General features: G+C 43.8%; 1 protein-coding gene and 1 long non-coding RNA gene across 2 annotated transcripts; both read right to left on the bottom strand.

Moving 5' to 3' along the window:
* Nucleotides 1-43,258: 43,258 nt before the first annotated feature.
* Nucleotides 43,259-131,277, bottom strand: LOC133207236 (ras GTPase-activating protein 1-like). The gene is made up of 12 exons (XM_061343961.1): nt 130,645-131,277; nt 103,363-103,512; nt 92,133-92,268; nt 91,162-91,232; nt 67,712-67,829; nt 66,735-66,766; nt 64,952-65,004; nt 64,084-64,234; nt 53,676-53,754; nt 50,330-50,450; nt 47,276-47,432; nt 43,259-43,541 (listed from the first exon to the last, which is right to left on the bottom strand). The coding sequence occupies exons 1-12, from the start codon at nt 131,109-131,111 to the stop codon at nt 43,394-43,396; spliced, it is 1,683 nt and encodes a 560-aa protein (XP_061199945.1). The 5' UTR covers nt 131,112-131,277; the 3' UTR covers nt 43,259-43,393.
* Nucleotides 131,278-133,702: 2,425 nt separating this feature from the next.
* Nucleotides 133,703-134,394, bottom strand: LOC133207235 (uncharacterized). Its single transcript, XR_009723994.1, has 2 exons — nt 134,242-134,394; nt 133,703-134,208 (listed from the first exon to the last, which is right to left on the bottom strand). It is a non-coding gene; the product is annotated as an uncharacterized LOC133207235 (long non-coding RNA).
* Nucleotides 134,395-144,179: the final 9,785 nt, after the last annotated feature.

Below are 144,179 nucleotides of genomic sequence, written 5' to 3'. Positions count from 1 at the left end.
GAGGAGGGCCACGAGAATGATCAGGGGACTGGAGCACCTCCCATATGAAGATCGGCTGAGAAAGTTGGGGCTGTTCAGCCTGGAGAAGAGAAGGCTGCATGGAGACCTCATAGTAGCCTTCCAGTATCTGAAGGGGGCATATAGGGATGCTGGGGATGGACTCTTCATTAGGGACTGTAGTAGTAGGACAAGGGGTAATGGGTTAAAACTTAAACAGGGGAAGTTTAGATTGGATATAAGGAGGAAATTCTTTCCTGTTAGGATGGTGAGGCACTGGAATAGGTTGTCCAGGGAGGTTGTGAATTCTCCATTCTTGGCAGTGTTCAAGGCCAGGTTGGACGAGGCCTTGGGTAATATGGTTTAGAGCGAGGTGTCCCTGCCCATGGCAGGGGCGTTGGAACTTGATGATCTTAAGGTCCTTTCCAACCCTAACTATTCTATGATTCTATGATTTCCAAAACTAACAAGGAGCTAGAGCTTATTAACCAGTGATGTTCTTAAGAAAGTGAACATGAAAACGTGGTACTATTGCAGCCAAACCGTGGACTGGATAACACTGATGTTTCAGGCTACCTTTCTGTTGTCAGTTCCAAAGCCTTAATTGTGTTAAAGTGTAAAAATTGCCTCTGCGTACAAATACTTACATGTGGAAGCGTGGTTGGCAGGCAAGGGTTATGTTCCCATGGCTGAACTTGGCCAGGGACCAGTTTTGTAAAAGTCAGTGAGAAGCCCAGCTGGGTAAAAAACACCAGCTGGGCAGGGGTGTAAACTGACCTTGTAGTTAATGAGTATCTTGAAGGGAGGAATAAGGAGGTTAGAAAACAGGATGTGCCTGTAAATAATAAAACCGCAGAAGTTTCCCATGAATATGTGTGAATAGCAGCCTAGCTCTATATATACCCCAGGCTTAAGCAGAATAAACGGATCACTTCTATCAATCATATTGGTTGTGCTGTGTTCCCTCCGCATCGCGACGACATAGAGTCTCCGACACTTACAGATCCCAACTTGTTTGTATTGTAAATAGGGCTTCTCCCTTTTGTTCATAACACTGCTAATGATATGGGAGAATAAGTTCTTGAGTCATTTTTTAAAGTTGACTGGATATGAAAAGCAGCATTGATAGGAATAAACCAGAAAATCATTGGAGGAGAGCCTTTCTTCTAGTTATTATATGTTCTCTTTTCATCCACAGCTGCCATGGTTTAAGCCTAGCTGACAGTTAATACCCTGCAGCAACTGGTTTACTTCCCCTGCAGCCAGTGGCATGGGGGAACAACCTGGATTGAGATCAGGACAGTTTTATAGTTGAAATAAAGTAACACATAATAATAAAAGGAAATAAAGAGGGAGAAAGGAATACCACCACCCCCCAAAAAAAAACCAACCAAAACCAGCCCAAAACCAACACCCAACAAAAACCAAAACAAACCCAATCAACCGAAAAAACACACAACCAAGACACCCACCCTCCCAAAAAAAAACCAACAAAAACCCAAACAGAAACAAATGACAAGTAATGCATACCGCCTGCTGACAGATGCCCACCCTGTCCCAAAGCAGCAGTCAGCCCCTTCTGGCTAACTTCCCCTGTGTTTATACAGTGAGCATGATGTTCTATGGTATGGAATATCCCTTTTGCCAGTTTAGGTCAGCTTCTCTGGCTCCCTTGCTGCTTCTTGTGCACCTCCTCAATGGAGAGCATGAGAGACTGGAAAGTCCTTGGCTAGGCTAAGTGCTGCTTAGCAACAACTAAAACATCAGTGTGTTATCAGCATTATTCTCAGACTAAAGCCAAAACGCAGCACTGCACCAGCTACTAGGAGAAAAATTAACTATCCCAGCTGAAACCAGGACAACAGCAAAAGAATTTCACATCTATACTTCCAATTGAATTAACAGGAAAAGATGAAGCCACCAAGATGGGTTGCTTGTAGAAGTCTCACTACTTTCCTGATATTAATTCTAGATGCCTTGTATCTGCATCCCATAGAGCAGTTGAAGAATTGTTTGAATACATAATGGGTGCAAGCCTGATAGATCACATATTAAGAAAAGTTTAAGTCAAGATTTCCCCTGAAGGACTGTTGAAAATTAAATTTTAAAGTTAAGTGGTATGCCTTTTCTTTCTCAGGAACAATAGTGTAAAATTGAGAGGAAGGAGATGTCTTAGCAAGTAGGAATTTACTAGTTTGTTTCTTATGGTGGCAATATTGAAATATACTTTTGAACTCTTTTGGCTTGATTTAAAATATTTCTGTATCCCTTTCCTTCTGCAAAATCCTCTGTCTTCTTGACTGGTGATCTGGGGTAGCAGACTGTCAGGAAATGGATAATAAAAGAACAAATCAGCTTATTCTTACACTTTTTTCCAAGGATGATTATTTACCTGATTTTTAAAAGGTAGTTATAAGACACTACCAGCTTGGAGTAAAGCATTTGAGTACATTTAAAAAAAGAATCTTTGTTTAGATGCAGTCACTTCCAGTAATGCCAATTTGAAATCCCATATGTATTCAGTGTGCAAGAGCCTGAAGTGTAGGGAAATGAAAGATTTTCTTCTAAATATTCTGGTGAGGAAAACAAGTGTATACATAAATGGGATTAAATGCTATGTACTTATTTAAAACAACAAAATGACACCCCCCCCCCAATGTTTCTAATGTCACTTAGCAACCGAAAAGAATAATTCTAACACACAGGAAATCTGTTTTTTGGCATGTTAATAATTGCTAATTGTTTTGAACCCACAACCAACCTTATTCAGTATCTCTTAATGTTTACTAGTCTAACCTGATAAGACTACAATGTAGTCAAATACTTGCATTCCAAATATGTTGTGCATGTATACTTATGTTTGCCTTAATTTAGATGGTTTTAATTTTTGCTTATGGAATGACAAAGTATAAATAAATAAAAACTTGATTTTTTTTTTTTTTCCCAAAATAATGTAAAATTGGTAGTTGAAAGAGGAGGGTTTTTTGATTGTACTGTCAGTATAATATTAATCCAAATAATAGCTGTTAGACCATGGGGAACTTCTCTAAGAGACTTTCATTATTGTCATCCCCCCCACTACTGCCTCCCATTTTAGTATCATCAGCAAACTTGACAATGGTGCATTCAACTCCTGCATCCAGATCATTGATAAAGATACTGAACAGAGCTGGCCCTAGAATTGAGCCCTGAGGAATAGCACTGGTGACCACTCACCAGCAAGATGGAGCCCCATTCACTACAACCCTGGGAGCCCTGCCCTTCAGTCAAGTATTCACCCGGTGCATTGTATACCTGCTCATCTCACAGTTCACAGTATCACAGTATGTTAGAGATTGGAAGGGACCTCAAAAGATCATCTAGTCCAATTCCCCTGCCAGAGCAGGAACACCTAGATAAGGTTACACAGGAACGTGTCCAGGTGGGCTTTGAATGTCTCCAAAGAAGGAGATTCCACAACCTCCCTGGGCAGCCTGTTCCAGTGTTCCGTCACCCTCACTGAGAAGTTTCTTCTCAGGTTTAAGTGGAACCTCTTGTGTTCCAATTTATACCCATTTCCCCTTGTCCTTTCATTGTTTGCCACTGAGAAGAGCCTGGCTCCATCCTCGTGACACTCCCCCTTTATATATTTATATACACTAATAAGGTCACCCCTCAATCTCCTCTTCTCCAAACTATAGAGACCCAGCTCCCTCAGCCTCTCCTCATAAGGGAGATGCTCCACTCCCTTAATCATCTTAGTTGCCCTGCGCTGGACTCTCTCCAGAAGATCCCTGTCCTTCTTGAACTGAGGGGCCCAGAACTGGACACAATATTCCAGATGAGGTCTCACCAGGGCTGAGTAGAGGGGAAGGAGAACCTCTCTCGACCTACTAACCACCCCCCTTCTAATACACCCCAGGATGCCATTGGCCTTCTTGGCCACAAGGGCACAGTGTCGGCTCATGGTCATCCTGTCGTCCACTAGGACCCCCAGGTCCCTCTCCCATACACTGCTCTCTAACAGGTCGTTCCCCAATCTATACTGGAACCTGGGGTTGTTCCTGCCCAGATGCAGGACTCTACACTTTCCCTTGTTATATTTCATCAAGTTATTCCCCGCCCAACTCTCCAGCCTGTCCAGGTCTCTCTGGATGGCAGCACAGCCTTCTGACGTGTCGGCCACCCCTCCCAGCTTAGTGTCATCAGCAAACTTGCTGATAGTACACTCAATTCCCTCATCTGAATCGTTGATGAATATATTAAATAATACTGGTCCCAGTACCGACCCTTGAGGCACTCCACTAGATACAGGCCTCCAACTAGACTCCGCCCCATAGACTACAACTCTCTGGCTTCTCTCCTTCAGCCAGTTCACAGTCCACCTCACTACCCGATCATCCAGACCACACTTCCTCAATTTAGCCGCAAGGATGCTGTGGGAGACCGTGTCAAACGCTTTGCTGAAGTCAAGGTAGACCACATCCACCGCTCTGCCATCATCCATCCACCGTGTTATTTCCTCATAAAAGGCTACGAGATTGGTCAAGCATGACTTCCCCTTGGTGAAGCCATGTTGACTGCCCCTCATAACCCTCTTATCCTTGATATGCCTTAAGATGGCACCAAGGATAAGGTGTTCCATCACTTTCCCAGGAATGGAGGTGAGGCTAACCGGTCTATAGTTACCCGGGTCCTCCTTCTTGCCCTTTTTGAAGACAGGAGTGACATTTGCTTTCCTCCAGTCCTCAGGCACCTCTCCCGTTTCCCAAGACTTGGTAAAGATGATGGAGAGCGGTCTAGCAATGACCTCAGCCAGTTCCCTCAGCACCCGCGGGTGCATCCCATCTGGACCCATGGATTTATGGATGTCCAGATTGCTCAACTGGTCTTTAACCCATTCCTCATCGACTAAGGCAGACCGCTCCGTTGACCTATCTTCATAGTTGGACAACTATATCCACTGTAGCTTCAGACCCATACGCCTACAGAGAATAACACTGAGTCTGAAGCACCTTGGACCCTGGTGACTCAGAAAAGCAGGGCTCCACCTCAACCTTCACCCTCCAGATCAATAACAGATGTTTTAAAGGCTTTTGCTATCCATGAGTAAGTACAACAAGGAGAACTTGTACCAGCAGTGCATTGTGGTTAACATAAAAAGAAATGTTGAGTGATAATAGTGGGCAACTTTAATGGATGGGAACCTAGCTGAGAGTTGATTTCCACTCATGACTGAGATACATAAAGTATATTTTTTGTCAAAGTGTATTTGGTAGGTGTCGTGGTTTAAGTTCTGTCGGCAAGCCAGCCACGCAGTTTCCACTCCCCCCCTTTTTCTTCCCTTCCCCCCCCCCCACTCCCAGAGGGAGGAGGAGGAGAATCAAAAGAATGTAAATCCCATTGGTTGAGATAAGAACAGTCCAGTAACTAAGGTATAACACAAATCACTACTGCTACCACCAATAATAATAATGATAAGAGAAATAATAAGGGAAGAGAATATGATAGCACCCGCCGAAATGAGTCTGACCAAGCAGAGAGTGTCCTTTCAGGTAACTCCCAGTTACACCCCCGGGCATGACGTGCTGTGGTATGGAATACCTCTTTGGTCAGTTTGGGTCAGGTGTCCTGTCTCTGCTTCCTCCCAGCTTCCCCTCCTCCTTGGCAGAGCATGAGACTCACAAAGTCCTTGGTCAGACTAAATATCAGTGTTATCAGCTCTGTTCCCAGGCCAAAAGTCAAAACCACAACACTGCACCAGCTACTAAGAAGGAGAAAAAATGACTGCTACTGCTAAACCCAGGACAGTATCCACCCCTTGTTCCATACCATTCACATAATGCTCAGATCCCACATTTTCAATATACCATTGCTCTTACATAAATATACATCCACATACACACACAGAGAGAAAGAGATCATTCCTTAGTGCATGGACCAATCCCTATAAAGCTGCTGAGTCCATTCAGTCCATGATGTCAGGTTCCATCTCTTGTAAGATTCTTCCGGGGCAGGAGAGGCTGTGTGCAGTGCTGGATCATTGCCTGCTGATGCTGATCATTCCCTTACTGCAGATATCGTCTGGTTCTATCAAAGTTAATACGCTGTTGGGATGATGGTTAAAGGGAAGTCAGGGCCAGTCGCTGGTGACCTGAAGACATCTGGTTGATGGGCTATTAAAGTATTACACAGCAGGCAACAACATACAATTAAGTTCATTGGCTGTTTTCCCCTAAAATCAAATCCCCTTGAGATATACATTGGACTTCCCCATCTTTCTGCATTACCCACCAAGTATATCCAGGTCCCTGAGCAAAAGCAACCCCACGAGTGGGTTTGTCTTTACTTGAAGCAGGAATAACCCAGACTGTCTTCCCCAGCAAATTCTTCATATGCACCACAGGAACTTTGTCCCCCTCTACAATATGTAAAAGTTCTGATTGGGCTGGGCCAGCCCTGTTGGCAGATCCTCTGGTGTTGACCAACCAGGTGGCCTTTGGTAAGTGTGTATCCCAATGCTTGAAAGTTCCCCCACCCATTGCTCTCAGTGTAGTTTTTAACAGCCCATTGTACCTTTCAATTTTCCCAGAGGCTGGTGCATGGTAGGGGATGTGATATACCCACTCAATGCCATGCTCTTTGGCCCAAGTGTCTATAAGGTTATTCCGGAAATGAGTCCCATTGTCTGACTCAATTCTCTCTGGGGTGCCGTGTCGCCACAAAATGTGTTTCTCAAGGCCCAGGATAGTGTTCCGGGCAGTGGCATGGGGCACAGCGTACGTTTCCAGCCATCCGGTGGTTGCTTCCACCATGGTAAGCACATGGCGCTTACCTTGGCGGGTTGGTGGCAGTGTGATATAGTCAATCTGCCAGGCCTCCCCATATTTATACTTCAGCCATCGTCCTCCATACCAAAGAGGCTTTAACCGTTTGGCTTGTTTAATTGCAGCACATGTTTCACACTCATGAATAACCTGGGCAATAGTGTCCATTGTTAAGTCCACCCCTCGATCACGGGCCCATCTATATGTTGCATCTCTGCCCTGATGGCCTGAAGTGTCATGGGCCCACCAGGCCAAAAATAATTCACTTTTATGTTGCCAATCTAAGTCCATCTGAGCCACTTCAATCTTAGCAGCTTTATCCACTTGTTGGTTGTTCTGGTGTTCCTCAGTGGCCCGACTCTTGGGTACATGGGCATCTACATGACGTACCTTCACCACCAGGTTTTGCACCCGGGCAGCAATATCTTTCCACAGTGCAGCAGCCCAGATAGGTTTACCTCTACGTTGCCAGTTGCTCTGTTTCCATTGCTGCAACCACCCCCACAGGGCATTCGCCACCATCCATGACTCAGTATAGAGATAAAGTACTGTCCACTTTTCTCTTTCAGCAATGTCCAGGGCCAGCTGGATGGCTTTCACCTCGGCAAACTGACTCGATTCACCCTCTCCTTTAGCAGTTTCTGTAGCTTGTCGTTGAGGACTCCATACAGCTGCCTTCCACCTCCGATGCTTTCCCAGAATATGTCAAGACCCATCACTAAGCAAGGCATACTGTTTTTCAGTTTCCGACAGTTTATTATATGGTAGGGCCTCTTCAGGATGCCTCACCTCCTCCTCTGGTGATATTACAAAATTTTTTCCCTCTGGCCAGTCCAAGATGACTTCTAAAATGCCTGGATGACTGGGATTTCCTATTTGATCTTGTTGTGTAATTAGTGCAGCCCATTTACTCCATGTAGCATCAGTTGCATGATGTGTAGAGGAGACCCTGCCTTCTAACATCCAGTCCTGCACAGGCAACCAGGGTGCCAGGAGGAGCTGTACTTCAGTGCCAATCAATTCTGAAGCAGCTAGAACCCCTTCATAAGCTGCCAGTATCTCTTTCTCAGTTGGGATATAGCTGGCCTCAGGTCCTCTGTATCCCTGACTCCGAAAGCCGAGTGGTCACCCTCAAATCTTCCCTGGAGCTTTCTGCCAGAGGCTCCAGGTAGGACCATTCTCCCAGGCTGTGGTTTAGAGTACATTTTTTACATCTGGCCCTGTCCGGACTGGTCCAAAGTCTCCTGCATGAACTATCTCGCATTTAATTTGTTCAAAGGCTTGTTGTTGCTCAGGGTCCCATTTAAAATCATTCTTCTTCTGCGTCACATGATAGAGAGGGCTTACAGTCAATCTGTAATTTGGGTTGTGCATTCTTCAGAACCCCAGAGCACTCAAGAAAGCCTGTTTCGTTCTTATTAGTTAGTGGAGACATTGCTGTTATCTTGTGGATCACATCTGTGGGGATCTGGTGACATCCATCTTGCCATTTTATTCCCCAAAATTGAATCTCCTGTGCAGGTCCCTTGACCTTACTCCATTTTATGGCAAAACCGGCTTTCAGCAGGATTTGGATTATTTCCCTCCCTTTCTCAAAAGCTTCTTATGCTGTATCGCCCCACACAATAATGTCATAAATGTATTGCAGGTGTTCTGGAGCTTGCCCCTGTTCCAGTGCAGTCTGGATCAGTCCATGGCAGATGGTAGGGCTGTGTTTCCAGCCCTGGGGCATTCGGTTCCAAGTGAACCGGACACCCCTCCAAGTAAAAACAAACTGTGGCCTGCACTCCGCTGCCAAAGGAATTGAGAAAAATGCATTGGCAATATCAGTTGTGGCATACCACTTGGCTGCCTTTGACTCTACTTCATACTGAAGTTCTTTCATCCGGTATGGCAGTCCTCAGTGGTGGTGTGACTTCATTCAGGCCATGATAGTTTACTGTTATTCTCCACTCTCTGTTAGACTTTCTCACTGGCCATATGGGGCTATTAAAGGGTGAGTGGGTCCTGCTGATCATTCCCTGACTCTCCAGTGTGTAGATCAGCTTATGGTTGGGAATCAGGGAGTCTCAGTTGGTGCGATATTGCCGCAGGTGCACTGTTGTGGTCATGATTGGCACTTGTTGTTCTTTGACTTTCAGCAACCCCACAACAGAAGGATCCTCTGAAATACCAGGCAACGTGGACAGCTGCTCAATTTCCTCAGTCTCCAAAGTAGCAATACCAAAAGCCCATCGGTACCCTTTTGGGTCTTTGAAGTACCCTCTCCTGAGGTAGTCTATGCCGAGGACGTATGGAGCCTCTGGACCAGTCACAATGGGGTGCTTTTGCCATTCCCTCCCAGTCAGGCTGATTTCAGCCTCCAGTACAGTCAACTGTTGGGATCCTCCTGTCACTCCAGAAATAGAATTGGGTTTCACCCCTTGACAGCTTGATGACATCAGGGTACGGTGTGCACCGGTATCTACTAGAGCCTTATACTTCTGTGGGACTGATGTGCCAGGCCATCTGATCCACACAGTCCAGTAAATCCAATTGTCCCCTACCTCCCTCTGGCTGGAGGCAGGGCCCATCTCATAGTCATCACAACGTTGGACACTTAAGTCTTGTTGAAAGGGATTATTCTTTGTTATCACAGGAGCTGGAGTAAAATCAGCTCTTCCACTCCATCTGGGAACCTGCTCAGCAAAGACTGAATCTGCAGTTCTCATGGGATGATCCGCCTTGACCCTTGTTCCCCTCTTCAATTCACCCACCCATACCTCCAAAGCTGAGGTAGGTTTTCCATCCCACTTCGTCATGTCTTCTCCGTGATCCCACAGGTAAAACCATAGGGTGGCCCATGGCATATACCTTTCTATATCTTCTCTCTCGAACAATAGGACACCTTTTATTAATAGCTGTGACTTGTGTTGATACATGTGAGGAGATAGATATATCAGATAGATTGTCCCTCAGTTGTTTGGGATCCTGGGACAGTTTTTCCACAGCTGAGATGATGGAAGGGATAAGAGTGTTTTCAAACTCTTGGAGTTTATGAATCATTTCATCCACTGTTAGTGGTACTATGTCATTCCAGGTTACTGTTGCCAATGAATGTGCGTATGATGACAGTGCATTCCGTGTAATTTTTTGCCTCATGGGTCATGTACATTCAACTTCATCTGGGTCTATGGGTATATCCCCGTTATTCGGCTTGATGTGATAGATCATCTCTACGATGGCTGATTCCCTCAGAGACTGGATGCCTTTGTCTAAAGTAGTCCACTTGGCCGAATGACTCATAACATCATCCTTGTATGGAAACCTTTCTTTGACAGCTGCCAAGAGCCGCCTTCAAAGACTGAGGAACATTTTCTCTCTTGCAATTGCTTTGTCAGTTCCCCCTTCTCCAGCAAATGATCCCAGCTTCTTGGCTTCTGTACCTTCTAGTTTGTGACCATCGGCCCTATTGTCCCAGCATAGGAGCAACCAGGTGATGATGTGCTCCCCTGGTTGACGGGTAAAATCTTTTCAGATATTCCGTAGCTTGGTTGGGGTCCAAGGTAGAGAAGTCACTTATTATTATTATTATTTCTCTGATTCATGTAATAATAACTCCTGGTCACATGCTGTCCCGGGTGTTGAGTGCATTTTTTCTTCATCTTGCTTCATCTTCCTTGCCCCTTTTTTGCGTTTCCCCTTGTGTACAGGGTCAACTGATACTGGTACAAGTTGGTCCTCTGGTTTAGCTGCAGTGATTATCACTGTGGTTTCAGTAGCGACTGTACTTGTCGCTGGGGGTGGTATAGCTGCTGTGCTTGGAGGCAGGGTAGCTGCGCTGTCTGTTGCATTCAAAGTTTGAGTAGCTGCTCTTCTTGGAGCTGGGGTAGCTGTGCTGTCTATTGCAGTCAATGTTTGAGTAGCTGTTGTACTTGTCACTGGGGTAGCTGCACTATCTGCTGCAGCCAAAGTTTGAGTAGTGACTGTACTTGACGCTCTGGGTGGTGTAGCTGCTGTGCTTGGAGCTGAAGTAGACATGCTGACTGTTGCTTTGCCCTCAGCTCCAGGGAAATCTTTTTCCTTTTGAAGGTGCTGGATAGTGTTGAACAAGGTCCTGTAAGCATAGGCCAAGCCCCAGCACATTGCCATGATTTGTCCATCTCTGGTATTCCCAGAATGACAAAACACCTCATTTAAGTTTTTTACTATTTTTTCCAGATTTTGTACCTCTTTGGTGGTGAAATTCCAAAGTACTGGAGGGTCCCACTGACCTAGATACTTGCCCATACTATCCCACACACACTGCCACTCATGGCTGTCCAGCCTCGGGGAAAATCTCTTGGTCCTCCTATATCATCGTTTAACCCCAGACAAGACCCAAACCTGACTCTGCTTAACTATTGAAATCAGACAAAATGGTCGTGGGCAAAACAGTCTGTATGCATGCCAACATGGTGATCCCCATCACAATCAGCAAACAGGTCTCAACAATATTAAAAGGCCATTCAAAAACTTCAAAACTCTCAAATGATGGTGTAAATGGTCTGGGGATGGGGACAGGGGCGGGGTCAGGACTGGGAGGATAAAAGAATGTCTCCTTCACAGGTTGACCACCCAAGAAGGAGAAAAAAGATGTGTAATTGCTAAGCACTTCTATTATATACCTCCCAAAGTGGTGACCACACCTGGAACATAAGCCAGATCAGTTTCATGATCAAAGATTCTATTGTATTACAAGACATTACCATAAAGTACAATGAGACAAGAACCTTAGCCCAAGCCCCACACTTGAAAAACATTAACACAGCAAATACCGGCTGCAAGTAAGGTGCAATATACTGAAACTGTGAGATCAAGAGAAACAACTTTGAGAGCCAATAAATCAGCATTGTGACGAGTAACTATTAATCTAAAACAATGACTGCTTATCACAAATACAATTAGACACACTCCAGTGAAATCTGTTGTTATCTCAAACCCTTGTGCCCCACGTAGGGTGCCAAAAGAATTGTCATGGTTTAAACCCAGTCAGCCACACAGTTTCTACTCCTTCCCCCCTCTTTCTTTCCTTCTCACTCCCAGCTCCCGGAGGGAGGGGGAGGAGAATTGAAAGATTGCAACTCCCATGGATTGAGATAAGAACGTTCCAGTAACTAAGGTATAACACAAATCATTCCTGCCACCACCAATAATAATAATGATAAGAGAAATAACAAGGGAAGATAATATGATGCCATCTGCCGAAACGAGCCCAACCAAGAAGAGAGCATGCCCTTCCGGGTAACTCTCAGTTACATCCCCGGGCATGACATACTGTGGTATGGAATACCCCTTTGGCTAGTTTGAGTCAGGTGTCCTGTGCCTGCTTCCTCACGGCCTCCCCTCCTCCCTGGCAGAGCATGAGACTCACAAAGTCCTTGGTCAGTCTAAACATCAGTGTTATCAGCTCTGTTCCCAGGCCGAAAGTCAAAAACACAACGCTGCACCAGCTACTAAGAAGGTGAAAAAATGACTGCTACTGCTAAACCCAGGACAGTAGAGTATATATGTTTATGTACATCATGACTGTTTGTTGGAAAGAGACAGGCAAATAGGTGTGCAGCTGTTCTATGATCTTCATAATTGTCTGCGCCTGGGTTCCTGGCCAACATTCACAGGGTGGACAACAGTGAGATCGTTAGAAACTGGGCCCTGCAAGTAAAGAATGACAGATCTGGCATAAAGCCAGTTGTTTTTCTAAAGGTATAAAACCAGGACCCTCTTGTGCCTGAATCCGAAGCCACATGGCTGGACACACTGTGTTGTAACTGTTCCAGATTTCAAGGATTCCGGGTTGAGAGAAATGCAATACAATAAAGAATCACAACTAGTTTATTAATACAGGGATAATATATAGAGAAAACAAAAGATACAGTAAAAGATATTTCTGATGTTTGGTAATTTTACCAACCCCAAAGACCATATAATGATGATCAGGAAACCAGCTCTGAGAAATATCATCACAATGCGAGGTGGCAGGCTCAACCATAGTGGGTGTCCCCGCAGAGGCAACATTGACCTGGGTGGTATGATGTTCTGCCTCCCCGCATCACGTGAAGCTCTGGCTTTTATACTAGCAAAAATGCACACTCATTCTGATGTAGGGGACCAGCTATATCTAGAAAGGTCTCCAAGGGTTGGGACTTTTCTGGGGATGAGCCAAAGCAGGACCTTCCAGGGAGGAGCCAAAGCGGGGCTTTTCAGGGAGGAGCCACTGTGGACAAACAGTACTTTTCTATTTTTGTATTTAGACCATTATCTATTGTCACTGACACAGGAACTTTCCCAGTTACCTAAGACTCCTGGCATTGGCTGCAACAGGGCTTCACAGGTTGAAGTGTGGGCCTGGATGATGATTTGGTGGTAACTGGTGATATATTTCTTCTTAATCTGTTCTCTCTATGCAGTGATGATTTGGTGCATTGCTAATTTTCCTCTGTACTTTAATTATATCTCTGATTTGCTTTTTTGTACTTATTTACTATAGAGAGAGATATATAGACCTGATTCACATTAGTGTGCTTGTTTGCTTTAGTGTGCTTGTTTCCTTTAGTGTTCTTTTTAATAAACTGCATGTTATACAGCTGGTGTGTGGTGGTTTTGTAGCATACCCTGCTGTGGAGACAGTGTTCTCACGGGAGAATGGATAATTGGTACATAAACTCTGAATAATCCTGAAAGATACAGCAAGGCCATGAGAGGCCCGAGGAAGCTTAAGCAAGCAAGATAAGAAGAAGCTGTAATTCACTGAGTTATGAGAACTGTGGGCTGTTGGCAAGCTTTTGAGGTCAAGTTCTCACACCTCTGCTTAACCAATTATATGCTAGTCGCTAAGGGTCTTCAAGACATGTATCCAATCATAATGTGCCTGTAAGAAATGGTATATAAGGAGTTAAAGCTTTGTAATAAATTGGCAATTGCTGATCACATTGATCGTCTCTGTGTTGTCCGTGACTCCTGCGTCGACACCCTGCCTGTCAGCAGAGCATGAGTCTCTGTTAAGGGTCACTGAGGCACCTGTCTGCCTGTCTGAGAGTTAGAAGTATGCTGCCTACTGTGGGCTAGGATCTGTGGTGTTGCCAAGAGGGTTCCCTGCTTTGTCAGGAGCACAGAGTACTACCCACTTACTTTTTCATGTGAGTACAAATAACACAAGCCGAAAAATAGGTAAGAACAAGGAAGAATACAGAGGTCTGGTGAGGCAGGTGAAAAACATTGGTGCCCAAGTCATCTTCTCATCTATCCTACTGCTTTGTGAAATAGGGACAGCCAGAAGTAGACGCAGATCAGTGACTGGCTTCATGGCTGGTGTCGTCAGGGTTTTGGCTTTTAGGACAATGGGTTATGCTTTAGTGATTATAGATTGTTAGGGAGGGATAGGAACCATCTGTCTAAAAAGGGCAAAAGAATTTCTGGCTGCAGGATGGTCAATTTGGTGAGACGGACTTTAAAGTGAGGCCTTGGGGGATGACGTCCAAAGTGGCAATGCTCATGCCATTGCTTCCTCTGGGGGAGTAGGTCATACCAACCTGTGCAGTGACAGAGGTTCCATGACTGCCTTTCAAAATGAGGATCGAAGGGCTAACCACATTGAGGCTGTTTATGGTTATGGTGAATCCTCTTCCACCCCTTCTAGGGAACCTGGTTGTGAAACTACCTCTCTCATGTACCTGTATATGGGAAATAAACAGGATGAACTGGAAATCTATGTGGGGTCACAGGGCCATGATCTTATTGCAGTTAGTGAGACATGGTGGGATAGCTCACATGGCTGGAATGTTGTCATGGACAGCTATGTACATTTTAGAAAGAACAGGTTAGGGAGGTGAGGTGGTGGAGTTGTTCTTTATGTGAGAGAACAACTGGAATGTATTGAGCTCTACCCAGGGACAGATGAATGAATTGAAAATCTATGGGTGAGCATTAAGGGATAATCTAATATGGGTGACACTATTGTGGGCATTTATTATAGGATCAGGAGGAGGAACTTGATGAGGCTTTCTACGTGCAGCTGGAAATAGCCTTGTGGTTGCAGGCCCTGGTTCTCCTGGGGGCTTCAACTACCCAGATATTTGTTGGAGTGACAACATGGACAAGCACACACAGTTCAGGGAGTTTTTACAGATAACTGAAGTTAAATTGCTGTTACAAGTGGTGGAGGAGCCAACCAGGAAAGGTGTGTTGATGGACCTTGTACTAACAAACCAGGAAAGACTGGTTGAAGGCATAAAGGTTGGGGGCAGCCTCGGCTGTAGCAACCATGGTGGAACTCAGGGTTCTGTGTGAGGGAAGCAAAAGAGTAACCAGGACTAGAACCCTAAACTTACAGAGAGAGAAACTCAACCTCTTCAAAGACCTACTTAGTGGAATCCCATGGGATAGGGCTCTAGAAGGGAAGGGAGTCCAAGAGAGCTGGTCAGTATTTCAGCACCACTTCCTCCAAGCCCAAACCAGTGTATTGCCATGATGAAGAAATCAGGCAAAGGGGGCAGAAGACCTGCATGGATGAGCAGGAAGCTCCTAGGAAATCTTAAAATCAAGAATGAAACTTATGGGATGTGGAAAAAGGTCCAGGCCAAGTGGGAGGAATATAGGAACATCATCAGTGTATGCAGGGATGCAACAAGGAAGGCCAAGTATTTGAGCCTGGCAAAGGACATCAAGGACAACAAGAAGGGCTTATATAAGTATATCAGCAGCAAAAAGATTAGGGAAACTGTGGGGACACTGCTGAATCAGATGGGTGTCCTGGTAACAGAAGACACAGAGAAGGTAGAATTATTGAACACCTTCTTTACATTAGTCTTTACCTCTAAGAATGGCCCTTGGGAGTCCCAGACCTCAGAGGTTAAAGGCCAGAGAAAGGAAAACTTCCCCCTGGTTGCAGAGGGTTGGGTTAGGGATAGGCTAGACAGACTTTACACCCATAAATCCATGGGCCCTGATGGGATGCACCCAAGGGTAAAACGGAGCTGCCACATGTTGTTGCTCTACCACTCTTCATCATCTCAGAAAAATCATGGAGAATAGGAGAGGTGCCTGATATTTGGAGGAAGGCCAGCATTACTCCCACCTTCAAAAAAAGCAAGAAGGAGGACTCGGGAAACTACTGGCCATCCAGCCTCATCTCCATCCCTGAAAAGTTGATTGTCCTGGGTTCAGCTACTGCAGTTATTTTTCTCCTTAGTAGCTGGTGCAGTGCTATGTTTTCAACTTTAGCCTGCGGATAACGCTGATAACACACCAATGTTCTGAGTTGTTGCTGAGTATTGCTTACTACATCAAGGACTTTTCAGTCTCATGCTCTGCTGGTAAGGAGGGACACAAGAAGCTGGGAGAAAGCAGAGACAGGGCACCTGACCCAAACTATCCAAAGGGGTATTCCATACTACAGCATGTCATGCCCAGTATATAAACTGGGGGGAGTTACCCAGAAGGCCCAGATCGCTGCTCGGGTTGTCCTGGGTATCGCTTGGCAGGTGGTGAGCAATTGTATTCTCTCCAGTTGTTATTTCCCTTATCATTGTTATCATTGGTGGTAGCAGTAGTAGTTTTGTATTATAACTTAGTTACTGGACTGTTCTTATCTCAACCCATGGGAATTACATTCTGTCAATTCTCCTTCCCATCCCTGCGGGAACAGGGGGAGGAAGAAAGGGATGAATGGGCGAGTGGCTACGTGATTCTGAGTTACTGGCTGGGTTTAAACCACAACAGATCTTTTTTGTGCCCAGTGTGGGTCTCGAAGGATTGAGATAAAGACATATCTGACTGGAGTGTGTCTAATTATATTTGTGATATGCACTCATTGTTTTGGATTAATAGTCACTTGTTACAATTTTGATTTATTTGCTCTCAGAGTTGTGGTGCTTGGTCTCAGAGTATCATCATGTCATACTTTACTTGCAGCCAGTTTTTGCTGTTCTAACTTTTATCATCTTTGGGGCCTGGGCTAAGGTTCTTGTTTTGCTGTACTTCATGGTAATGACTTGTAATACAATAGACTACTTGATCGTGAAATTGGGCTGGTATGTGTCCTTGGCGTGGTCATCACCTCTATAATATGGGAGGCATGTAATGGGAACATTTAACAATTAAACATTTTTCTTTCCCCCCCCTCTGGTGGTCAACCTAAGGAGGAGATATTCCCTCTCACCCTCCAGTCCTCCACCAGGCTATTTACAGTAGGAGTAGATTCTGGAAAAGTTAAAGATCTTGAATATCCTTTCAGTGCCCTTGAAAGCATTCTGCTCCTTTTCCTGGGAACCAGCTTGTTGCTGCATATACTCTCTACATTTTGCCTACAGCATGACCACCCTGAGAACACAGGATCACGTCCAGTCTTGGAAACTAAGCAAGGTCCGGCTTGAGTCTTGTCTAAGGTTAAATGACTATTTAAGTATACTACCAAGAGATCTTCTCCAAGGCTGGACAGCCATGAGTGGCAGGGTGTGTGGGATTGTATGGACAAGCACTTAAGCCAGTGGGCCCCTCCAGTGCTTTGGGACTTCAGCCCTGAAGAAGTGTGAAATCTAGAAAAACTAGTAAAACACTTAAACAAAGTGTTCAGTCATCCTGGCAATACCGGAGAGTGAAAAATCATGGCAAAGTACTGGGGCTTAGCCTACACCTACAGAGCATCTATGGAAAAAGATGTCTCTGGATCTGATGGCAAAGCAACTGACAGTGCAGCTACTCAACCCCAAGCACAGCAGCTACACCAATCCTGACAACAGACACTGCAGCCACTCCAAACACAGTAATACGCACTGCAGCCACTCCAACCCAAATGAAAAACACTGCAGCTAAAACAAAGGACCCATCTGTGCTAATATCATTTGCTCCATAAGCAAGAGGTAAAGCAAATGACAGCCACAAAGAGCAACCTGTGCAGTAAAGAGATGAAGGCCTAATGCGTGTACTAGAGAGGATGACATCTAAACAAGAGTTATTAATACATGAATCAGAGGAAGAAGTAACTTCTCAACTCTGGATTTCAACCGAGCTACAGAATATGTGAAAAGATTTTACCCGTCAACCAGGGGAGCACATCATCATGTGGTTGCTCCGATGCTGGGACAATGGGGCTGAAAGTCACAAACTAGAAGGTAGGGAAGTCAAGCAGCTTGGATCACTTGCTAGGGAAGGGGGAATTGACAAAGCAATTGAAAAAGAGAAATGGTCCCTCAGCCTTCAGAGGCGGCTCTTGGCAGCTGTGAAAGAAAGGTTTCCTTGTTAGCGTAAGGACTGACACATAACCACCGGAATGGTTATATGAGGTGCTTTATTGCAGCGCTGGGAAGCCAGGGGCACGCGCCCAAATCTGGCTTCGACCTCGTCACATCGCGTTCGCAATTTATACACTGAAGGTTACATAACTAATACATATTCAATACAGATTGCATCATTAACTAATACATATGCATTAAGGATTGCCACATCAGTCTATTATGACATCAGCCTCTTCTGCGCTTGCGCAGCCCCCCTCTGGTGGTCGCCCTGATGAAGTAAGGAGTCTTCCTCGGATGAAGCAAGAAGTCTTCCTTGGCTTGTTCTTTTCACCTTTTTGTCCTCTGGACATATCCCAACCATTATGTGGATGCCAGCATTGTTCTATTTTCCCTTGAATACCTCTGGTAATTTCTAGGTTTTGCTTGGATAGAATTTCACAATATACCTCTCTAAATTCACCCATACACCCTTCACCATATATGGTTATATAAGCTCTTGCTACCAAGACTACCACTGTATCACTGGTTACAGGTTAACCATGATACCGGACTGCAGATGGAACTGCAAAATTATAGCTCTTTCTAATCTACAAAATCACACTATTGATTTATAAACCTCTCAAACATAATCATTCCTACCATTTTATGTGATTATTTATCTTAAAAACTTCACTCTTTTCTAACATCCTTACAGGGACGATGTTATGAGTTGTTTGGCCAAGTGGGCTATGCTAGAGAAAGACATCCAGTCTCTGAGAGATTCAGCCATTGTAGAGATGACGTATTGCAGGCCAGATGCTGGGAAAGGAACCATAGATTCAGATGAAGTCGAAAGTACATGACCCATGTGGTGGAAATTTACAAGGAATGCACCATCATCATATGCCCATTCACTGGCATCAATGACCTCGATTGAGGCCATACCGTCAACAGTTGCTGAACTGAGTCATCAACTCCAAGAGTTCAAAGACAATCTCACCCTTTCCATCATTTTATCTGTGGAAAAACTCCTGTCCCAGGAGGTCAAGCAATTGAAAGATGATCTATCCAGCTCCCCACGTGTAGAGACTCGCATCTCAGTTATTAACAGAAGGCTCCCTATTGCCCAGGAGAGAAAATATAGGAGGTACATGCTACAGGTCCCCCTATGGTTTTATCTGTGGGATCATGGAGAAGACATGAGAAAGTGGAATGGAACAGGTGCATGAATTCAAGAGGAAAACGACAGTCAAGAATGATCATCCCCAGAAAGTTGATGCTCCAGTCTTTGGTGAGCACCTTTCCAGATGGAGTAGAAAAGTTAATTTTACTCCAAATCCTGTGATAAGGAATTCTCATCCCTTTCTAGAGGATGTAAGTGAAGAATTTTATGATCACTATTAAAGGGGCCCTGCCTCCAACCAGGTGGAGCAGAAGGACAATCGGGTTTACAGGACTGTGTGGATCAGGTGGCCTGCCACATCCATCCTACAGGAGTATAAAGCTATAGTAGATACAGGTGCACAGTGTCCCCTGATGCCATCAAGCTATCAAAGGGTGGAACCCATTCATGTTTCTGGAGTGACAGAAGAATCCCAAGATCTGACTGTACTGGAGGCTGAAATCAGCCTAACTGGGAAGGTGTGGCAAAAGGACAACATTGTGACTGGTCCAGAGGCTCCATGCATCCTTCACATAGAATATCTCAGGAGAGGGTATTTCAGGGACCCAAAAGGGTACCTATGGGCTTTTGGTATTGCTGCCATGGAGATGGAGGCAATAGTGCACAAACTGAGACTCCCTGATTCCCATCCATAAGCTGATCTATCCACTGGAGAGACAAGGAGCTATCAGTAGGACCTGCTCATCCTTTAATAGCCCCATGTGGCCAGTGCAAAAGTCTAACAGAGAGCAGAGAATAACAGTAGACTATCGTGACCTGAATGAAGTCATACCACCAATGAGTGCTGCCGTACCAGACATGCTAGAACTTTAATGAGAAGTGGAGTCAAAGGGAGCCAAGTGGGATGCCACAACTGATATTGCCAATGCATTTTTCTCAATTCCTGTGGCAGCAGAGTGCAGGCCACAGTTTGCTTTTACTTGGAGGGGTGTCCAGTACACTTGGAATTGACTGCCACCTGTGGTGGAAACACAGCCCTACCATCTGCCATGGACTGATACAGACTGTACTGGACAGGGGCAAGCAACCTGCAATGCAGGATAACATTATTGTGTGGGGCGATGCAGCAGAATCTTCCTGAAGGCTGGTTTTGCCATAAAACGGAGTAAGGTCAAGAACAGAAAGTTCCAGAGGAGACTCAAGGTCAACCCCTCAGCTTTTAGAAATGGGATGCAGAAGATCTGAAGGATCTGAAGACAGCTCTACACCAACTGAAAAAGAGATACTGGCAGCCTATGAAGGGATTCGAGCTGCTTCGGAAGTGATTGGCACTGAAGCACAGCTCCTCCTGGCACCCGGTTGCCTGTGTAGGCCTGGATGTTCTAAGGCAGGGCCTCCTCTACACATCATGCAACTGATGCTACATGGAGTAGCATCCAGGAGTTCTAGAAGTCATCTTGGACTGGCCAGAGGGCAAAGATTTTGGAATGTCACCAGAGGAGGAGGTGATGTGTGCTGAAGAGGCCCCACCATATAATAAACTATCAGAAAGTGAAAAGCAATATGCTTTGTTTACTGTTAGGTCTTGCTGTATTGTGGGAAAGTATCAGGGATGGAAGGCAGCTGTATGGAGTCCTCAATGACAAGCTGCAGAAACTGCTGAAGGAGAGGGTGAATCGAGTCAGTTTGCTGAGGTGAAAGCCATCCAGCTGGCCCTGGACATTGCTGAGCGAGAAAAATGGCCAGTACTTTATCTCTATACTGACTCATGGATGGTGGCAAATGCCCTGTGGGGGTGGTTGCAGCAATGGAAGCAAAGCAACTGGCAAGGCAGAAGTAAACCCATCTGGGCTGCTGCCCTGTGCCAATATATTGCTGCCCAGGTGCAGAACCTTATGTTGAAGGTATGCCATGTAGATGCTCATGTACCCAAGAGTCGGCCCACTGAGGAATATCAGAACAACTGAGGTGGATAAAGCTGCTAAGATTGAAGTGGCTCATATGGATTTATATCGTCAACATAAGGGTGAATTATTTTTAGCCCAGTGGGTACTTTTTAGATGTCACTGCTGAAAGAAAACTGGCTAAATGTAATACGTGATTTTCAAAGGTCTCTTCCAACCCTAATAATCCTGTGATTCTGTGATTTTGTCTTGCCTTCATCCAGTAGTTGGGTGACCTTATTGTAGAATAATATCAGATTAAACAGGATTTTCCCTTTTTGAACCCATGTTGAATATGTCTGATGATTGCATTGTCCTCTCTGTTTTTCACTATCAGCTAGTATGATCTTCTTAATTTTTCCAAGTACTGAGGTTAGTCTAACAGGTCTGTAGTTTCCTGGGTCTTCCCTCACACCCTCTTGTAAATTGGAATAACACTAGTGAGCTTCTAATTCCTGGTATCTCCACAGACTCCCAAGGTCTTTGGTAGGTGTCCTGCTGATTTAGTGGGTCTTGCTGGAACATCCACTAGCTCCTTCAGTACTCAGGGATGAATCCCATTTGGCCCCATGGACTTAATGAACATTCAGCTGATACAGCTGGTTCCTTGCAGTTGTGTTCACAAATGATAAATCACTGTTTCCACAGTTGTGGTCCTCCAACTCAAGAGTACCAGGCAGCCCAAGTTCTATCAGTATTATTAAAGACTTATTTTTAAATTTATTCACTCTCAAATTGTAAAATAATGTGGGGAGTAAAGGTGATAAGATTTGCATGAAAAAGAGTTTGGGAATGAGCTCTGAGGCCTTGGTGCTTGACAAGCTCTGGGACAATGAGTTGGAATGCTGAAGAACAGGGAAGGTAAACCAGCAAGCCTTGGGAGGATGTGCCATGATGTAGTTGTGGCGGGAATCTCAGTTGGAGGCCAGAGGCTGTGGGGATTGTGAGAGGATCTGCAACACTGTGATTGGAATATTTACCTGGAGAGTTTCACAGTGGCCAGTGAGATTTAATGTTGTATATATGTGCAGGTTGGGGAAGTACCGAGCAAGGGGATAAAAAGGGCTTGGTGGTAATAAACAAAGAACTGAGTCTCTGCATCAACTTGAGTCCATGTCGTGAAATGCCACAAATGGCGCCCGCCACGTGGAGCATGAAAAGCGATTAATTGTTGATCTGGTGGCGTGTCTCAGGCGAACTGATTGCTGAATGTAAGCAAATGGAGGCTGAAAGGAAGCAAATTCAAACTGTACAGATTGCCTCTTGCAGGATGGGGGTAAGTGTCTGAGAATTATGGGGTCTTTAACAAAGGAGCAGGGAAATGTTCTAGAAGTTTTTGCTATGATTCTTAAGCAGTATGGGAAAAAAGTTGACAAGGAAGAATTGAAAAGTATCCTTCTCTCAGCATCAAAAGTCTATCCATCTATTGATTCCACTAATTTTTATAATCCTGAGATTTGGGACAAAACTGGTGTTAATTTGCAGGACTGTGCTACAAAAAATGATGAAGTTGCCGCCACTTTATTGAGCTCATGGTGAACTATTTCTGAAACTTTGAAATTTCAAGCCAGCTCACAAGCACAGGGGACAGAAGCAGCACCTTCGACTCTCTTACCACCACCCTCTTTGCCTGACTCTGCTGTGAAATCAAAAAATCAGTCTGCTGTTGTTGCTCCTGTGATTCTGCCGCCTGATAATTCTGATGCTTACCTGGATATTCACAGAATCATAGAATCATAGAATAGTCAGGGTTGGAAAGGACCTTATCATCTAGTTCCAAGCCCCCTACCATGGGCAGGGACACCTCATACTAAACCATATCACCCAAGGCTTTGTCCAACCTGGTCTTGAACACTGCCAGGGATGGAGCATTCACAACCTCCCTGAGCAACCTGTTCCAGTGCCTCACCACCCTCACAGAGAAGAAATTCTTCCTTATATCTAACCTAAACTTCCCCAGTTTAAGTTTTAACCCATTACCCCTTGTCCTATCACTACAGTCCCTAATGAATAGCCCCTCCCCAGAACCCCTATAGGCCCCCTTCAGATACTGGAAGGCTGCTATTAGGTCTCCACGCAGCATTCTCTTCTCCAGGCTGAACAGCCCCAACTTTCTCAGCCTATCTTCATATGGGAGGTGCTTCAGTCCTCTGATCATCCTCATGGCCCTCCTCTGGACTTGTTCCAACAGTTCCATGTCCTTTTTATGTTGAGGACACCAGAACTACACACAATACTCAAGGTGCGGTCTCACGAGAGCAGAGTAAATGGCAGGATCACCTCCTTCGAGCTGCTGGTCACGCTCCTTTTGATACAGCCCAGGATACAGTTGGCTTTCTGGGCTGCAAGCACACAGTGCTGGTTCATGTTCACTTTCTCATCGACCAGCACCCCCAAGTCCTTCTCTGCAGGGCTGCTCTGAATCTCTTCTCTGCCCAACCTGTACCTGTGCCTGGGATTGCTCCGACCCAGGTGTAGCAGCTTGCACTTGGCTTTGTTGAACTTCATGAGGTTTGCATTGGCCCACCTCACAAGCGTGTCAAGGTCCCTCTGGATGGCATTGCTTCCCTCCAGCGTATTAACTGAACCATACAGTTTGGTGTCATTGGCAAACTTGCTGAGGGCACACTCAATCCCAGTCCATGTCAGCGACTAAAATGTTAAACAAGACCAGTCCCATCATAGATCCGTGGGGGACACCACTCGTTACTAGTCTCCAGCTGGACATTGAGCCACTGACCACTCTTTGTGTGCGGCCATCCAGCTGGTTCTTTATCTACCGAGTGGTCCACCTATCAAACTGATGTCTCTCCATCATGAGGCTCACAAAGTCCTTGGCCAAACCAAAACATCAGTGTTATCATCTCTGTTCCCAGGCCAAAAGTCAAAACACAGCACTGCACCAGCTACCAAGAAGGAGACAAATGACTGCTACTGCTAAACCTAGGACACTTCATCATCCATTTTTCCCTTCTTGAAAATGGGGGTTATATTTCCCTTTTTCCAGTCATCAGGAACTTCACCTGACTGCCATGATTTCTCAAATATGATGGCCAGCGGCATAGCAACTTCATTCTCCAGCTCCTTCAGGACCCGCGGATGGATTTCATGAGGACCCATGGACTTGTGCACGTTCAGATTTTTAAGATGGTCTTGAACCAATTCTTCTCCTACAGTGGGCCCAAGGTCTTCATTCTCATAGTCCCTGCATCTGCCTTCCAAGACTTGGGTGTTGTGGTCAGAGCCTTTTCCAGTGAAGACCAAGGCAAAGAAGTCATTCAGAACCTCAGCCTTCTCCAAATCCTGGGTAGCTAGTTCTCCCGAGAGCTTCCTGAGGGGGCCTATGTTCTCCCTAGTCTGTTTTTTATTTGCTATGTTCCTGTAGAATCCCTTCCTGTTATCCTTAATATCCCTAGCCAAGTTTAATTCTAACTGGGCCTTAGCTTTCCTAACCTGGTCCCTAGCTTCCCAGACATCATCCCTGTACTCTTCCCAGGCCGCCTGTCCTTGCTTCCACTTTCTATAAAACTCTTTTTTCATTTGAATTTTCCTCAGGAGCTCCTTATCCATCCAAGGAGGTCTTCTCGCCCTTCTGCTGCACTTCCTTCTAGTTGGGATGCAACACTCCTGAGCTTGTAGCAGGTGATCCTTGAAGACCAACCAAGAGTCTTGCGCCCCCATGCCCTCTAGGGCTATATCCCATGGAACCTTATGAAGCAGGTTCCTGAAGGGGCCAAAGTCTGCTCGCTTGAAGTCCAGGGCAGTGAGCTTGCTGCATGCTCTTCTCACTGTCCTGAGGATCTCAAATTTGACCATCTTGTGATTGCTGCATCCAAGGCTGCCCTGGAGCATCACATTTCCAAGGTTCCCTTCCCTGTTGGTAAGTACGAGGTCAAGCATGGCACCTCTCCTTGTTGTCTCCTCTATTGCAGAAGGAAGTTGTCTTCCACATAATCAAGGAACCTCCTGGATTGCTTCTGCCGGGAAGTCCTGTCATTCCAACAGACAGGGTGGTTGAAGTCCCCTATGAGAACAAGGACCTGCGAACGTGAGTCTTTTCCTGTTTGTCTATAGAGTGCTTCATCCACAGGTTCTCCTTGATCAGGCGGTCTGTAACAGATCCCCACAGTGATGTCTCCCATAGCTGTTTTGCCTTTAATCCTGACCCACAAACTGTTGACTGCTCACCTGTCTCCAGAAAGAGTTCCATACTCTCCAGCATATCCCTAACATAAAGGGCAACTCCCCCTCCCTGCCTGCCAGGTCTGTCTTTTCTAAAAAGCCTGTAACCTTCCATTCCAACACTCCAGTCATTGGAGCCATCCCACCATGTTTCTGCGATGCCTATTATATCATACCCCCGTAGACGTGTGCACATGTCTAATTCCTCTTGTTTGTTCCCCATGCTACAGGTGTTTGTATAGAGGCATCCGAACTGAGCTCCAAATGAAGCCGGCTCATTGTCTGGAATATCTCTGCATTGCTCCGAGCATTTATTATAGGTCCTGGCAACTGCCTGGGTGTTTTGGGATGGAATGATGCCCCCCTCCCCCGGCACATCTAGTTTAAAGCCTCCTTGACCAGTCTGGCAAGCCTCCTACCAAAACTGCTCTTCCCCTTCTTTAAACCAGCTCCACCAGCCCCCGCTAGACCTGGCCTACAAACTTGGGTCCCATGTTCAAGACACCCAAACCCCTTACTGTGACACCACCTGGCTAATCCTCCTAGCTTTTTTAGGTCCTCCCCTGTATCCTGGAGAATTGACAAAAAGACCATCTGAGCTCCAGAGCCCCTAATCACCTCTCTGAGGGTCTGTAGTCCTTATTTATGTTCCCCAGGCTACTACTATCTATATCCCTAGCACCCACATGTATCACTAGAAGTGGGTAATAGTCCTTTTGACCTGGGGCCTATGGATCCAAAAAAGGAGCCAGATTTATATCCCCCAGATCCTTATGACAAATGGGCAGCTGTAAAGGGAGAAGTGAGACTGAAGGGGGATGCAGATGGATTGTGTGCTTTCCCTGTGGTGTATCTGCTGCATCAAAATATGCAGTGGGGAGGTCTCTCCTACGCTCTTATCAAAGATGTCAGGTGAACGTTGACGGACCATGGACACCAGGCCCCATATACAACTCATTTGATACACTTGATCTGCGGAAAAGACTCCGAAGCAAAGTTTCAGAGTAGGTATGTCTATTCAGCGCTGGGCAGCATGGGGGATTGCTTCACCACAGGCATGCTGAACCCTTCTGGGCTTACATTGCTCACTTATATTTTGCAAGCTAATTACATATTCATAAGATTGCTTCACGCCTAATACATATGTAAAACCTATTCCTGTTTGCTATTATAATTAGTCCTCTGGCATTAGTCCTATCATTGTGCCTGCGCAGTGCCTCTTGGTGGTGGTTGCCGAGGGTTGTGGGGATGAAGGCCGAAGGTTTCTCATCGTCACCGCTAGTTGACATCACAATGTTGCTCAGGCTTAGTGGAGTTTGATATTTGCCCAAACCGCAACTCTGGTACATAAACAGGAACTTATCACCCTTGCAAGATTTATTGCTACCTTGTCCTTTTGTCCACTTCCTTAACTTCATTAGTATTGCTATACATCTGTATCCCTACATTGTCCTTATGTCCACTTCCTTATCTTTGTTAGTATTGCTACAGTACACTAATACTGCTCTATCAATTCCCCCCTTTTCTGTAGAGTTAGTAAATTCTTATACCAAATTATTCCTTCCTGTGGAGACAGTGTTCTCACGGGAGAACGCATAATTGGTACATAAACTGATTAATCCTGACAGATACAGCAAGCCGTGAGAGGCCCAAGGAAGCTTAAACAAGCAAGATAAGAAGAAGCTGTAATTCACTGAGTTAATGAGAACTGTGGACTGTTGGCAAGCTTTCGAGGTCAAGTTCTCACACCTGTGCTTAACCAATTATGTGTTAGTCGCTAAGGGTCTTCAAGACATGTATCCAATCATAATATGCCAAATCACTGTAAGTGCCTGTAAGAAATGGTATATAAGGAGTTAAAGCTTTGTAATAAATTGGCAATTGCTGATCACATTGATCGTTCCTGCGTTGTCCGTGACTCCTGCGTCAACAAATGGCGCCCGAACAGGGACCCTCAGATCGGTAACTTGCGTCATACAAGTTTGAAGGTCCTATCAAAGAAGAGGGGGTGGAGAGCCAGCAGAAATTCAGCGCTGCCCTGGCGCTGTGAAGTCAGACGTCTGCAAACTGTGGGATCTCGCCTTGATCAGGTGAGCGGACGGGGAGGAGAAGGGCACTTGCTATCCAAATATGAACAGGCAGTGATAGAGCTCCTCCAACATATTCTCTCTAAGAGAGGACTGCAACATGATAGTGCTGCCTCACAGAGGCTGTTAAAGTGGGCCCCACAGCGCAAGCTACCTTTGAGGTTTCTGAGTGGGAATGTATAGGCCTGGCATTGTGGGATGAGATTAGTAAAGGGAGAAAGGAAGCCCTGAAGTATTCGTTATGGAGATTGATAATTGAGACTTTAAAGGAAATGAAATCAGAACAGGCAGCAGTGGCATCTGTTTTCCTGGCCGCTGCTCCTTCACAAAGTCAGTCAGAGGTAGAGAAGAGTGCTATGTCTATGGTATTTGCCCCCCCACCGCTGTGCCTGGCACGGCATCACAGAAGCCGTGAAATGGCACTTGCCCCCGAAAGTACAGGCAGAGAGTGGAAATGCGGTCACCTCCGACCCAGAGCAAGGAGACCCCGAATCGGAATTGTAACCTGACCCAGAGTCTCCGGCAGAACCGGACTTGTACCCTTCCCTTCCTGATCCCAACTCAGACTCAGATGTCTCAGACAGTTCGACTTGTCGGCAGATCTGAACCAGCCTCAGTGATGGTCAGCTGCGACAGCTGATGAAGAAATTAAAGTATTGGAGACAAAAGAAACCTCCGAACCCTCTGCCCCACCCTCCTACAATCCAGTAGTAAAGAAAGGGGAGTGGGAGGGGGGTGTTGGGCACAGGGTAGGGGATTATGGTGATAACCCTGCTAAAGGTTGGTGTGGGATGATCAAAGATGCAGTTGTTATGGGGGAATTTTCGACTATGGGTCCCTCGGCATTCCGGGTGTTTAACATTCCACCGGGGGGAAAGGAGGGGGAGGCATTGGATTTAAAGGTAGTAAAGGAGGTGGGTCAACCAGTAACATCCTACGGGTTAAAATCATCATATACTCAGTCAATTACTGCACATATTTTTTCTGCATATATCTTAGCACCATATGATATCTGTATGATAGCTTAATCTTTGCTTACTCCCCACCTTCAGATATGGTTTAAAGGGGGCACAGCAGAGGAAAAGGCTGGATACATGGCTACTGCCTTTTCTGCTGCTGTTAAACCCCTTCAACAATAAGGTTAGGGCGATCATGGGAGTACTAAAGGTATGAGATGTTATAATTGTGGACGGACGGGACATTTTAAAAAGAAACAGTGTACTGTAAAGAAAATTAGTTCAGCAGCCTGCCCCCCCCCCCCCAGTGGGGTTACTGGTTTTACAGATAAATGTATTAGATGTGACAAATTTGGACACAAGACAATTGAATGTCATTGCTTTCCAACCTAGCTTGCCTAGCCCTTTAATGATACCTCAGGGTTGGGATTTAATAGTAATTGATTTAAAAGACTGTTTTTTCAAAATTCCTCTATACCCAAGCAATTGTGAAAAATTTGCTTTCTCTGTCCCAGCAATTAACAAAGGAGAGCCTGCTAAGAGATATGAATGGGTTGGTTTACTTCAAGGTATAAAAAATTCTCCTGTTTGTCAACTGTATGTTGTCTGGGCATTGCAACCGATCTGACAAAAACTGCAAAAATGTGTAATCTATCACTATATGGATGATATCCTAATTGCAGGCAAAGATTTAAACAAGGACCATCTGCTCTACCTGCTATAATCAGAATTAGCGAAAGCAGGACTGGTAATTGCACCAGGCAGGGTGCAGTGTGAAGCCCTTGGAAATATCTGGGGTGGATCATTTCCAGAACTGAAATTAGGCCTCAAAAAGTTAAAATTACCACACAGATAAAAACCTTGTCTGACATGCAGAAATTGATGGGTGATATTCAATAGATCTGCCCTTTGTGTGGAATCACAAATGATAATGAGTGTTCTCATGCCCCTTCTAAAGGGTGAGTCAAAGGCAAAAAAAAAAAAAAAATTCTATTAAAAGCTCATTATGAGGGCTTAGACCACACCATGGCAAAAATCACTACCTCTTATGCTTCACAATGGAATCCAGATTTACAGGTTATTCTGTTTATCGTCAACAGTGCGTATTATCCATTTAGTCTACTAGCACAGTGGGATCTTCAAAAGACTGATTCTTTATGCATTTTAGAATGGATTTTCCTACATAAACTGTAACTACTGTAACTACCCGGTTAGAAGTATTTGCTCTTTTGATTGTGCGAGGTCATTCACGTTGTCAGGAAATTATGGGCTGTGATCCATCACAAATTTGTTTGCCACTTACCAGGGTATGGTCAGACTGGGCACAACAATCTAGCTCTGCTTTTCAGTTTGCTCTGATAGGTTTTGTTGGTCCTCTTAATATACATTTTCCACCTCATAAGATGTTTACAATGCTAAAGAATAATCAGTTTGAAGATGTTACCTTTTATCCTAGTAAACCTGTTGTAGGATTAACTGTCTTTACAGATGCAAGCAAAATCGGTCACACAGCCGGATATGTTTGACAAACAGACAATGGTTGGAAAGAGCAGAAGATATTTGGTCATTTTTCCAATTTGCTACAAACACTAGAGCTAAGGGCTGTTATTGCAGTATTTCAACGATTGCCTGACACTCCTCTTAATATTGTCTGTGATTCTTTATATGTTGTAAGCATTGTTCAACGTATAGAAAGGGCAATTTGACAAGAAGTCACACAGGTTGTGGATCTTGTTAAAATTGTTATTACATCTTGTGAATACTTGTAAATGTACATATTTTATTATGCATATTCGCAGTCATTCAGGCCTTCCAGGAAGCCTTAGTGAAGGCAATAGCAAAGTGGATAAATTAGTTGCCCCAGCATGGGCAGGACCCTCTGTAGATATCTTTCAACAAGCTCGAGCATCCCATGCCTTCTTCCATCAATCAGCAAAGATGTTAGTTCGACAGTTTGGACTGTCCCTAACAGATGCCCGAGGCATTGTGCAATCTTGTCCCGATTGTCAAGGCCAAGCAGTAGGTATAGGCCTTGGAGTCAACCCCCGAGGCCTCCAGCCTCTTCTTCAGCTTTGGCAAATGGATGTGATTCATGTACCCTTTTTCAGGAAATTGAAATATGTCCATGTTACTATTGACACTTTTTCTCACTTTGTCTGGGCCACTCCCCTGGCTGGTGAGACTGCGCGCCATGTAATCATACATCTACGTAGTTGTTTTGCAGCTATGGGAGTACCTTTACAGCTAAAAACAGACAATGCATCTAGCTACGCTTTCTAGATTTTTGAATACTTGGGGTATTTCTCATATCACTGGTATTCCTCATTCTCCTACAGGACAAGCTATTATCGAAAGAACGCATCAAACTTTGAAACAGTTGTTGGAAAAACAAAAAACGTGGGAAGAAGGACTTACACCAATAGCAAGGATACAGAAAGCGGTATATGTTATGAATTTTTTGCGACTGACAGGAGATTTTAATGACCCCCCCGCTATAATACAGGGTCAGGCATTAGGTTCAGGTTATATGACTAAAACTCTGGGTATTCTGGTCCAGTAAAAGGATTTGGAAACTGACATTTGGAAAGGTCCTGCGGAAGTAAAACTAACTGGTCAAGGTAATATGTGTGTAATTACAGATTCTGGTCTGCGGTGGGTGCCAGCTCGATGGGTGAAACACTGGAAAGAGTCAGCACTGCCCCAGGACACCCCCCTTGTCAGTGATTGAATGAATTGAAATTTCAGCTTAGGATATCAGTTTTATGGATGTTTTCAGTCCTTCTTAAAGTGAAGGGAGCAACCTTTTTTATGTTAAAGTTAAAAAAAACAAACAAACAAAAACCAACAACACCAAAGCAACCACCATCACCACCCCCCACCCCCCTCCCAACCTTCGCCTGTTTTTGCTGCGGCTGTGAAGACTGAGGACAGAGACGAAGATGATCCTTTTGACTCAGGCCCTATTGACCCCGAGAAGGAGCCTGTGCACCTCCATCAGACTGCTGTTGCTGCTCCTGAGGTTCTGATGCCTGATAATTCTGATGCTGACCTGGATGTTCCTTTTGACCTGGAGCCTATTCATCTGGAAAAGGAGCCTGATTCATATCCCCCACATCCTCATGTTAAATGCACAGCTGTAAAGGGAGAAGTGAGACCAGTGGGGGATGTAGACTGAAGCAGGCAGGCAGCTGTAGCTTCTGCCGAGCAGGCAGGCATTTATAGCTGCTGCCGAGCAGGCTGGCGTTTGTACCTGTGCAAAGCAGGGTGAGTGACTTTGGGAAAGAAAAAAGAAAGTTATTTGATAAAAGTTCGGTACCCATGTTCAAAAGAATCTGCCCTCCAATTCGGCTACAGGTGTTCCACCAGTGGAAGGACCAGGATGGACACCAGAGCCGAGGAGTGAAAAAACAAAACGAAACAAAACCAAGCTTAATATGTTTAGAATAACCTGGAGATGAATCCAAGACTTGGAGGAACAGATAGATTGGTTGAAACAAGAACTGCTAACTGAAAAGGCAAGAGGGGTAGTGCAACCACAAGCTTTATGAGCTGTCACCTAAGCAGCATCAGGGTGGCAGGAAAAAAAAAAAAGAAAAAAAAAAGGGCAAACTCCTCTTTTAACCTGTCTAGTTCTCAAGAACTGATAACCTGGAGGAGGAGGTGTATTTGTGTCCTCCTGCCTACAGGTCCATGGCGCCTGCCTGCAAAGTTTGTCAAGCCTTACCATGATCGGAACAGACAAATGGAGGAACCTGATGCCTCAGCTACAGGAGCTGACCGTGAATACCCCAAGCAGAATGAGATAGAGGAAGAGAAAAAACAATGATTGATAAACATCATTTGGGGGCAACTGAAAAGTAACAGCTTAAATATGTTTGTAAATTAGCTATTGTTATAGGCTTTGATTTTGTGTATGAAACCACCTGTATTTACTAGCCAGTTGCTAATAAGAAACTACACCTTGTATTATGTGGATTTGTCACTTGTAAAAGAGATGTTAGAGTATGCAAATTTGTAGTAGCTGCTAGAAAATGCTAAGGCAAAAGATAGAAATATTCTAATACAATGGTAGTGTTATAAAGCAGGTAATGGAGCAAATTAAGAGGGTGAGAGAATTCCACTGGTAAGAAATTTCTTTGGCTAGTCCCTTGCTGGAATCAGCATCTTCAGCATGCTGCTGCGCCCTGTAATAGTTACTCTGCTAATGTAAATCTGTGTGTGTGCCTTGCCATAATAACAACTTGTTATTGGATGAAGCAGGTGAAACTCTGCATTGACAACAAGGTGCAAGGACTGAGGCTGACCAAATGCCTGCTACCACAATCAAGGGCAAGACTGGGTTGACCTCTGTGTTTGCCACCAAGAAGAACCTTTAGCTCCACTGCTGGCTGCAACCCAGCAGGCGTGGAGCGGTGGGGACACATACCATGCCAGACCTTGATGTGAAGGATGGCCTCCCCTGTTATCAGAGAGCCATGCAGGAGAAAAAAAGGGGACAGGCCCAGAAGCCTGTAATTGGCATATGTTGGAGATAGATCTAGCCCAAATCCCCTGCTCAAGTAGGGTCATCCAAAACATATATAAAACAAAAAGGGGGAGATGTGGAGACAGTGTTCTCACAGGAGAACACATAATTGGTACATAAACTGAATAATCCTGAAAGATACAGCAAGGCTGTGAGAGGCCCAAGGAAGCTTAAGCAAGCAAGATAAGAAGAAGCTGTAATTCATTGAGTTAATGAGAACTGTGGACTGTTGGCAAGCTTTCGAGGTCAAGTTCTCACACCTGTGCTTAACCAATTATGTGTTAGTTGCTAAGGGTCTTCAAGACATGTATCCAATCATAATATACCAAATCACTTTAAGTGCCTGTAAGAAATGGTATATAAGGAGTTAAAGCTTTGTAATAAATTGGCATTCGCTGATCACATTGATCGTTCCTGCGTTGTCCGTGACTCCTGCGTCGACAGAGCAGCCCTGCGGAGAAGGGCTTGGGGGTGTTGGTTGATGAGAAAATGAACATGAGGCAGAAGTGTGCACTTGCAGCCCAGAAAGCCAGCTGTATCCTGGTCTGCATCAAAAGGAGTATGACCGGCAGGTTGAAGAAGGTGATCCTCCCATATGAAGATAGGCTGAGAAAGTTGGGGCTGTTCAGCCTGGAGAAGGCTGTATGGAGACCTCATAGCAGCCTTCCAGTATCTGAAGGGGAGCTATAGGGATGCTGTGGATGGAATATTCATTAGGGACTGTAGTGATACGACAAGGGGTACTGGGTTTAAACTTAAACAGGGGAAGTTTAGATTATTTATAAAGAAAAAATTCTTTACTGTAAGGGTGTTGAGGCACTGGTACAGGTAGCCCAGGGAGGTTGTGAATGCTCCATCTGTGGCAGTGTTCAGGGCCAGGTTGGACAGAGCCTTGGGTGAGATGGTTTAGTGTGAGGTGTCCCTGCCCATGGCAGGGGGGTTGGAACTAGGTGATCTTAAGGTCCATTCCAACCCTAACTATTCTATGATTCTACAAGGGTGCTGTAGAGACTCTTCACCAGTTGTTGTAGTGATAGGACAAGGGATAACGGGCTAAAACTAAAATGGGAAGTTCAGGTTAGATATAAGGAAGACGTTCTTTACTGTGAGGGTGGTGAGACACTGGAACAGGTTGCCCAATGAAGTGGTAAATCCTCCATCCTTGTCAGTGTTCAAGGCCAGGTTGGACAGAGTCTTGGGTGACACGGTCTGGTGTGACCGATGCTGGGACTGTGGGGCATATAAGAATTATGGGGTAGGGAAGTCAAGCAGCTCGGATCACTTCCTAGGCAAGGGGAAATTGACAAAGTGACTGCAAAAGAGAAATGAGTCCTCAGACTCTGGAGGCGGCTCTTGGCAGCTGTGAAGAAAAGTTATCCCTACAAGGACGATGTTATATGTTGCACAGGCAAGTGGACCACAATGGAGAAAAGCCTTCAGTACCTGAGGGAATTATCAATTCTAGACATAATTTATCATAAATTGGATGCTGGGAATAAACCCGTAAATCCAGATAAAGTCAAAAGTACAAGACCCATGTGGCAGAAATTTACACGGACTGCACCATCATCATATGCCCACTCATTGGCATTAATGAGCTGGAGGGATACAGCAGAACCAATAGCAGATGAAGTGAGTCATCAGCTCCAGGAGTTTGAAGATAATTTTGCCCCTTCCATCAGTTCAGCTGTGGAAAAACTCATTTCCCAGAATTGCTTGAAATTGAGAGATGATCTGTCTCCCCATATGTACAGACCCCCATCTCAGCTATTAACAGAAGGCACCCTATTGCTGGAGAGGGAAGATATTGGAGGTACACGCCACAGGCCACCCTATGGTTTTACCTGCTGAATCATGGAGAAGACATGAGGAAGTGGGATGGAAAACCCACCTCACTTGTGGAGAAATGAGTGTGTGAATTGAAAAGGAAAGCAATGGTCAATGGCGATCCTCCAAAGAAAGTCGCTGCTCCAGTCTCTGGTAAGCAGTTTCCAGGATGGACTGGAAGAGCTGAATCCCTGTGTAGAAGTAAGTAAAGAATTTTATGACTGCTATCAGAGGGGCCCTGCATCCAGCCAGGTGGAGGAGAGGGAAAAACAGGTTTACTGGACTCTGGATCAGATCGCAGGGCACCCCAGTCCCACAGGATTATGGTGTATAGTGTACCCTGATGCCATCAAGCTATAAAAGGGTAGAACGCATTTGTATTTCTGGAGGGACAGGGGGATCCCAACAGCTGACTGTACTGGAGAATGAAATCAGCCTAACTGGGAAGGAGTGGCAAAAGCACCCCATTGTGAGTGGTCCAGAGGCCCCATGAATCTCAGGAAAATGTTACTTCAAAGACCCAAAAGGGTACCAACAGACTTCTGGTACAGCTGTCTTGGAGATGGAGGAAATAAGCAACTGTCTACCTTGCCTGATCTCTCAGAGGATCCTTCTGTTGTGGGGCTTCTGAAGGTAAAAGAACAACATGTACCACCCATGACCACAACAGTGCACCAGAGGAAATATCGCACCAACTGAGGTGCCCTGATTGCCATCCATAAGCTGATCTGTTGATTAGAGAGCCAAGGAGTGATCAGCAGGACCCATTCATGCTTTAATAGCCCCATATGGCCATTGTGAAAGTCTAATGGAGAGGGGAGACTAACAGTAGATTATCATGGCCTGAAAGAGATCACACTGCCAGTAAGTGCTGCCCTTCCAGACATGCTCAAGCTTCAATATGAACTGGAGTCAAAGGCAGCCAAGTGGGATGCCACAATTGCTATTGCCAATGCATTTTTCTCAATTCCTTTGGCAGCAGAGTGCAGGCCACAGTTTGCTTTCACTTGGAGAGTTATCCAATGCATGGAACAGCAGCAATACATTGATGATATCATTGTGGGCAATACAAGAGGAAAAAGCTTTTGAGAAAGAGAAGAAAACAATCCAAACCCTTCTGAAGGCTGGTTTTGCCATAAAACAGGCTAAGGTCAAGGGAACTGAACAGGAGATTCAGTTTTTGGGAATAAAAAGGCAAGATGGATATTGCCAGATCCCCACAGATGTGAACAACAAGATCACAGCAATGTCTCCAACCAACTAATAAGAAAGAAACACAAGCTTTCTTAGGTGTTTTTGGCTTCTGGAGAATGTACATCCCAAATTGCAGTATGATTGTAAGCCCTCTCTATCATGTGACCTGGAAGAAGAATGATTTCAAATGGGGCCCTAAGCAACAAGAAAACTGTGAATAAATTAAACAAGAGATAGCTCATGCAGTAGCCCTTGAACAGGTCCAGAAGGGGCAAGATGTGAAAAATGTGCTCTGCAACGCAGCCAGGAAGAATGGTCCTACCTAGAGCCTATGGTAGAATGCACCAGGGGAGAGTCAAGGTCAACCCCTCGGGTTTTGGACTCAGGGATACAGAGGATCTGAGGCCAGCTATATTCCAACTGAAAAAGAGATACTGGCAGCCTATGAAGGGGTTTGAGCTGCTTCAGAAATGACTGACACCGAAGCACAGCTCCTCCTGGAACACTGGCAGCTCGTGCTGGGCTGGATGTTCAAAGGCAGGGTTGCCTTTACACATCATGTGAGTGATGATACATGATGATACATGGAATAAATGGGTTGCACTGATCACACAATGAGCTCGAATAGGAAATCCCAGTTGTCCAGGAATCCAAGAAGTCATCATGGACTGGCCAGAGGGCAAAGATTTTCGAATGTCACAAATGGAGGAGGAGGTGATACGTGCTGAAGTAGCCCCACCATATAAAAAACTGTCGGAAAAAGAGAAGCAATATGACTTGTTTACTGATGGGTCCTGCCGTACTGTGGGAAAACATCAGAGATGGAAGGCAGCTGTACGGAGTCCCCTGCGACAAGCTGCAGAAACTGAAGGAGAGGGTGAATCGAGTCAGTTTGCAGAAGTGAAAGCCATCCAGCTGGCCTTGGACACTGCTGAACAATAAAATGTCCATTACTTTATACTGACTAATGGACGGTGGAAAATGCCCTGTGGGGGTGGTAGCAGCAATGGAAGCAGAGCAACTGGCAATGAAGAGGTAAACCCATCTAGGCAGCTGAACTGTGGCAAGATATCGCTGCCTGGGTGCAGAACCTGCTGGTGAATGTATGCCAAGTAGAGGCTCATGTACCCAAGAGTTGGGCCACTGAGGAACACCAGAAGAACCAATAGGTGGATAAATCTGCTAAGATTGAAGTGGCTCAGATGGGTTTAGATTGGCAACATGAGGGTGAATTATTTTTAGCCTGCTGGGCCCATGATGCCTCAGTCTAGAGATGCAACATATAGATCTGCTCATGATTGAGGGGTGGACTTGAACATGGGCACTATTGCCCATGCTATTCATGAATGTGAAACATGTACTGCAATTAAACAAGCCAAACGGTTAAAGCCTCTTTGGTATGGAGGACAGTGGCTGAAGTACAAACATGGGGAGGTCTGGCAGATTTACTACATCAATCACACTCACACTGGCTTCTTCACTCCTGTCTTCAAAAAGGGCAAGAAGGAGGACCCGGGTAACTATAGACCGGTTAGCCTCACCTCCGTTCCTGGGAAAGTGATGGAACACCTTATCCTTGGTGCCATCTTAAGGCATATCAAGGATAAGAGGGTTATGAGGGGCAGTCAACATGGCTTCACCAAGGGGAAGTCGTGCTTGACCAATCTTGTAGCCTTTTATGAGGAAATAACACGGTGGATGGATGATGGCAGAGCGGTGGATGTGGTCTACCTCGACTTCAGCAAAGCGTTTGACACGGTCTCCCACAGCATCCTTGCGGCTAAATTGAGGAAGTGTGGTCTGGATGATCGGGTAGTGAGGTGGACTGTGAACTGGCTGAAGGAGAGAAGCCAGAGAGTTGTAGTCTATGGGGCGGAGTCTAGTTGGAGGCCTGTATCTAGTGGAGTGCCTCAAGGGTCGGTACTGGGACCAGTATTATTTAATATATTCATCAACGATTTAGATGAGGGAATTGAGTGTACTATCAGCAAGTTTGCTGATGACACTAAGCTGGGAGGGGTGGCCGACACGCCAGAAGGCTGTGCTGCCATCCAGAGGGACCTGGACAGGCTGGAGAGCTGGGCGGGGAATAACTTGATGAAATATAACAAGGGAAAGTGTAGAGTCCTGCATCTGGGCAGGAACAACCCCAGGTTCCAGTATAGATTGGGGAACGACCTGTTAGAGAGCAGTGTAGGGGAGAGGGACCTGGGGGTCCTGGTGGATGACAGGGTGACCATGAGCCGACACTGTGCCCTTGTGGCCAAGAAGGCCAATGGCATCCTGGGTTGTATTAGAAGGGGGGTGGTTAGTAGGTCGAGAGAGGTCCTCCTTCCCCTCTACTCTGCCCTGGTGAGACCTCATCTGGAATATTGTGTCCAGTTCTGGGCCCCTCAGTTTAAAAAGGACAGGGACCTGCTGGAGAGAGTCCAGCGCAGGGCAACTAAGATGATTAAGGGAGTGGAGCATCTCCCTTATGAGGAAAGACTGAGGGAGCTGGGTCTCTATAGTTTGGAGAAGAGGAGATTGAGGGGTGACCTTATTAGTGTATATAAATATATAAAGGGGGAGTGTCACGAGGATGGAGCCAGGCTCTTCTCAGTGGCAAACAATGAAAGGACAAGGGGTAATGGGTACAAATTGGAGCACAAGAGGTTCCACTTAAACCTGAGAAGAAACTTCTTCTCAGTGAGGGTGACGGAACACTGGAACAGGCTGCCCAGGGAGGTTGTGGAATCTCCTTCTTTGGAGACATTCAAGACCCGCCTGGACACGTTCCTGTGTAACCTTATCTAGGTGTTCCTGCTCCGGCAGGGGGATTGGACTAGATGATCTTTTGAGGTCCCTTCCAATCTCTAACCTACTGTGATACTGTGATACTGTGATACTGACCCACCAAGGCAAGCACCACGTGCTTGCCATGGTGGAAGCAACCACTGGATGTCTGGAAACACACACTGTGCCACATGCCACTGCCTGGAACACTACCCTGGGCCTTGAGAAACAAATCTTGTGGTGACATGGTACCCCTGAGAGAACTGAGTCAGACAATGGGACTCATTTCCGGAACAACCTTATAGGCACTTGGGCCAAGGAGCATGGCATTGAGTGGGTATATCACATCCCCTACCATGCACCAGCCTCTGGGAAAACTGAATGTTACAATGGGCTATTAAAAACTACACTGAGAGCAATGGGTGGGGGAACTTTCAAGCATTGGGATACACATTTACAAAAAGCCATCCAGTTGGTCAACACCAGAGGATATGTCAACAGGCCTGGCCCAGCCCACTCAGAACTTTTCCATACTGTAGAAGGGGATAAAGTTCCTGTGGTGCACATAAAGAATTTGCTGGGGAAGAGAGTCTGGGTTATTCCTGCTTCAGGTAAAGGCAAACCCACTCATGGGATTGCCTTCGCTCAGGGACCTGGATACACTGTGCCCCACGCCACTGCCCGGAACACTATCCTGGGCCTTGAGAAACACATTTTATAGCGACACAGCACCCCAGAGAGAATTGAGTCAGACAATGGGACTCATTTCCAGAATAATCATATAGACACTTGGGCCAAAGAGCATGGCATTGAGTGGGTATATCACATCCCCTACCATGCACCAGCCTCTGGGAAAATCGAAAGGTACAATGGGCTGTTAAAAACCACACTGAGAGCAATGGGTGGGGGAACTTTCAAGCATTGGGATACACACTTACCAAAGGCCACCTGGTTGGTCAACACCAGAGGATCTGCCAACAGGGCTGGCCCAGCCCAATCAGAACTTTTGCATATTGTAGTAGGGGGCAAAGTTCCTGTGGTGCATATGAAGAATTTGCTGGGGAAGACAGTCTGGGTTATTCCTGCTTCAAGTAAAGGCAAACCTACTCGTGGGATTGCTTTTGCTCAGGGACCTGGATACACTTGGTGGGTAATGCGGGAAGATGGGGAAGTCCGATGTATACCTCAAGGGGATTTAATTTTGATGGAAAACAGCCAATGAACTCAATTACATGCTGTTGCCTGCTATATAATACTTCTGTAGCCCACCAACTAAATGCCCTTCTCTTCCACTCTGGGCTTTGAAAAGAATATATGTGCTCTCATGATCATCAGCAGAGCATTAAGTCATGGGAAAACCTGTCAGCAGCAGTAGAAGTCTCCCACTACTGCCCTCAGGTCATCATCGAGTCAACATGACTTCCCTCTGATCATCACCACAAGAAAGAATGAATTTTGGTGAGACCAGGCAAGTTCAGTGCTGTCATCAGCAGGCAACAATCCAACACTGCACACTGTCTCTCCTGCCCTGAAAGACTCTTATGACAGATGAAGCCTGATGTACTGGATTTAATGAACTTAGCAAAATTTTTAGGGACGGTCCATGGACTAAGGAATGATATCTGTCTGTGTGTGTGTATGTATATATGGGTGTATATATATATATATATATATATCAAGAGACAAGAAGTGATGGCATATTGAAAAAATTGTGGGACCTGAGCATGATGCAAATGGCATGGAATAAGGGGTGGAGAGTCTCCTGGGTTCAGCTGTAACAGTTACTTTTCTCCTTCTTAGTAGCTGGTGCAGTGCTATGTTTTGGCTTTAGTCTGAGAACAATGCTGATAACAAATCAGTGTTTTAGTTGTTGCTAAGTTATGCTTAACCTGAACAAGGACTTTTCAGTCTCTCATGCTCTGCCAGGGAGGAGGGGCACAAGAAGCCAGGAGGAAGCAGAGACAGGACACCTGACCCAAACTAGTCAAAGGGGTATTCCATACCACCGCATGTCATGCCCACTATATAAACTTGGGGGAGTCACCCAGAAGGCCCAGATCACAGCTTGGGTCGGGCTGGGTGTCAGTTGGCAGGTGGTGAGCAATTGTATTGTGCATCATTTGTGTTTATTGTTGACTTTTTCCCTTCCCTTTTTAGTTTTATATTCCCTCCCCTTGTTATTTCCCTTATTATTAGTAGTAGTAGTTTTATATTATACTTTAGTTATTGGATTGTTCTTATCTCAACCTCTGGGGTTTACATTCTTTCAATTCTCCCACCCGTCCTGCAGGGACGGGGGGGGAAAGTGGGAGAATGAGTGAGCAAATGGCTGTATGGTTCTGATTTACCACCTGGGCTTAAACCACAACACAGTCTTACCTTTATATTACTCCCGCCACCGCTTGGTCCCCGGGGCCACTCTCCCAGGAAGGTTCGGCCACCTGCGGCTCCCAGGGCCACTCCCCCTCAGCTCCCCGCAGCCTCACAAAGATGGAGGTAAGGACGAGGGCCAGGACGGTGAAGAGCAGTGGGATGGCCAGGTACAAGCCCACGGACACGTCCATCCCGCCCTGCTGCCGGAGCCCGCCCATATTACAAGTCATTACCATAAAGTACAGTGAAGCAAGAACATTAGACCAAGCCCCCCATCTGATAAACACTAACACAGCAAATACCAGCTGTAAGTATGGTACAGTCTACTGAAACTGTGAGATCAAGAGAAACAACTTTGAGAGCCAATAAATCAGCATTGTGACAAGTGACTATTAATCCAAAACAATTAATGGCTATCACAAATACGATTAGATACACTCTGGTCAGATCTGTCGTTATCTCAACCCTTCATGCCCCATGTTTGGCACCAAAAAAGAACTGTCGTGGTTTAAGTGCAGTCAGTAACTCAGACACACGCAACCCATTCGCTCATTCCCCCCCCTTCCTCCCCCCCGCTCCTGGAAGGACAGGGAGGAGAATCGAAAGAATGTAACTCCCATGGGTTGAGGTAAGAACAGCCGGTAACTAAGGTGTAACACAAACCACTACCGCTACCACCAATAATAATAACGATAAGGGAAATAACAAGGGAAGAGAATACAACTGATCACCACCTGCCAATACCTAGCTCGACCGAGCAGTGAACTCGCCCTTCCAGGTAACCCTCAATTTACATCCTCATCATGACGTGCTGTGGTATGGAATACCTCTTTGGCTAGTTTGGGTCAGGTGTCCTGTCTCTGCTTCCTCCCGGCTTCCCCTCCTCCCTGGCAGAGCATGAGACTCAGAAAGGCCTTGGTCAGACTAAACATTTGAGCAGTAACTAAAAACATCAGTGTTGTCAGCGCTGTTCCCAGGCTGAAAGTCAAAAACACACAGGTGCACCAGCTACTAAGAAGGAGAAAAATGATTGCTACTGCTGAACCCAGGACAGAAGCCTATCCCATTAAATAACAATATTTAAAGCAGCAAGTATGAACAATGCACCAAATTATGCACAATGACATTAGCATATGAGGCTAACACTCTACATTACATTTGTTTAACGGTTTGCACAAACCTCAGAAAACATGCAATCCATTGGACAACTGCTTTGATATTCACCACATTATATCAAATCCATCAAACTTTTCTTAGTATATCAACAAAACTATCCTCCTGTGAAATGTTACAATGTTTAAACAGCTGTCTTCTGAGAAGTATCAGTAAAACACCTGACTTGTCTGAACCAGTATCATTTTATAAAAGAAATCCTAGTCTTCTGTATAAATGAAGTGAACAGCTCAAGTGTTAAGCAAATCTAAACCAAAAGCAGATTATACCAAATGTTCAAAAAACAGGACAGGATATTCTGCCTACTACACATTCCTAAATAAAATAAAATGCATAGTCTAACTTCTAACACAACAGGTATATTTCGGAGCTCTGGAATACCAAAACAACTTTATGAATAAGAATATTATCATATCTTCCATTTGCTCTCCTGGTGGTGAGTGACTTTTAGAGAATTAGACTCCATTACTCCAATGTTTAATTAGCTACTGAGCCAATAACTTAATGATATCAATGTAAAACAAACAAAACCCAGCCCTTATTTTTTTATGCAAGAGCAGGGCCTAAGGCTATAAACAATGACCAATTTATGGATAGGACAAATAACTGTTAAAGGCTCAATAGATTCTGATTGGTGGGCATACCTGCATTAGCATTTTAGTTCAGAATGTGCTCTTGAAGCAAAACTCCCACTTATCATGCTCTGGTTCATTACATGGAAGAGTGTTAGAGAGCAAACCATTTTTTTTTTGGACTGAACTAGTGTGGTTTAAGCCCAGATGGTAACTCGGAGACAAACAGCCTCTCTCTCATTCCCCCCCTTCTTCTTGGAGGGATTCTCCTGGAGGGATGGGTAAGAAGGGGGGGAGTGAGTGAGAGGCTGCATGGTTCTGAGTTACCAGCTGGGCTTATACCATGACAGTTCATTTTTAACTACTACAGCTGAACCCAGAATAACTACTCCAAATTATATTCTCCAGAAATATCTAAAGGAAATGGAAACTAATGGAAGTTCAGTCCATGGGACCAGATTAGAACTTGTCCAAAGTAAAATCCCTAAAGTGCAGGTAATGTACATACTGGATTCTCAGCACCAACTATTTCCCTTACAGATCTGTTACTGTTGCAGGGTAATATTTGCAGGGTAAACATAGCCACCATCTGTGGTATGCTTGCTTTCTATTAGAGAAGGATGATGTCATTAAACACAACAAAACAAAAAAATACTTTCAAAATTATATTTACCAACAAAAAGTCTCACCTGTGCTTGTTCAGGAGTTTCTCCTGCAAAGTAAAAGATGTAATGCTCTTCACTGAAGTGCTGAACTACTATCTGAAAACAGTTTGGCCTTAAAAACAAACAAAAAAGAAATGTAGGGAAAACCCCAACAAGAAAAGTTTCTACATGCTTCAAAAGTGCATTTTGGTTTGAATGAATTATATAATTTCAAGAAAATTGCACTGCAGTTCAACTAATTTCCTTAAGAATATTTAAGAAAATTGAAACAGCTTGTATTGAATATGCATGTACACTGACATATAGTTGAGGCAAAATACACCTAATAACATTAAAAGACTTGTTAATGAGGACTATACCTCAGAAACATTTTAGATGATGCAAAGGTTCAGCATTAGTTCGCAACCACTTATTGATGCATTATGGATTTGTTGTTTTAGGAGTTCATTTAACTATATTAACATAAGGAATTCCTTATTGGGCCAATGCCAACCTCATGAAGTTCAACATAGCGAAGTACAAGGTCCTACACCTGGGCTGGGGCAATCCCAGGCACAACTACAGGTGGAGCAGAGAAGTGATACAGAGCAGCCCTGCAGAGGAGGACCGGGGATGTTGGTTGATGAGAAACTTAACATGAGCTGTCTCCAGTGTGCACTTGCAGCCCAGAAAGCCAACCATATCCTGGGCTGCACCAAAAGAAACTTGACCAGCAGGTCAAAGGAGGTGATTCTGCCCATCTACTCTACTCTTGTGAGACCCCACTTGGAGTACTGTGTGCAGTTCTAGTGTCCTCAACATAAGGACACTGAACTATTGGAACAAGCCCAGAGGAGGGCCAAGAGGATAATAAGGGGGGTGGAGCACCTCCCATATGAAGATAGGCTGAGAAAGTTGGGGCTGTTCAGCCTGGAGAAGAGAAGGCTGCATGGAGACCTCATAGCAGGCTTCCAGTATCTGAAGGGGGCCTATGAGGATGCTGGAGAGAGACTTCACCAGTGATTGTAGTGATAGGACAAGGGGTAACAGGTTCAAACTTAAATGGGAAGTTTAGATTGGATATAAGCAAGAAGTTTTTTATTGTGAAGGTGGTGAGGCACCAGAACAGGTTGCCCAAGGAAGTGGGAAATGCTCCATCTCTGGCGGTGTTCAAGGCCAGGTTGGACAGAGACTTGGGCGACATGGTCTAGTGTGAGGCATCTCTGCTCATGGCATTGGGTTGGAACTCGATGACCTTAAGGTCCTTTCAAACCTTAACCATTCTATGCTTCCATGATTCCATTATCTGAATGATTTCCACAGCTCTCACCACCAATCAAATGTGTATTGAATCCCATACTAATCATTCAATATGTGTGATATAAACTTCTAAAGCTTTAAATGCAATTATAACATCTTTACCATTTTATATATCTACACTAATTTGTCAGAAAGTGTTAAAAATATTTTGTACTGCTACATTACAAGCTAAAATGCACACTTGATTCATGGCCTTCCACATTACCTTCAAGGGAATTTAGCTCTCCAAAACACAGTGTTACATGAAGTATCTTCACTTGCAAATGTTTCAGTTTTCCCTTCTCCCTCTCCATTTCTTAGGGAAATACTGGCATGGCATTTTGTGGCCATGCCCACAGGAGTATGGGGGAGGGAGGGAAGAAGTAGCCAGGTCAGGGGCTATTTAAATCATTGTTGCCAGAGACATGTGAAGCTACAGCCCTCACTGTTCCAAGTAAAGGGGAAAAGTAGTTTTTGCCACCTACTTAAAATATAAGAGGAATTTTGTCTCCACTACAGTTCTTCACCAACAGCTTTCCCAAGCAGGTGTAAACATGCATTATCCTTCTACCCACATTATTAGTGTTACTTATTACCCAACTACATTTGAAACCACAGTACAGTGTTTCTTAGAAGCTGCTTAACAGACAGTCACCATTAACCAAGAATGTTCCTTGTTTACAGTTTACACGAAAGCTTCCTGCATAATTGCCAATTTACATGAGGAACATTTCAGTAATTGTTATTTTTTAATGGTACTCTCATATCTATGGCTCCTCCTTGCAATAGTTGAGTAAACTTTTCAAAATTATTAAGTGCATAAAAATTAGATTTTGCAAGAACACCACATCTTTGCATCTTAAGGAATGCCACTAATTCTAAACACCTATCTTCACATTATCTCTGTGAAAAGACTTAAAGTTGATTAATTACTTTTTTACATATTAAGATGCATGGAATAACCAGAGCATCTGTTTAATTATTTTTTCTCTCTATTATAAAAGAATAATAACATTTGTAGAAGTAAATGCATTGTTTTCGTCTATAGCACACATGAATGAACTTTTTTTTGTAATTAACGATTTAAAAAATAAAATATGTGACATGTTTCATCTTAGTTACTGATGATAAGGAAAGTGTTTTGATTCCTGTTTGACCTACTAATATCCTATGACAAGGTGATCAACCTGGTTGATGAGGCAAAGGCTGTAGACATTGTCTATCTGGACTTCAGTAAAGCATTTAACACTATCTCCCACAGCATTCCCCTGGAGAAAACGGCTGCTCATGGCCTGGATAGGTAGATTCTTCGCTGGGCTGGAAACTGGCTGGCTGGCCAAGCCCAAAGAGTTGAAGGTAAACGGTATCACATCTAGTTGGCAACTCATCACTAGTGGTGTCCCCCAGGGCTTGTTATTAGGGGCAGTGTTATTTAATATCTTTATTAATGATCTGAATGAGGGGATTAAGTGCACCCTCAGTAAATTTGCAGGTGACACCAAGTTGGGAAAGAATCTTGATTTGCTGGAGAGAAGGAAGGCTCTGTAAAAGAATCTGGACAGGCTGGATCGATGGGCTGTGGCCAGTGGTATGAGGTTTAACAAGGCTAAGAGAGCTGGGTCCTGCACTTGGGCCACAAAAACCCCATGCAATGCTACAGGACTGGGGAGAAGTTGCTGGAAAGATGCCCAGTCGAAAACGACCTGGGGTGCTGAATGATGACCTTAGTGATATGGTTTAGTGGTGGATTTGGCAGTCCTGGGTAGACAAGGGGTAATGGATTAAAACTTAAACAGGGGAAGTTTAGATTGGCTATAAGGAGGAAATTCTTTCCTGTTAAGGTAGTGAGGCACTGGAATAGGTTGTCCAGGGAGGTTGTGAATGCTCCATCCCTGGCAGTGTTCAAGGCTAGGTTGGACGAGGCCTTGGGTAACATGGTTTAGAGCGAGGTGTCCCTGCCCGTGGCAGGGGGGTTGGAACTTGATGATCTTAAGGTCCTTTCCAACCCTAAGTATTCTATGATTCTATGATAATCTTACAGGTCTTTTCCAAACTAGCTGATTCTATGATTCCATGATAATATTTTTAATGCCTGTAATATGAAATGTGGAACAATTAATACACAATATTGAAAAATGGCAATGCAAAGGGCCAAATCATTATCACATTGTATTACATGAGAAAATCTTAAGACTAAGTTCTAAAATGTCTTAGTGGAAGTTGTCTATGAATAGTTGTTAGCAATCAAGTTGCCATGGCTTAAGAAGTTGCCATGGCTTAACAAGTTACCATTAATCAGTTAAGTATGTCCACATGTGCTCTTGCAATCCACACCAACTATGGAATAAAATGCAGTATGAAACTAGTCACAGTGCTTTCATTTCACAATCAGCAAAACCTAAAAAAACCCACATGCTGACAGTGACCAGGACTCAGGTGTCAAAAAGCAATTTATTGTGCCAGGCTAAATTGTTCATTAGTGACATATTGTCTGTATCTTGTATATGCCTCAAACTAGTAGTTAACCATCCTGTTGCATGTAAAAGAATTAAAAAACAAGAGTCCTACCTGCCAAATAAACTGTCATGTACTCCGTAGAATGAACACACACTAAGGTCTATTAATCCTTTAGGCTTTGTGACTCGTTTTTCACTTTCAAAATAAATAAGTTGAGCATCATTTCCCTCCAATATAAAATACAAGTTTTTCCATCTCTTTCCTTTACCTGTAAGGAAAGGAAGTAAGAAGTTACAATATTGTTTTGAAGAAAATGCAAATTTTGTAAATGAAGAAAAAAGGTTAGTGAGGTGTTTGCCAAAATACAAACAGAACAATGTACAGTTAATCATGCTTAAGCAATAACATCAGTTATACATACTCAATTTTTTGTAGCACATGGTTAAAACTAGACTCGTCATAGATTCAAGTACAATTTTAGATGGTGCTCTAAACATTTTCATTAATCTCAGCAGGATTATGCAAGTGCATATGAGCTCCATTCATATCAGTGGGAAGACTGTCTATACAGTTTGCAAATAATTTGTGATGCCCTAAGTGATCCAATTTATTATGGTTATTTAAATTAAGAAATAATTTCCTTTGACATGAGAAAATTATTCATAAACTCTAATCATAAATTCTGATGAGCATAACAGATTGCATCACAATATCTTAAATCATAAAGACTGAAGAGTAGAAATGGGAATACAATATATACAAACATGGATCAGAACCATGCCTCAAACACACCTATATCAAAAAATTTGACCAGTTCCACATGTTTCAGAAAAAAAATAATAAAAAATTAATAACCAGAGATTTATATGTCAAGGTTTGTTAAAAGACACGTTAGATGTATCTCTGAAAATATGGATTTAGCTACTGACTAAACCAAAAATAAATCATGCATTGTTTAATGTCCTCTGAATTGCAACTGATAAGGAACTTTCTGCAACTAATTCTTACATAAACCACAGTACCTTTTAGAAAAACATTCAGCTTTAATTTTTTACTTGATCATCACAGATCCACCACAGCACTTCATAAATAATCACTAGCACTCACAGTTTTGGAAAACTGACATCCAGTTATTATACTCCACTAGATGGAAGAGTGATTTTATTAAATTTCTGTTCTATATACAGGTATGTGCATCTCTCCACACCTACTCAGTACTCCTGCTTGCACATTTAAAGTATCTCATTATCTCTTTTAGGGATAACTTAAAGTTCATTCCTACCACATCCCTCTACACCTCTCAGAATTGGCAGTCTCAAGAGAAGAGATGCATTCCTTGCTTTATTCAAAGGTTCTAGTTTTTATTGCATTTGAATGAGTCTTCTAAATTTGGCAATATTTAAATGCTTACCTTCTGTGTCAGTGACACTAGCTAATGGTCCATGGTGAAACACAAAAAAATAGAAAAGTATTATTTGGCACAGGTTGTGGGAACATAACCTTAAAAATAGGGGAGTTAACACCACTGTTAGCAAAAGGCAGTCTTATACCAGTTGCAAGACACATGAGGTAATTGTCCGTGGTGGTTGCTCCCTGAAAATCCCCCAAAAGTCCCAAAGTCCCCTTTGGAAATCCCCAAAAAGTCCTGAGAGATAATAACTGCACAATTGTGACGAAAAGCCATAACTGGCCACTCCTTCCGATGTAGGCTGGCCCCCTGTGTCAGAATGAGTGTGCCCTTTTGCTAGGATAAAAAGCCCGAGTCTCATGCAGTGCGAGGAGTCAGACCCTCATACCACCCAGGTCAACATTGCCTCCATGGGGACACCCGCTAACATTGAGCCTGTCACCACGCACTGCGATGATGTATCTCAATGCTGATTTCCTGATCGTCATCACATGGTCTTTGGGGTTGGTAAGATAACCAAACATCAGAAATATCCTTTACTGTATTCTTTGCTATCTCAATATTTTCCTTTCTATAATTTTTTTGTATAAATAAACTAGCTGTTTTTCTTTCTATTTTTCTCAACCCGAAATCCCCCAATTCTGGAACACCTTCTTTCTCACTTTTGCTTGCTATCCAGACCATGATCTGGTAAGTTATTGTTTTAGCTACTGTCTTTGTCATATGAAGAAACTTTAATACGTTTGGTTTTGTTTCTTTTTTTTTTTTTATGTCAAAAAACTAAAATAATGATACTTGGAAACGGACTAGCTTCCTTGGCACTTCAAAATGTTGGTAATCTTCCAACGATATATTGAAATGAGTCAGGAAGCTTTGAATCTAATTATTCCATGCCATGTTGACTGTGTCAGCGTTAGAGTCTTAAAAAAGTCTCAATGTACCTTGTACACCAGAATATACTTTTAAATTAAACTTGGAGTAATGTGTACAGTTCTGGTGTCCTCAACAAAAAAAGGACATGGAACTGTTGGAACAAGTCCAGAGGAGGGCCACGAGAATGATCAGGGGACTGGAGCACCTCCGGTATGAAGATAGGCTGAGAAAGTTGGGGCTGTTCAGCCTGGAGAAGAGAAGGCTGTATGGAGACCTCATAGCAGCCTTCCAGTATCTGAAGGGGGGCTATAAGGATGATGGGGAGGGACTCTTCATTAGGGACTGTAGTGATAGGACAAGGGGAAATAAACAGGGGAAGTTTAGATCGGATATAAGGATGAAGTTCTTTACTGTGAGGGTGGTGAGGCGCTGGAACAGGTTGCCCAAGGAAGTGGGAAATGCTCCATCCCTGGCGGTGTTCAAGGCCAGGTTGGACAGAGCCTTGGGTGACAAGGTTTAGTGTGAGGTGTCCCTGCCCATAGCAGGGGCGTTGGAACTTGATGATCTTAAGGTCATTTTATCAAAATGTACTTAATTTAATGAGTCTAAACATTTCCTTTGATAAAAGGAGCTTAATTTTTTGTCATGTTTTCTGATTTTTTTTGCAAAAACTGCCAATCCACATCTTTGTATTGCATGTCATTTTATATATTATGTCTTTCTATCTATGTACTTCTTCAGGAAAAAGAAACTTTCATACAGGATTTCTACCACCATTTGTTCACTTCAATTTTGCCTCCACTAGTACCAGTACTACACAAAATATGCATCCATAGCTCCATTTTTTTAGAGAGAAACATTTCACAGAATCAAATGGAACTCACTTTTTTTTAGAAGATATCCTTTCTTGACAATATTTTTATAAAAAGCATCCTTTGTCTTGTGACGAATTGTATTGTAGATTTCTTTTCCATCCACTGTATCATTAAGAACTTGTTCTTGATACTGGGAAAAAAGGAAGAAACCAACATTTTTTTAAGCTCAGAAATTGCCATGAAGCAATTGCACAATATGAAGCTGCAACTGAAATTTTATTAAATGCTAACAGTTATTTATTATTATTTTCTTCTGTGTCTTAACAAACTAGTATAATTTAATACAATACCTTTGCCCAAAATGTAATATAACTTTAATGTGGAATGATTTGGCCAGAATTATGAGAAGAAAAAGAAGGCATAAATACAGACCAACTTTCACGAAGTAACATATGTATTTATTTAACTCTAAATAGAAAGCAGCATCTTTCATGGTGATTTATGTGAAATTTACACAATGTTATTTAGCTTCTAATTGTTTTCTACCAATACTTTTGGGACTGAGTAATTAAGGATAGACAGTGAATCAACAAGAATGATGCAGTTCACAATTAAAATTGAAAGATTAACACACAAAATTACACAATCCGTCACTAATCTTATTAGCATTCATGTCCTAAATGGGTATCATTCTAAAAAAAAAAACAACAGTAGGAGAAAGTAGAAGCTGGAAATAGAAAAAGGATAAATTCACATAGAAAACTATGATCTGGAAATGTAAATACCAAGCTAGAATGGCCAAAAGGCAAGCCAAGTTTGACCTTAAAAAGTCAGATGATCGGAAAAAAAATTCTTTAGCCATAAGAAACTATGAAAAGCAATTCTGTCAAGCAGCAAGAACAGTATTGAGAAGTGATATATGCACTGGCTCCATAATAAACACTCTACATTTCTCTCTTTGCCCCCATATGTCTAAAAGAATTATGGTTTTAAACAACATGACAACAGCAAGATGACAGGATCATAGAATTGTAGAATAGTTAGGGGTGGAAAAGACCTTAAGATCATCAAGTTCCAACGTCCCTGCTATGGGCAGGGACACCTCACACTAAACCATGTCACCCAAGGCTCTGTCCAACCTGGCCTAGAACACCGCCAGGGATGGAGCATTCACAATTTCCCTGGGCAACCCATTCCAGTGCCTCAACACCCTTACAGTAAAGAACTTCATCCTTATATCCAATCTAAACTTCCCCTGTTTAAGTTTGAACCTGTTATCCTTTGTCCTATCACTACAGGCCCTAATGAAGAGTTCCTCCCCATCATCCTTATAGACCCCCTTCAGATACTGGAAGGCTGCTATGAGGTCTCCACACAGCCTTCTCTTCTCCAGGCTGAACAGCCCCAACTTTCTCAACCTATCTTCATACAGGAGGTGCTCCAGTCCCCTGATCATCCTTGTGGCCCTCCTCTGGACTTGTTCTAACAGTTCCATGTACTTTATATGCTGAGGACACCAGAACTGTACACAATACACCAAGTGGGTTCTCACGAGAGCAGTGTAGATGGGCAGGATCCCCTTCTTTGACCTGCTGCTCACGTTTCTTTTGCTGCAGCCCAGGATACGGTTGGCTTTCTGGGCTGCAAGCGCACACTGCTGGCTCATGTTTATTTTCTCATCAATCAGCACCCCCATGTCCTTCTCCGCAGGGCTGCTCTGAATCTCTTCTCCGCCCAACCTGTAGCTGTGCCTGGGATTGCTCTGACACAGATGTCATACATGCTCCAGGATATGCTCTAGCATGTCCGGGATATATGCTTTTTGGGAAGGACAGGCAGGGGAGACAAAGAGGAGGTGTCACCCTAATTGCAGAGTACCAGGTGGAGGGCAGACCTCCACCTGGGGATGAATGAAGAGCCAATGGAGAGATTACAGGTCAGGATTAAAGGGAAAGAAGGGACAGGGAACATGACAGTGGGGGTCTGCTACAGGCCACCTGACCAGGAAGACCGAGTGGAGAGGGCTCTCTGCAGAAGGATAGGTGCAGCATTGCATTCATAAGCCCTGGTCCTCATGGGGGACTTCAACCACTCTGATATCTGTTGGAGGGACAATACAGCAGGGCATATGCAATCCAGGAGGTTCCTGGAAAATGTAGATGATAACTTCCTTCTCTAAATAAACCTATCAGGAGAGGGGCTGTGGGACCTTGTTCTCACCAAAAGGGTGGGACTGGTGGGGAATGTGAAGCTTGAGGGCAGCCTTGGCTGTAGGGACCACAAAATGGTAGAGTTTGAGATCCTTAGGGCGGCAAGCTCACTACCCTGGACTTCAGAAGAACCAAGACATTATTCACCATATTTGAGAAGTCGTGGCAGTCTGGTGAAGTTTCTGCTGACTAAAAAAGGCGAAATATAACACCCATTTCTAAAAAAGGAAATAAGACAGACCCAGAGAACTACAGACTTGTCTGTCTCACCTCAGTGCCTGGCAAGGTCATGGAGCAGATCGTCCTGAAACTTTGCTAAGACATGTGGACAATAAGGGGGTGACTGATGACAGCCAACGTGGCATCACTAAGGGAAATCGTGCCTGACAAATTTGGTGGCCTTCTATGATGGCTATGGCATTGGTGGATAAGGGACCAGCAACTGACATCATCTACCTGGACTTGCGCAAGGCCTTTGACACTGTCCCACATGACATCCTTGTCTCTAAACTGAAGAAACATGGATTTAAAGGACGGACCACTCAGTGGATAAGGAATTGTCTGAATGGCCACACTCAAAGATTTGTCATTAATGGCTCAATGTCCATGTGGAGATCCGAAACCAAATTTTTAACCATAAAAACTGGAAAGTTTGAGAATAGATAGGGAACAAAGTATAGAAGTACTTTAGAATTAGCTATAACTTTAAGAAAAACTAAGCAATGTGATTTATTATCAGTGATCTCTTAGAATGAATTTATGCTACAGGGCAACAATGTTCCAGAACACACCCTGTAATCCCCCTGGTCATCTCTGAAGCTTTTCTGTGCATGTAGGTTTCATCTGGGGGAGAAAAGATACCTGACACAGAAGAATGGAGGGCAGCCATTTTCCCCCAACCCCAAAAGAGCATTAAGGCACAGCACTGGTTCAAACAGGGACCAGAGCCGGGGGCACAAGCAGAGCATTTACACCCCAGAGCACAAAGATTACCATATGTTCTGTTTACTACAAGCCAACCTTAGATAAGCAACTGCATATGAGGATAAAATGAAAGAAACACACAAACTGAAAAAAAAAATTCAGGATGGGATTACGCATTTAACTATCATGGATACCTCCACTGCAGACCTCAAATATTTTTAAAATAGGAAATGAATTAACTCAATATCATCAATGACAAGTCCTCAGAGATAAAATTTTACCTGCACTGGAACAGGGTCTTTAAGGTAATATCCTTCAACAATCTGTTCTTTTCTATAATGTTCAATGATCTCAGCAATACTGTTCAAATAAAAAAAATAAGATTTAAAATGTTAAATCAGTTAGTTTTTCCTCTGTATGAGAATTTGCTTTTCCATTCAATCACACTACATTTCCTCAGAAATTTATAATAAAACTCAAGTGTTAAACATCATAACCTTTAGAGTGATGACAATTTATTAATACATTGAAATCAAGAAAATTCACAGAACTGTACTCATGATGTATTAATTCAAAACTACACAGAAAATTTTCAGGCAGTTATTCAAAATTACTGTATTGGGTCTGGCTGGGATAGAGTTAATTTTCCTCATAGCAGCCCCCATAGTGCTGTGCCCTGTATTTGTAGCTAGAGCGTGCTGATAACAAACCAGTTGTGGCTACTGCTGAGTAGTGCTCACACAGCATCAAGGCTGTCTCTCCAACCCCACTCCTCAAAGGCCAGCAAGCTGGGGGTGGGAAATAGGTTGGAAAGGGACATAGCCAGGACAGATGACCCAAACTGACCAAAGGGGTATTCCATACAATATGATGTCTGCTCAGCAATAAAAGTTAAGAGAAATTAGGAGATGGGGCATTCATTATTAAAGTGCTTGTCTTTTAAAGCAACTGCTATGCCTACTGAGACCCTACTTCTCAGGAAGTGGCTGGACATCACCTACTGATGGGAAATAGAATAAATCTTATTTTCCTTTGCTTCCACATGCAGCCTCTGCTTTTCTTTATTAAGCTGCCTTTTATTGACACACAAGTTTTTAATCTTATTTTCTCCCCCTGAGATTGAGAGAAGGACTTGGTGGGCACCTGGCAGCCAGCCAAGGTCAACCCACAACAATGCCCCATGAATATGCCTTCTTTTCTACATTCAAGTAACACGTGCATTTCTCAGCTCTCTAGAAAAATTGCTATTCTACTAATAATAATTTTCAAGGTCCTAGAGAAACTAGGGAAGAGGAATGGGAGATACTTCAAATTGTGTAACGGAATTTCTTTGAAAGAAGACAGGAGTGTGAAATAAAAAAGTTTTTCAACATGGATTATGCAGGTTATACTTCAAAATCACTGAGCTATCCTGTTAAATTAGCTACCCAGTCAGTAATGCTCCTCTACAGGGAAGAATTAGCAGAATCAGGTTTAAATTGTATTTTGAAGGATCGGGAGAGAAGTAATGACAGATGCAAGTTAAAATACAATTGCTCTTATTTTTGCAGTTATTGAAAGTTACGTTGTAATAAAGAGAAACAAAGCTAACATCAATACAGATGAATTATTCACATACAAAATAATAACATGAAAATAAAGAGTCAAGTAATTAAGTGGAGAACAAAAATATATTTTGTATGCTTTCTGTTGTGGTTTAAGGGTTTAAGCTCAGCCACGCAGTCTCTCTCTCTCACACACACACACATACACATAACCCCTCTACATTTTTAGGTAAGTTATAAAGAACAGGTGTTCTCTCTGCCCAATGTCCTAGGTTCAGCAGTAGCACTCATTTTTCTCCTTCTTAGTAGCTGGTGTTTTTGACTTTCAGCCTGGGAACAATGCTGATAACACTGGTGTTTTTAGTTGTTGCTAAGTAATGTTTACTCTGACCAAGGACTTCTTGAGTCTCATGCTCTGCCAGGGAAGAGGGGAAGACGAGAGGAAGCAGAGACAGGACACCTGACACAAACAAGGCAAAGAGGTATTCCATACCACAGCACATCATGCCCAGTATATAAACTGGGGGCAGTTAACTGGAAGGGCTAGATCACTGTTCGGTCGGCCTGAGTATCAGTTGGCGGGTGGTGAGGGGTTGTATTCTCTTCCCTTGTTATTTCTCTTATCATTATTATAATTGGTGGTAGCAGTAGTGGTTTTGTGTTATAGCTTAGTTACTGGACTGTTCTTATTTGAACCCATGGGAGTTACATTCTTTTGATTCTCCTTCCCATCCGTCTGGGAGCAGGGGGAGGAAGGAGGGGGAAGTGAGCAGCTCTTTCTGGTGCCCAATGTGGTACACAAAGGCTTGAGATAACAACAGATCTGAATGGAGTTTGTCTAATCCTATTTGTGACAAGCACTAATTGTTTCAGATTAATGGTCACTCGTCACAATGCTGATTTAATGGCTCTCAAAGTTGTTGCTCTTGATCTCAGATTTTCAGCATGTTGTACTTTACTTACAGCCTGTATTTACTGTTTTAGTGTTTATTGGCTAGGGGACCTGGGTTAAGGTTCTTGTTTCAGTGTACTTTATGGTAATGACTTGTAATACAATAGACTCATTGATCATGAAACTGATCTGGCTTGTGTTCCCAGTGTGGTCACCAACTCTATACTTTGGGAGGTATATAATAGAAGTGTTTAGCTATTACACATCTTTTTTCCCCTCCTCGGGTGGTCAACCTATGAAGGAGACATTCTCTTATGTTCCCAGTCCCCCCACCAGACTATTTACAGCATCATTTGGAGTTCTGAAGGTTTTGAATGGCCTTTGGGTACCCTTGAGACCTGCCTGCTGATTGTGATGGGGATCACCATGTTGGCACACATACAGAGGGTGTTCTACCCATGACCATTTCATCTCATCTCGAAAGTTAAGCAGAGTCAGGTTTGGAACTTGTCAAGGGTTAAATGATGATATAGGAGGACCAAGAGATTTTCCCCTAGGCTGGACAGTCATGAGTGGCAGGGTGTGTGGGATAGTATGGGCAAGTATCTAGGCCAGTGAGCCCTCCCAGTGCTTTGGAACTTCAACACTGAACAAGTGCAAAATCCAGAAAAAATAGAAAAACACTTAAATGAGGTGTGTTGTCATCCTGGTCATACCAGAGATGGACAAATTATGGCAACAAGCTGGGTCTTGGTCTATGTTTACAGAGCCCTGTTCAACACTATCCAGCACCTTCAAAGGGAAAAAAATGTCTCTGGATCTGATGGCAAAGCAACAGATAACACAGCTACTCCAACTCCAAATACAGCAGCTACACCAACCCTAGTGAAAAATACAGGAGTTATTCAACCTCTGACTGCAATAGGCAGTGCAGCTACTCCAGCTCCAAGCACAGCAGCTACACCATCCCCAGTGACAATCAGTGCATCTAAACCAGAGGACCAATTCTTGCCAATATCAGTTTCCCCTGTACACAAGGGGAAAAGCAAAAAAGAGTCAAGAAAGATGACTCAAACTCTGACTACAAGAGATAATGCAGCTACTCCAACTCCAAGTCCAGCGACTACACCAACACCAGTGACAAGTACAGCAGCTACTCAAGCTCCAACCACAACAGACAGCACAGCTACTCCAGCTCCAAGCACAGCAGCTACACCAACCCCAACAAGTACAGTAGCTACTCAAACTCCGATTGCAACAGACAGTGCAGCTACCCCAGTTCCAAGCACAGCAGCTAAACCAGCCCCAGTGATAAGTACAGCGGCTACTCAAACTTTGATGGAACCAGATGAGTTCCGTGGTGTCATCAGCAGGCAACAGTCCAACACAGCACACAGTCTCTCCAGCTCTGAAAGACTTACAGGAGATGGAACGTGACATCATGGACCGAATGAACTCAACAGCTTTACAGGGATTAGTCCATGCACTAAGGAATGATATCTCTCTCTTTGTGTGTGCGCAGATGTCTGCGTATATATATATGACAAGAGTGATGGTATATTGAAAAATGTGGGATCTGAGCATGATGCGAATGGTATTGAATAAGGGGTGGATACTGTCCTGAGCTCAGCAGTAGCAGTCATTTTTCTCCTTAGTAGCTGGTGCAGCTCTGTGTTTTTGACTTGGCCTGGGAACAACACTGATAACACACCAGTGTTGCTAGGTAATGTTTACTCTGACCAAGGACTTTCTGTGTCTCATGAACCGACAGGGAGGAGGGGAAGTCGAGAGGAAGCAGAGACAGGACACCTGACACAAACAAGGCAAAGAGGTATTCCATACCACAGCACGTCATGCGAGGATGTAAACTGAGAATTATCTGGAAAGGCGAGTTCACTTCTCAGTTGGGCTGGGTATCAGTGGGTGGTGAGCAGTTGTATTCTCTTCCCTTGTTGTCTTATCATTATTGTTATTGGTGGTAGCAGTAGTGGTTTTGTGTTATAGCTTAGTTACTGGACTGTTCTTATCTCAACCTGTGGGAGTTACATTCCTTCGATTCTTCTCCCCATCCCTCTGGGAGCAGGGGGGGAAGGGGGGGCATGAGCAAGTAGCTGCATGATTCTGGGTTGCCGGCTGGACTTAAACCACGACACCCAAGAAATACTCATAGACAATTCTTAATTTTGTATTAATTCATATTTCCTATGTTTTTGTTCTGGATTCAATGCCATTTGATGCTTTTCAGCCACATCTGATTGTTCCATAAAACAATCCACTTCAGTCTTGTCGTGGTTTAAACCCAGCCAGACAGCTTGTGCACTCACTCCCAGTGAGTGGTGCCGGGCTGGAAGCAGTCGAGGCCTGGGGCTCCCCCCCTTCCCCGCTCCCGGAGGGATGGGGAGGAGAATCGAAAGAATGCAACTCCCATGGGCTGAGATAAGAACAGTCTAGCAACCAATGTACAACACAAATCACCACCGCTACCACCACTAACAACAATGATAAGAGATAATAGCAAGGGAAAAGAGTACAATACCACCCGCCGAACAACGAGTCCAACCCAGCAGACCCCCTGTCCTTCCGGGGTGACTCCCAGTTCCCCCCTGGGCATGACGTGCTGTGGTATGGAATACCTCTTTGGTCAGTTTGGGTCAGGTGTCCTGTCTCTGCTTCCTCCCGGCTTCCCCTCCTCCCTGGCAGAGCATGAGGCTCACAAAGTCCTTGGCCAAACCAAAACATCATTTTTATCAACTTTGTTCCCAGCCCGAAAGCCAAAACACAGCACTGCACCAGCTACCAAGAAAGAGAAAAAATGACTGCTAGTGCTAAACCCAGGACATTATCCACCCCTTATTCCATACCATTCACATCATGCTCAGATCCCACATTTTCAATATATCATCACTCTGATCTCAGTGCACTTCTATCTCAGTGCATGGACTAGTCCCTATAAAGCTGCTAAGTCCATCTGGTCCATGATGTCAGGCTCCATCTCTTGTAACAGTCTTTCAGAACAGGAGAGGCTGTGTGCAGTATTGGGTCATTGAATGCTGATGCTGATCGTTCCCTTACTGTAGAACTTGTCTGGTTCTGTCAAAGTTCGCTCTCTGTTGGGATGATGGTTGAAGGGAAGTCAGGGCTAGTCGCTGGTGGCCTGAAGACATCTGGTTGATGGACTATTAAAGTATTACACAGCAGGCAACAACATACAATTAAGTTCATTGGCTGTTTTCCATCAAAATTAAATCCCCTTGAGGTATACATCGGACTTCCCCATCATCCCGCATTACCCACCAAGTGTATCCAGGTCCCTGAGCAAAAGCAATCCCACGAGTAGGTTTGCCTTTACCTGAAGCAGGAATAACCCAGACTGTCTTCCCCAGCAAATTCTTCATATGCACCACAGGAACTTTGCCCCCTACTACAATATGCAAAAGTTCTGATTGGGCTGGGCCAGCCCTGTTGGCAGATCCTCTGGTGTTGACCAACCAGGTGGCCTTTGGTAAGTGTGTATCCCAATGCTTGAAAGTTCCCCCACCCATTGCTCTCAGTGTGGTTTTTAACAGCCCATTGTACCTTTCGATTTTCCCAGAGGCTGGTGCATGGTAGGGGATGTGATATACCCACTCAATGCCATGCTCTTTGGCCCAAGTGTCTATATGATTATTCTGGAAATGAGTCCCATTGTCTGACTCAATTCTCTCTGGGGTGCTGTGTCGCTATAAAATGTGTTTCTCAAGGCCCAGGATAGTGTTCCGGGCAGTGGCGTGGGGCACAGCGTATGTTTCCAGCCATCCGGTGGTTGCTTCTACCACGGTAAGCACATGACGCTTACCTTGGCGGGTTGGTGGCAGTGTGATATAGTCAATCTGCCAGGCCTCCCCATATTTATACTTCAGCCATCGTCCTCCATACCAAAGAGGTTTTAACCGTTTGGCTTGTTTAATTGCAGCACATGTTTCACACTCATGAATAACCTGGGCAATAGTGTCCATTGTTAAGTCCACCCCTCGATCACGGGCCCATCTATATGTTGCATCTCTGCCCTGATGGCCTGAAGTGTCATGGGCCCACCGGGCCAAAAATAATTCACTTTTATGTTGCCAATCTAAGTCCATCTGAGCCACTTCAATCTTAGCAGCTTTATCCACTTGTTGGTTGTTCTGGTGTTCCTCAGTGGCCCGACTCTTGGGTACATGGGCATCTACATGACGTACCTTCACCACCAGCTTCTGCACCTGGGCAGCAATATCTTTCCACAGTGTAGCAGCCCAGATAGGTTTACCTCTACGTTGCCAGTTGCTCTGCTTCCATTGCTGCAACCACCCCCACAGGGCATTTGTCACCATCCATGAGTCAGTACAGAGATTAAGTACTGGCCACTTTTCTTGTTCAGCAATGTCCAGGGCCAGCTGGATGGCTTTCACCTCAGCAAACTGACTCGATTCACCCTCTCCTTCAGCAGTTTCTGCAACTTGTCGTCGAGGATTCTATACAGCTGCCTTCCATCTCCGATGTTTACCCACAATACGGCAGGACCCATCAGTAAACAAGGCATACTGCTTTTCACTTTCTGACAGCTGATTATATGGTGGGGCCTCTTCAGCACGGATCTCCTCCTCTGGTGACATTCCGAAATCTTTGCCCTCTGGCCAGTCCATGATGACTTCTAGAATGCCTGGAGGACTGGGATTTCCTATTCGAGCTCGTTGTGTAATTAGTGCAGCCCATTTACTCCATGCAGCATCAGTTGCATGATGCGTAGAGGAGACCCTGCCTTTGAACATCCAGCCCAGCACAGGCAAACGGGGTGCCAGGAGGAGCTGTGCTTCGGTGCCAATCACTTCCGAAGCAGCTCGAACCCCTTCATAGGCTGCCAGTATCTCTTTTTCAGTTGGGGTAGAGCTTGTCTCGGATCCTTTGTATCCCCGACTCCAAAAGCCAAGGGGTCGACCTCGAGTCTCCCCTGGAGCTTCCTGCCAGAGGCTCCAGGTAGGGCCATTCTCCCCAGCTGCGGTGTACAATACATTTTTTACATCTGGCCCAGTCCGAACTGGTCCAAGGGCCACTGCATGAACTATCTCGCGTTTAATTTGCTCAAAGGCTTGTTGTTACACAGGTCCCCATTTAAAATCATTCTTCTTATGGGTCACATAATAGAGAGGGCTTACAATCAAACTGTAATTTGGGATGTGCAGTCTCCAGAATCCCACTGCACCCAAGAAAGCTTGTGTTTCTTTCTTATTAGTTGGTGGAGACATTGCTGTTACCTTGTTGATTACATCTGTGGGGATCTGTCTACGTCCATCTTGCCATTTTATTCCCAGAAATTGAATCTCCTGTGCAGGTCCCTTGACCTTACTTCGTTTTATGGCAAAACCGGCTTTCAGCAGGATTTGGATTATTTTCCTCCCTTTCTCAAAGACTGCTTCTGCTGTATCGCCCCACACAATAATGTCATCAATGTATTGCAGGTGTTCTGGGGCTTGCCCCTGTTCCAGTGCAGTCTGGATCAGTCCATGGCAAATGGTAGGGCTATGTTTCCAGCCCTGGGGCAGTCGGTTCCAAGTGAACTGGACACCCCTCCAAGTAAAAGCAAACTGTGGCCTGCACTCTGTTGCCAAAGGAATTGAGAAAAATGCATTGGCAATATCAATCGTGGCATACCACTTGGCTGCCTTTGACTCCAGTTCATACTGAAGTTCTAGCATGTCTGGTACGGCAGCACTCAAGGGTGGTGTGACTTCATTCAGGCCACGATAGTCTATTGTTAGTCTCCACTCTCCGTTAGACTTTTGCACTGGCCATATGGGGCTATTAAAGGGCGAGCGGGTCCTGCTGATCACTCCCTGACTCTCCAGTCTACGGATCAGCTGATGGATCGGAATCAGGGAGTCTCGGTTGCTGCGATATTGCCGCCAGTGCACTGTTGTGCGCCAAAAAGAACTGTCGTGGTTTAAACCCAGCCAGACAGCTTGTGCACTCACTCCCAGTGAGTGGTGCTGGGCTGGAAGCAATCGAGGCCCACGTCCGCCCCCCCCTCCCCAGGGGCTCCCCCCCTTCCCCGCTCCCAGAGGGATGGGGAGGAGAATCGAAAGAATGCAACTCCCACGGGCTGAGATAAGAACAGTCTAGCAACCAATGTACAATACAAATCACCACCGCTACCACCACTAACAACAATGATAAGAGATAATAGCAAGGGAAAAGAGTACAATACCACCCGCCGAACAACGAGTCTGACCCGGCAGACCCCCTGTCCTTCCGGGTAACTCCCAGTTCCCCCCTGGGCATGACGTGCTGTGGTATGGAATACCTCTTTGGTCAGTTTGGGTCAGGTGTCCTGTCTCTGCTTCCTCCCGGCTTCCCCTCCTCCCTGGCAGAGCATGAGGCTCACAAAGTCCTTGGCCAAACCAAAACATCATTTTTATCAGCTTTGTTCCCAGCCCGAAAATCAAAACACAGCATTTCAACAGCTACCAAGAAAGAGAAAAAATGACTGCTAGTGCTAAACCCAGGACAAATCTTCATATATTTAAAGACTCCCATCTTCCAGTGTCCATAACAAATAGACCAGTACAAGAATTAAAAAGCCCATAGAACATAGTTCCTTTTTTCCTGTTTCTTATTTCTTGCCTTCTGCAGTAGATCTTATGGTAAATATTTTGTGGCAGTTACCACGTTCATTTTGCATAATTATATTGTATTATATACTGTTTGAACTTCCAAGAAGTTTATCAACTTTCAATAAATGCTAACTTGGCCAGAATTTTTGCCTAAGAGTATATTATCAATTCCCTGAAACGTTCAACTAAAACTAGATGTCTTTCAAAGCCAAGAAGCTCTCTTTCATTGAGCAGGATCTTTGGAAACAAATACCAAAATATTAAAAAAAAAAACCCAAACCTCTAAAAGTGTATTATCCTAACTTAGTGGTGTTTAATCTTTTAATTTTGTTTTCCATGTAATGCCAAGGAAAGACTCTCCTCTAGGTAAATGTATTCTATATATACACACAAATGAATACAGCGGAAAGAAATTAATTTCCTGAAGTAATAACTTATTGCAGTAAGCTTCTAGAGCGATACTATCTGATGTTGCAAAGCCATTTGAGACTAATAAAACTTATGCTAATTTGCTCAGTAGTTTGACATCACCTAGGGTGTGAGCTTTTAGCCTATCATCTTCCTATTAGCCATGTAACTAGATAATGGTCAAAAAAGGATTTACCTTCATCAAAGGCTGACACTGCAACTAGCTTGATTTTCAGTAAGGATGTCTGGAGGCCAGACTGATTAATGTAGAAAGTACTCAAGCAGCCTGTGTGTGGGATATACGTAAGTTAATAAGGTTCCAATTGCTTAGTCTCAAACCATTGGTCATTTGAAATCATATGAAGTCCACTGAACTTCTTAGGAGACACCTTGACCTTTTCACAGACACCAGCTGCTGGATCTCTACTCACTCAGAAGCCAAGCTAGAAGTGAGAGATTGTCTACTGGCATGATGCCCTGGATTTAGATGAACAAATCTGGAAAATTTCTGATTATGTGACAGGCAATGGCCTCAATTAAAAAAGAAAAGTGAGTTTTCACTACTGAGAAGTCTTGATAAGTCTTGATAAGCTTATTCATAGAGCTTTCACTGATTCAAGGATGGAACTGTATTCATAGCTTCTCCCATGAAAGTGGAAACTTATATCTTAATATTTCTTTTTGTACATATTACCATACTTTTATACCTGTGGCAGAACAAACACATCCCAAATTTCATCACTCTAAATGAAGTGACCTGCACTTCTGATCAAAGCATCATTCACGTTTTAATGATGCTTTTCAACAATGAAGGCAATTTTCCCTTTCCTGTCAATACCCATTTCTATTATTTATACTTTAAAATCCCTACTGAATGCCTCCAATAAAATTAACATTTTAATATACACAAAACTCCCTATTATAAATAGTAGCTTCCAAGAGAATGAGAAATTCTCCGAATTACATATCATAATCCAATTTATAGGGTGAAGAAAATCGTTTACAGAAGAAAAAAAAAACTTCAAAAGAAAAGTTACACAAGCTTTTGAAGGCTTTTAGAAGGTGCTTAGTTACAACTAACTACTGGGCAAGTTAGTTAAAAATCTTAGCATAATCTTAAGAAACACTAAAATCTTATGATCATATTAGTAAGTTATCAGCAATATATTATACAAATTCTTTACAGAAGTATAAAATGCACACAACTATTAAAACTTACCTATTATAATATCTGCCTCCTATCATAAACTGATTGCTTGATGTTGGACATATTTTAAAACGCTGAATATTTTCACAGGTCCGAAAATAAAGTGAATAATCACCAGGTGTATTATCTGAAGGCCTCACAAGAAAACTGCACACCTGACCAACTGAAAAGATATCATAATACAGTGTTATTCACTGTTACTTCTGTCATTTATGAGCTCTTATCAAAGCTCTTTCTGTACAAATTAACAAGAATTGCACACTTAAAGGAAAGTCTGATTTAAATTTCAACAGTGATCTCCGTTCTTCACCCAAATAGGATGAAGTAGTACTAAACCGCCAGTTAATGCAAAATCATTTGGCTGTAGCTGACAACCTATCCCTACTTTTGCCACCTCTTTACAAGAGCATATGGGGGGGATGTGTGTGTAAGTCTGACAGTATTTAAAAAAAAATTCAAAACACTTTTGTTCTTATATTTAAGGCATGCTAGTTAAAAGTATGAGTCAGAAATCTTGATGTTTTCATTTGAAAAATTCTTTCCTTCATGAGGAGCCTAAAAAGTTTATAACATATTCTCCTATAAGTACATAACAGTATTTTCTCCTCAGCATTTTGATGAAGCCCAAGATCTTTTTAATTTATATTACAAAAATAAAAATATTTAACTATTCCAATTAGAATTATGAAACTAACTGTACTTGAGAACATAAAAAAATACTCAGTGTTCAGCCATGAGGATTTTTTCCAATGTAGTAGTAACTACAGGTCTGATGTTCACATGTTTATACAGAAAAAATAGGGTTTGCTGCAGTCTGTTACAAACATCATTGATTTGTTTCATTCTACTATCACTGTATTTCCATGTGAAATACAAGTACCTGTCATCAGCAAATAGTATGCCTCTTGTTTGGAGATCTTCCCATGGAACCATCTTAAAGGGGAAAAATTAGAAAGCAAGACATTTCATTTTTTACTTGTTGTGACATCTAAGATTCTGACACTTATGAACTAATATCTGGCACCTATGAATTAATATCTGGCACCTATGAATTAATCTTTATAAAAAAATATGGCACATATAGATTATACAAGCAACTTTTATGTTACTCAGCAATTCTGTTTTTCTGCCAACAGAATAAAAAAATATCTACAGCTATATAAACTACCTTATTTCAATACAAGCATCCAACACATAGTAGATGTTCAAATCCAAGTGTGTTTAGAGATGAAAAGGCACTGTTTAAATGCTAGATAATTTGACAGGCATATTTGAAGTCAGACTCAGATAGCAATTTATTTGAAGTGTGAAATGCAAAGCCCAACAAGATTTATGGAAACTAAATACTGTATGAAATAAATAAAATTTAATTTTGCTAGAAGCTAAGGAAATAAAACCTAGCTTTGTTAGGCTACTGAATACGAATTGCTTTAATCTCACACCTTGCATCTTCCACAGAGTCCTGCATCAGAGCATCCTAAAAAAATACATCAATCTGTCCAGTATCTTAAGAGTTCATCCTGTCCTTTACAGGAAAGATGGAAACACAGCCTTTGATTGCAGAGTGTGCACACAGACATTTAAGTGTGTAAAATAAAGCCTCATCTATGCATCAAAAAAGAGATCTAGTTCTAACTTGCTTTCTATATTACCTTTACAGGACAGTCTCTGGCTATTTGAATAGTCACAGAAATCCCTGACTCCCCTGGAATCCTCTGAGCAGCATGAGTAACTGGACTGAGTGTCAAAGCTCTAAGAATCTGCTATAAACTACTTCATTTAAAAGAAAAATAAAAATCCTGTATTTGAAGGCACCCCTACTACTGTTATGCTGCTATGCCAAAAAAAAAACAAAAAACAAAACCAAAAAACAACCCAAAACCCCACAAACAAAGAAAAAAGGCAAAAAAAACCCAAACAAACCCAACCCACAAACAAACAAAAAACCAAACCACCACACTAACACGAAAAATGCCTTCTCCAATCATCAGTCATTTGGAAACTGACAACTGGGCAATAAATACAGGAAGTAGCAACTGAGATTATAGCAAGCAAATGGAGGACAGATGAAGTTATCCAGCTACTAGAAATTTTCTGTAACTTTCATTTGCTACTCAACTACTGAAAACAGTATAACAATCAATAGTTTTGTGTAATATCAATTCATTGTTCATTGTAGATTGTATTAGGCTTCAGTTTGGGCTTTTTAATATTTAAGAAGTTGGAATTCACTGCAAACAGATTCTTCTACAGTCTCCTGGTTTTTGCTTTAAGCGTTAGCACATAAGGCTAATATAGAGAAAGTGTTACTATTACGCTATAATTCCTCTAATGGATTTAGAGTTGAGCGGACCTGTAAGGCAAATCGTATATGTATAAAACCCCCACAAATCAGAAAACACCACACCCTCCATTGTACTTATTCTAGGTAAAGTGATCACAGACTCATCCAAGATTTTATCACTGCAAAATCCATTAACGTTAGGTATAACTAATACAAGAATTCATGTCAATTACCTATGCATCTTCAACAGCTGGTATAGAAGAAAAGTCTTAAGATAAAAAAACAAGTACACACAGCTTTGGTTCACCTTCCCAATCTCATTGCTAAAGTTTACAGTTGTTTCATGATTTGCTTTTAATAACAAAACAAAAATCCTTACAGTTTGCCTTCATGTGGATCTTCTTCTCTTACCTAATAGGAGAATTAACATATTAAGGATATGACAACAGTATGCTTGAGTTTAGAAGAGTTAACTTCATAAATTAAGACCTTCTGTAGAAATAAACAGCATTAATAAGTCCAAGACATTTTTTAACTAGGTGGCTTATTGCACATTTCACATAAAGAAGTTTTCAACTTCATTCATTAAGTGGAAATTCAGCCATAACACTTTATTTCAAAAGATTGTTTCTGTCACTCTTTAAGTCCTTCTTTATATGTGGTAACTTCAACTTTACCGAACTTCAATCGTTGATATAGAAATCAATAATATATATATCTATGCTGCAAAACAAACATCATCAAGACTCCAAAGCAATGGTGAACTTCTTTACAAAAAGAATGTGGGAGGATGGGGTGGGTGTTTCTGTCCATTAAACCATCTCTTTCCTGCAGTGATTCAATTACCTTTAGGTCACCTGGTTAGCTTCCTGACTTAGGATAAGCACTTCTAGGTATAATTAAGTCATCAGTAGACTTTTTAACCCACACTTGGGCCTTAAAAAAATAAAATAAAAAAATCAAACCAACAGACATTCCACGGTGCAAAATTTCAGTCTATGCATTTATGAATAATTCATAGCAAGAATACAATTGACTGACTAGCAAGTTCTTTATCAAAACTGCCTTAAGGAGCTGCCTAATAAGTTCACAGTATCGTTCATTGGCACATGAACTTGCTTGGATAATGTGAATAAGTACTTTGTTTGGATACTGAATTAGACTTAGAAGTTTGTTAAACTATTTAAAAAGTGACAGATTCAATTACTGCAGGAAAGTTTAGAAAAGTACATAAAATCAGGCAGTTAAATGCCACTAGTTTGGGTTTATTTCAACGTCATCTTATACACACACAAAATAAAATAAATAAAACCAAAAAATCTCAGTTCTGCAACAAAACAATATAAAATTTCTTACCACTTCTTCTATCAGATCTTCTACAATAAGACCTTGCTCATCTGTCCGTAGATTTGTAACCCACATCCAGCCATCTTCCAATTCATTATGGACAATAAACATATCTCCTTTAAGGAAACTGAAGAGTGTTTCAATAAGATTTATGTTAGAAGTACAATCACAATACAAAGTTTAATGAACACAATGCATTCTTGAGCATAATTTCAGCAAAATATTTGAGGAAATCTGAAGATAAAAGATACATTTATTGGTATCCCAAGCACACCACATGCATTTTTCACACAGTTTAAGTAGATATGATAGAGGAACATTTATCCTTCTTCAATTTACATTTAGAATCTAATAGATACTTTAAAGTGTGCTATGGGCACATAAAACAAAAAACTACAGTAACATTAAAAGATAGTAACATTCTTCTGAGAAATCAAGAGGGATCAAATACTAAACACAAGTAAAAACAATCAGAGATTCTCTTAATAGCCTAAGAAAATGATACTTTAATCAAAACCTATATTTGTATAATAAAGCCTGTGGATATCTACTATGTAGGTCTTTGCATATGCAGATAAGTGCTAAAAAGAAGATACAGAACAGTTCATTGAAAAGACATGCAGTTAGCTACAATAAGAGCATAAATACAAAGCATTAAAACACCCAAGGTAGTTTCATTACTGAAAGGTTAGAAAAGCCTGTCCTTAAGCATAATCCCACTCAGGTGTACTGGTTTTGGTCAGTATAGAGTTAAATTTCTTCATAGTAGCTCCTATGGTGCTATGTTTTCAAACTGGGCTAAAAATAATATTGAGAACACACTGATGTTTTATTTATTGCTGAACAGTGCTGACACAGCATCAAGGCCTTTTCTGGTCTTCACACTGCCCTGCCAGCAAGTAGTTCAGAGGTGTACAAGAAGTTGGGAGGGGAAACAGCTGGGACAGCTGACCCCAACTGACCAAAGGGATATTTCAGACCATACAAAACTGTGCTCAGCAATAAACTGGGGGTAGAAGTTGCCAGGTGGTGACAGTGTTCAGAGACTGGCTGGGCATCAGACAGTTGGTGCTGAGCAATTGATTTCATTTGAATCATTTGCCTTTCTTGGGTTTTCTTTTTCTCTCTCTTTGTTGGCTGGTGCTTGGGTTTTTTCCCTTACAATTAAAAAAAATATTCTTTCTAAATATTAAACTTTCTTTATCTCAAGCCAAGAGTTTCTTTCTCATTTTTACTTTTCCAATTCTTCCCCCATTCCACCGAGGGAATTCGATGGCAAAGTTTATTACTTATTAAATGGATGGTAAAATTGAGCAAAAGATCATAAAACCATAAAATAGTAAGGGTTGGAAAGGACCTTAAGATCATCTAGTTCCAACCCCCCTGCCATGGGACACCTCACACTAAACCATGTCACCCAAGGCTCTGTCCAACCTGGCCTTGAACACCGCCAGGGATGGAGCATTCACAACTTCCTTGGGAAACCCATTCCAGTGCCTTACCACCCTCACAGTAAAGAACTTCTTCCTTATATCTCACCTAAAACTCCCCTGTTTAAGTTTGAACCCGTTACCCCTTGTCCTATCACTACAAGAAGAGTTGTCCTAGGTCCAGCAGTAGCAGTCATTTTTTCTCCTTCTTGGTAGCTGGTGCAGCACTATGTTTTTGACTTTCGGCCTGGGAATAGAGCTGATAACACCAATGTTTTTAGTTGTTGCTAAGTCATGTTTACTCTGACCAAGGACTTTGTGAGCCTCATGCTCTGCCAGGGAGGAGGGGAAGCCAGGAGGAAACAGACAGGACACCTGACCCAAACTGACCAAAGAAGTATTCCATACCACAGCACGTCATGCCCAGGATGTAACTGAGAGTTACCTGGAAGGGCTAGGACTGCAGGGTTGGATGAGGTATCAGTCAGTGCTCGGTCGGGTGGGGTGGGGCAAGTTATCGGTCGGCTGGTGCTGAGGTGTTGTATTCTCTTCCCTTGTTATTTCCTTTGTCATTATTATTATTGGTGGTAGCAGTAGTGATTTGTGTTATAACTTAGTTACTAAACTGTTCTTATCTCAACCCGTGGGAGCTGCATTCTTTTGATTCTCCTTCCCATTCCTCCGGGAGCAGAAGGAGGGCAAAAAGGGGGGGAGTGAGAGAACGACTGCGTGATTTATGGATGACTGTTTAAACCACAACAAGAGTCCTTCTCCAGCATCCTTCTAGGCCCCCTTCAGATATTGGAAGCCTGCTATGAGGTCTCCACACAGCCTTCTCTTCTCCAGGCTGAACAGCCCCAACTTTCTCAGCCTATCTTCATACGGGTGGTGCTCCAGCCCCCTTAGACCAAAGGCACGAAGGATAAGGGCATCCCTCCCATTGAGTCACAAGGTTCAGACTAGATCCCCTTGCTTTCTAAACTCCTGATGCGGCTGGATCTAGACATAGTCTCAGGCTAGAACAATGGTATTCATCTAAAAGGCTACAAGTGTCATTTAGCATCAGCTTGCAGTTTTAAGGTGAATTGCAAGATTTCTAACACTTGATTATTAAAGCTAATATACACACACTTGCAATCATATAATCATAGAATGGTTTGGGATGGAAAGAACCTTATGATGATCGAGTTCCAATGCCCGACCATGTCACCCAAGGCCCTGCCCAATCTCACTGCCGGGGATGGAGCATTTACCACTTATTTGGGCAACTTGTTCCAGTGCCTCACAACCCTCACAGTAAAGAACTTCTTGCTTATACATAAACTGAATTTCCTGTTCAAGTTTTAACCCATGGTCCCCTGTCCTATCACTACAGTCCTGATGAAGAGTCCCTCTCTGGCATCCTTGTAGGCTCCCTTCTCCAGGATAAACAGCACCAATTTTCTCATGCTGTCTTTGTATGGGAAGTGCTCTAGGCCCCTTCTCATCCTCATGGCACTCCTTCGGACTTGATCCAAAAGCTCCATGTCCTTCTTACACTGGGGACACCAGAACTGCATACAGTACTCGAAGTGGGTTCTCATGAGAGCAGAGTAGAGCAGCAGGATCACCTCCTTCGACCTCCTAGTCACACTTCTCTTGTTGCAGCCCAGTATACAGTTGGCTTTCTGGGCTGTGAGCGCACACTGCTGGCTCATGTTAAGTTTTTCACCAACCAGCACTCCCAAGTCCTTCTCTGCAGGGCTACTCTGAATCACTTCTCTGTCCAACCTGTAGCTGTGCCTGGGGTTGTCCTGACCCAGGTATAGGACCTTGCACTTTGCATTGTTGAACTTCCTCAGCCCACGTCTCAAGCGTGTCAAGGTCCCTCTAGATGGCAACTCTTCCCTCCAGTGTCCCAACTGAGCCACACAGTTTAGTGTCATTGGCAAATGTGCTGAGGGAGCACTCAATACCACTATATCACCAACAAAGATGTTGGACAGGATCAGTCCCAACACCAACCCCTGAGGGACACCACTCTTAACCAGCCTCTACATGGACACTGAGCAGTGTACTGCAACAATCTGCACATGGCCATACGGCCAAATCTTTATTCACCTGGTGGTCCACCCATTAAATTTATGTCTCTCCAGTTCAGACAAGGATGTGCAGGGCATTGTCAAATGCCTTGCATACAGGTATATGATGTCAAGTGCTATGCCCCTATTCATCAGTTCTGTAGCCCCATCATAGAAGGCCACCAAATTAGGCAAGATTTCCATTTAGTGAAGCCATGTTGGCTGTTACCAACCACCTCGTTGTTTTTCATGTGCCTTAGCATGCATTCCAGGAGAATCTGCTCCATGATCCTGCCAGGCAAAGAGTTGATACTGGTCAGTAGTTTCCTGGGTCTTCCATTTTCCTCCTCTTGAAAATGGGGGTTTGTGAGAGACTGATCTGAAATCAGACTCCACTGTCCATTGTCTCAAAGATTGGTATGAGAAGCTGAGATGGGACTACACTGTTCACTGCCTGAGGGACGAGTGGGAAAGAGCTAATATAAGACTCTTCCAACCATTTCCTGGAAGACTGGTGTGAGGAATTGGAATGGAACTCCACCACTGTCTCAGAGATGGGTGGGAGGAGTTGAGATAAGACTCTTTCATCCATTGCCTGGGAGAAGGGAGTGAGGAGCTGAATTGGGACTCCACTATCCATTGCCTGAGGGATGAATGGGAAAGAGCTAAGACTCATCTGTCCACTACCTGGAGGACTGGTGTGAGGAATTGCTGTCCATTATCCCAAGAATTGCTGCAGACAGGCAGTTGAAAAGCTCCTGCCATTAAAACTGGTCTAGAAGGAAGAGATGACATGAAGAACATAGGTACTCCCCCCAACTCATTATAAAAGGGGGAGTAAGACATCCCCAAAATGGGTACCTTCAAGGGGAAGACTCCAGAAAAATGCCTCCACGAGGACACCCACCTCCAACAGACTCTTGGGGGACACTCTGCTCTGGTACCGACTATGAACCCTGAAGAACTACCACCACCAACAACAATGACAGTGGATCCCTGGGACACCCCTTGATCCATGGTGATGACACTCTCTCTCTTTCTCTGCACCCCGAATCCTTGCTTCATTTTCTACCTTTTTTCCAATCTGTCCTATTGCTATACCCTTTATTACAATATTTTCCCTTTTTTATAATAACTGTCTTTTTGTAATTTGTAATAAACTTACTAATCGATTACGGTACTTGACCTCATTTGTGTCTTAATTTCACTCCTGGGATCACGAATTGAAACAGGGTCCGGCACCGGGGTTTTCTCCGATCAGACCCTGACAGGGTTATATTTCCCTTTTCCCAGTCATCAGAAATTTCACTTGACTGCCGTGATTTTTCAAATATGATGGACAGTGGCTTAGCAACTTCATCCACCAGTTCCCTCAGGACCCGTGGATAAATTTCATCACATCCCATGGACTTGTGCACATTCAAGTTCCTAAGATGATCTCGAACCTGATCCTCTCCAACAGTGGGCCTAAGGTCTTCATTCTCACAGTCCCTGAATCTGCCTTCCAAGACGTGAGTGGCATGGTCAGAGCACCTGTCGATGAAAGCTGAGGCAAGGAAGTCATTGAGAACCTCAGCCTTCTCCAAATCAAGGGTAGACAGCTCTCCTGAATGCTTCTGGAGAGGACCCACATTATCCCTAGTCTGACTTTTGTTTCTGATGTACCTATAGAAGCCCTTCCTATTACCCTTGACATCCCTAGCCAGAATCAATTCTGTCTGGGCCTTAGCTTTCCTGACTGTCCTGGGTTCAGCCATGCCATCCCTCCAACAGATATCAGGGTGGTTGAAGCCCCCCACATGGGCAAGGGCTTGAAAGCATGAGGCTCCCAAGTCATCAAATACCTAAAGCAACACACACACAGAGACATATATACATCAATATATGGTCAATTGCTGAGGTGAGTAGCTCGAGAGAGGACGCCTTGAACACCAGAGTGGGGGAAGATCAGCGTCTAGGAGCCTCAACTCAGAGCGACAAGAGCCACCGAGGGAGCCTCAAGTCCTCCAGGACCTGCCCAGAAGCCGGAAGCTCAGCTCACAGGGGGCGGAGACAGGAGGAATGGCACTAGCCCTGACTGGTTAAAAACCTGCCCCAGGGAGTGTGAGCGACCAGGAGCCTGTCGAGGGAGTCTGCGCGGCAGTTCGCGCAGACAGGCGAGCAGGATGGTGAGCACGCGCCATATGACCAGGGCCCGGTCTGGGAACTCTGCTCTGGCTGCCCCGGCGGTGGCCACCGTAGGCACCCAGACAGAGCCGATGAGAGGGGAGGCTGTAGTGCAGACTTGGGGGTGTAGAGTGCCTGCACTGGTCTGGTGAAGGAAAGATGCAGAATGGGCAGGGCTGCACTCGGTGCTCCCTGGTGGTGGTCCTCCTGCAGCAGGTGGCTGAGCTGCAGGATGCTATTATTAGGCTACAAGATGTCAGGGTAGCTGAGAGGAAGCAGGAATGCTTGATCCCGGCCCAAACTGTGCAGGGTCCTCAAGCTTCCCCTCTAGCTCATGGAGGAAAGAAGGAGGCTGTTAACACGCGAAGCTGGGAATTGGTGACAAAAAAAAAAAACCAACAAAAAAAGGAGGAAAAGGACAATTAAAACCAAGGGACTTCCTCCTAAATCTGTTGTCCCCACCCAGAACCGCTTTGCTGTCTTGCAGGGGGCTCATGAGGAAATGCACTCAAGCCAGAAACAGCTGGCTGATGAAAAAGCGTCGGGTCATAGTAGTAGGGGATTCTACTTTGAAAGGGACAGAAGCACTCATCTGTCGGCCTGACCCGGTCTCAAGGCAGGTGTGTTGCCTGCCAGGGGGACGGATCAGGGATGTGTCACAGAGGCTGCCTGCTCTAGTAAGCCCCACGGACTATTACCCACTTCTGGTGATACATGTGGGTGCTAGGGATATAGATAGTAGTAGCCTGGAGTAACATAAAGAAGGACTACAGAGCCCTGGGAGAGGTGGTTAAGGGCTCTGGAGCTCAGATAGTCTTTTCATTTATTCTCCAGGATACAGTGGAGGACCTAAAAAAAGCTAGGAGGATTAGCCAGGTTAATAAATGGTTAAAAGGGTGGTGTCATAGTCAGGGGTTTAGGTGTCTTGAACATGGGACCCAAGTTTGTAGGCCAGATCTAGCGGGGGCTGGTGGAGCTGGTCTGATAAAGAAGGAAAAGAGCAGTTTTGGTAGGAGGCTTGCCAGACTGGTCAAGAAAGCTTTAAACTAGATGTGTTGGGGGAGGGGGGTATCATTCCATCCCAGCACACCCAGTCAGTTGCCAGCACCTATAATAAATGCTCGGAGCAATGTAGCAATATTCCAGCTGATCCAGCCAATGAGCTGGCTTCATTTGGAGCTCGGCTCAGATGCCTCTATACAAATGCCTGTTGTATGGGTAACAAACAAGAGGAATTAGATATGTGTGCACGTCTACAGGGGTATGATATAATAGGCATTGCAGAAACATGGTGGGATGGCTCCTATGACTGGAGTGTTGGAATGGAAGGTTACAGACTCTTTAGAAAAGACAGGCCTGGCAAGCACGGATGGGGGTTGCCCTTTATGTTAGGGATAGGCTGGAGAGTATCGAACTCTGTCTGGGGACAGGTGAGCAGTTAATAGAGAGTTTGTGGGTCAGGGTTAAAGGGAAAACAGCGATGGGAGACATTACTGTGGGGATCTGCTACAGACCGCCTGATCAAGGAGTGTGGAGACAGTGTTCTCTGGAGACAGAGAATGGATAATTGGTACATAAACTGAATAATCCTGAAAGATACAGCAAGGACGTGAGAGGCCCGATGAAGCCTAAACATGCAAGATAAGAAGAAGCTGGAATTAACGGAGTTAAAGAGAACTGTGGACTGTTGGCAAGCTTTTGAGGTCAAGTTCTCACACCTGTGCTTAATCAATTATGTGTTAGTCGCTAAAGGTCTTCAAGACATGTATCCAATCACAATATGCCAAATCACTGTAAGTGCCTGTAAGAAATGGTATATAAGGCGTTAAAGCTTGGTAATAAATTGGCATTCACTGATCACATTGATCCTTCCTGCGCTGTCAGGGACTCCCACGCTGACAAATGGTGCCCGAACAGGGACCCTCAGATCGGTAACTTGTGGCATGCAAGTTTGAAGGTCTGATCAAAGAGGGGGCGGAGAGCTGGCCGAAATACAGCGCTGCCCTGGTGCTGTGAAGTCAGACGTCTGCAAACTGTGGGATCTCGCCCTGATCAGGTGAGCGGCCTGGGAGGAGAAGGGGCACTTGCTATCCAAAGAGGAACAGGCAGTGATGGAGCTCCTCCCTCCAACATATTCTCTCTAAGAGAGGACTGCAACATGATAGTGCTACCTTACAGAGGCTGTTAAAGTGGGCCCCACAGCGCAAGCTACCTTGGAGGCTTCTGAATGGGAACGTATAGGTCAGGCGTTGTGGGATGAGATTAGTGAAGGGACAAAGGAAGCCCTGAAGTATTCTACGTTATGGAGATCAATAACTGAGACTTTAAAGGAAACGAAATCAGAATGGGCAGCAGTGGCATCTGTTTTCCTGGCTGCTGCTCCTTCGCAAAGTCAGTCAGAGGTAGACTGCTACACCTATGGTATTTGCCCCCACCTTGCGCCTGGCATGACATCACAGAAGCCTCCTCGGCATAAGGGGGAAGATAAAGTGAAACGGCGCTTGCGCCTAAAAGTACAGGCAGAGAGTGCAAACACACACCGCCAACCCAGAGGAAGGAGACCCCAAATCGGAATTGGAACCAGACCCAGAGTCTCCGGCAGAACCGGACTTGTACCCTCCCCTCCCTGACCCCGACTCAGACTCAGACGGTTCAGACAGTTTGGCTCATCTGCAGAAGCAAACCGGCCTCAGTGATGGTCAACTGCAACAGTTGCTGAAGAAATTAGAAGCATTGGGGACAAAAGAAACCTCCGTCCTGCAATCCAGTAGTAAAAAAAAAAACCAACCAAACAAAAAACAAACAAAACTTCCAAGGGGGACTGGAAAGGGGGTGTTGGGCACAGGGTACGGGATTGTGGTAATAACCCTGCTAAACGTTGTCATGGGATGACCAAAGATGCAATTGTTATGGGGGAATTTTTAGCTATGGTTCTCTCGGCATTCCCGGTGTTTAACACTCCACAGGGGGGAAGGAGTCATTGCATTTAAAGGTAGTAGAGGAGGCGCGTCAACCGGTAACATCCTACGGGTTAAAATCATCATATACTCAGGCAATTATCACACGTAGTTTTTCTGCATATACCTTAGCACCATATGATATCTGTATGATAGCTCAATCGTTGCTTACTCCCCACCTTCAGATGTGATTTAAAGTGGGCACAGCAGAGGAAAAGGCTGGATACAGGGCTACTGCCTTTGCCGCTGCTGTTAAACCCCTTCTACAATAAGGTTATGGCAATCATGGGGGTACTAAAGGTATGAGATGTTATAATTGTGGATGGACGGGACATTTTAAAAAGAAACAGTGTACTGTAAAGAAAATTAGTTCAGCAACCCCCCCCCCCCCGGTGTAGTGTTACTGGTTTTGCAGACAAATGTATTAGATGTGACAAATTTGGCCACAAGACAGTTGAATGTCGTTCAAAAAGAACCCCCCGAATCTCCAGGGAGGCGAGACCAGTGCGGGATACAGACGTATTGTATGCTTTTTTGGTGGTGAGAAGGTCTTTCGTTTGCTCTTATCAGGGGAATCGGGCAGACTGTGATGGACTGTGGACTTATGACCCCATATACAACTCATTTAATACAGTCTCTCTGTGATACTCATGTACTAGAAGTTGGTAAATATAAGTATGTCCAGGTTTCTATCGACCTTTGGAGACCTTTATAAATACTACTGGCTACTTCTTCCAGTATAGGCTAGCCACCTGTGTTGGAATTAGTGTGCATTTTAGTCAGTATAAAAGCCCAAGCCTCATGCAATGTGGAGGGAAGCAAAGCCTCTGCGGGGACGCCCACTAAGGTTGAGCCTGCGACCTCGCACTGTGATGATGCTTCTCGGAGCTGGTTTTCTTGTTAGTCTCCACAGGGTCCTTGTGTCACTTTCTGTACATGGGATTGTGTAGCGGAAGTAATGATTGTCTGGATTTTGTGCTTCAAATATTGTAGTTGTGTGGAGTGTGCTTGTGGGATCCCATATGTGTGTGTGTGTGTGTGTGTGTGTTGAGGGCAGACGGTGTTCTGTGTATTTTTTGTTGTTGGGTTCATGTAAAAGTTTCAAATAGATAGTAGTTTAACATTTTGGGCAAGAAAGGGTTAATGCAAAAGTGCAGTTGCCGGCAGGTATTTATGGTTGCTGCTGAAGCAGGAAGGCAGCTGTAGCTGCTGCCCAGCAGGCAGGCATTTGTAGCTGTGCAAAGCAGGGTGAACAGTGGCCACTCTCATCTGAAAGGCTGCAAAAGGCACATGAATTGGTTCAAGAGCAGTTAACAGAAGGACATATTAACCCATCGGTAAGCTCTTGGAATACACCCATTTTTGTTATCACTAAAAAGTCAGGGAGATTCCGACTTTTACATAATTTACGTGAAGTAAATGATCAAATGCAAGCTATGGGGGCTTTACAGCCCGGCCTTCCATTGCCAACAGTGTTACCAGCAGGATGGCCCCCACTTATAATAGATCTAAAAGACTGTTTTTTCACAATACCTTTACACCCTGCGGATACCCAGCGATTTGCATTTACTTTACCATCCCTCAGTAAAGCTGAACCAGCTAAACGATATGAATGGGTGGTCCTACCGCAAGGCATGAAAAATAGCCCTACCCTCTGTCAACTTAATGTTGCAGCGGCCTTGCAGCCGTTACAAAAATTATGGCAACAGACTATTATCTACCACTAAATGGATGATATTCTTTTTGCCTGCAAATCCGGCTTTGATGATGAGGATGTAAAAATCATAGCTAACTCCATGTCTCAGGCAGGATTGCAGATTGCCCCCGAAAAAGTTCAAAGACAGAAACCATGGCAGTATTTGGGATGGCTTATATCTGATTCTGTTGTACAGCCCCAAAAAGTAGAATTGCACCTAGAGCTGAGGACATTGACCGATGTTCAAACCCTAATGGGGGATTTGCAATGGGTCCGGCCTCTTATTGGAATTACTAACGAACAGTTAATGCCTTTACGTCCTTTGCTAAAGGGTGCACAAGCTGACAAATCAGTACTCGTTTCTGAATAACAACATCAGTGTATCCGCCAAATTAATGAATTGATGTCTACCCGATGGGCACAGCGACGGCTGGAGAGCGAACCTATTCATCTCATGGTCATCTCTCATGCACAGTCAGTGTTTGCTGTGATCTTGCAATGGCAAAAGAAAAATGGGAGAGACATCTTGGCTATTTTGGAATGGTTATTTTTGCCATTGCAAGCTCGCAAGAGCATTCAAACACGCATGGAAGTGGTTGGACAAATCATTAGAAAAGGAAGAACACGCATACTTGCCATTTCAGGAGAAGAGCCAGCTAGCATTCACATTCCTATAGCTGTGGAGGATCTAGAGTGGGTAATGCGGCATTCTGTTAGCCTGCAGATGGCCTTGCTGCGATATGAAAGTCTCGGTGGATTTACCTAACGGAAAAGAAGCCTCGTTGCTATTGTCCAATGCATGGATAACACGACCAAAGTTATCCATGAGACCCATTCAGGGAGGGCTAACTGTGTATACAGATGCAGGGAAAAAATTGGCTAGTGCAGTGGTCACATGGTGCCAGGGCAATCAATGGAAACATCACAAACTTTTTGCAAGGTCAGGAGATTCACTACAAACTTTAGAGTTAACTGCGGTTGTCTGGGCAATATTGTATTGGTTACATGTCCCACTTAATGTGGTCACTGATTCGTTATATGTGGTGGGCGTAGTACAACGAATAAAAGATGAATTTATTAGAGAAACGCAGAATGAGCATCTTATGACTCTTTTTCAACAAATTCAACAAGCCATCCGCCAGCATTCAGCAGAATATTGCATCATTCATATTTGGAGCCACAAAAGTCAAGATGGGTTAGATGAAGGTAACGCAAAAGCTGGTAAATTCGTAAGCCATGTTCGTCCTATCGTCAGCCAATTTGACGCTGCACGGATGGCACATGCTCTGTTCCATTAAAATGCACGAGGCCTACAGTGCCAGTATCGACTAACATGGACTGAAGCCACTGGAATTGTTTGAAGTTGTCCTCAGTGCAGCAATCATGGACCAGGACTTGGACTTGGGGTCAACCCTCGGGGTTTGAGGGCTTTGAAGCTGTGGCAAATGGCGGTCACTCATGTTTCTGAGTTTGGGCGTTTGCGTTATGTACATGTTACGGTAGATAGTATTCTAAGTTTGTATGGGCTACAGCACAACCTGGGGGTTAAGTGGTTGGCTATGTAGTTTGATTAAGGCATGCATATGTGGATTGATTGCTTTTGTTTTGTTTTACTATTGATACCTTGCTTATTACAATGTTTGCAACACTTACTTAGTAGATCACTTAGCAAATTTTTCCTTGTGCGACAGGAAGCATCCTGGGTTGTGCAAAAGAAAAACGGGGGAATTGTGGAACAGTGGTTAGCAGAAAGTGGGCATATGAATTATGAAGGGCTGGGCAACATAAATTCTGACTCACATGAAGGCCTGCACAACCCAGGATTGGAGTCGAGTGAGACAGCCTTGAACTCTCTCTGACTCAGCTGAGACGAGGAGGCCTGGAGTCGAAAAAATGAAAACAGAACGTTGAAGCAGGAGCTTGCTGCCCACAAGGAATGTACTGCTTATCGCAAGGCATGCACCCTGCTGTTGCAGAGATATGTGTGTAAAATTTAGCTTAGCCAATAGCAATGTATAGACAGGCGCGTGGACATGTGTATGTAGCCAATGAAAAATGTACTGCTGTCGCATGAACTATCAACAATGCTATAAATTAGGTGAGCTTGTGTAATAAATCAAACAAGAAGCGTAACGCATATTGAGATTGTCTTCTTGATTCGGGTCGCTCCTCTGACATTTGGTGCCCGAACACGGACTCGAGGTTGGACTTGGACTTCTCCAAACTGTGTCCGGCCGTTGCAGCAAAGGCACAGACGGGGGAAGCGGAGGAGCCAGCAGTGCAGGAAACGTCTACTAGCAAAAGTGGTGAAGCTCCGTTAGGAGGGACTGCTGATGTGGCCTGTGCACCCACACCTGCACGGGTAAGACCGCACTCTAAAATCCACCATGGATCGAGAGGCGACACTCACACTTTTAGAACAATTACTTGATAAGCAAGAGGCTAGTGTGAGCACGAAAAAGCTCAGAGAGCTATGTCAGTGGGCAAAGGAGAAAGGACATCTTAAGGACCCACAGCTAATGTTCAGCATTGGTGAATGGAGGGAAATTGGGGACTCTTTGTGGGACGCTACCATTGCTGGGAATAAACCCGCTAAAGAACTGGGGGACACCTGGAGGAAGGTCATGAATCAGATGCAGCAGATGGCGGCAGATAAAAAAAAAAGGGAGAAATGATTAAAAATTCATAGTTTAACCTGTCTGCTTCTCAAGAACTGACAACCTGGAGGAGGCAGTGTATTTGTGTCCTCCTGCCTACAGGTCCATGGCAACTGCCTGCAGTTTGTCAAGCCTTGCCATGAGTTGGACAGATGAATGGAGGAACCTGATGCCTCATCTACAGGAGCTGAACATGAATACCCCAAGCAGAATGAGATAGAGGAAGAGAAAAACCAGTGATTGCTAAACATCATTTAGGGGCAACTGAAAAGTAGCAGCTTGAATATGTGTGTTTGTAAAGTAGCTATTGTTAGAGGCTTTGATTCTGTGTATAAAACCACCTGTATTTACCATCCAGTTGCTAATAAGAAACTACACCTTGTATTGTATGTATTTGTCACTCATAAAAGAGATGTCAGAGTATGCAAATATGTAGTAGCTGGTAGAACATGCTAAGGCAAAAGATAGAAATATTATAATACAATGGCAGTGTTATAAAGCAGGTAATGGAACAAATTAAGAGGGTGGGAGAATTCCACTGGTAAGAAATTTCCTTGGCTAGTCCCTTGCTGGCATCAGCATCTTCAACATGCTGCTGCACCCTGTAATAGTTACTCTGCTAATGTAAATCTGTGTGTGCTTTGATATAATAACAACTTGTTATTGGATGAAGCAGGTGAAACTCTGCATTGACAACAAGGAGCAAGGACTGAGGCTGACAAAATACCTGCTACCACAATCAAGGGCAAGACTGGGCTGGCCTCTGTGTTTGCCACCAAGAAGAACCTTTAGATCCGCTGCGGGCTGCAACACAGCAGGCGTGGAGCGGTGGGGACACATGCCATGCTAGACCTTGATGTGAAGGATGGCCCCCCGTTACCAGAGAGCCATACAGCAGAAAAAGGGGGCAGGCCCAGCAGCCTGTAGTTGGCATATGTTGAAAATATGATCTAGCCCAAATCCCCTGCTCAAGCAGTGTCATCCAAAAGTGCCAAACATAAAAAAAAAAAAAAAAGGGGGAGATCTGGAGACAGTGTTCTCACAGGAGAATGGATAATTGGTACATAAACTGAATAATCCTGAAAGATACAGCAAGGCCTTGAGAGGCCCGAGGAAGCTTAAGCAAGCAAGATAAGAAGAAGCTGTAATTCACTGAGTTAATGAGAACTGTGGACTGTTGGCAAGCTTTTGAGGTCAAGTTCTCACACCTGTGCTTAACCAATTGTGTGTTAGTCGCTAAGGGTCTTCAAGACATGTATCCAATCATAATATGCCAAATCACTGTAAGTGCCTGTAAGAAATAGTATATAAGGAGTTAAAGCTTTGTAATAAATTGGCATTCGCTGATCACATTGATCGTTCCTGCGTTGTCCGAGACTCCCACGCCGACAAAGGAGAACCCGCGGATGAAGCACTCTATAGGCAGATAGGAAGAGACTCACGTTCACAGGCTCTTGTCCTCATGGGGGACTTCAACCACCCTGACATCTGTTGGAATGACACTACCGCCTGGCACAAGCAATCCAGAAGGTTCCTCAGTTGTGTGGCAGCCTTGGATGCAGCGACCACAAGATGGTCAAATTTGAGATCCTCAGGACAGTGAGAAGAGTGCACAGCAAGCTCACTGCCCTGGACTTCAAGAGAGCAGACTTTGGCCTCTTCAGGAACCTACTTAGTAAGGTTCCATGGTATATAGCCCTAGAGGGCAGGGGGGCTCAAGACTCTTGGCTGATCTTCAAGGATCACCTGCTACAAGCTCAGGAGTGTTGCATCCCAACTAGAAGGAAGTGCAGCAGGAGGGCCAGGAGACCTCCTTGGATGGATAAGGAGCTGCTGAGGAAAATTCAAATGAAGAAAGATTCTTATAGAAAGTGGAAGCAAGGACAGGCGGCCTGGTAAGAGTACAGGGATGTTGTCTGGGAAGCTAGGGACCAGGTTAGGAAAGCTAAGGCCCAGTTAGTATTAAACTTGGCTCGGGATATTAACGATAACAAGAAGGGATTCTACAAGTACATAGCAAATAAAAAACAGCCTAGGGAGAACGTAGGCCTCCTCAGGAAGCTCTCGGGAGAACTAGGCACCCAGGATTTGAAGAAGGCTGAGGTTCTGAATGACTTCTTTACCTCAGTCTTCACTGGCAAAGGCTCTGACCGCACCACACAAGTCTTGTTAAGGCAGACGCAGGGACTGTGAGAATGAAGACCTTGGGCCCACTGTAGGAGAGGAACCAGTTGGAGACCATCTTAAAAATCTGAACGTGCACAAGTCCATGGGTCCTGATGAAATCCATCCGCAGGTCCTGAAGGAGCTGGTGTATGAAGTTGCTAAGCCGCTGGCCATCATATTTGAAAAATCATGGCAGTCAGGTGAAGTTCCCGACAACTGGAAAAAGGGAAATATAACCCCCATTTTCAAAAAGGGGAAAATGGATGACCCAGGGAATTACAGACCAGTCAGTCTCACCTCTGTGCCCAGGTTGCCCAGGGAGGTTGTGAATGGTCCATCCCTGTCAGTGTTTAAGGCCAGAGGTTTAGTGCGAGGTGTCCCTGCCCATGGCAGGGGGGTTGGAACTTGATGATCTTAAGGTCCTTTCCAACCCTAACTATTCTATGATTCTATGTACATACATTTGTATATAAATATTAATATAAAAAAGTATCCTGGTGAAAAATTTCCTCAGGTTCAGTGAAAATATTCACATCAGTTTTCTCAGTATTTCTCAACAGTCTTGACTATTAGTGAGCAGAAGTAACAGGTAAACAGTCCTCCTATTTCATAAACTTGAGATTTTACGGACTCTTGAGAGGCATCCCACTGAGGGAGATACCCTGTCGCAGCCTGCTGAGGTCCAGGAGAGCACAGAGGGTCTCTCTCTTGTGACCACTATTTACAGGGTCATAAGATGATTGGCTTTAGTTATCAGTGAATTTCCATACTGGCGTCAGTTCTGTGTCAGATCTACCAGTTGCACAACGCTTATGTTCCAGGTTGTCATTGAATGACTGATCACCCCAGCAGAGCTCCTAGTTCAGATAGTACCCAACATTCCAGATCTCTGTGTGATGCTCCTCACCTTTGCCAGACAAACATAGTTCTTGGTACAGCCAGGGAGCTCTCAGTCATCCAGCTCCTTGTGCCAGTGCAAAGGCTGAGGGCTAACAGGAATTCCTGGGGAAGCAGAGAGTTCCAGGAAAGGGGGAGAGGGATGCACCACCACAATTGCTGGTCACAATACTTATTTATCTATTCTCATCATTAGTTTCTCTGATCTGTGCTGTGATCTCATTTTTGCTGTACAAGACTGGGTTTGGCTTTTGCAGTTTTCTGTGCTGTGTAGTGCTTAGCAGTGTTTTGCCTGGGAGTTTTATTACTAAAACACTCTTTGAGCTTTATCTGGTATTTGAGCTCTGTACTAATGCCATTACTGTACTTCAGGAAACATCTCATGGAGACACTTCCTCTGAGAGGTTTTTTTTGTTTAGTAAATACAGAACAGCACCTTCACCAACTTCTTCATGATGTTTTCTCCCTTGTTGCAATAACTTTTCAGTGTCTTGAACATCCTTGGAAACCAAAATGTGGCATTTCTTTGGAATACTATTTTGGCTTCTTCCAAGTTTAACCAACTATTTAGGAATATCACCCAGGCCCCCGAGGCAGTCTGGTTATGGGTGTCAAGGCATGTGGGAGAACATGGGCAGGTATGTAGAAAGGTTGTCATCTCCAATGGTCTGGGACTTCACTCCCAGATCCTGATGAAGCAATAGAATATTTGAAAAAAAAAAGATGGTCTGGATATTCCAGAGAGGCACATCTTATCACACTGTGCTGGGGCCTGGTCTGCACCTACCAAACACTGCTCTGTACTATTCAGCACCATCAAGGAGAAAGGAAGGTCTCTAGATCTGAAAACATACCAATAGACACTGCGGCTAAACCAGAAACCCATCCACCTCCATAATTAAAAAGAAACGATGGAAGCAGAAATCAACTCGTTTATTAAGGAATGAAGCTTCTCCTAAGAGGGAGCAGAAGAAAGAATCAAAAGAGGCAACCTGTTCTGCAGCAGAGCAGTCACAAGAGCAGGAGGGGGAATGGACTGAAGCCATAAAGGAGACAGAAACCACCTGATCCCTATCCTTAAGTGAAGCATGAGATATGCAAAGCTGTCAACCAGGCAAGCAAATTATCAGCTGGTTGCTCCACTGCTGGGATACTGAGGCCAACAGTCAGGAATTAGAGGGTAAGGAAGCCATACAACTGGAATCCCTTGATAGGGATTAAGGCCACTGACAAAGGGACTGGAAAATGGGCAGGAGTCCTCAGCCTTTGGAGGCAACTCCTGTGAAGTGTGAAGGATAGGTATCCCTTCAAGGAAGATATTGCAAATTCCTGAAACAAGTGGACCACCATTGAGAGAGGCATCCATCTGAGGGAATTAGCCATGACAGAGACAATATATAGCAGGTATCCAAAAACCCAGATGAAATCCAGTGCATGCAGTCCATGTGACAAAAGTTTATATCGAGTGCACCAATATCATACGCCAACACCCTGGTGATAATGAGCTAGAGGGACATGGAAGCACCATGGATGGATTGGCCAGCTAACTCAGAACTTGAAGAGAATCTCGCTTCCTCCCTACAGGCCTGCATCTCAGCTGTGGAGAAACTGTCCCAACAGTTGTCCCAGACGCCAAATAAGGATAGGACTTCCTTACTCATACTGACCAATGTCTTGACTATTAAGAGTCAGCCTTTCTGTTCAAGGGAGAGGGCTACCAGTGGCACACAGCACATGCCACCATCTGCATGAAATTGAATGGTAAACCTACCTGGAGACTAGAAGCTAGATTACAGGAACTGCAAGAAAAAACAACAACCAAAAGGCATCCATCCACCAAGGAAAATCACTGCTCTAGTATCTGTTGGTGTTTAGTTGCTGGCTGCGGGTAAACCACAATCTCAAGGTCATATGAAAACTTTTCACTGGAGAACAGGGGGACTTCTTGATCAAGTCAGATGATGCATCAGGGATATAGGCAATAGCTATGAGGTACTGAAGCTCATCAACTACTAGTTCAATCCATAGATAGCAATTTTCTATGGAACATCTCTCATCTGAGAGTATATGACGGATGCATCCACTCCAAGTGAAAAGTACTTTGGTTCACTCATCACAGACAAGTAGGCCTGACTGAAATCAACCCTGCTGTGCAAACCTTGAGAATTGTGCTAGGCCATATCTTCTCAGGAATCAAGTAGTCTAGGCCATGCCTTATCATGAGATAAAAGTAGCAGTCCAGACAAAACTGCCACAGCTGGACATACATCAAAAGAAAGTTTGCCTATGAGTCAATCACTTCACACTAAATATGTGTAGTTCCCAGACACAGGCCCATTGAGGTGTCCTGTAAAGCAGCAGGCTGCACAGCTGTGACCCCCCACCCACCCCAGGGAAGATATGCCTTGCAAGGTTGAGAAACCCCCTTATCAGAATCTGATATCTATAATGAAGTAAGCAACATTTTACAATAGAATGATAGAACCATTTGGGTTGGAAGGGATTTTAAAACCTCATTTAGTTCCAACCCCCCTACCATGGGCAGGGACACCTTCCACTACACCAGGCTGCGCAAAGCCCCATCTAACCTGGCCTTGAACACTTTCATAGATGGGGCAGCCACAACTGCCCTGGGCAAATTGTTCCAGTGATTCACATCTCCCACAGTAAAGAATTTCTTCCTAATATCTTGTCCTGGTTTCAGCTGGGATAGAGTTAGTTTTCTTCCTAGTAGTTGGTACAGTGCTATGTTTTGGCTTTAGTCTGAGAATAATGCTGATAACACACCAATGGTTTAGTAGTTGCTAAGTAATGCTTACCTTGATCAAGGACTTTTTCAGTCTCATGCTCTGCCAGTGAGGAGGGGCACAAGAAGCTGTGAGGGATCAGAGATAGGACACCTGACCCAAACAAGCCAAAGGGGTATTCCATGCCACAGCATGTCATGCCCAGTATATAAAGTGGGGGAAGTTACCTGGAAGGGACTGATTACTGCTTGAGTCAGGCTAGGTATCAGTCAGTGGGTGTTAATTGCATTGTGCATAGAATCACAGAACCAAATACTTAGGGCTGGAAAGTACCTTAAGATTATCTAGTACCAATCTCCCTGCCATGGGCAGGGACACCTAACCCTATACTGTGTCACCCAAGGCTCTGTCCAACCTGGCCTTGAACACTGCTAGGGATGGAGCATTCACAAACTCCTTGGGCAACCCGTTCCATTGCCTTACCACCCTCACAGAATGACTTCCTTATATCAAACCTGAACTTCCCCTGTCCTAGTTTGAAGCCATTACCCCTTGTCCTATCACTACAGTCCCTGATGAAGAGCCCTTCTCCAGCATCCTCGTAGGCACCCTTCAGATACTGGAAGGTTGCTATGAGGTCTCCATGCAGCCTTTTCTTCTCCAGGCTGAACAGCCCCAACTTTCTCAGCCTGTCTTCAGACAGGAGGTGCTTCAGCCCCCTTATCATCCTCATAGCCGTCCTCTGGACTTTCCTGTTTGTTGTCCACTGGACACTGCTGTTTGTTGTTAAACTGTTCTTATCTCAATCTGCGGGGTTTACATTCTTTTGACTCTCCTCCCCATCCCGCCCAGGGAGGGAAGAAAAGGGGGTGTGAGGAAGTGACTGCCTGGTACTGAGTTACCAGCTGGGCTTAAGCCACAATAGATGGTCCTGAGAGCATCTATACCCCACCCTCCACAGACTTCATTGAGTTTGCTGGCTGATTTCACTCGAAATTAAATCCCCTTGAAGTACACACCAGACTTCCTCATCTTCACAGCCTGTTTAATTTGTTCAAAGGCTTGTTGTTCCTCAGCCCCAATTGAAATTGTTCTTCTTCCAGGTCACGTGATAGAGAGGGCTTACAATCAGACTGTAGTTTGGGATGTGTATTCTCAAGAACCACACAACACTTAAGAAAGCTTGTGTTTCTTTCTTATTAGTTGGTGGAGACGTTGCTGTTATTTTTTTTATCACATCTGTGGGGTCTGACAATGTCCATCCCTACATGTTATTCCCAAAAAATTATCTCCTGTGCAGGTCCCTTAACCTTGCTCTATCTAATGGCAAAACTGGCTTTCACGAGGATTTGGATTTTTATTCCCTTTCTCAAAAAAATTCTCTTCTGTATCGCCCCACACAATAATGTTGTCAATGTATTGCAGGTGTTCTGTTCACAGAAAATAAAAAGAAGGATGAGAAGAGTGTATTGATTTTATGTAACAAGATCTTGGTAGCAGGGGGGTGGACAGGGTTGGCTGAGCCAATCAGAGACTGTGGTAGCACATCTGTGATAACATACTTAAGAAGGGGAAAAAAAACTGTGGGGCAACAGCAACCAAAAAAAGAGATGAGTTAGAATATGCGAGAGAAATAGTTCGGCAGACACCAAGTTCAGTGAAGGAGGGGGAGGAGGTGCTCCAGATGCTGGAACACCCTGGTGAAGACTATGGAGATGCAGGCTGTCCCCCTGAAGACCATGGAGGTTAACAGTGAAGCAGATATCCACCTGAAGCCTGTGGGGGACCCCACAACAGAGCAGGTGGATATGCCTGAAGGAGGCTGTGACCACATGGAGAGCCTGCACTGAAAAAGGTTTTCGGGCAGGACTTGTGACCCTGTGGGGGACCAACTGGAGCAGTCTGGTACTGAAGGACCGTACCCTGGGGAAAGGATCCATGCAGGAACAAGTTCATGGAGGGCAGTCTCCTGTGGGTGGGCCCCACAGTGAAGCAAGAGAAAGGAGCAGCAGAGACAATGTGTGATGAACTGACTGCAATCCCCATTCCCCAACCCCCTGAGCTGCTGGGGGGTGGGGGGGACAGTACCTAGAGAATTTGAGAGAAGAATGGAGGGATGGGGAGGTGTTTTTAGATTTGTTCTTATTCCTCATTATCCAACTTTGGTGTTAAATGGTAAGAAATTAATTTCCCCAAGCCAAGTTTGTTTCACCTGTGACTCTAACTGGTGAATGATCTCCCTGTCCTTATCTCAACCCATGATCCTTTCATCATAGTTTCTCTGCTATGTCCATCTGAGAAGGGGGAGTGATAAGAGCATCCAGACAGGCAATTCAATAACTTCTAAAAATATTAAGAATACACATTAAAAATATTATTTGTTCAATACAGAGTCTTTACAAAAGGGGAAAGGCAAAAGGAAAGGGAATCATTCTTGCTCCATTTCAAGGACAGAGGTTTTAAGCACAAGCAACAGAATGAGTGACAGAACATTAAAGGCAAAGTTGGATTATTTTTTTTCCTTATTTCAAGGAAAAAACTGGTTGGAAGCTATGGACCAGGTTAGGAAAGCTAAATCTGGCAAGGGATGTGAAAGATAACAGGAAAGGATTCCATAATTACATTGCAAATAAAAGGCAGACTAGGGACAACATGGGCCCTCTCTGGAACCTATCAGGACTGGCTACCCTGGATTTGGAGAAGGCTGAGGTTCTTAATGACTACCTTGCCTCCATTTCACTGGCAAGTGCTCTGACCCCCCCCCCTTCCCAAGTCTTGGAAGGCAGATGCAGGAACTGTGAGAATGAAGACCTTAGGCCCACAGTAGGAGAGGATCCAGTTTGAGACCATCTTCAGAACCTCAATGAGCACAAGGCCATGGGATCTGATGAAATCCATCCGCAGGTCCTGAAGGAGCTGGCGAATGAAGTTGTCATTGTCCATCATATTTGAAAAATTATGCCATTCAGGTGAAGTTCCCAATGACTGAAAAAAGGGAAATATAACCCCTATTTTTAAGAAGGGAAAAATGGATGACCCAGGGAACTATAGACCAGTCAGTCTCACCTCTGGGCCTGGCAATATCGTGGAGCAGATTCTCCTGGAAAGCATGCTAAAGGCACATGAAAAACAACAAGGTGCTTGGTGACAGCCAGCATGGCTTCACTAAGGGGAAATCCTGCCTGACCAATTTGGTGGCCTTCTATGATGGGGCTACAGAACTGATGGACAGTGGTAGAGCAGGTGACGTCATCTACCTGGACTTGTACAAAGCATTTGACACTGTCCTACATGACATGCTTGTCTCTAAATTGGAGAGACATCAATTTGATAGATGGACCACTCGGTGGATAAAGAACTGGATGGATGGCCGCACACGAAGAGTTGTAGTCAACAGCTCAATGCCCAGTTGGAAAACAGTGGTGTCCTTCAGGGATCTGCATTAGGACTGGTCTTGTTCAACAAGAACAGTGGGATTGATTGTGCCCTCAGCAAGTTTGCCGATGACACCAACCTGTGTGGTTCGGTTGATACGCTGGAGGGAAGGAATGCCATCCAGAGAGACCTTGAAACGCTTGTGAGGTGGGCTGATGCCAACCTCATGAAGTTTAACCATGACAAGTGCAAGGTCCTACACCTGGGTCAGGGCAATCCCAGGCACAGCTACAGGTTGGTCAGAGAAGCAATTCAGGGCAGCCTTGCACAGAAGGACTTGGGGGTGTTGGTTGATGAGAAAATGAACATGAGCTGGCAGTGTGCGCTCACAACCTGGAAAGCCAACTGTATCCTGGGTTGCATCAAAAGGAGTGTGACCAGCAGGTCGAAGGAGGTGATCCTGCCCCTCTACTCTGCTCTTGTGAGACCTCACTTGGAGTACTGCGTACAGTTCTGGTGTCCTCAACATAAAAAAGACATGGAACAGTTAGAACAAGTCCAGAGGAGTGCCACGAGGATGATCAGGGGACTTGAGCACCTCCCATATGAAAACAGGCTGAGAAAATTGGGCCAAAGGGCAATGGGTTCAAACTTAAATAGGGGAAGTTTAGATTTAGATAAGGAAGAATTTTTTTACTGTGAGGGTGGTGAGGCACTGGATTGGGTTGCCCAAGAAAGATATGAATGCTCCATCCGTGGCTTTGTTCAAGGCCAGGTTGGACAGAGCCTTAGAGAACATGGTTTAGTGTGAGGTGTCTCTGCCCATGGCAGGGGGGTTGGAACTAGATGATCTTCAAGGTCCCTTCCAACCCTAACTGTTCTACAATTCTGTGATTCTAAGACACTAAAAATACTATTCTTCATTTTATCAGAGTAAATTTTCACATTCACTTTCTAGTTGTCAAGATAGGTTTTGCTTGAACTGTTTATTTGTTACAAGCTACTCCTGCAGGCAAATCCAGAGCCAATGTATTTCAAACCCTCACGAGACATTTTCATACAGAATTCTTTAATGCATAAACTTACATTTTTCTCAAAGTGGGAAAACCTTTGAAATTAGTAATGTTCTACTTCTAGACTAAGTTTCATAGTTCTGTCCATTAAACATACCTCTTCTTACAATTAATACAAACAGTATACCCAAAACAAAAATTGGAGGGGAAATGCAAGCATAGTGAACATATACTAAAATAATTTATAAATACTCCAAGAATTTCACAACTGCTTCTACCTCTTATTAAAACATACCTTATTTCATCAGTTTCTGGCACTTTGGTGTAAGGTAGAATTGCTCGAACTCTTCTTCTATCCTCCACAGGCTACAATTTTAGAGAAGAGTGCATAGATATTAATTTTACATTCACTCTAGTTCAGACTTCCTCCCCCCAGCATTATGCTATTCTGAGGCAAAAGACTGGTAATAGTCATTGTATCCCTTTGCTATTTTTAAGTTTTCAAATTGTTGAAAAAAGTAAGAGCTGGAAATGCTTATTTCCTGAAGTTACCTACAAAAGCTCTCATTTTGTTTCTAGCCTTTTGACAGTCTCTATCACATTTTCTACAAAAATCAAATTGCCAATAATGTCATTCCTATGAAAGAGTACTTTAGAACTTTCTTCTATTTAGTGGAAATTTTTGAAAGTTTAGCATTCAGAAACATTTTTATGGGGGCCTTTTTTGGGGTTTTTGGGCGGTTTTTGTTGGGATTTTTTGTTAGTTTGTTTTAATTATTGATACTGTCTTAAGGATGGTCAATTGAAAGAAACCCAGGTTTCAGTAGCTTTGGTTATTTCCAGGAGGCATATTTTGAAATCTTTGCTACAAAATAGTAATATTATTTTGAAATATTTTATTAAGTCAGTATAAAACCATAGGGCTAACTACATTACAGTGCTGATCTTTACTAGCCAAGAACCACACATTTTCTGGTTTATCTCAGTTTACATACAATGTTATTACTGTATTTGGAGAAAACTGCAGTACCTGGTATATAGCTTTCTCATTAGAGATTTTCATTTTAAAAAAAAACATTTTTTTTAATATTACTTTCTATCAGCAACAACATGCTTATATATTCTTTATATTTAACCATACATTGAGACAGCTCTAGAATTAGTGGAAGTCTACAATGCTTTTTTCATAGAAAACTATGAAAATCAAATGCAAGATTAATGATGTTAATATTTATGTAAATTACATTTAAAAAATTTACTACTTGCCTCTGGAGGTGCTACTGGAAAGAATAGTTTTTCCCCCTTTAGCAAACAAGACACATGTCTGTAATAACCAATTAAGTCTGAGAGTGATGCAAAGCGACGTCCACCAATGTAATAGTCTCCACACATGGCAATAATCCTATTAATAAAGAAAAGGAAGCTTAACAGAAGAAAATCTTTTGCAACAAAACATTTGTGTGTTATTTTGTTGGGTTTGTGATTTTTTTTTATATAAAGGATAATGTTGAGTTTTTAAAGCAGGCTATGTTCAACAAAATACAATATTACAAACTCACTCGTATACACGCACCCTCTCCCCTTAACTAATGAATAAATATTTGAAGACTGCAAAGAGATGTAGCTTAGAAAAAAGTAAGCAGATTTGCTAGAACTAGATGAAATTAAACACAAAAATGTAATTACCAGCATCCTGGACAAATTACATACTACATTAATATTTCTATCATGCAGCACACAGCTTATATGCTAGGCCTGTATAAACTTGGCAAAGTATCAATACATTTTGATAATAAATAACTGCATTTAATTATGCAGCACAGAACACTGAAATACCTTCAAAAATTACTTTTCTACAATTCGTCTGGTATCCATGCTAAAAATAAGAACTTTGTAATAATAATGTACTCAATTTTAAAGCCTGTTAATAAATAGGAAAAAATGCTTAAAAAAAAAAAAAGCATTTCAATAGTTCAACACAAAATGAAATTCTTAGAAAACTGCTCATCTTAATAACTTATGTAGTTGGGGAGGGTGTTGTAAGTTTGTTTTGGGGTTGGGCTTTTTTGCAGGGTGGTGGTGCATATTTTAGTCCTCAGATTTGTGAATGCACTTTCTCATACAAACAAAAATGTAACTACCATGTCTGTTCATATTTCTATGCAACACAAGTTCTGAAAATAGCTAGAAAAAATTGATTAAGAGAGTTAACATTTTCTCCTGGGTTCAGAAGTAGCAGTCATTTTTATGATACCTTAGTTACCAGCCTGTTCTTATCTCAACCCATGGGATTTACATTATTTTGATTCCCCCAACCCTCCGGGAGCGGGAGAAGGAAGGAGGGGGGGAGTGAGCGAACAGCTGCATGGTTGTGAGCTACCAACTGGGCTTAAACCATGACAGTTCTTTCTGGTGCCCAATGCGGAGCATGAAGGGTTGAGATAACGACAGATCTGACTGGAGTGTGCCTAATCATATTTGTGATAGGCATTAATTGTTTTAAATTAATAGTCACTTTTCAAAATGCTGATTTATGTGCTCTCAGAGTTGTTGTGCTTGGTCTCAGAGTTTCAGCATGTCATACCTTACTTAGAGCAGGTATTTGCTCTTTCAGTGTTTATCGGCTGGGGGACCTGGGCTAAGGTTACTGTTTCACTGTACTTCATGGTAATGACTTGTAATACAGTAGACTTTAGAGATGAGATTCAGAGCAGCCCTGCACAGAAGGACTTGGGGGTGTTGGTCAATAAGAAAATGAAGATGAGCGCGCAGCGTGCGCTCGCAGCCCAGAAAGCCAACCATATCCTGGGCTTCATCAAAAGGAGCATGACCAGCAGATTGAATGAGGTGATCCTGCCCCTCTACTCTGCTCTTGTGAGACCTCACTTAGAATATTGTGTGCAGTTCTGGTGTCCTCAACATCAAAAGGACATGGAACTGTTGGAACAAGTCCAGAGGAGGGCCACCACGATGATCAAGGGACTGGAGCACCTCCAGTGTGAAGATAGGCTGAGAAAGTTGGGGCTGTTCAGCCTGGAGAAGAGAAGGCTGCATGGAGACCTCATAGCAGCCTTCCAGAATCTGAAGGCGGCCTAGAAGGATACTGGAGAGGAACTCACCATTAGGGACTGTAGTGATAGGACAAGGGGTAATGGGTTAAAACTTAAACAGAGGAAATTTAGATTGGAGATAAGGAAGAAGTTCTTTACTGTAAGGGTGGTGAAGCACTGGAATAGGTTGCCCAGGGAACTTGTGAATGCTCCATCCCTGGCAGTGTTCAAGGCCAGGTTGGACAGAGCCTTGGGCGACACGGTTAATGTAAGGTGTCCCTGCCCATGGCAGGGGGGTTGGAACTAGATAATCTTAAGGTCCTTTCCAACCTTAACTATTCTATGATTCTATGATTCTAGACTCATTGATCATGAAACTTGGCTGGTATGCATTCTCAGCATGGTCATCACCTCTATACTTTGGGAGACATATAATGGAATTTCTTAACAATTACATATCTTTCTTTTCCCTTTTTTCGGAGGGTCAGTCTATGGACGAGATATTCGCTCACACCCTCTGCTCCCCTACCAGGCTATTTACAGTGGGAGAAGATTCTGGAAACATTAAAGATATTGAATATCCTATCAGTGCCCTTGAAATCAATCTCCTACTTCTGCTGAGAACCAGTTTGTCTCTGTTTTGCCTATGGCATGACCACCCTGAGAATGCCCAATCTCGTACGATCACGGAAGCTAATCAGGGTCCTCCAGCTCGGGTCTTGCTAAGGTTAAACAGTGATGTAGGAGGACCACCAACAGATTTTCCCTGAGGCTGGACAGTCATGAGTGGCAGGGTGTGTGTGGCAGTATGGGTAAGTATCTAGTCCACTGGGTCCCTATAGTGCTTTGGAATCATCAGATATGGAAGGCAGCTGTATGGAATTCTCTGCAACAAGCTGCAGAACCTGCTGAAGGAGAATGTGAATCAAGTCAGTTTGGAGGGATGAAAGCCATCCAGCTGGCCTTGGACATCTCTGAACGAGAAAAGCGGCCAGTACTTTATCTCCATACTGACTCATTGATGGTGGCAAATGCCCCATGGCGGTGGTTGCAGCAGTGGAAGCAGAGCAACTGCAACACAGAGGTAAACCCATCTGGGCTGCTGCACTGTGGCAAGATATCGCTGCCTGGGTGCAGAACCTGGTGGTGAGGGTACGCCACCTAAAGGCTCATGTACTCATGAGTCAGGCCACTGAAGAACACCAGAACAACCAACAAGGTGATAAAGCTGCTAGGATTGAAGTGGCTCAGATGGATTTAGATTGGCAATGTAAGGGTGAATTATTTTTAATCCGGTGGGCCCATGACACCTCAGGCCATCAGGGCAGAGATGCAACATATAGATGGGCTTGTGACAGAGGGGTGGACTTAAGAATAAACATTATTGCCCAGGTTCTCCATGAATGTGAAATGTGCTGCAATTACACAAGACAAGCAGTTAAAGCCTCTCTGGTATAGAGGACGATGGCTGAAGTACAAATATGGGGAGGCCTAGCAGATTGACTCCCACCGACCTACCAGGGCAAGCGCCATGTGCTTACTATGGTGGAAGCACTGTGACACACGCCACTGCCCAAAACACTATCCTTGGCCTTGAGAAACAAGTCTTGTGATGACATGGCACCCCAGAGAGAACTGAGTCGGACAGTGGGACTCATTTCTGGAACAACCTTATAGACACTTGGGCCAAAGAGCATGACACTGAGTGGGTATATCACATCCCCTATCATGTACCAGCCTCTGGGAAAATCGAATGTTACAATGGGCTGTTTAAAATTACACTGAGAGCAATGGGTGGGAAGAATTTCAAACACTGGAAAACACATTTAGCAAAAGCCACCAGGTTCGTCAACACCAGAAGATCTGCCAACAGGGCTGGCCCGGCGCAGCCCAGTCAGAACTTTTAAATATTGTAGAAGGGGATAAAGTTCCTGTGGTGCACATAAAGAATTTGCTGGGGAAGGCAGTCTGGGTTATTCCTTCTTCAAGTAAAGGCAAAACCAGTCATGGGATTGCTTTTGCTCAAGGACCTGGATATAACTGGTGAGTAATGTGGGAAGACTGGGAAGTCTGATGTGTACCTACAGGGGATTTGATTTTAAGGGAAACAGCTAATGAACTCAATTGTATGCTGCTGCCTGCTATGTAGCACTTTTATAGCCCATCAGCCAGATATCTTCACGTCACCATAGACTGACTCCAACTTCCCTATGACCATCACCCAACAGAGAATGAGACCAGATGAGCTCAGCAGTGACCAGACAAGTTCAGCAGTGACCAGACAGCAAGCAACAATCCAACACTACACACGATTGCTTCTGCCCTGAAACAGTTAAAACGGGTGGAACCTGACATTCTGGACTGGATGAACTCAGCAACTTTATAGGGATTGGTACACGGACTACTGGACCATGGACTAACATCTCTCCTGGTGTGTGTGTGGGGGGTGTGTAGGTGCATGTATATATATATATGAGACAAAAGTGATGGCATATTGAAAAATGTGGGATCTGAATATGACGTGAATAGTATGGAATAAGGGGTCGATACTGTCTTGTGTTCAGCAGTAGCAGTCATTTTTCTCCTTAGTAGCTGATGCAGTGCTGTGGTTTTGACTTTCAGGCTGGGAATAACGCTGATAACACCAATGTTTTTAGTTGTTGCTAAGTAATGTTCTCTCTGACCAAGGACTTTCTGAGTGCTCTGCCAGGGAGGAGGGGAAGCTGGGAGGAAGCAGAGACAGGACACCTGACCCAAACTAGCCAAAGAGGTATTCCATACCACAACATGTCATGCCCAGCACATAAACTGGGTTTTTTTACTCAGAAGGTGCAGATCGCTGCTCGAGTTGGGCTGTGTATCGGTCGGTGGGTGGTGAGCAATTGTATTCTTTCCCTTTGTTATTCCCCTTATCATTATTATTATTGGTGGTGGTAGTAGTAGTAGTTTTGTATTATACCTTATTTTCCTGACTGTTCTTATCTCAACCTGTGGGAGTTATATTCATTGGATTATCTTCCCATCACTTTGGGAGGAGCGGGAAGAGAAAAGGGGAGAGTGAGCAAGTGGCTATGTGGTTTTGAGTTGCTAGCTGGGCTTAAACCTCTACACATTTTTTAAAACATCTGTATTACACAAGAATCATTTGTAAAAGGAAAAAAGTACAAAGGTTGAATTAATATTTTTAACCAGACAGTCCAAAGAAACAATCATTTATGTAAATTGAGGGCATCAAAATGACCTGAATTTTTCCAGCAATGCCGAAGTTGGATAGCAGTCCTGAGTAATAACACTGCTTTAAAAATGTGAAGACCTATCTGGAAAAGCAACTTGGAGAAGTGAGAAAACACTCACAGTGGGACTGAACTTTTCCTTTAGTCATACATTAAAAAAAGTGAACAAGACATTTGATATATTTAAAGACTATAATTTTTTTGGTAAAAATTACAAAATCGACTGTTTTATGAAACCTGCAGAATGCTAAAACCAGTTTCCAATAAATTATGTAGTAAATTGGAAAAAAATAATTTACACCATGTACATAAATTGCCATGTCTTTTAAATACCTCTAAGGATGGTGACTCAACCATTTCCATGGGCAGTCTGTTCTAATGATTAACAACCCTTTTAGCAAAGACATTTTTCCTAATATCCAATCAAAACCTCCCCTCGTGCAACTTGAGGCCTTTTCCTCTTGTCCTATCGCTTGCTACTTGGGAAAAGAGACAGACATCCACCTTGCTACAAATCCTTTCAGGCAGTTGTAGAGAGCAAGGTCTCTCCTCAGATGCCTTTCCTCCAGGCTAAACAACCCCAGATCCCTCAGTCACTCCTCGTAAGACTTGTTCTCCAGACCCTCCACCAGATTCATTGCTCTTTTTTGGACATGTTCCAGCACCTCAATGTCTTTCTTGTAGTGAGTGGCTCAAAACTGAACACGGTATTTGAGGTGCAGTCTCACCCATGCCAAGTACAAATCACTTCCCTAGCCCTGCTGGCCACACTATTTCTGATACAAACCAGGATGCTATTGGCCTTCTTAGCTACCTGGACACACTGTTGGCTTACATTCAGCCAGCTGTTAACCAACACCCCCAGGTCCTTTTCTGCCAGGCAGCTTTCCAGCCACTCTTCATAGAATCGTAGAATGATTTCAGTTGATAAAGACCTTAAAGATCATCTAGTTCCAACCCCCTTGGCATAGTCAGGGACACCTTCTACTACACCAGGTTGCTCAAAGCCCCATCCAACCTGGACTTGAACACTTCCAGGGATAGGCCACCTACAGCTTCTCTGGGCAACCTGTTCCAATGTCACACCACCCTCACAGTGAAGAATTTTCTCCTAGTATCTAACCTACATCTACCCTCTTTCAGCTTAAAGCCATTCCCCCTTGTACTATCACCACATGCCCTTGTAAAAACTCCCTCTCCAGATTTCTTGTAGGCACGCTTTAGGTATTGGAAGGCTACTATAATGTCTCCCCAGACCCTTCTTGTCTCTAGGCTGAACAAGCCCAACTCTCAGCCTGTCTGCATAGGAGAGGTGCTCCAACCCTCTGATAATCTTTGTGGCGCTCCTCTGGACTTCCTCCAACAGTTCCACATCAAGTCCTTCCCCAAAACTGTAGCATTGCACAAGGTTGTTTTGGCCCAAGTGCAGGACCCAGCTCTTAGCCTTGCTGAACTTCATACCACTGGCCACAGCCCATCAATCCAGCCTATCCAGATCCCTCTGCAGAGCCTTCCTTCCCTCCAGCAAATCAAGACTCCTGCCCATCTTGGTGTCACCTGCAAACTTACTGAGAGTGCAATCTCCTTGACTAGATCATTGACAAAGATATTAACCAGAACTGGCCCAAATACTGACCCCTGGGGAACACCATTTGTGACTGGCTGCCAACTGGATTTAACTCCATTCACCACAAGTCTTTGGACTCAGCCATACAGACAGTTTTTTAACCAGCAAAGAGCACACTTACCCAAGGCATAAGCAGCCAGTTTCTTCAAGAGAATGCTGTGGGAAATGGTGTCAAAGGCTTTACTAAAGTCCAGGTAGTCATCATCCACAGCCTCTCCCTCATCCACTGAGCAGGTCACCTTGTCATACAAGGATATCAGGTTAATTAAGCAAGACCTGCCTTTCATAAACCCATGCTGACTGGGCCTCATCACCTGGTTATCCTGTACCTGCTGTGTGATGGCACTCAAGATGAACTGCTCCATAACCTTCCCCAGCACAGAGATCAGAGTGACAGGCCTGTAGTTTTCCAGATACACCTGGCCCTTCTTGTATATGTGCGTAATATTTGCTAACCTCCGGTCAACTGGGATCTCCCCGGTTAGCCAGGACAGCTGATAATCAATTGAAATTTGCTTGGTGAGCACTTCTGCCAAAGAAGGAAGTCTTATGACATAACTTCAAAAAGTGAAGTTGAAGAATATATAACATCACTGATCAGTGAAGATAAAAATATACAATAAAAATCAAGAAATTGATAAAAACTATTAGTAAACAAATCAAATTTCAATTAAAGAAAAACAATATCTAAAATCATGGTACATCTGGAAAATGAATAAAAATTATCTTAAAGTTATTTCAAAACAAATTACAGGACAAAAGGTTAAACATGTCTGACTAAATATTTACTTAGCATTTTACTTCTTTGCAAAGCTTCTGAACAAATAAAAATAAAAAGAGCATATTTTATATCTGTAGTTGTTTTCTTAGGATCAGGTTTGATACCATCTTCAGAAATTGAATGAGCACAAGTACATGGGACCTGATGAAATCCATCCGCGGGTCCTGAAGGAGATGGCAAATGAAGTTGACATTGTCCATCATATTTGAAAAATTATGCCATTCAGGTGAAGTTCCCAATGACTGGAAAAAGGGAAATATAACCCTCATTTTCAAGAAGGAAAAAAAGAGAAGACCAAGGGAACTACAGACCACTCAGTCTTACCTCTGTGCCTGGCAAAATCTTAGAGCAGATTCTCCTGGAAAGCATGCTAAGGCACATGAAAAACAACAAGGTGCTTGGTGACAGCCAACATGGCTTCACTAAAGGGAAATCCTTCCTCACCAATTTGGTGGCCTTCTATGATGGGGCTATAGAACTGATGGACAGCGGTAGAGCAGGTGACGTCATCTACCTGGACTTGTACAAAGCTTTCAAAGCTGTCCCATACAACATCCTTGTCTCTAAACTGAAGAGACATTAATTTTATAGATGGACCACTCAGTGGATAAAGAACTGGCTGGATGGTGGTACGCAAAGAGTTGTAGTCAACGGCTCAGTGTCCAATTGGAGACCAGTAACGAGTAGTGTCCCTCAGGGATCGGTGTTGGGACCGGTCTTGTTCAACATCTTTGTCGCTGACATGGACAGTGGGATTGATTGTGCCCTCAGCAAGTTTGCCAATGACACCAAACTGTGTGGTTCAGTTGATATGCCGGAGGGAAGGGATGCCATCCAGAGGGACTATGACATGCTTAAGAAGTGGGCCAATACCAATCTCATGAAGTTCAACCAAGCCAAGTGCAAGGTTCCACACCTCGGTTGGGACCATCCCAGAAACAGCTACAGGTTGGGCAGAGAAGATTCATAGAACAGTTAAGGTTGGAAAGGACCATAGTATCATCTAGTTCCAACCCCCCTGCCATGGGCAGGGACAGCACTGTCCTGGTTTCAGCTGTAACAGTTATTTTTCTCCTTCCTACTAGCTGGTGCAGTGCTGTGATTTTGACTTCAGTCTGAGAATAATGTTGACATCACACAGATGATTTTATTTGTTGCTAAGTAATGCTTACTCTGATCAAGGACTTTCTCAGTCTCATGCTCTGCCAAGGAGGAGAGGCACAGGAAGCTGGGAGGAAGCAGACAGGACACCTGACCCAAACTAGCCAAAGGGGTATTCCATACCACAGCACATTATTCCTAGTATATAAACTGGGGGGAGTCACCCGGAAGGCCCAGATATCTGTTTGGGTCTGGCTGGGTTTCGGTTGGCGGGTGGCAAGCAATTGTATTGTGCATTACTTATGTTTATTGCTTTCATTTCCTTTTCCCCTTTTAGTTTTATATTATCTCCCCTTGCTATTTCCCTTATCATTATTATTATTGTTGTTAGTAGTAGTTCTGTATGGTACCGTTCTTCTTTCAACCCACTGGATTTATATTCTTTCAGTTCTCCTCTCAATCCCTCCGAGGGGGGGGGGGAGGTAGAAGGGGGGAGTGAGTGAGCGGTTGTGTGGTTCTGAGTTACCAGCTGGCCAAAGAAGCTGTGAATGCTCCATCCCTGGCAGTGTTCAAGGCCAGGTTGGGCAGCCTTAGGCAACATGGTCTAGTGTGTTGTGTCCCTGCCCATGGCAGGGGGTTGGAACTAGATAGTCTTAAGGTCCTTTCCAACCCTAACTATTCAATGATTCTGTAATTCTTGGACTTTTGTTCTATTTTTCTTTAACAGGTCAGTATTCTGACACATTCCTGCTTTAAAAATCTCCCTTCTTAGTTGTTTAAACTATATTTCTCCCATACAGAAGTGTAAAACACATACTAAGATAGATCTTCAGAGATAAAATCTGAAGTTTTTAAGCACATAGCACTGCAAGGGAAGTCAGAAAATAATATAACTTTAAAGATCTAGCCTAGATCTCTTGGCATATTTTCTACCAGATTACTAATAAAATTCATGGTAAATTATTTAGAAGATAGGTTTATAAATGAAATTTCACAATTTATTATTAAATCAAGCTCAAATGAAACCTTCAGAACAGATGGCACTAGGAAGCACAAAGACTTGTTCAATCACAGAAAATTCTGAAGAACAAGATGAAAAGATAAAGATTTTCCTTCCCAATATTTATATCACTCAGCAGCTCAGCAAAAAACATACTATAACAGCCAAAAAGAATTTTGTTTTAATGGACTCCTACACTATCTGTAAACATATACTGAACCAGTGTATACCCATATCCAACATGGGGAACAGGGATCTGAAGAATTTCCACCTAAAATATTGGTATTTTAGTTAAACAGAAATATGTGCTGAAAAGTTAATAAAAAATATATCACTTTTAGGCAAAAAAATATCAGCAAGATTGTTGACCAATGGAAATTTCACCCCTTTTTGGAATGCAAGGAACAAGCTTTGGTAAAAGTGACAATTCTAGTCTGTGAAACCCAGTGGACATATCCTTGCATTTGGCTGAAATAACTTCAAGACTGCCATTCTTGAGGCTGAAAAATGTTTGAGTGTAGCATTTGCCCTTCTAATAACAAAAACAGTCCACAGTCAGCAAATGAAGCCAAAATCATGTCTGTTCTATGAAGACCAGTATCAGCAAACAAATTAGTTTCCTTTGAATAGTTCTCCCTTCACATATTTAATGGATCCAAGAAGGAAAGATTCTTGAAAATTTGAAAAGATAAGGAACCCTTTCTTAGTCTTTAACGGTTTCCCATTTTCTGAGATGCCAGAAACATATTTATCTTGGACATGAACCAACATTCAACACCTGATTAGGTACAATAACAAGAAGTTATTAGAAAAATAAGACTCTTAAAAACAGCACTTGAAAAGCAAGTATTAACATAATTTAATTTTCTCCTACTGTTACATGGTAACCAGTTCCCAAACAAGAATCATTATAGCCAAGAAGCATGAATTGTTTGTTCAGACATGATGTAAATATGAGCATGCTATTTCTGTTTGCTTTGCAAGTAAATTTACTTTCAGTTTATTTCTTGTTATCTAGATAGCAATTTTTTTTTTTTATTGCTGAAGATTCATTTGAGATCCTATATTGTGAAGATGAACATTACACTGCAGCATACTACTTGCTGACTAACATTCAAGCGCTTCCCAGAACATCTCCCGTTTACACTAAATGAGAATAAATTAATGTATACAACTTCACAATGGTAAAATAATCTAAGTTACAATTTTGTATAAAAGCCTATTTGTATTTAGAATGAATTGTAACATACGGAAAACTGATTCCAGCAAATCCTCATATTATTAAAACATAACTTCTTTGTTTTTCCTTATTTCTTTCTTATAAAGGAAGCACCCAGATTTGATATGACTGACATTCAAGTATGTCCTGTGAGCTGCAATAACTGAGGAACAGACTCAAAACAATCTCCTCAGATTACTAAGAAAGAAGCCTGCATGTTATTGTAAATTTAGTCACAACAGCATTAAACAAGCTTCTCTATTCTGATTTTGTTGGTTTCCTCACATTTTCATTCTTTAGCCTGTAAAGAAATTTTTAAGTAGCATGGTTTAAAACAATTAAACCCTAGTAAAGAGTTATAACATACATGGATAAAACAGAGAAAAAATTCCATTTATAAAACAACTGTTTTCTATACTGCACTAAGTTCTAAAACGGCAAATAAACAGGTTAGAGTGCTTTAAAATAAAACATTTAATTCTCACCTAAAATGATTGACATTTGTTTTACTAAGGAATGAAAGAACAAATGAACCCGGTCTCCGATCACTCTCTCGAATAAGGTAACTTCCAGGTTTTCCCGCTTGCCTAAGACGCTCTTCTGCAATTGCTCTGACAAGTTTTCCATGATACCACCTAAAACAAAAATGTAACAATGGGTATCCTCAGAATTTAAGGCTTCTGTTTATTCTCACAGAACAGACCTGTGACACTAATGAAAGTTCTCAGTTAAAACTTTGTTTCAAATAAAGTTATCAGAATTTTAGATGTGCCACCTCTCTCAAATTAATTTATTCCAATACACAGAATTTTTAAAGCTTCATAGGTTCAGACAACCCAAACAACTCACAGCGGAGGAAAGCAAGGTGAACCACCCAAAGGGGACAAAGACTCTCTATAAGAAGGTTTTTCTTTCCTCCCCAATTTGCTCATTTTCAGTAAAAAAGCAGAAGCAGATGCAATTGATATAACACATGCTGTTGTATTTTAAACCTCGTCAGGCTTCAATTCAGGCTATAACCCCTTTCTCAGATGGCAAACAGGTCACAGTAGGAAAACATACACCTAAACAAAATGACAAGTCACCAAATCATATTTCAGACAAAAAATATCTTCCCAAATCCAGTACACAACCTATTAAAACCAAATACAAATGCTCAGCAACACACAAACTGTAAATATGACAAAAGGACTGTTGACTTTAAGGGAAAAGTAAGACTCCTCATTCAAACATTCATTACCCTTACTTCAATTTTACTTTCTTTAAAAAACTCTAAATTGACATCTTTCTACACCAAACAAAAGGGAAGGAGCAGCACTGGAGGGAAAGACAGAAGCCAAGCTTCAACTGGGTTTGCATGGCGAAGTTCTGGTGGCAAGGGGGTGTGAAAAACAGGTATGCTGGCAGGATCTGTGACACAGTGGGACACCCATGGTGGAGCAATTTGTTCCTCAAGAATTGCACCCTGTGGAAGTATTCAGAATACTCCAGATTTATACACCCAGTATGGATCTTCACAAAATCCAGTGCCTCTGATCCTGCCAGGCACTTCCCAAGGAAGGGGCCACACTAAGGGCCCTGGTCTCTTCTGGTTGGTTCAGTATTGCAAGGGTATCCTGTCTGTAATGCTGAGATACTACTACTGTGCGTGCTTCAAAGGCTCCCAGAAGTGATGAAGATTGTTGGAAGAAGCAAAGGACCCTCAGAGACCACCACCACAATTCTGTACACATGCGGGGAACTTTCTGGAAAATTATGTAATCCATACGTAGCCTCATGAATGTGTATGTATGCCCAGGGACTATAAAAGGACGGGTTATGTTGCAACTGCGGGACACACCTCAGGAGGAGCTCTCCCCTGTGTCTCCCAGTGCCGCAATAAAGAATACCTGCTTGTCAGCTTGAAAACTTTGTTGGCAAGTTTGTTCCTAGAGTTTTCTCCGAATCAATTTGGCGACCCATATGGGACCCTCTGTGCTCGGCTGCAGGACCCGCTGAGGACAGGGCTCCCTAGGGCCCTCGGGAATTTTTCCCGGAGGGACCCCTCGACTCATTCGGATCACTGGGGGAGCAGACAAGGACCATCTCCTAAAAGGTATTCTTTTCTTTGTATAGTCTGTAAGGTGCAGGGGGCATCTTGGTTTGGTAAACTGGTTTGGTAAATTGGTTTGGTAAGCGTAGGCACGGTTTGGAAACCTTCTGTAAATTGAGATAGGAAATCTCATAGGTAAAGGAGTATACCCAGCTGCTAGCGTCCCTTTGGTATACACCCACAAGAAGCAGGGGGCTTCTTGTGATTTGGGTCCTGCAAGACCCAGGGGGTGTCTTGCAAAAAAGGTTTTGAATTTTACTGGTATACACCCACAGGAAGCAGGGGGCTTCCTGTGGTTTGGGTCCTGCAAGATGCTGGTGGTGTCTTGCAGAAAGGACAGGGAAAAACTGTAAGTTAAGCTGGAGATGCTCAGCCTATGATATTGGGAAAAGATGTTTAAAGTTAAAAAACAGTAAACAGGAAGACAGGTTGGAAAATCATGTACCACAGGTACCTCCGAGAGGAGCACCCTCTGCAGCTGTCCTATCTGACATTGATAAGGAGGAAGAGATTTCTGTCACTGGCAAGAAGCGGCACATTCACATTCAGAGTTAAGAAGGGATTAAACCAGAAGTGGTGTTGCAGAGGCAGACATCTGAAGGCCCTGCAGAGCGGGGTGAGCAGCTGTGAGAGAAAAAAAAAAAAGGTAAAACCAAGGGGAAAAGGAGGGGAGCTCGAGCAGCTCCTGTGTTTGAGCGTGGGAGGAGGGATGTCAGGAGGAGGTGGGGGAGTGGGCTCCACTTCTGTGGGACCGAATCGGTGTGTGTGCTATGGGGAGTTTGGATGCTGGAAATGAGACTGCCCTGGAGAGGGGCAGTGACATGGAATGGCTCCGGTGACTGAACTGGAACTAAACTGACGGGGACCTGGGGAATCTACCCTAGCAGATCCACTAGTTACATTGAAACTAGGGCCTAGAGGAAATAAAGTGGAATTTTAGTGGATACAGGAGCAACTTATTTGATGTTAAATCAGAGAGAAAAGAATTCATTACAGATGTAGAAGGTACTGGCCAGCAAGAAAAAGAGAAAAAAAAAAAAAAAAGAGAGGCATTCTTTCTGAAACCTTTAAAGTACAAATTGGGAAAACAAATAGGAATGCATAAATTTTTATGCATGCCAAATTCTCTGAAGTCTTTATTATGGGGAGAAGCAACATTGAAAGAAGGCAAAATGGAATTTAGAGTTAAAAACAATCAATTAATTGCAGCTTTGAGTTTATCTTTAATTCAACAGAAAAGCAAAAAGGAGGACCTCCCTGAAAAAGAAGAAATCCTTAATCAGGTATATGTGGGACTATGGGCATTATACATTTCAGGTAAGGTGAAAAATGCTTTGCCTGTTAAAGTGGAAATAAAAAAGGGGGGCCTGCCCAATTAGAATAAAACAGTACCCCTTAAAATTAGAAGATCAAAGGGAATAAAAAAAATCATTAATAAATTTTAAAATAAAGATTAGGCCTGGATGCCTAAGAGCTGTGGCAGCAGTCGTCATAAATATTGAAGAAGCTCGCAAATTCACCTTGGGACAAAAGATTACGGTACTAGTGTCCCATGTGGTATCAGCAGTCCTGGAGCAGAACGTAGCCTGCTGGTTATCTCCTTCACGTTTTTTTAAAATACCAGACCACCACTGTAGAACAGGATGATATAGAAATTGTGGTCACTAACGCTGTGAATCCAGCATCCTTTTGCAGGAACAATTGACAGAGCCACTACCACACGACTGCTTGAACACCATAGAGACTGTATATTCGAGCTGACCAGACTCGAAAGAAAAATCTCTGGAAGATGCTGATTCTTGATTTACTGATGGTAGTAGCTTCATGAAAAATGGTAAACGAAACACAGGATATGCCATTCCCACCACTTCACAGGTAAAAGAATCTAAACCTTTACCTGCAAACAACTCTGCCCCGAAGGCAGAAATAATAGCATTAACGAGAGCCCTGGAATTGGCTAAAGATAAAAGGATAAATATTTGGACTGATTCTAAATACGCATTTGGTGTGGTCTGTGCTCCTGGTGCTATCTGGAAAGAACGGGGACCTTTGAACACACAAGGGAAAGAGATTAAACATGCTACAGAAATTCTACAATTACTGAAAGCTGTTCAGCTACCTGAAGAAGTAGCTATTATGTACTGTAAAGAACATCAACAAGGTGACTCTGATCAGGAAACTGGAAATAATTTGGCCAATTTTGAAGTCAAACGAACAGCTGAACAATTTCAAATCATGTCCTTAATCCCTGATGGCAAACTAACAATTGAAAAATCCAAACCTAGGTATTCAAAAGAGGATACAAAATTGATTGAGGATCTAAAAGGACAGGAAAATAAAGAGGGTCGGGTTCAGATATCTGATGGGCAAATTGTAATCCCCTATAACCAGCTCTGGAAGTTAGTTCAGGAAGAACATAATAAAACTCATTAGGGTAGCAACTCTCTGCATAAATATTTAGACAAATTGTAGGAAGGAATCTATACACCACAGTTCAGTTAGTGACAAAACAATGTCAGCTATATCTTAAGAATAATCCTAAAACTGAAAATAGAAATCAAATTGGGACAACTGGGAGAGGAAGTTATCCGGGACAGCAGTGGCAAATAGATTTTTCTGAATTGCCAAGAAAAGGGGGTTATCAATGCTTGTTGGTGTTAATGGATACTTTTTCAGGCTGGCCAGAAGCATTCCCTTGTAGAATAAATAATGCAAAACAAGTGATTAAAACATTATTTAACGAGATAATAACCTCGTTTGGGGGTACCAGAAGCAATTTCTTCCGAGCGGGATTCACACTTCAGTGCAAAATTCTTACAAGAAATTCGCTAAAAAATTAGAAATTGATTGGCAACTACATGTTCCATACAGGCCTCAGGACAGCGGGCAAGTAGAAAAAGATGGTTCATCTGATCAAACAACAGATTAGTAAAATATGTTAGTAAAAAATGAATTTATATTGGCACCAAGGTTTACCACTGGCTCTATTAAGAATTCAAACTAAACCTCAGTCGAAAGAAGAGGATAGCCCATCTGAAATTTTGTATGGAAGATCATACCAGTCCCAGTTTAAAGGAGAAAGTCTTCAGGGTGAGGGAAATGACTATCTCTGACAGTTTCTGTTCAATCTGGGAAAACTATTGGAGGAGATAAATAAGAGAATAGTAGGGACAAGAGCAAGAGGTTTGGATTATCTGATTCACCCTTTCAGATCTGGAGACTGGGTTTATGTTAAAAATTTTTCAGGAGATCCTCTACAGGAGAAGTGGAGCGGAGTATACCAGATATTATTGACCACCTTTACAGCAGTGACGATAAAGGAACAACCTGCTTGGATACATTATTCAAGAATAAAGAAAGCACCAGAGCCAAAGAAGACATGGCGGATCGAACCTTCAGGACCCTTGTGTATGAAATTGTGTCGGTCATAATTTGGACTCATATGATAATTGGCACACAAGGTTGGGACCAGAAGTTATACCTAAAATTAGTGCAGAATGTTACTAATGTTTTTAATCGTAGTGACTGTTGGGTGTGTGCACAGTTGCCTAAATCAGGAGAAAGCCTGAATCTCCCATTAATTGGAGTTCCAATTCCTAACACTGTCTCATGGACAAATTTGTGGGTGAACACTAGCAATCTGTATTTGAAGGAAAGGTTAACATTTGAAATAGTCAATCCTAACCCAGGTAATAAATACTACACCTGTGCACAAAGATGTATTACATCAGAAACCAGGGTAGGAGATCAGGCTTGTTTAAATGCCACAGATGTAGGTCACCATTCAAATTGCAATCATACGATTAATATAGATGGTATTGTAGTTCACTGATGGCCCATTCCTAAAGGGAAAGGATGGTACTGGTTATATGGAAAAAATGCTTATAAGATTCTACCCCTCAATTGGAAGGGGGCATGCACCTTAGGTGATGTAATACCCAATTTTACTATTATCAACAGGTATCTTTCCGGGACCTGGATTAGAAGTTTTGCTAAACAAATTAAGTGAGGGTTTAACCCTATTATTGAACTGCACACTGCATTTCATAGTTTTGTAAAAGGGCTAATTCCATCTTTGGCAGTAAGTGAATTAGAGAAGGCAATTGTAAATATCTCGGCAACCATAGAGGAAATGGAAAGTAAAAACATCGATATAATCCAGGCAGAACAAGAGATAACTAGCCTATCTAAGGTGATATTACAAAACTGAATGGCTCTAGACATGTTACTGGCATCACAAAGAGGGGTTTCTTCCATAATCAATGAAAGTTGCTCCTATACAGACTAAAGTGGCGGAATTGAAACAGATCTGGAGGAAATTTGGAAACAAACTAAGATATTTCATGAAATGGCCATGGATGACACCTCCTGGGGTTTTGAAGAAACATGGAAAAAGTTAACTTCATGGTTACCCAATCTCTCCTGGTTGAGGCAACTGGTTGCAGGAATATTGGTGTTAATTATTTTAATATTGATTACTTGTGGTATGATACAATGTTCCCTCTGGTGTTGTAAATGGTCTATGATAAATTATGAAGATTGGAAAAGGAATGAAATTAAGCACCAAGTGGAAACGGGAGATTATTTCAAAAAGACTTTTGATGGTAATGGTAATATATAAAATGTTGCAAAAGAATTTGCAAAAGGACAGAAAAAGGGGGGAATTTGAGACAAAGGGGCACAAAATCACAAAATGGAATATAGAAACCTTTAGAATTAGTTTTAAGTAATGTTGAGTTTGATGGCTTTGTAACAGTAGCAATGGAAAATTACTGAGGTGCATGATACATAGAGAGAAAAAATAGAGTACAGCTAGAGAACATACTGAGAATTCTCACAAGATAAATCGTTATAGTTGGCATAGTTTTAAGAACAAAAGTCTAGAAGAACAGGACACAGGGATAGGGAGTATCTGGGAATGGCAGGTGTCCAGGATAGGCTACAGTCAAACTAACTGATAAATAGGAGGATAGGAGGATTATTATGTCTCTGGTGCTAACGAACCAATTAAACTGGTATGAGCATCTACTGCGCGTGCTTCAAAGGCTGCCAGAAGTGATGAAGATTGTTGGAAGAAGCAAACGACCCTCAGAGACCACCACCACATGTACGCATGCGGGGAACTCTCTGGAAAATGATGTAATCCATACGTAGCCTCATGAATATGTATGTATGCCCAGGGACTATATAAGGGTGGCTTGTATAGCAATACGGGGACACACGTTAGGAGGAGTTATCCCCCGTGTCTCCCAGCGCCGCAATAAAGAACACCTGCTTGTCAGCTTGAAAACTTCGTTGGCAAGTTTGTTTCTGGAGTTTTCTCCGAATCAATACCAATTTTTAATGTTGTGACCTGAAAGGAGTTGCTTAGGAAGACTTCCCTCCCCTTGGGACCAACAACTACGTTTTCGATACCCTTGTACTGAACTAAGGTGAAACACCACCAACCAACCATTGTTATGATATATTAATACAAAATACAAGGCATGTGGTTAGATACAACAATTCAATGAAGATTATTTTAACTGGATAAGCAAGTCCTGTGCCACATGTTTTTACTTGGAGCTACTCAGTATTCAATAAAAAAGAGAGGGGAGAGAGAGGGAAAGAGAAGTATCATCACCAGTGGATTCAGAGATGTCTTGTTGGTCCTCTTCACCTAGGGTATTGATGGTGGGAGCTCACCCTCTAACCTGAGCCCTGCTCTTTTATGTTCATGTTCTTTGGGGTATTAACCCTAATTTGCATATGAAGCATAGAGAGGCATTACTATAATAATGATGAGTGTAGTTTAGTGAACGCATGCACAGTTCTAAAGTTGGGGTTCTGCAAGAGTCTTCCAGGTGGTTGTTGTTCCTCAAATTGTGGTGTCTGCTATTTGACTCCATCCTTTGAGTCTTCTCAAGGTAAGCATTTTTTCCCAGTCCTGTGAAAGCTTATCAGCTGTGAACAAGGGGATCAGAACAATCCTGCCTACACAGCATCAAGAGCTAAAATCCTTGTTGTTCGCTTTGTTTGCGATAATTCTTGCAAGGCCTCCTAAGGTCAAATGCAAATGGTGTCTGAGACCAGCTAACTTTCCTGTTCTCACTCTCCCACCTGCTTCCTAGGTAATGTAAGCAGTGTTTGAGACAAAGTCAATGTTCAAGGTTTCACACCAAGTTGGACAGGACCTTGAGCAACCTGGTCTAATGGGAGGTGACTCCAGCCATGGGAGGGGAGTTGGAAATAAATGATCTTAAGGTCCTTCACAACCCAAACCATTCTACAAATCTACTTTCAATAATGTAAATGGATTTCACTGTCAGAGTGTTGTATTGTAACTTGTGATAGCAGGAAGGTTAATTTTCATAAAGCAGATACAAAATTTCTGACAAAAAGCACATTCTAGGGGGAAGACTATGAAGGCCCTAATTTCTGGTATTTGTCCATGAGGTAACTTAATAAGACAAAAGAGATAGTGAAGCCTTTTCAGGACCAGCATAACTGTAGTTGAGTATTTGCTCTTGTAGATACTTTAATATAAAGGCATCTAAGCAGTAAAATAGTTTTAAATTTATTCACAGAATCATAGAATGATAGAATAGTTCGGGTTGGAAAGGACCTTAAGATCATCCAGTTCCAACCCCGCTGCCATGGGCAGGGACACCTCACACTAAACCATGTCACCCAAGGCTCTGTCCAACCTGGCCTTGAACACCGCCAGGGATGGAGCATTCACAACTTCCCTGTGGAAGAAAAGTGGCCAGTACTTTATCTCCATACTGACTCATGGATGGTGGCAAATGCCCCGTGGCAGTGGTTGCAGCAGTGGAAGCAGAGCAACTGGCAATGCAGAAGTAAAACCATCTGGGCTGCTGCACTGTGGCAAGATATCGCTGCCCAGGTGCAGAACCTGGTGGTGAAGGTACATCATGTAGATGCTCATGTACCCAAGATTCAGGCCACTGAGGGACACCAGAAAAACCAACAGGAGGATAAAGCTGCTAAGATTGAAGTTGCTCAGATGGACTTAGATTGTCAACATAAAGGTGAATAATTTTTGGCCTGGTGGGCCCATGACACTTCAGGACATCAGGGCAGAGATGCGACATACAGATAGGCTTGCGATTGAGCCCACCAATTGAGCTACTGCCAATAATAATAATGATAAGGGAAATAACAAGGGAAGAAAATACAACCCCTCACCACCTGCCAACTGATACCCAGCCCGACCCAAGCAGAGAGCTAGCCTTTCCATGTAAATGCCCCCAGTTTATATACCGGGCATGACATGCTGTGGTATGGAATACCTCTTTGGCTACTTTGGGTCAGGTGTCCTGTCTCTGATTCCTCCCAGCTTCCCTTCCTCCCTGGCAGAGCAGAAGACTCAGAAAAGCCTTGGTTAGAGTAAACATTACTTAGCAACAACTAAAAACACTGGTGTTATCAGCATTGTTCCCAGGCTGAAAGTCAAAAACACAGCACTGCACCAGCTACTAAGAAGGAGAAAAATGACTCCTACTTCTGAACCTGTTGGAGGAGCGACCCAAATCAAGAAGACAATCCCAATATGAGTTACGCTTCTTGTTCGATTTATTGCACAGGCTCACCTAATTTATACCATTGGTGATAGTTTACGTTACAGCTGTATATCTTTCATTGGCTACATAAACCTGTTCACATGCCTGTCTATACATTGCTATTGGCTAAGCTAAGTTTTACACACATATCTCTGCAGCAGCAGGGTGCATGCCTTGCGATAAGCGGTGCATTCCTTGTGGCCAGCAAGCTCCTGTTTCAGCGTTCTGCTTACATTTCTTCGACTCCAGACCTCTCCGGCTCAGCTGAGTCAGAGAGAATTCAAGGCTGTCTCACTCAGCTCTAATCCTGGGTTGTGCAGGCCCTCGTGAGAATAACCATTGCTCCACATGAACCCAGGACTACTGCCAAGTTATAGGTTCAGGATACAGTAGCAGGTGCCAGAGTAACAGCTTCAGGGATAAGCACAAACTATTGCTAAATATAGGTGTGGTAATAAATACAGATCAGTAGTACAATTAACTGTGTTATGACAACACATCCAGTAATTCAGTGATATTATTATCCAGGTCAAACCAACAATATATCCAATTGCTTACCACTATTGGCCTAAACTTAATATCTGTGAGTGCAAAGGCTTAGATAACCACGATTATTGGGCAGGGTGGTGGGAAGCAGGGCAGGGCTTCATAGGATGAGTGACCAGCTGATGGGCTTGGGGAATTCAGAATTCCCTGATTGGGAAGTCTTATTTAATTGTAGAGTTAAGGAAATGCTATCTGGTCATGTTAACCAATCACCACACATCCTACCTCTGTTCTATTTCTGTCCTTGGCGTGCAGGGGCCATGTAAATACTGTGTAAGGCAATGCTAGCACCACAATCCTGAGTGAGACTGACTTACTGATTGTCTGTTCAGTGTGTGCTTTTTGCATTTGAATACAGAAGTAGCATGTTTATGCAGTAACTTAATGGTAGATGATACCCTATCTGCAAAGCTCACTGCCAGAGATTGATGGCAGTCTGAAGTGGTGTTACGGAAGTGTCTACAAAACTAATGAATGACACGTCAGTAGCAAACCAGTGATATGTCAAATACTTGAGTTGTGTGATAAACACATAAATGTATTGGCTTTCGCAAATCATAGGTGTGGTTATGTGGATATAACTGCACCAGTTTACAATAACAGAAACAAAGCTCGCTAAAGACACAGGATTAGACAACAAGTTAAAAAGGGCCAGAACTCTTGAGCAAAACAGTCACATAGCAAAAGAATTTGTAAAGGTAAAGAAGGGGGGGGCCTTGATATAAGAAAAGCTAGTGCCTGAAAAACAGAGTTAAAGTACTTTTTAGCTTAACTTAGGTTGTAGAAAGAGAACAATGTTTATGTTGTAAGTCTGTGGAATGAAGTGGCCGCACTAAACATGAGTTAATTGTTTCACACAAGTATCTTTAGTTTTAAAGAACGTTTGTGTTGTAAGTCTGTGGTGAGATAAGAGGATTTAGTTGGCCCCACTAAACATGAATGAGTTATTTCACACCATCTTTCTACTTATCAGTTAGTTTAGAGACAGAGCCTCCCAAACATCTGCTAGCTTGGGATACTCCTTGTCTGCCTATCTTGCAATACATTTTGCAGGAAGGTCACACTGTTTTAAATCTTTGCTAGTTATCAGAAGAATTACAGATATGTCTGGTTCCAGCTAGTTGTGTGATTGCTGGGGCATCCAACTGTGCCAAAGGTGAAAAGTACACTATGAGGAAGACTGCTTACTTCATCTTGAAGACCCCTACTCACAAGAGGAAGACTGCTTACTTCATCCTCAAGACCCCTGCCCACAATCACTGGAGAGCAGTGCGCAGACACCAAGAGGAGGGGACTTATGATAATAAGTTCCGGGAGTTAGTTATAATATTCCCTGCCTATATGTGGGAATTATGAATATGCATGTAACTAATGTAATAGTGAAAGTATATAAACCTGTAACAAATGCTACTCACTTGTGTCTCTGGCTATGGTCATGCGCCCAGCGCTGTTGCTTTTGCTTTATTGACTTTGCCCCTCAATAAAACCTTGTTATCTCGTTTAGAGGAGTGAGTTCATTTTTCACAGTTGTTTATGTATTTGAATAAAAGTCTTAAAGTTGACAAGACATATATTACCATTTCATTAAGATGGCAGAAGCAGTTCCAGTATGTTCCAACACAATTCATGCTTCCATATGGTGGAATAATAAGCAGTGATTATCAGTTTGAAATGGTTGAACTCAAAAGATATTAACCAAATACTGTCAAAATAGTTTTGTTAAGACAAAAATCCTACCTACAATAGATATATTCATAGAAGCAACTAGGTTGGAAAAAGACCTTTAAGGTCATCAAGTCCAACCATTACTCCAGAACTGCCAAGACCTGTATTGCTAAACCATATCACTGAGGGCCTCATATACATGGTTTTTGAACACTTCTATGGATGGTGATTCCACCACTTCCCTGGGAAGTCTGTTCCAATACCTGATTAGCTTCTCTGAGAAGACATTTTTCCTAATATCTAATCTAAACCTCCCCTGGCACAGGTTGAGGCCGTTACCTCTTGTCCTATCACTTAATACTTGGGAGAAGAGACTGACTCAACTTCACCACAACCTCCTTTCAAGGAATTTGTAGAGAGCGATAATGTCCGTCCAGTGACTACTCTTCTCCGGACTAAATAACCCCAGTTCCTTCAGCCATTCCCCATAAGACTTGCGCTACAGACTTTTCACCAGCTGCTTTGCCCTTTTATGGAGCTGCTCCAGCACCTCAATGTCTTTCTTGTAGTGAGAGGCCCAGAACTGAACACAGTATTCTAGGTGCGGCCTCACAAGGGCTGAGTACAAGGGGGATGGTCACTTCCCTGGCCCTGCTGGCTATGCTATTTCTGTTACAGGCCAGGATGCCATTGGCCTTCTTGGCTGCCTGGGTGCAATGCTGGCTCACGTTCAGCTGGCTGTCAATCAGCACCGCTAGATCCTTTTCTGCAGAGCAGCTTTCCTGCCACTCTTACCCAAGCCTGTAGTGTTGCATGGTGCTTTTGTAGGGCAAATGCAGGACCTGGCACTTTGCCTTGTTGAACTTCATACCACTGCCCACAACCCATTGATCCAGCCTGTCAAGAGCCTTCCTTCCCTCCAGCTGCTCAACACTCCCAGCCAACTTGGTGTCATCCGCAAATTTACTGAAGCTGCACTCAAACCCCTCGTTCAGATCATCAGTGAAGAAATTAAACAACACTGGCCCTAACACTGAGCCCTAAGGGACACCACTAGTGACTGGTCACCAACTACTAGATGTGATGCCATTTACCACCACTCTCTGGGCTCAACCACCCAGCCAGTTTCCAACCCAGTGAAAGATCTAACTATCCAGGCCATGAGCAGTCAGTTTCTCCAGGAGAATGCTGTGGGACACAGTGTCAAATGCCTTACTAAAGTCCAAACAGACAACGTTCACAGCCTTTCCCTCATCAATCAGGTGGGTTACCCTATTGCAGGAGATCAGGTTGGTCATGCAGGACCTGCCCTTCATGAGCCCATACTGACTGGGCCTGATCACTTGTTTTCCAACACGTGCTTTATGATCTCACTTAGGATTATCTGCTCCACAGCCTTCCCCAGCACTGAGGTCAGGCTGACAGGCCTGTAAGTTTCCAAGGTCATCTTTCCTGCCCTTTCTATAGAAAGGCGTCACAAGGTCCTCCGGGACCTGCCCACTAGGCCAGGACTGCTGATAAATGCTGAAGAGTGGTTTAGAAAGCTCCTCTGGCAGCTCCCCTTCAGCACTCATGGGTGGAACCCATGTGACCCCATAGAGTTGTATACATCGCAGTGGAGGAGGTCGCTAAACATTTCTTCCTGAATTATGGGGATTTCAATCAGCTCCCTATCGCCTGCCAATGTGCTCTTCTCAATTCTTTTGGCAGGATAAAGCAGGCCACAGTTTGCATTTACTTGGAGAGGTATACAATATACTTGGAATTGATTGCCCTAGAGGCAATTTCATCTGCCATGGACTGATCAAGACTTCACTGAAACAGAGACAAGATCCAGAACACGCACAATAAATTGATGACATTATCGTGTGGAGCGATACAGCAGCAGAATTTTTTGAGACAGGGAGGAAAATAATTCATATCCTTCTGAAGGCTGGTTTTGCCATAAAACAGAGTAATGTCAAGGGACCTCTACAGGAGATTCAATTTTGGGGAATAAAATGGCAAGGTGGACGCTGACAGATCCCCACCGATGTGATCAAGATAGCAGCAATGTCTCCACCAATAACAAAGAAACACAAGCTTTCTTAGGTGTTGTGGGGTTCTGGAGAATGCACATCCGAAATTCCAGTCTGACTATAAGCTCTCTCTAGCACAAGACCCAGAAGAAAAATGATTTCAAATGAGGCCCTGAGCAACAACAAGCCCTTGAACAAATTAAACGTGACATAGCTCAAGCAGTAGCTCTTGGACCAATCTAGATTGGGCCAGATGTGAAAAATGTGCTTTACATCACAGCTGGGGAGAATGGTCCTACCTGGAGCCTCTGGAAGAAAACTCCAGAGGACACCTGAGGTCGACCCCTAGGCTTTTGGAGTCGGGGATGCAGAGGATCTGAGGCCAACTGTACCCCAACTGAAAAAGAGATACTGGCAGCCTATGAAGGAGTTCAAGCTGCTTTAGAAGTGACTGGCACTGAAGCACAGCTCCGCCTGGCACCCTGGTTGCATGTGCTGGGCTGGATGTTCAAAGGCAGGGTCTCCTCTACACATCATGCAACCAATGCTACATGAAGTGGGCTGCACTAATTACAGAGCAAACACAAACAGGAAATACCAGTTGTCCAGGAATCCTAGAAACCATCATGGACTGACCAGAGAGCAAAGATTTTGGAATGTCACCAGAGAAGGGGCTGACGCTTGCTGAAGAGGCCCCACCATAAAATAAACTGTCAGAAAGTGAAAAACAGTATGCCTTGTTTACTGATTGGTCTTGCTGTATTGTGGGAAAGCATAAGAGATGGAAGCAGCTGTATGGAGTCCTCAACAACAAGCTGCAGAAACTGCTGAAGGAGAGGGTGAATCAAGACAATTTGCCGAGGTGAAAGCTATCCAGCTGCCCTTGGACATTGCTAAACAAGAAAAGTGGCCAGTACTTTATAGTGAGTCGTGGATGGTGGCAAATGCCTTGTGGTGGTGGTGGTGGCAGCAATGGAAGCAGAGCAACTGGCAATGCAGAGATTAACCCATCTGGGCTGCTACACTGTGGAAAGATATTGCTGCCTGGGTGCAGAACCCGGTGGTGAGGGTACGCCATGTAGATGCCCATGTACCCAAGATTCAGGCCATTGAGGAAGACCAGAACAACAAACAAGTGGATAAAGCTGCTAATATGGAAGTGGTTAAGGTAGTTTTAGATTAGCAACATAAAAGTGAATTATTTTTGGCCCAGTGGGCCCATGACACTTCACGCCATCAAGGCAGAGATGCAACATACAGATGGGCTTGTGATTGCGGAGTGGACTTAACAATGGACACTATTGCCCAGGTTATTCATGAGTGTGAAACATGTGCTGCAATTAAACAAGCCAAGAGGTTAAAGCCTCTTTGGTATGGAGGACGATGGCTGAAGTATAAATATGGGGAGGCCTGGCAGATTGATTATATCACACTCCCAGCAAAGCACCAAAGCAAGTGCCATGTGTTTACCATGGTGGAAGCAACCACCAGATGGCTGCAAACATACGCTGTGCCCCACGCCACTGCCCAAAACACTATCCTGGGCCTTGAGAAACAGATTTTGTGGCGACACGGCACCCCAGAGACAATTGAGTCAGACAATGAGACTCATTTCTGGAACAACCTTATAGACATTTGGGCCAAAGAGCATGACACTGAGTGGGTATATCACATCCCCTACCATGCACCAGTATCTGGGAAAATCAAACGGTATAAAGGGCTGTTAAAAACTACACTGAGAGCAATGGGTGGAGGAACTTTCAAGCATTGGGATACACACTTACCAAAGGCCACCTGGTTGGTCAACACCAGAGGATCTGCCAACAGGGCTGACCCACCCCAGTCAGAACTTTTACATATTGTAGAGGGGAACGAAGTTCCTGTGGTGCTCATGAAGAATTTGCTGGGGAAGACAGTCTGGGTTATTCCTGCTTCAGGTAAAGGCAAATCCACTCATGGGATTGCTTTTGCTTAGGGACCCAGATATACTTGGTGGGTAATATGGGAAGTTGAGGAAGTTCTATGTGTACCTACAGGGGATTTGATTTTAGGGGAAAACAGCCAATGAACTCAGTTGTATGCTGCTGCCTGCTGTGTAATATTTTTATAGCCCATCAACTAGATGTCTTCAGGTCACCAGCGACTAGCCCTGACTTCCCTTCAACCATCATCCCAACAGAGAATGAACTTTGATAGAACCAGAAGAATTCTGTGGTAAAGGAACGATCAGCATCAGCAGGCAACAATCCAACACTGCACACAGCCTCTCCTGCCCCAAAAGACTGTTACAAGAGATGGAACCTGACATCATGGACTGAATGGACTCAGCAGCATCATAGGGATTGGTCCATGCACTGAGAAATGATCCCTTTCTCTCTGTGTGTGTATGTGGATGTATATATGTAAGAGTGATGGTATATTGAAAATGTGGGATCTGATCATGACATGAATGGTATGGAATAAGGGGTGGATACTGTCCTAGGTTTAGCAGTAGAAATCTTTTTTTTTCCTCCTTCTTAGTAGCTCGTGCAGTGCTGTGTTTTTGTCTTTTGGCCTGGGAACAGCGCTGGTAACACTGATGTTTAGTCTGACCCAAGGGTTTGTGAGTCTCATGCTTTGCCAGAGAGGTGGGAAAGCCGGGAGGAAGCAGAGACAGGACACCTGACCCAAATTAGCTAAAGAGGTATTCCATACCACAGCACATCATGCCGGGGATATAACTGGGAGTTACCCGGAAGGGCACTCACTGCTCAGTCAGGCTCATTTTGGCAGGTGGTAACATATTCTCTTCCCTTGTTATTTGTCTTATCATTATTATTATTATTATTATTATTATTGGTGGTAGCAGTAGTGATTTCTGTTATACCTTAGTTACTGGACTGTTCTTATCTCAACCCATGGGAGTTACATTCTTTCAATTCTCCCCATCCCTTGGGGGGGGGGGGGGGGCTAGACCGCGTGGCTGATTTGCAGACAGCGCTTAAACCACAACAATGTGCATGCCGAGTGCTCTACAAACTGGCTACACCTTTTCTCAAATATTACTACAGCTTACAAGTTTATTTAGCAACATTGGCTTATATACATTAATAATTGATAGATAAATAATAATTTTGTATAATGCATAGCTTTTTTAAGTTAAGCAACACTGTTAGCTACCTTAGAAAGAATTAAAAATGACAAATTCTTGAGCTTCTACAGAAGAAATTAGAAGGAAAGTTGTCTACAAAAATAAAATACCCTGTTTATCTACTTCAGCTTTTATTTTTCTTGTACTTTTCTTCACAGCCTTTGCTATTAGCTATTCCCACTGACATAATCGTCAATTACTTCAAGTAACAAGTTTCAGTAAGCAGGTGCCATAATAATGGTCCTCAACTATAAACAGTAAATTTATCAATATACAAAACATGATTTAATGATCAACCCATGAAAAAAAACAAAAATCACACCCCTCTTTTTTTCTATTCCAGAGTGATCAAGCAAATGTTTTACAGAGAAATAAAAAATTAAGACTGTCTGAAAGAATATAAAACAGTAGAGGGAACTTGTTAAGAACCAGTAAAATTTTACTGGTGCCAACCATAATCTAGAGGAACACAGAATAACACAGAATTCTTGTTCATTGGGATATTTCTATGCAACACATCACAACAGTGAAATAAGATGCCTTCTCCATCCTCTTACTGTGCCCACCAGCAAGATAAATAAAAAGGGTTTTTTAAATGTAAAAGGAAGATATGGGGGAAACCGAAAAACTACTTCAAGAATCCTAAGAATTTACGGATGAAACAACAGATGCAGTCCTATGCTGAAGAGATCTATGTCTCCTAACATCAAAATTAGTGTTCCTCCACAGCCACAAGGGGGGGAGGGGATGTAAAACTAAAGGTGAATAAACATGGCATGACAGTATGCTTCTCAATAGGGTAGGCCAGCAGGTTAAGTGCATAAGCCCCATGTTGAAGTTCTGGGAGACAATACACAACAAAATAAAAAATTGATAAAGTACAGGTTAAGGGTCTCTATTCACTACTTAGATTAAATAACCTTCAAATGATGTTAATTAGAACTACTGACAAAAAAAAACACCAAAACAACAAAAACGAACAGAAAATTCCTCTTCAAACTTTTTCCAGCATCAAATGTTGTTCTACTTTTGCTTTTCTGTACCTGAAGCTTCCATTTATATATGTACTTATGTTTAGTTTATTTACTGCTTCACTTCCAACATACGGTTAAAGTACAATTTTGTTCTGCTGCTCCTAACAATTCTTTTAAAATGGCATTTCTGACATCATCTACTCAGAAATAAAACCAGATTTATGTGTAATTCTATTCCACAAGTACACAAATTATAAGATCTGGACACATCAGCAAAAAAAAAACAGCAACTTGAAAAAAAACTAAAATAATGTGTTATCTTCCCTCTACAACTCATTGTTAAGAGACTCGTTAAGGGAAAAACAAAAGGTTACCTGCTAGCCACAAGAACTGTGAAACAGAAGAGAAACCTCATACACTAAAATTAAGTTACATCACAGCTACAGACAGCTAGAATTAGCCTCACGTCCACAGGGTTGGGGAGGAAGCTTAACCACCCAGATTTCTGCTGGAGGAACAACACATCAGGGCACAAGCCAACCAGGAGGTTCCTGGAGAGCATCAATGACAGCTGACAAAGGAGCCAACAAGGAAAGGTGCTCTGCTGGACCTCATACCCGCAAAGAAAGAAAGGCTCGTTGGGGATGTGAAGATCAAATGCAGCCTTGGCTGCAATGACCTTGAGAGAACAGTTGGGGGGGCAAAAGCAAGATCACAACACTGGACCTGCAGTGAGCAGTCTTGCCCTCTTCAGGGATCTGTTTGGAAGAGTTCTATGGGATAAGGCCCTGCAGGGAAGAGGAGCCCAAGAAAGCTGGTTAATCACAGTATCACAGTATCACAGTATGTTAGAGATTGGAAGGGACCTCAAAAGATCATCTAGTCCAATCCCCCTGCCGGAGCAGGAACACCTAGATAAGGTTACACAGGAACGTGTCCAGGCGGGTTTTGAATGTCTCCAGAGAAGGAGACTCCACAACCTCCCTGGGCAGCCTGTTCCAGTGTTCCATCACCCTCACTGAGAAGAAGTTTCTTCTCAAGTTTAAGTGGAACCTCTTGTGTTCCAGTTTGTACCCATTGCCCCTTGTCCTATCATTGTTTGCCACTGAGAAGAGCCTGGCTCCATCCTCGTGACACTCCCCCTTTAGATATTTATATACACTAATAAGGTCACCCCTCAATCTCCTCTTCTCCAAACTACAGAGACCCAGCTCCCTCAGTCTTTCCTCATAAGGGAGATGCTCCACTCCCTTAATCATCTTAGTTGCCCTGCGCTGGACTCTCTCCAGCAGGTCCCTGTCCTTCTTAAACTGAGGGGCCCAGAACTGGACACAATATTCCAGATGAGGTCTCACCAGGGCTGAGTAGAGGGGAAGGAGGACCTCTCTCGACCTACTAACCACCCCCCTTCTAATACACCCCAGGATGCCATTGGCCTTCTTGGCCACAAGGGCACAGTGTCGGCTCATGGTCACCCTGTCGTCCACCAGGACCCCCAGGTCCCTCTCCCCTACACTGCTCTCTAACAGGTCGTTCCCCAATCTATACTGGAACCTGGGGTTGTTCCTGCCCAGATGCAGGACTCTACACTTTCCCTTGTTATATTTCATCAAGTTATTCCCCGCCCAACCCTCCAGCCTGTCCAGGTCCCTCTGGATGGCAGCACAGCCTTCTGGCGTGTCAGCCACTCCTCCCAGCTTAGTGTCATCAGCAAACTTGCTGATAGTACACTCAATTCCCTCATCTAAATCGTTGATGAATATATTAAATAATACTGGTCCCAGTACTGACCCTTGAGGCACTCCACTAGATACAGGCCTCCAACTAGACTCCGCCCCATAGACTACAACTCTCTGGCTTCTCTCCTTCAGCCAGTTCACAGTCCACCTCACTACCCTATCATCCAGACCACACTTCCTCAATTTAGCCGCAAGGATGCTGTGGGAGACCATGTCAAACGCTTTGCTGAAGTCAAGGTAGACCACATCCACCACTCTGCCATCATCCATCCACTGTGTTATTTCCTCATAAAAGGCTATGAGATTGGTCAAGCATGACTTCCCCTTGGTGAAGCCATGTTGACTGCCCCTCATAACCCTCTTATCCTTGATATGCCTTAAGATGGCACCAAGGATAAGGTGTTCCATCACCTTCCCACGAATGGAGGTGAGGCTAACCGGTCTATAGTTACCCGGGCCCTCTTTCTTGCCCTTTTTGAAGACAGGAGTGACATTTGCTTTCCTCCAGTCCTCAGGCAATATTAGGTGATATTCAAATATCACCTCCAACAAAAGCAACAAGAAGGGCTTCTATAAGTACACAAGTGGCAAAGGGAAGACTGGGAAAATCTGGGCCCACTGCTGAATGGGGCAGGGGCCTTGGTGACAAAGAACATGGAAAAAGGCTGAAGTACTGAATGCCTTCTTTGCCTCAATCTTTATTGGGCAAGACAGGCCTTCAAGAATCACAGGTCCCAGAGATAAGGGAAAAGACCAGAGCAAGAAAAATGTGCTCTTGGTGGAAGATCAAGTCAGGGACTACTTAAGCAAAGTAGATATACATGAGCTCACAGGCCCTGATGGGATGCATCCACACAAGTGCCAAGGAAGCTGGCTGATGCCATTGCAAGGCCATTTTCAATAATATTTGAACAACTGTGGCATTTGCAAGAGGTGCTTAAAGACTGGAAGAAACCAAATGTCACTCCTGTCTTCAAGAAAGGGGACCCAGGGAACTACAGGCTAGTCAGCCTCATCCATACCACAGCACATCATGCCCACTATATAAACTGGGGGCAGTTACCTGGAAGGGTGAGCCCGCTGCTCGGGTCAGGCTGGGTATCATTCAGTGGGTGGTGAGCAGTTGTATTATCTTCCCTTGTTATTTCCCTTATCATTATTATTATCGGTGGCAGCAGTAGTGATTTATGTTATAGCTTAGTTACTGTACTGTTCTTATCTCAACCCATGGGAGTTACATTCTTTTGATTCTTCTCCTTGTCCCTCCGGGAGCAGGGGGAAGAAGCAAGCAGCTGTGTGGTTCTGAGTTGCCTGCTGGGCTTAAACCACAACACCTGGGGCATCAATACTAAGTCTAGTCCTGTTCAAACATCTTCATTAATGATCTGGATGGTGGTGCAGAGCATACCCTCAAGTTTGTAGATGACACAATACTGGGAAGAGCTGACACACCTGAAGGTCAGGCTGCCATCCAGAAGGACCTGGACTGGCTGGAGAAATGGGCTGATAGGAACCTCATGCAGTTCAAGAAGGGGAAATGCAAAATCCTGCACCTGGGGAAAAATAACCCCAGACACCAGTAAACATGCTGGGTGCTTACCAACTGGAAAGTAGCTTTGCAGAAAAGGACCTGGGCATCCTGGTGGTCACCAAGTTGAACATGAGCCAGCAACGAGCCCTTGCCACAAAGAAGGTTAATGGTATCCTGGGCTGCATTAGGAGAAGTGTTGTCAGAAGGTTGGGAAAGGTGATCCTTCCCATCTACTCAGCACTGGTGAGGCCACACCTGGAGCCCTGTGTCCAGTTTTGGGGCTCCCCAGTACAGGAAAGACACAGATATACTAGTAAGAGTCCAGGAAAGAGCCACAAAAATGAAGAAGGGACCAGAGCATGTCTCCTACGAGGAAAGGCTGAGAAAGCTGGGATTGTGTAGCCAAGAAAAGGCTTGGGGGGAATCTCATCAACATATATAAATACCTGTGTTAAAGAGAAGTCTTTGCCCTAGGTTTCACATAGCACAGTCTCAGACATCCAATTCTTAGAAAAATCATGTCATAATTGAGTGGTACAGGAATAGGAGCAGTTTGAGTTAGGTGACTCCATGGAGCGACCCAGATCAAAGAAGTACCTGGGGTTTTATACCCTTATCATCTATGCACCTGACCATCAGATGCTGTTCACAAACCCTGCACAAGTCTCTTGGTCCAAGACTGAATTTTGGTCTGGGGTCTCCTCATCCATCACTGTTTTTTTTGTGGTCTTGAATCAGGCTGTAAATACCTTATCTCTCTGACTGTTGCTCCTCCCTAAGGATGCATCTTCTTTACCTTCCAATTAGCATTGGCCTTGAGGCTTTCATTTACATAAGCACAGGTTATTGTAGCCTAAGGCTCCGCTGACTTCAGGTACCCATGCTAAGTAACTAATGCTAAGCAAGACCACCCAGTCAGAAGAATTCAGTTAAAGGAATTCAGCTAACTAAACTTAATTCACAATACCTACAGGGAGGGCACAAAGACAACAGAGCCAGGCTCTTTTCAGTCCTGCCCAGTGACAGGACAAGATGCAATGGGCACTACCTAACACACAGGAAGTGCTGAATGAACATAAGAAAGTGACTTTTTTTTTCCTAACTGTGTGTGACCAAGCACTGGACACAGATTATCCAGAAATGTTGTAGTCCTAACATGTCAATATTTCCCCTCAGTTTTCAATGCAACACAAGTATATTATTTCACATGGAGATGCCTTCAAGATTTATAGCAACATTACCCACTCCTAGAAAAACACTGGTTTTAGCTACCAAAATAAACAAATGCTGGAGAACCCTGGACTTGCTACCTCTGACGGATGCATCTGATGAAACTATAAATTCACACTACACTGAGAAAAAACATTTCTATTTTCACTCAAACCACACTTAATATTTCCCTACCCAGTTATCTATCTTTAATAGTTTCTTCTCACTAATACGTTGCCCTAAGTACTTTTTCAAATATGTTAGCAATAAAAGGAGGGCCAAGAGTGAACCTCCATCCTCTGCTGGATGTAAGGGGAAACCTAGTGACTGAGGATGAGAAAAAGGCTGAGGTACTTAATGCTGCCTTTGCCTCAGTCTTTAACAGCTATACCAGCCATCCTCAAGGTACTCAGTTCCCTGAACTGGATGGCAGAGACGGGAAGTCCCCATAATTCAGGAAGAAATGTTTAGCGACCTCCTCCACTGTGATGTATACAACTCCATGGGGCCACATGGGTTCCACCCATGAGTGCTGAAGGAGCTGGCAGAGGAGCTTTCTAAACCACTCTTCAGCATTTATCAGCAGTCCTGGCCTAGTGGGCAGGTCCCGGAGGACTGGAAGTTGGCCACTGTGACACCTTTCTACAGAAAGGGCAGGAAAGATGACCTTGGAAACTTACAGGCCTGTCAGCCTGACCTCAGTGCTGGGGAAGGCTGTGGAGCAGATAATCCTAAGTGAGATCATAAAGCACGTGTTGGAAAACAGGGGATCAGGCCCTCTAGGGCGCTTTAAAACTCCAGTTACCTTCTTAGCAGATACTGGGACCCAGATGTCAGCTCTCCAGAGGTATGTCACTGATAACAATAGAAAAGTTGCCAATAAGAAACCTATCCAAGTTACTATTGTTTTTGGCAACTCTAAATCAACCAACAGCTCAAATAAGTGTTGACTGCCAGGTGATGACTCTCCTGTTATAAACACAGTCATACTGGGGTATTTACCAAACTTTATGGGGCTTGATTTACATAAAGGCCATGCCTGGGTAGACTCAGGAGGAAAAGAGTGGATGTTCAGGCTCCCTGAAGCCTTGCTGAGACTGCTTCAGTCAGCACACACACTCCCTCTTCCAAAAATAGTATCAAAACCTATGCTCTGCCATTAGGAGCAAGAGAGGGAAATTACCCCTGTAATAACTGAATTACAGGAATAAGGGATAATTATCACCACTCACCCACCCTATGACTCTCCTGTGTCACCAGTCCATAAACCAAATGGAAAGCAGCGATTGACAATTGATTATTGGCACCTGAATGCCAATACAGGTCCCTTAACAGCTGCTGTGCCTAATATAGCTGAACTAATTGCAACTACACAGGAGCAAGCCCCAAAATTTTAGCCACCATTGATGTTAAGAAAATGTTTTTTTTATGGTCCCCTTTCAGGAAGCAGATAGAGATCACTTTGCTTTTACATGGGAGGGTGTGCAGATTTGCATTTAGAGGGGGAGGAAAGTTGCAGTGCTGGAAGCTAGAGCTTTAGCTCCATTATGACACAAACAGAGGTGCTCCTCTAAGCATTCAAAGCTCCTTTACACCAGGGAGTAGGGGTGGAGGGACCAGTGACTATTAAGGTGCCATTTTTTGTCATATGAGAGCCTGGCAAAAGTTAGATGGGACACATAGGGAAGATCCTCAGAAAGTATCTCAAGCGATGAAAAATATTATTAGAACAGAAGATCCATATTGGAATGATTTACAAGTAATACTGGATAATTTGGTAGCATATGATGAGAAAAGTCTAGTGCTAGCAAAAGCAAGGGAGGAGGCAGAAGGGATCCATGCCCAAGGGACATCGTAGGGGTCAGTGGATGACTACTTTCCCCGCACAGACCCTAAGGAAATATGAATTTCCAGCTGAAAAAGAATTGGGGAAACTCCATCTGCCTTTTATGAAAGGCTTATGGCAACAGATAGGAAGTATACAGATATGAACCCTGAAAAAGACTATACAGCAGTATTATATTTCCACTGGACAATCAAATTCAGATATTAAATGCAAGCTGCAAAAACTGGAAGGGACCAATTCTCAGTTTCTCAAACTGCTGTAAACAGCCTGGAGAGTATACAGTAACAGAGAGGTTGAAAGGGAGAAAGAAAAGGCGGAAAAGTAAAAGAAAATTCTTGGCTGTTGCTATCACACAAGAAATCAGGAAAAGGAGTAACAGTCCAGGAAAGAAAGGTAAGAAAAAAGGATTACATGGAAATGTTTGTGTCCTGGTTTAAGCCCAGAGAGCAATCCAGAACCACACAGCCCCTCGCTAACTCTCCCCCCACCCAGAGGAATGGGAAGGAGAATCGAAAGAATGTAACTCCCACGGGTTGAGATAAGAACAGTCCAGTACCTAAGGTATAACACATAAACCACTACTCCTACCACCAATAATAATAAGGGAAATAACACAGGAAGAGAACACAACCGCTCACCTCCCGCCAACCGATAAACAGCCTGAACGGAGCAGTGGTCTCGCTCTTCCAGGTAACAGCCCCCAGTTTATATAGTGGGCATGACAGGCTGTGATACGGAATACATCTTTGGCTAGTTTGGGTCAGGTATCCTGTCTCTGCTTCCTCCCAGCTTTCCCTCCTCCCTGGCAGAGCAGAAAAATCACAAAGTCCTTGGTCAGAGTAACAAATTATTTAGCAACAACTAAAAATACTGGTGTTATCAGAGCTGCTCCCAGGCTGAAAGAAAAAACATAGCACTGTACCAGCTACTAAGAAAAATGACTGCTACTGCTGAACCCAGGACAGTATCCACCCTTATTCCATACCATTCACATCATGCTCAGACCCCACATTTTTCAACACACCATCACTCTGGTCTCATATATATATGTATACATACACACACACATCCAAAAGCAGACAAAGAGAGAGATCACTCCTTAGTGCATGGACCAATCCCTATAAAGCTGCTGAGTTCATCCAGTACATGATGTCAGGCTCCATAGAATCATAGAATAGTTAGGGTTGGAAAGGACCTTAAGATCATCAAGTTCCAACCCCCCTGCCATGGGCAGGGACACCTCACACTAAAGCATATTACCCAAGGCCTCGTCCAACCTGGCCTTGAACACTGCCAGGGATGGAGCATTCACAACCACCCTGGACAACCTATTCCAGTGCCTCACCACCCTAACAGGAAAGAATTTTCTCCTTATATCCAATCTAAACTTCCCCTGTTTAAGTTCTAACCCATTACCCCTCATTCTATCACTACAGTCCCTAATGAAGAGTCCACCCCCAGCATCCCTATAGGCCACCTTCAGATACTGGAAGGCTGCTATGAGGTCTCCACACAGCCTTCTCTTCTCCAGGCTGAACAGCCTCAACTTTCTCAGCCTATCTTCATATGGGAGGTGCTCCTGTCCCCTGATCATTCTCGTGGCCCTCCTCTGGACTTATTCCAACAGATCCATGTCCTTTTTATGTTGGGGGACACCAGAACTGTATACAACACTCCAAGTGAGGTCTCGCGAGAGCAGAATAAAGGGGCAGGATCACCTCCTTTGACCTGCTGGTCACGCTCCTTTTGATGCAGCCCAGGATACAGTTGGCTTTCTGGGCTGCAAGCGCACACTGCTGGCTCATGTTCATTTTCTCATCGACCAGCACCCTCAAGTCCTTCTCCACAGGGCTGCTCTGAATCTCTTCTCTGCCCAGCCTGTAGCTGTGCCTGGGATTGCTCTGACCCAGGTGTAGGACCTTGCACTTGGCATGGTTAAACTTCATGAGGTTGGCATCAGCCCACCTCACAAGCGTGTCAAGGTCCCATTGGATGGCATTCCTTCCCTCCAGCGTATCAACCAAACCACACAGCTTGGTGTCATTGGCAAACTTGCTGAGGGCACACTCAATCCCACTGTCCGTGTCAGGACAGAACCTTGGGTGACATGGGTTAGTGTGAGGTGTCCCTGCCCATGGTAGGGGGGGGGTGGAAATAGATGATCTTAAGGTCCTTTCCAACCTTAACTATTCTATGATTCTATTAAACTGTTCTTATTTCAACCCCTGGGGTTTACATTCTTTTGATTCTCCTCCCCTTCCTGCTGGGGGGGGGGGGAGTGCAAACAGCTGAGTTACCAGTGGAGAGGGGACTAGAAAAAACAGTAGTGGAAGTAATAAGGGAAATAACTAAATACTTCGAAACTGGGGAATTGATGCGAAATTAAACTAATATTTATTGTATACAGAGTCTTAGCCATGGACAAAGCTACAAGGATTCTCACAATAAGGAAGGCATGCAACAAGAGAACCAGATGTCTTCTCTCAAATCAGTGTAGGCCTTCCTCCTGTTAATAAAGCCTGAGAAATAGGTAAATGGCTGCAAAAACAAAACTACTTCAGTAGCCTCTCAGGGTCTTAAATCTGCCCAAACATGAACATGTAGCTAACTGCAAGGCTAAACGAGCATTCCAATGTCCTTAACTAATGGATTTCCATAAAAGGGTAAAATGAGTGGAGATATCTCTCCCTAAATGACCATGACCCCCAGAGACCACTCCTCAAAATTCAGTGCCTGTGCTGCAGCCTTATCTACCAAAATTACCATATGCAATGATCAACGAGAATTAGGTGGACATTTTGCAGAATTACAATGAATACTCATATAACAAAGGTATATAAAACGCAAACTGTCTCTTCTCTGTGTCCGTGATAGGCAGAGTGATCCCCATACACCCAGTACTGCAATAAAGTAATTTAGGCTTCTAACCTGTCAATTTGATTTGAGAGCTTATTTCCCCAATTCTAGCAACACTATTAGGAAGAAAGTTAACTCTATCCCAGCCAAAACGATAACACAAGTCTGCAACCTTTTTTTGTTAATGTACACACTTTCTAGAGCTAGCTCATTGTGAATCCAAAGGCTGTACTTAGAGCACTCACTAGTTACATGAACCCTAGGTACCATTTTCTGCTTAGGGTTTGTTTTTGGGTTTTATTTCACAAAATATAAACACAGAACTGCTCTGCCTCAAGTGCAAGATTCTTTATATAACTAGCACTATAAGAATCACGATTAACCTAAGGGAAAGATAATAAAAGCCTTATTGAAGATTCACAGCTTCTTTTTTAAACTGTCTCTTCTCCACAGACATAACCCACTTAAAAACCTCTACACTCCCACAGATGTCTGACACATACTTTCCACTGAGAAAAGGTGGAAAGGCCCACCCTCCCAAAGGGGAAGCACCAAGAGGCAGCAGGTACCCAAGGGGGTGCAGAAGCGCTGCTACTCACTGGTTCGTGGGGGGAGCGTTGAGCGGGATGGCCACTTCCTCTTCTTCATACTCCAGCCCATCCACCGAGTCGCCTCCATCCACGGTCCCCAGCCCCCCAGGCAAGGAAAGGAGCTGTGGTGGCAGCAGGGAAAAGGCGACTGTACCGGGTTCAGGTGGGGGCAAGACGCCTCCGGACGCCTCCAGCTCCTGGCCCTGGTCAATTGCTGTCACAGCGCCACCGCCTCCGGACACGAGAGTGGCAGGCCCCGAACCTAGCGGCAGGAACCCCAAGGCCGAACACAAAGCCGGACCACCGGCGCCCAGGCTGCCCCCATCAGAGTCCACCAGAAAGGGTCCTTGAGGCCCCAGCTCCTTGCCTCGGCATAAAGTGGCGTAGTGTTCCGCCACAGTTCTGTCAACGGATCCCACCATCTCGGCGGAAGTAAACGAGCCGCCCTCCTCAGCGCCGGCCTCAGCCGCCATCATGGTGAGCCTCGCCCCTTCCTACCTCCCGCGCGCTGACCGCCAGGTAAGTAACAACAACTACCCCTTCTCTACGCTTTTGTCTGCAAGGAGCAGAACTGAGACAAGAAAAAGATTTCTCCAGCAGAGTCGACTTCTTAACGATAACTGTCTAAGCGCCTAAAGTAACGCTACTAAATCCCCAACACTACTACTTTAGACTGCTACGACCGCGAGGGGAGCAACTCCTACAAAGATACAACTCCACTCGTTACCCCACCCCTGAGAGCCAATGAGGGTGCGTCATTGTATGGGCGGGGCAAAGAAGAAAAGAAGGAGGGAGGGAGCTAATTTGCTAATGACAGAGAAAAAGAGAGTGGCGTGGCGAGCGAGGTAGTCGGGAGCGAACATGGTGGTATGTTATCTGCTCTCTCTTGATGGGTGTGAGATACATCAAGAGAAGAATAAGGAGTCTTCCATTATCCCTATCTCGGGGGTATGCAAAAGAAACAAGCAAACAAACAAACAAACAAGCAATATAACACTATAACAACCAAACAGGAAAAGGCTGATCTTCCCCAGGTAGTACCAAAGTTTATTCCTCTCCAAAGTTAAAGCATTGAAGAACTGTGTTAGCCTTTTGCACTATAAAAGCGTGAAGCAATAAATGCATGTTGTTGGGAATGCCTGGTTTCAATAATAGAGTAGCTTCTGAGTCAGAGTGAGGTTTAAAGCTTTATTTGAATAAAGGGAGATCCCCACCAGGCACACCTGATTCAGAGATCTCAAATTTTCTTAGCATTAACACTGTATTTATACCTATCCCATCTCTGGGTCCCTCCCTCTTTTTCCTTTGTCTTAGATACTCAGGTGAAGCACGAAATCAAACTCTACAACTCAACAAGAGATATAAAGCAGGTATGCTTATTATGGCACCGGGTGCAAGGGGGATTGCTCCTCCTAACTTGCCCATTGAGGGGTTAAGCAAGTAGATATTTATTACACATAAACATGCATATTCATTAGGTTCCCGAGAGTTTGGCAGGGATATTACAATTAGTTTAGGTACTCATCATAAGTCTTCTCCCTTTTGGCGCTTGTGCACTGCCCTCCCATAGTTGTGGGCAGGGCTCTTCAAGATGAAGTAAGTAGTCTTCCTCATGTGAGCAGGGGTCTTCAAGATGAAGTAAGCAGTCTTCCTCAGGGTGCACTTTTCACCTTTGGCACAGTTGGATGCCCCAGTAATCATAAATTAGCTGAAACCAACCGTATCTGCAAGTTTCTGTTCTTCTTCTTCATAGCTGGTGCAGTGCTGTGTTTTTGACTTCAGCCTCAGAACAACTCTGATAACACAACGATGTTTTGAGTTGTTGCTAAGTATTGCTTACTCTGATCAAGGACTTTTGAGTCTCATGTTCTGCCAGTGAGGAGGGGCATGGGAAGCTGGGAGGAAGCAGAGACAAGACAACTGACCCAAATTAGTCAAAGGGGTATTCCATACCACAGCACATAATGCCCAGTATATAAAATGGGGGGAGTTACCCAGAAGGCCCAGATCACTGCTTGGGTCGATTTATTTGCTCTCAGAGTTCCTGTGCTTGATTTTGGAGTATGTCATACTGTCCTGGGTTCAACAGTAGCAGTCATTTTTCTCCTTCTTAGTAGCTGGTGCAGTGCTGTGGTTTTGACTTTCAGCCAGGGAACAACGCTTATAACACTGATTTTTTTTTAGTTGTTGCTAAGTAATGTTTATTCTGACCAAGGACTTCCTGAGTCTCATGCTCTACCAGGGCGGAGGGGAAGCTGGGAGGAAGCAGAGACAGGACACCTGACTAAACTAGCTAAAGGGTGATAGCGGAATAGACTCCACAACTTCGTTAAAGTTGTAAAGTAGGTATGCTTTATTCAGCTGAAGACACACGGGGGATTGGTCCTCCAAAAGGCATGCGTGTCTTAGTGCCATTTTTCTTCTACATTTATCCTGTAAAGTCATACATATTCATATTCTATCCCCGCTTCGTATTATAATGAGCTAAAAGGCTCTCCACGCATGCGCAGTGCCTCCTGGTGGTCTTGGGCAGGGGTCTTCAGATGAAGTAAGTAGTCTTCCTCTTGTGGGTAGGGGTCTTCAAGATGAAGTAAATGAGTCTGCCTCAGGATTGAACTTTTTACCTCTGGTCCTCTCGCATGCTCTTTAGGAGCTGGATGGGTCTGGTCTATGTCTAGCTGGTTTAATGAGCTATTCCCTTCGTTAGGAAGCTTTATCTTAGTACTGCCTGATAAGGCATCTGCTGAGCTTGTCAAGCTAGCTATGACTTAAGCAGTACTCCTTGTACAACCCCCCCATTCTCCTCATTAGGAGGTTCTGTTCTGGTACTGCCTGATAAGACATCTGCTGAGCTCGTTAAACCAGCTATGACTTAAGCAGTACCCCCCTGTACATTTTGTCTAACCCCCTTGTACAACCCCCCTGTACACAATAGGCCACATCAGTTTCAAAGGGGTGTTCCATACCACAATACATCATGCCCAGTATATAAACTGGGGGCACTTACCCAGAAGGGGTAGATTGCTGCTCAGGTCATGAAGCATGGAATCAGACCCTACAACTCAAAGAGAGTTATAAAGCAGGTATGGTTATTATGGCACCGGGTGCAAGGGGGATCACTCCTCCTAACTTGCACACTGAGGGGTTAAGCAAGCAGATGTTTATTACACACAAACATGCATATTCATTAGGTTCCCGAGAGTTCGGTGGGGATATTACAATTAGTTTAGGTACTCATTATCATAAGTCTCCTCCCTTTTGGCGCTTCTGCACTGCCCTCCAGTGGTTGTGGGCAGGGGTATTTAAGATGAAGTAAGTAGTCTTCCTCATGTGGGCAGGGGTCTTCAAGATGAAGTAAGCAGTCTTCCTCAGGGTGCACTTTTCACCTTTGGCACAGTTGGATGCCCCAGTAATCACAAATTATCTGAAACCAACCGTATCTGCAATTTTACTGATAGCTGGCAAAGATTTAAAACAGTGTGACCTTCGTAGAAAATTTATTACAAGAAGAACAGGATGGGCAGATAAGGTGTATCCTAAGCTAGCAGCTGTTTGGGAGTCACTGTCTCCAAACTAACTGATAATTAGAAGGACGGTAAGAAATACTTCACTTGTTAGAAGGATGGAAAGAAATAATTCACTCTTGTTAGTAAGACTACTAAATTCTGTTATCACACCATAGGCTTACAACACATTGTTCTCTGTCTTAGACCTGAGATAACTTAAATGTATTTTAGCCCTATGTTTTCCAGGCACTTGCTTTCCTTATATCAGTCAGGCTTGGTATCAGTCGGCAGGGGGTAGGCAGTTGTATTCTCTTCCCTTGTTATTTCCCTTATCATTATTATTGGTGGCAGCAGTTGTGGTTTTTGGTTTTGTGTTATATGTTAGTTACTGGACTGTTCTTATCTCAACCCACGGGAGTTACATTCTTTGATTCTCCTCCCCATCCTTCCGGGGGGGGGGGGACACGACAAACAGCTGCACTTGCACCAGCTACTAAGAAGGAGAAAAATTACTGCTACTGCTGAACCCAGAACAGTATCCACCCCTTATTCCATACCATTCATGTCATGCTCAGATCCCACATTTTTCAATATACCATCACTCTTGTCTCATATATATATATATATATACGCACATACATGCACACACACAAAGAGAGCGATATCATTCCCTAGTGCATGGACCAATCCCTTTAAAGCTGCTGAGTTCATCTGGTCCACGATATCGTTCTCCATCTATTCTAACAGTCTTTCAGAGTGTCCTGGATTTGGCAGTAGCAGTCATTTTTCTCTTTCTTGGTAGCTGGTGCAATGCTGTGTTTTGACTTTCGGGATGGGAACAGAGCTGATAACAATGATATTTTGGTTTGGCCAAGAACTTTGTGAGCCTCATGCTCTGCAGGGAGAAAAGGGAGCCAGGAGGAAGCAGAGACAGGACACCTGACCCAGACTGACTAAAGAGGTATTCCATACCACAGCATGTCATGCCCAGGATGTAACTGGGAGTTACCTGGAAGGGCTAGTGGACTGCAGGGTTGGAGGAAGTATCGGTCAGTGCTTGGTCGGGCTGGGGGAGCGAGTTATCGGTCGCCTGGTGATGAGGTGTTGTATTCTCTTCCCTTGTTATTTCCTTTATCGTTACTATTATTGGTGGTAGCAGTAGTGATTTGTGTTATACCTTAGTTACTAAACTGTTCTTATCTCATCCCGTGGGAGTTGCATTCATTCTGATTCTCTTCTCCGTCCTTCCAGGAGTAGGGGGAGGGCAAGAAGGGGGGGGGAGTGGGTGAACAAGCTGTCTGGCTGGGGTTAAACCCCGACACAGAGCAGGAGAGAAACTGTGCGGTGTTGGATTGTTGCCTGCTGATGACACTGCGGAACTTGTCTAGTCACTGCTGAGCTCATCTGGTTTCAGCAAAGTTTATTCTTTGTTGGGATGATTGGAATGAAGTCAGGGCCGGTCGCTGGTAACCTGAGGACATCTAGTTGGTGGGCTATGAAAGTGCTACATAGCAGGCAACAGTATACAATTAAGTTCATTGGCTGTTTTCCCCTAAAGTCCAATCCCCTTGAGGTACACATCGGACTTCCCCATCTTCCTGCATTACCTACCAACTATATCCTGGTCCCTGAGCAAAAGCAATCCCACAAGTGGGTTTGCCTTTACCTGAAGCAGGAATAACCCAGACTGTTTTCCCCAGCAAATTTTTTATGCACACCATAGGAACTTTATCCCTGTTGCCAAGAGGAGCTGCTCCTTTCTGGCTGATTGCTCTTGGCTCAGGATGCTCCTTCCCTTTGTAGCCCCAGCAGCGGTACCACCATGTGAGCTTTCCAAATGCTATTTCCCCCCAACACCAGAGATTTACACCTATTTGCAAGCTCAACTTTAGCAACTCCTTAACCTAGAGGTGTGCGAGAACACTGCTGAAGCTGTTGGTCTGGGCTTGCCTACACTGGGCAAACAGGTGCCATTTCTCCTTACTATGCCAACACAGAGGGAGTCCCCTCAGCCCTTTGTGGCACCCACCAAAGGAAGTCATTTTGCTGCTCTTGGAATTGCCAGTAAAATCACTTTTCCGCCTGCACCAGCAGCAAGGGCTTTGCTGGGAGATCATAAGAACACCTCTCCTTGGAATGCAGCTCTCCGTTTGCTCTCCCAGTGAAACACCTTCAGCTATAGCCTACTGAATACTGTCCTGGGTTCAGCAGTAGCAGTCATTTTTCTCCTTCTTAGTAGCTGGTGCAGTGCTATGTTTTTGACTTTCAGCCTGGGAACAACACTGATAACACCGATGTTTTTAGTTGTTGCTAAGTAATGTTTACTCTGACCAAGGACTTTGTGATTCTTTTGCTCTGCCAGGGAGGAGGGGAAGCTGGGAGGAAGCAGAGACAGGACACCTGACCCAAACTAGCCAAAGAGGTATTCCATACCACAGTCCGTCATGCCCATTATATAAACTGGGGGCAGTTAGCCAAAAGGGCTAGATCACTGCTCAAGTCGGCCTGGGTATCAGTCGGCGGGTGGTGAGTGGTTGTATTCTCTTCCCTTGTTATTTCCCTTATCCTTATTGGTGGTAGCAGCAGTGGTTTTTGTGTTATACCTTAGTTACTAGACTGTTCTTCTCTCAGACCGTGGGAGTTATATTCTTTCAATTCTCCTCCCCATCCCTCCGGGAGTAGGTGGAGGAAGGGGGTGGGGGGGAGTGAGTGGCTGCGTGGTTCTGAGTTACCGGCTGGGCTTAAACCACGGGATGTCATACCTTACCTGAAGCCAGTATTTGCTGGTTTACTGTTTATCGGCTGGGGGGGCCTGGGCTAAGGTTCTTGTTTCGCTGTACTTCATGGTAATGGCTTGTAATACAATAGAATCACTGATCATGTAACTTGGCTGGTTTGCCTTCTCAATGTGATCATCACATCTATACTATAGGAGGCATGTAATGGGAATTGTTAACAATTGCACATCTTTCATTTTCCTTCCCTCGGGGGGTCAACCTATGGAGGAGATATTCCTCCACACGCTCTGCTCCCCCACCAGGCTATTTACAGTAGGAGTAGGTTCTGGAAAAGTTTAAGATCTTGAATAACATTTCAATGCCCTTGAAAGCATCCTGCTCATTTTGCTGGGAACCAGCTTGTTGCTGCATATTCTCTCTATTTTTTGCCTGCGGTGTGACCACCCTAAGAACACCCAGTCTTGTTTGATCTTGGAAGCTAAGCAGGGTCTGGCTCAGGTCTTGTCTAAGTTTAAATTACTTTTTAAGAGTACTGCCAAGAGATCTTCCCTGAGGCTGGACAGTCATGAGTGGCAAGGTGTGTGGGATTGTATGGGCAAGCATTTAAGCCAATTGGCCCCTCCAGTGCTTTGCAACTTTACCCCTGAACAAGTTCAAAATCTGGAAAAAATTAGTAAAACACTTAAACGAGTTGTACTGTCATCCTGGCAATACCAGAGAGGGACAACTTGCAGTAATGTGCTGGGGCTTGGCCTACACCTTTAGGGCCCTGTTCTGTAAGGAGCAGGAAAAAGATGTCCCTGGATCTGATGGCACAGCAACAGACAGCGCAGCTATGGAGAGCCTTCCAGAGTGACAGAAAATGAGTACCAGTGATGGCAACAGCCAATGGCTAGGTGACATGGGAACTTGAAAGAGTCAGGCTTGGGTGTATGCTACCTGGCCCTAGGAGGGAGAGGGTTGGCAACCACTGCAGGAGAGGCCTAGGAGACACCCTCAAGCAGAGGAGCCCCTCCAGCCCAGTCCAGGAGTATGAACCTCACAGCTGGACCCACTATGCTGACATGCTGGATTTCTCTACGGATCGGAGGTCTCCCTCCCACCAGACACAGAAGTCATGCCCTTCACTAACATTAGTTGCAGAATAACCTGTCCTAAACCATGGAAAATACCTGTCTTGTATAAATGAGACACCCACTACAGCTGAACCTCATAGCAACAGTTCTGCATGCTTTATCCTGATCTAGACTGAATAGCTGTTCAGAGTTTGAAAAACTTATGTAAACTGAATTTCCTTTTTTGTTTTTTTTTTGTGGTTTGGTTTGGTTTTAGTTTCGCTCATATCTTCAAGATAAAACATGGAAATATGATTCTGGCAAAAGCAGATTACTGCAGCCACTAGGGGAGTAAAACCTGAACTGTCGTGGTTTAAACCCAGCCAGTAACTCAGAACCATGCAGCCACTTGCTCACTCCTCAACTTCTTCCCCAATGATCCCAGAGGGATGGGGATGAGAACTGAAAGAATGTAAATCCCACAGGGTGAGATAAAAACAGTCTAGTAACTAAGGTATAATGTTAAACTACTGCTGCTACCACCAATAATAATAATGATAAGGGAAATACAAGAGGTAAAAATACAGTTGCTCACCACCTGCCGACCGATACCCAGCCCGACCCAAGAAGTGATCTGAGCATTCCAGGTTGCTCCCCCAGTTTATATACTGGGCACGATGTACCCACTATGTATGTATATATATAAAGGGGTATGGAATGCCCCTTTGGCTAGTTTGGGTCATGTGTCCTATCTCTGCTTCCTCCCGGCTTCCAGTGCCCCTCCTCACTGGCAGAACATGAGACTCAAAAGTCCTTGATCAGAGTAAGCAATACTTAGCAACTCAAAACATCAGTATGTTATCAGTGTTGTTCTCAGACTAAAGTCGAAAAAACAGCACTGCACCTGCTATTAAGGAGAAAAATGACTGCTACAGCTGAACCCACAACAAAAGCACACCCACAGATTCAGAAGACCCTTGCCCCATGCAGGCATAGTAGCAGAAGAGAATGACACTGCAGATATTATAATTGTACATAAATCACTAACCAATAATTGTAACTGGGTGTGTACTACCTTGTAATTTTTGTGTGTAAATGTAAGGATGAAATCGGCATTGGTTGTGCTTGATTTGTGGAAATTCCACCTAGCACCCAGTGCTGCAATGAAGAAGTCCCTGCTTCTTAATGCTACATTGGTGTTAAGGAGATTTATTCTACCGGCTTTCGGTGACAGTTTTTGGTGACCCAGATGGGACCTGGCAAGTGAGACTGGAAGAGAGAGTGCCGATAAAACTCCAGCCAGCACTGAGGAATTCTCAGGGAGGAACATTGCCCTTGACTCTTAAAGCTCCTCACAACATTCCCTGGAATAAAAAAAAGGGTAAGGCACTTCTTTCAGAATTTGGTTTAGAAAGCCTGACTGTAAGGCAGTGAGAGCTGTGCAGGGTTGAGGCTAACAGGGTATCCGTTTGCTTTGGAAGCCTAGGCGTCTGCCTGTAAGTCATAAGCAAAATCTATTGCAGGGTTGGACTTCGGTTGGTAATTGCTGTTGCATGTTTGGTAATTACCATTTGCACTGGCATTTGATAATCATTGCTGCATGTTCTGTGATTACATTTTCCATATTTTATTGTTATTTAGGAACTGCTGATTGCATGTTTTGGTGATTACTTTTGCATACTTTATTGTAATTTGATAATTGGATCATTATATTAGATATGATAATTAGAATCATAGAATAGTTAGGGTTGGAAAGGACCTTAAGGTAATCCAGTTCCAACTCCCCTGCCATGGGCAGGGACACCTCGCTCTAAACCATCTCACCCAGGGCTCTGTCCAACCTGGCCTTGAGCACCCCCAGGGATGGAGCATTCACAAACTCCTTGGGCAACCCATTCCAGTGCCTCACCACCCTTACAGTAAATAACTTCTTCCTTATACCCAATCTAAACTTCGCCTGTTTAAGTTTTAACCCATTACCCCTTGTCCTGTCACTACAGTCCCTAATGAAGAGTCCACCCCCAGCATCCTTATAGGCCCCCTTCAGATATTGGAAGGCTGCTATGAGGTCTCCACACAGCCTTCTTCTCCAGGCTGAACAGACCCAATTTTCTCAGCCTGTCTTCATATGGGAGGTGCTCCAGTCCCCTTACCATCCAGGTGGCCGTCCTCTGGACTTGTTCCAACAGTTCCATGTAGTTTTTTTGTTGAGAACACCAGAACTGCACACAGTACTCCAAGTGAGGTCTCACAAGAGGAGAGTAAAGGGGCAGAATCACCTCCTTCAACCTGCTGGTCATGCTCCTTTTGATGCAGCCCAGGATATGGTTGGCTTTCTGGTCTGCAAGCGCACACTGCTGGCTCATGTTCATTTTCTCATCAACCAACACCCCCAGGTCCTTCTCCACATGGCTGCTCTGAATCTCTTCTCTGCCCAACCTGTAGCTGTGCCAGGGATTGCTCTGACCCAGGTGTAAAACCTTGCACTTGGCATGGTTAAACTTCAAGAGATTGGCATCAGCCTACCTCACAAGCATGTCAAGGTCCCTCTGGATGGCATTTCTTCCCTCCAGCGTATCAACCGAACCACACAGCATGGTGTCATTGGCAGACTTGCTGAGGGCGCACTCAATCCCACTGTCCATGTCACCGACTAAGATGTTGAACAAGATCAGTCCCAACACTTATCCCTGAGGGACACCACTCGTTACTGGTCTCAGCTGGACATTGAGCCATTGACCACAACTCTTTGTGTGCGGCCATCCAGCCAGTTCTTTATCCACTGAGTGGTCCATCCATCAAAATGATGTCTCTCCAATTTAGAGACAAGGATGTCATGTGGGACAGTGTCAAGCACCTTGCACAAGTCCATGTAGATTATATCAACTGCTCTACCCCTGTCCCTCAGTTCCGTAGCCCTATCTTAGAAGGCCACCAAATTGGTCAGGAAGGATTTCCCTTTAGTGAAGCCATGTTGGCTCTCACCAAGCACCTCATTGTTTTTCATGTGCCTTTAGCATGCTTTCCAGAAGAATCTGCTCCAAGGTTTTGCCAGGCACAAAGGTGAGACTGAGTGGTCTGCAATTCCCTGGGTATCAAATTACCATTTGCTTGTTTTGGTAATTACTGATTACATATTTTATTGTAATGGCATCAGGATTTGTAAAATTTTTTAAGGATAGAAGTTCTGGATGTTTGACCACCGTGGATAAAATGATACCGAAAACATTGCTGTTAGGATGTTTGTTAGCACACTGGGGTGATTTGCATGAGGATTTATGCAAAAGACAGATGATTTAATATTGTAACTACTGGTGGCTTTTGTATTTTTTGGAGGATAAGGAAAAGTGGCCAAAAAAAATGAACTTTGAGTTGTAATGTTATTTTGCAGTTAATGTTGTTTTGTAGAAGAGAAAGTTAAATCTATATCAAAAATAGGTGCTGTATTGATAAATCATACAATGCCAAGGGCTTTAAACTGGTCTAAATTATATGAGGTAAATCAAGACAAGAATGAATCTCCCTTCTTGTTTCTGGAAAAATTAAAGGAGACTGCTAGAAAATATAATGATTTAAAATTCGTAACTGAGGCAGAACCTCAACAATTGGCTTTATTTTTTTGTGGGACTATTAGCACCGAATATAAAAAGAAAACTCCGAAAATTAGAGGGAGATGATTCTAGGAATTTAAATAAAATGCTCGAAGTAGCATGGGAAGTTTCTATCAATTAAAAAAAAAAAAGGGTAGAGGGCAGTCTAATAGCTCTTTTAATAGGGAATGCAGTAAAGAGAAGAGGTTGAGCCAGAGGCAGAGGAGGTTTTAGGAAATTTGGTAACTAAGAACCTTAATGCACCACTAGGGATAGATCAGTGTGCATATTGCAGGGAGGAGGGACATTGGAAAAAAGACTGTCCTAGACTAAAGGCAAGTCATCAAGAAGCTGCAAGGATGATGACCCTAGACAACTGAAGAGGAACAGAGGGGAACCCAGCCGAGCCTCTTGTTATAATTAAGCTGGGAAGCTATAAGTTTGAATTTTTAGTACATACGGGTGCAACACATTCTGTTTTGAACACTTGCAAAGGGAAATTGGGAAATAAAATGGCCAGTATAATTGAAGCAACTGTGAAGCAAGAAAATAGACCATTCCTTCAACCCCTAGATTTGAAATTTGGAAATATGGTAATTACACATGAATTTTTGTACGTACCAGAATGTCTGATACCTTTGTTGGAGTGAGATTTATTGTCCAAATTAAATGTGCAAATAGTGTTTGAGAAAGGAGAGATTCTTTTAAAGATACCAGAATCAAAGGTGGGGAAATATTTACGATACAGGAGAAAGTTAAGGAATAAATACCACAGAAGGTAGATCAGGCTGTTATACCTATAGTCTGGAATACAGACATACCTGGTAAATCAAAGACAACCTGTAAAAACAGAGTTGAAAGAACAGGCAAAACCAGTGAGAATCAAGCAATATCCAATCAAGCCAGTGGTTAGAAAAGGAATTAAGAAATTGATTGATAAGTTCTTAAAGTTTGGGGTTCTTGAAGAGTGTGACTCGTAATATAATACTCTGTCGATGCGGGAGTCACGGACAACGCAGGAACGATCAATGTGATCAGCGAATGCCAATTTATTACAAAGCTTTAACTCCTTATATACCAGTTCTTACAGGCACTTACAGTGATTTGGCATATTAGGATTGGATACATGTCTTGAAGACCCTTAGTGACTAACACACAATTGGTTAAGCACAGGTGTGAGAACTTGACCTCGAAAGCTTGCCAACAGTCCACAGTTCTCATTAACTCAGTGAATTACAGCTTCTTCTTATCTTGCTTGCTTAAGCTTCCTTGGGCCTCTCACGGCCTTGCTGTATCTTTCAGGATTATTCAGTTTTTGCACAAATTATGCATTCTCCTGTGAGAACACTGTCTCCACATCTCCTCCTTTTTGTTTTATGTATCTTTTGAATGACCCTGCTTGAGCAGGGGATTTGGGCTAGGTCATATTTTCAACATATGCCAACCACAGGCTACTGGGCCTGCCCCTTTTATCTGCTGTATGGCTCTCTGGTAACAGGGGAGGCCATCCTTCACATCAAGGTCTGGCATGGCATGTGTCCCCACCACTCCACGCCTGCTGGGTTGCAGCCAGCAGCGGAGCTAAAGGTTCTTCTTGGTGGCAGGCACAGAGGCCAACCCAGTCTTGCCCTTGATTGTGGTAGCAGGCATTTGGTCAGCCTCAGTCCTTGCATCTTGTCAATGCAGTTTCACCTGCTTCATCCAATAACAAGCTGTTATTATGGCAAGGCACACACACAGATTTACATTAGCAGAGTAACTATTACAGGGTGCAGCAGCATGTTGAAGATGCTGATGCCAGCAAGGGACTAGCCAAAGAAATTTCTTACCAGTGGAATTCTCTCACCCTCTTAATTTGTTCCATTACCTGCTTTATAACACTACCATTGTATTAGAATATTTCTATCTTTTGCTTTAGCATTTTCTAGCAGCTACTACAAATTTGCATACTCTGACATCTCTTTTACAAGTGACAAATCCATATAATACAAGGTGTAGTTTCTTATCAGCAACTGGCTAGTAAATACAGGTGGTTTCATACACAAAATCAAAGCCTCTAACAATAGCTACTTTACAAACACACATATTCAAGCTGTTACTTTTCAGTTGCTCCCAAATGATGTTTAGCCATCATTGGTTTCTCTCTTCCTCTATCTCATTCTGCTTGGGGTATTCACGTTCAGCTCCTGCAGCTGAGGCATCAGGTTCCTCCATTCATCTGTCCAGCTCATGGCAAGACTTGACAAACTCTGTAGGCAGTTGCCACGCACCTGTAGGCAGGAGGACACAAACACACCCCCTCCTCCAGGTTATCCGTTCTTGAGAAGCAGGCAGGTTAAACGAGGAGTTCGCCGCATCACTGCTCCCCCTTCTTGTTTTCTTTTTTTTCCGAGGTTGCTGCTTTCCACAGCTACAAACACCAAACACCGAACACCGAACACCAGCCTGCTGGGCAGCAGCTACAGCTGCCTGCAACCATAAATACCTGCCGGCAGCCGCACTTCTGCATTAACCCTTTCTTGCCCGAAATGTTAAACTGCTGCCCGTTAAAAACTTTTATAGCAACCCAACAAGAGAGAAAAAAAAATACACAGAACACTGTCTGCCCTCAACACACACACACACACACACACACACACACACACACATATGGGA

The sequence above is a fragment of the Neopsephotus bourkii genome, unplaced genomic scaffold (assembly GCF_033783945.1).
Source record: "Neopsephotus bourkii isolate Nb327-2 ecotype Australia unplaced genomic scaffold, CSIRO-AGI_Nbou_v1 NB_1844, whole genome shotgun sequence".
Classification (NCBI taxonomy): domain Eukaryota; kingdom Metazoa; phylum Chordata; class Aves; order Psittaciformes; family Psittacidae; genus Neopsephotus; species Neopsephotus bourkii.
Note: the sequence above shows the minus strand (reverse complement) of the source record. Positions and strands in the feature narration are given on the sequence as shown.

Excerpts from the sequence above, each read along its gene's own strand:
- LOC133207236 (XM_061343961.1), bottom strand. The coding sequence starts at position 131,111 with ATGATGGCGGCTGAGGCCGGCGCTGAGGAGGGCGGCTCGTTTACTTCC. Across the intron at positions 103,513-130,644 it reads AACGCTCCCCCCACGAACCA|GTGGTATCATGGAAAACTTG; the intron begins GTGAGTAGCAGC and ends TTTTTGTTTTAG. Across the intron at positions 53,755-64,083 it reads GGAGGCAGATATTATAATAG|TATTGCTGAGATCATTGAAC; the intron begins GTAAGTTTTAAT and ends TTATTTGAACAG.